Here is a 133,314-nt window from a genome sequence, read left to right on the forward strand (position 1 = left end):
TGAGCAGCTGGAGGGTTCCTGGGCTCCACTTGCCGAAGTGCTAGAGGGGGTGACCAGGGGCTGCAGCCAAAATTGAGCAGAAATGAAAAAAAGCAGAGATCACTGGGATGTTGAGGATGGAGGAAGAAACAGCTTTGGGCAACATCATGCACATAGCTGCCGTTAGTCCCACACTCAGGTTTACTAGCCCCAGTCTGCCCGGGAGTTGTCAAGACGCTTTGTCAGTAAGAGTATTTCCTTTTATTTGATAAAAGACAGACATATTTTTATGTTTAAGAATATATTCAGGGAAGTAAGTGGCTGAAACAGCTCCTTGTGAGCCAGGTCTTTGGTAAATACCTGACTGCACTGGAGTTTGAAAACAATTGTCCCTTCGCATTCAAATGGCTTCAACCCCAGGGACTTTGGAAGGGAGAGGTTGGAGGGATCCAGACAGATCTGGCTCCCCCCAGCAGATGTGGGGTTTTGACCAAAAGTTGTGATGCTCTGTCTTAAAATGGTTGCCATGGTGCTGGCAAATCTTGGGTACAGATACTGCAGGGGTCCTGAGCTCAAGGGTCCTGTTGGTGCTTGGAGATCTGAGAGCATCCCTCCGCAGGAATCTCCAGGGTGGCTATCGATCCCAGGGCAGCTGCCTTCTGCGCTACTTTAAAAATCAAAACCTAAATGTTTCAGCATCTTTTAAAGAAGGGAAGAGCTGAGGGGAAGTGAAAGACAAAATTCTGAGTAGTGGAAAAAGGTAAAACCCAACACAACCCAAATACAGAAAGTTTAAACCAGGAAAGTTTATATTTTTGGCAAGTAAAGCTTCCCAATGATTAGGAACTGCCTTTCCAAAATTCTTCTAAGAGGTTGCACTGAGCTTCTAGATTTTAGATTTATCCTGTTCCCAAAGTAATCCAATGCCCAAGCTGCCTTGGAAGCTGGGCTGAGTTGCTTTAGGAAAACAAATGCAGCCACGGTCTGTCCAAGCCTCCTCCGCCAGTTCCTTCCCCCGTGCCCCCTGGGCACCTGGCTGACCCCAGCCCCCCCGTACACCCAGCACCAGGCTCTGACAGACACTCCTAAGTAGTCTTGTCCGATATTTTCCACAGAGGAAACAGAACAAACAATATGGTTTTGGAGGAGGATTTCAGCTAAGTTTCCTGCAATCTATTGTAACCTCCAGCTGGTACTTACCGAACGGGGAAAGAATTGCTCACAGGTTTCACTTGACGGTTTTTGGACTCACAGATGATAAATCCAAAGAAGGCGGATTTGGAACAAGGGAAAACTTTAATGTTGCACAGGCTTCATTCTCGAGAAAACGTTAATGGAGTTAATTTTAAAAATAACTTGATTCTGGAGCCAATCAACTCCAAAGTGTACATTTCAAATGCTCGTCTCAGATGTGGTTTGGTAGCTGGAGGCTGTTAGAGCAGCTTGGGGTGCACGAGGGCTATTACGGGCGGCTCAGACAAAAACAGAAGATGATTTAAGTTTGTCTTAAGTTTAGTGCAAATTCAGGGTGAACTAACCCCCTTAGCTAGGCCACTTGCTGCTTCACAGTAATATTTAAACCTGGTCAGTTGGCTGTGTTCATTACAGAAATACTGATTTATATAAAAGATCTTTCTTCCCAGATTTTACTGTTTTCCAGCCTGCAGCTGTGGCTCCTGTTCCAGCTGTCCTGACATCCACAAAACTGAACTTCCAAAGGGCTTTGCCTGGTTTTCTTCAGAACCAATTGTAAATATAAAACCTCCCTGAAATATTTTTAGTTTCCCCATAGGCTTTCAGTTTGTCCTTTTATTTAAACATTTGATCTTGCTACAGGTCAGCCAGGTAACCCATTGACATCAAGGCACCATTGAGGTTGGCTGTGCTCAGCACTGGGGAGGCACCAGAGTCCCCAGTTCTTCTCCCACCTCCATCCAGCATCTTTTTAACAACCTTTTCTCACCCTCATCCTTACTAGAGGTAGGAGTAAATTGGCCATCTCCACACCATGTCCAATGGGGGAGCCCGGTCCAGCCCAGTTTCTGGAGACAGATGGCAGGTGTTATTTAAAAAAAAAGATTTGTAAGATGTGAAAGCTGCTTTTTAGTGGGCAGTAAACAACATGGGCAAGAACTGGGTTAGAATCCAGTGGGAAATTGGTGAAGAAGGCTTGTGACTTTAAAAGGAGACTGAAGTCAGTGTTGTTAAACCCCACACAGGCTGGGGAAGAGGAATGGAAGGTGGTCAGACCAAGCCCCCTGCCCTGCAGAGCTGCACAGTTGCATCATTACTTACCCCAAGAGTGTTTTTGGCTGCCTGAGCAAGAATTGTCCCCAGGTGGTGACGGTGGGACAGGAGAGATTGGGAAGGGGAAGAGCCATACAGAACTATTAGATATAACTAAAATAATGAGGCCTTCTAAAAAAAGCTGAGCCCAAGGTCTTGTCCATCAGCACAGCTTAGTCAAAGGAAGCAGCTTGCAGAAGTTCATCAGTGCAAACTTATACTGAGCTCAGCCAGCTTTGCTGGGGAGGCTTCCCCAAGCAAGGAGAGACTTGGAAAACCAACGGAGATGTGAACCTGCTGAACCTGGGGTAAGGAAGCCTGGTGGCTTCAGCGTGAGCAGCAGGGAGAGGCCACGGGGGTACGGCAGGCGTTCAGCATCGCCGGTGATGGGCAGGGGTGTTGGGTGCTCCCCAGCCCCGCAGTCACTGCTGGGCTGCGATTGCCCAGGGACTGGGCAGGGCTGTCCTGCAGGGTTTCTTTTTCCAGGGGAAAGAAAGGAATGGGAGTATTTTAAACAGTCACCTCGGCTGGTTGATGGGGAGATGCGTGACCAGGAGATGGGGGACCAGCAGCAGCATCCCAGCAATCAGCAGCAGGGTGGTGCTTGCAAACACTTTGAGGCTCCTCCTGATTGCAGCATCGCAGAACCTACATGAAGAAGACATTAGGGCAGTAAGCTGTAGCTCGTGTTTTGCTGTTGCATCTATTTATTCATCAGGATCTCCTAAAAGCCTCTCTGAGAGGAGCCAGAGGCTTTTGGCCTCATGTTAGAAATCAGACCTCGTGCCTCCCTTGGTCACCTCCAGACATTTCCAAAGAGCTGGAGACAGGAAGGAACTGAGAGCTCATTAATTGGGAAGCAGCAGGCATTTTATGGAGGAGGTTGTTTATGTCTCTTATTAACAATAACACTTAAAACCCTTCCGCATCTCAAGAAGCAGCTGAGTCACCCTCTCAGAGCACCTGTGTTTTGCAGGCTCTTAAATCTTACCCAGGTGCTTCTGTCCACACCAGGTGATCTCATCTGGAGCATTTTAATCCTCAAAAAGCCAAAGACGTCATCAGTCCTTCATCAGCTGCAACAACTGGTTGGACTTGATGATCTTAAGGGTCTTTTTCAACCTAAACAATTCTACAGTTCTGTGATTCTATGACCAGTGATGGATGCGGTCCCACCTGAGCATGCAAGGAGACAACAAAGTCCACAAGACCCAGGAATAGCTCACAACATCCATCCATGCCTCTTCAGCTAAGAATGAGATGTTTTTATTTTCTCTTATTCTTAAAACCCTTGTACTACACAGAAAGGTTTCACAAGCATGGCCTTGAGGGTCAGAAAAGCAGAGGCCAGACAGCAAGAAAAGGATTTGAAGAATTTAGCTGTTTTATCTTTTTTTTGGCTTTTGTATGACGGCTGATTGCAGTCAGCTGCTCTGGGTGGGGGGCTCAGGCAGGGGAACAGCCATCACCCAACTGCTTTGGGGTGCTGAGCCCCAGCAGTGCTCCAGCAGGTCACAGCCACCCCGGGGCTGCCATTGCAGGCAGCAGGGCTGTACAAATGGGTCATGGGGTTTGTTTGCAAAAACTTTACATGGGGGTGTATTAGTCACTACAGATGGTAAAGGAGCAGTTGCATATAGAGATCGAGCTACTTTTAGCATATAGGTATTTCTAAATATTTACATCCAGTGATGCTGAGCTCTCCTTGAAGCACAAATGCAAGTCAGCAACTGAGGGTCCCAAGGAGGTAAGCAAACGGTCCCTTTACCTCACAGTTTACACCTCGCTTGCAAGGACTTGCAGCCTGGTGATCTGGGATTGGAAATGTGATTTCAAATCTGTTATGTCCTCCCTGGAAAAACAGAAGCTGCTACAAATGCCTTTGCATGCCGTGGGAGCCCAGCAAAGGGGCAAGAGGACAATGCTGGCTCCTTCAGGAGGAACTGGAGGTGGGGAAGGGCTTGCCTCCATGCTTACGCTGTGGTTTGAGGCTGTGCTGGGCAAGGCAGAGCCGTGGGGCAGGAGCTGACCCTGGGCTCGGGAAACTTCCCTCCTGCCAGGCGGGCGATCTGGGATGAAAGTGCCACACTAGCACCCGCCCTGGCTGGGGTGCCCATGCTGCACACGTGGTGGCAGGGGCTGCTGTGCTGTCTTCTGCTTCCTTTCACATCCCTGCAGATACTCCCTGGATTCCTCCGAGCCTCTGGCAGAGGTGTAACCCCCGGTGCCCGCAGTCCTGCCGTGAAAGGTGCCTCCTCTGCCATGGGCAGGAGCAGAGTGCCAAAACCCTGCAGAAGCCACCGCAGCTCACATCAGACTGCCAGCATTAGCTCCTCCACTTCCCAGTTTATCCGCAGCTTCTCCAGCAAACACCTGGACTGCCCTCCAACCACATGAGATGCTAGCCTGGTGCCAGATAGCTGCCGAGAAGCGGGGCAGCCCAGCTGGGATACTGGGAGAGCATGCCGACTGAGACGGGCAGCAGGAGCCCAGGGCAGGGATGCTCCTCACCCAGCAGACAGAAATGACTGGTTGTAGCATCACTCTGTGGCTTGTTGGTGCCCTCTGCAGTCGGTTCTCCTTATTGAAAATGCAAAATATTAATAATAACAGGAAGGGACAATTTTACTACTTGCTGATAGTGAGGACAGTTGACACGTGCCTGTCTTCCCGAGTTTCAAGAAACAGCCTATGTTCCTCAGGCACCTAAGATCCTGCCCAATATGACCCTCCTTGACCTGTTCCACCAGTCCATGACCTGCTCACTGCCCGTTGCTCTGCTGCCACGCAGTGTGGCTTTGCCACCCCGGTGACCTCAAAACCCTGCGGCTGCGGTGGGAGCGCAGCATCTGCCCACCCTGGTCTGCAGGGCAGCAGCGACAGGGAGAGACAAAGCTCCTAACCCCACTTTACATGGAAATGCTGAAAAGTGTGCTGGCTCTGAAGGTACCCTCTGAGCTGACAGAGCCCAGCCCTGGGGAGCCACCTCCCAGTCCCCATCCCCGGAGGAACTGGCAATATTCCTGGTTTCAGAGACCTGCTTTAGAGATCAGATCCATTTTTCCTGAATTGCCACTCTGAAGAAAAACATTAGCCTCCATGCTCCAGCACAAAGCCATCAGTGCTAATGATCCCAGAATCAAGGAAGCGGAAACTGCAGGACCAAGGAAAGCCCTCTTACAGCCAGCACAGACTGGTCGGGGCTGGAAGGGGCCTCTGGAGATCGTCCAGTCCAGCCCCTGCTACAGCAGGTTCTCCCACAGCAGGCTGCACAGAGTCACATCCAGGTGGGTTTTGGATGTCTCCAGGGAAGGAGACTCCACAGCCCCTCTGGGCAGCCTGTCCCAGTGCTCAGTCACCCTCAAAGTAAAGAAGTTTTTCCTTTATCAGCGCCCTGTTCCCTGTGCAAAGCTTTAGTCTGAGACAGGAACACCATTTCAGCGGCGCAGCCTGAGGCTGCACACAGGCACCAGGCACTCAGCAAACTACCAGGCAACTTAGCCAAGAAGAGGAGCTGCGTATCTCGTGGCTGCAGTACTTCACAAAACCATATTGCTCACAGCAGGTATCTTCATTCTGAAAAGAAAGTATCAACCCTCTCGCTGGACAGCAGAAAAAACCCACCAAGTTCCAGGAAAACAGCTGGCAGATAATGCCAGTTCACGTTCACAGGTTCATTTAACACGTCCCTGTAGGGCATTTATCTTCCTATAGTAACCTCTTCAAGGTAGCGAGGCTGTAATGCGGGACGCGCTCCGGCTGCGCTGCGCAGTGATGCACTCTTGTTCCTTCCCCCAGGTTTCAGAAAGTCAAACTGCCTGGGCAGTAAAATACATTCTGTGCAGGGATGCTTCGTTCTCCTGGAAGAGACAGAAGCGGAAGGAGGTGCCTTAAATCTGGTTCAAAGTTAAAAAAAAAACAAATTTGCTTTTCCCGAATTGATTTTTTTCCAAGCCAGGGCTGAGGTTCTTTATTGATAAAAGTCCTTCCCTGGCACTTCCCCAGATCTGTTAGGCACAGGGGCATCCCTGCCTGCATCCTCTCCAGTCCTCTCTAGATGGGGTTTTCTTACTTTTTGGTCTACTGCAAATTCATTACTTAAGCAAATGTTTCCTAAGACCTTGGTTAGAATAACTCACTGCTTCCCAGGAGGTCTTCCTCACGTACCTCGCTTAAGACAGCCCGTCCCTGGTACCTCCAGGCAGCTGCCTGATGCACGCGTACGTTCAGTAACACAAATCTGTGCTGGCGGGTGCTGAAACCCTGCGGGCACACAGCAGAAAGCTGTTACCAAAAATGACATTATATCTTGGAAATTATGTTTTACCACAGCTACATTTGCTGGCCTGGTTAGACCTCAGCTATACAGTATTTCTAGAAAATAGCATCTTTTGATCATCTGTCGAGCAAAACATCATCTGCAAAAATCCGTTTTAGTGGGTTTAGTAGTTTGAAATAGACCTGCGCTACTCAGGAAGCTAAACAAGCTGCAGATGTCCCACTTGTCACTTTATCTCAGTGTCACTGACACCAAGAAAATCCCTTGTGTAAAGCTTCCAGAACAACTGGCTCTTCAGAGCTGAAGACCTTCTCCGGGCAGGAGTTTTGTCCTCCAACAAAAGTAAAGTTTTTAAAAACCCAGGTCACAAGCTCCGTCTATCACTGTGACTAAGCAGGAGTTAGCAATTGCAACTGAAACACAAGATGGTTCCCGGTTTCATGCAAAAGTCTTGGAAACCAAATCCATCTCTCAGGGAAGCTGCAAGGCTTTGCTGGACTCGTCCGGACGCAAATAGCCTGCGGGGTGGGCAGCTCTGAGGGTGTCTGAAGCAGCGGAAGCCGGCATTGCTGCAGGAGAAATAACACTCTGAAGTTCCATATTGGCATTTAGAAATATTTTAGCCATCTCTGGCCCGATACCATCAGCAGCATGGAGACTGGGGCTACAGACGGCTTCCAAGTGCTCATGTGCAGCGAGATGCTGAACAGCACTCACCTGCTGTCCTCAGCCCTTTATGTGCAAATCTCACACTCACTTATCACATTACAATCCAGAAGCTGTTTATTTAAATTAAAGGTTATTTGAAACAGGTTGAGACTCTGAAAGGATGACTTGGAGCATTTTTGTGTTGGATCAGGGAATGGAATAAGATAACCCCCTTGGGATTAAATTTCTAGAGAAATAAAGCAAATCATTGCAGTTTCCCTCCCCCAGAAAAGCCTCTTCCTTTTCCCAAGGTATTTTTCATGGTGTTTAAGGATATACTTACATGTAAGTTGGAACAGTTAGTGTAATTTGAGCACAAATTACCCTCCCAAAGCCTGCTGAATTTTGCGGGAGGCTTTGCTCGTGGTCAATAGGCTTTAAGCACACAACGGGCACCAGTAATTCTGCAATGCAAACCGCATGGGTACGGGCAGAGCCCTCCCTCCTGCTCACAGACTTTCATCCCTTGAAAACTATTTAGCAGAAGCTTCCTCTGGGACATATGATTCAAATGAAAACGGATCCATCAAACAGCTGTCTCTGGACTGTGGCAAAATCCAAGTAGGGAATAGAAAAAGCAGCTGCACCTGCGGGTACATGGGGTGATGCAGAAGCAGGTACCACAGGACTGAGCACAGGTGGGGAAATCCAAAACCTCTCTGCATCCTCCCCTCTGTGTAAAACCATTACTTTAAGAGATATCTCCCTCCTGTAACTATTTTTGACGGGCAATGCCAGATGCATTGCAATTAAAGCTTTGTGTTCATTTCAGTGTAAAGCTGAAACTGTTGCCCGTTTCCTTCCTTTGATGAATGCTGACAAGCAGGGTCTCTGCTTACATAGCAACGGCATGAAGATGTGCTTGTCTGGCGCAAGGCACGTTTAATCAAAACAAGATTTTCTTATTTTTCTCTTGCTGCTTTCTATGTGGGAGTTGATCCATCAGTAAGAAGCTTCAACAGCTCATGGAAATGTCATCAAAATGGTGTATTGTGCTACAAAAATACTAAATTTCTTGCTTTTAAAAAAAAGAATTGTTATCAAGTGGGAAAGAAAATCCATTCAGTTTATAGGCCTACTAGAGCAGGACGTTATTTGATCATTCAGTCAATGGCATCCTGGTACGATGCTTAAAGAAGTATTTTCATTAAAATCCACCCAGGACAAGAAATATTCTCATGTAATAAATACCAACCAAAGCAAACAGTTATGTTTACATTTCTTGTCGTTATAACATTTTAAAGTAATGCTTAAAAATATCAGAATGATTAAAAATGGCTTGGGTAGAAATAACTAATAAACTTTTGTCTTGTCAATCACCAGCACTCGATGCAAGTAGCTTTGCCACAGAGATTTCATCAAACCCACCCAAAGAGCAGTGGCAGAAGGAGCATCCAAACAACTGCCAACGTCAAAGGCATTTCACTTTTATACTTAAAATGCACTTCTGGAGCACAATTTACACCTGCAGCATGCTGAACGACAGACAGAACCACTCTAAAATTTAAGTGATACAAATCCAGATCTCTCTTTAATGCAGTATTCTTGAACACATCTCTTACTACAAACACGTAAGAGCGTTTAGGGGTTTTCTTCATTGCTTGAGTCTCACACTTGAAAACGGACCTCTCCCATCTAGTTCCTGGAATCTCGGCATGAAAGATCAAACCTGTGAGTTCTGGTGTAGCAGGAGACAAGGAGGAAAAAAAGGCATGTAATTGCTATTTTGAGATGTCTGGTGGTAACAAGTTTTCTCAAGGGATGAAAATTTTCTGGGAAAGTTTCTGCTTGAAGGCAAAAAATGTAAATTGTAGAACTGGAAGATAAAGAGACAGCTCTGAGGGAGAACTCCCCAGTCTCTAATGGCAGCTTTAAACCAGAGTAAACTGGAACTCCGATAAAGCAAATTATCTTTGCCCCCATATATTTACATCTTGGACCATTATTAAGTAGCCTACTAAAAGCAAAGACAAAGAGCAAACAGTAACAGCCTTGGAGCTGTGGTTACCCTCACCCTTGCCAGGAGCCTTGTGTGTTCTCAGCCATCCCCTGCGCCGGCAGCAGCCCAGGACCCGGGATACAGAAACCAGGCAGCTGGTGGGTGTGCTAGGCTTCCCTTCGAGGCAAAAGGACATGATCTTAAAGAATGAAAAAAGGAAAACAAAAGAAGGAGGAAGGGAAGGCACAGGTTTTTTGAAAGCTCCTGAACACAAGAGAGCAAGTCCAGAGGAGGGCCATGAAGATGATCCAGTGGCTGGAACACCTCTCCTACGGAAAGTCTGGAAGAGTTGGGGTTGTTCAGCCTGGAGAAGAAAAGGCTCTGGAGAGACTGTACAGCACTTAAAGGGGGCTTATAAGAAAGCTGGAGATATATTTTTTTACCAGGGCCTGAAATGCTAGGACCAGGGATTACAGTTTTAAACAAAAAGAGGGTAGATTTTTATTAGATAGAAGGAAGAAATTCTTCCCTGTGAGGGTGGTGAGGCTGGCGAGGCTGGCACAGGCTGCCCAGAGATGCTGTGGGTGCCCCATCCCTGGACAGGGCTTTGAACAATCTAATCCAGTGGAAGTTGCCCCTGGCAGGGGGCTGGATCTTTAAAGGTCCAATCTTCCAACCCAAACTGTTCTGTGATGGCGTGCTCTTTCCTCAACACTCCCCCTCATGGGGAAGCACTTCCAAAACATTTCTAGCTTTGCTCATTTCCTTCTCTCCAGAAATCATAGTTAAAAAATCCTTTGCTTTTGTTTCTCCCCTTTCAAAAAGGAGGGGGGAAAATGACATATTGCTTCTACTTAATAGAAACAAAGTCAGTTTACATTTATTTTTAAAATGGAAATCGAGACTCTTCTGTATGGAGTATTACACTCTTTTACACTGACTTTGTGCAGAATTTCAAACATTGCCTTAAAGCCATTTTGGATGCGATGCAGGACAGCAAGTCTTATGGAGCAATGAACAAAAACAGAAGTTTCAAGGAACAGTACAAGCGTCATAGTACATCATGGTTTAGCAATTCAAAAACTTTTGGAAGAAGAGCTGTATTAGAAGTACTGGGCTGATGATGACAAGTAACTACAAAGAATAAATCCTTTATATTGAACTGAACTGCAAAATGTATTTACTTAAACTACAATTTGCAATGGCTATCATCTAACTAGTTTATTAAAGAGCAAACAGTGGGGAAGAAAAACATTGCTCTTGTTCTATACTTCTGTTTTAATGGCATGGCACAGCAAAGCATCTCTACCTGTTTTCCATAGAAAACAAATTGGTTTATGTAAGTAGTGACCATTTAATGAGTCTTCCCAGCTGAAAAAACAACCCAAACAAAAACAAAAAAAAAAACCAACCAAGGAAACAAAAAAAAAACCCCAACAGAAAACTTTGCAAAATGTGTCTTCTAGGATACTTCATGATAGACCATTCCAGCAGGAGTCTAAATACACAGATTTTAAGTTTTGCCCAAAGTAGGATTTGAAAAAAAATATTGGTCCATGGGTTTTTTATTTATTTTGGAAAAAGTACCAAGTTTTTAATTTCCCATGCAATCAAGTAGCTAATTCCCTTCATATTCTGCTGAATACCTGAGGTAGTAGGCAGAGCAGTGTCCCACACAATTAAGCTTACATCTAATTACACTTCACAGAAGCATCCACAGAAGGTGCTGCTTAACAACATACACCTCTCAAGCTAAATTCAAAATGAGCAATGAGGGCACAAAGGCTTTTGAAATTTACGTAAAATTTAACTGAAGCCAAGTAAGTGAAGTTAAGAAAAGTAATTTTCCACACACATGCCAGAACTGACAGCTCTGCAGATGTGCAGTAACCTATGGAAAACGGGGACTGTTCTCTCCCCCACCTTCCCCCCACCTCTTTGTTTTTTTGGGGTTGTTTTGTTTCGTTTTGTTTGTTTGTTTGTTTTTAAGATAACTTTGGCACTGAAAGCAGGGAGATTACAAGCTTTTGTTGGCACAGCTGTGACATGTGTCGGGATACTCATTTACAACGGGAAAAATTTCTCCCACTGATTATAACGCGTAGCCTAGCTGGAGTCCATTCAATCATTCCATGCCTTCAGGAAAGCTTTATGTGGCTTATTATTAAAATGGTTACAAATCCCTGAAATCTCAACAGATGTTTGCACTGAACTCCCAAGGATTTCTCACCGTTTAACCAAACACAAGCTCCCTAGAGTAATCACTGTTTCACGGAGGAACAGCTCCCTAAATCTCTCATGAACCACTGCAGGGGATAACTACTAGACACTGGCCAGATAACACACCCCTGGGATACCCAAATAGTTTGTCAGTGCCATGGGGCAAGAGATGGATGGCAGCAGCCTCTCCCCCTACACACACACATTTACCACTGCGGCCCTCCTGTGGCTGTACAGCAGATGCTGAGCATCACTTCCACTGGGAGAGAAACAGCTGGGAGAAATATCTGCTTAATTCTTCCAGGAAAGGTAAATTCATGGTCAAATCTACAGCTGCAATGGAAACTAATCCAAGAGAACTTCTCCAGGGAGAAAACATGACAGCTGGCAACATTACGGATACCCCAGATAAGACTTGTGAGGGAGCAGCAAAAAGAAACAGGACAGTGGGAACCAAAGGAATGAATGAAGGGCTGTGGGGTTCTCTCACCTTCCACACTGCAGGTAAGTCGTAAGAAAAGCAGCATCAAACTGGCAATACCTTGTCCATAGGAAAACTTCACCCTCAGGATAATTATAAAGCAAAGCCTCCAGAATCAGAAACATGTACTAAACAGGGGAAAAAAAGCACAAATATTTAGCAGGAATAGCATCCCCGTAAAAATCTACCTTGTTCTAGCCCAGTCCCTTTGTTCCAAATTCTTTCTCTGAATTCATCTCAGCTTTAACGTGTTTATCAACAAAGAACTTCAATTAAATTGTTTCCTTCTCCAACCATCTAAACCTAAGCTTAAAGAAAAAAAAAGACAATTTCTGAACTCAGAAAGCAGCATTTCAGTACAAGAATCTGGTTTATTTTTACAGTGCAGTGATTGAAACAATGTAGAAATTTAACTTGCAAAATGGAATTTATATCACAATGTCTGTCAGAAGGCAATACGTATGTGTTGTTTTGCTTTAATCATAAAATATTTCTCTGGACACCAGAAATTACAAATGCTTAACACTATACACTCCACTTTATTTTTAGAGACTAATTTATCATAATTTAAATCTATCTTATAAACAATTTCTTTTAAAAAACATGTGGAAGATAGAAAGAACTCAAGTATTAAACTCAAGGCCTTGATTATTATTATTTTCTTTTTTTTTTTTTTTAAACAAAGGTATTTTAAGAAATGTATCAAAATGATTAACTCTGTATTATAGCTACTAGTCAGGCTCCGTAACACACTGCTCCACAATTTCACGCAAGTTTGGATTCTCCATCGCAGCTGCTACTCTCTCTTTGTCATTGATTTGCTTGTTGACTGCAAGACATCACATAAAAAGCAAAGTCAGAAGTAGTTTTCAGTGGTACTTTACACATACTGCATCAGTAAGGTGACAAATACAAGATAACATAGTCCAGTGAAGGTTTTCCAAACCTAGTAAACACCCAGCTCAAAGACTGAGAAAACCTATAGTAACAGTACAGTGTGTCCACTTTCTTTTCAATTTTCTCTTTAGGTGGAAGATATTATTTGCATAATAGCCAAAACTGACATTTGTACAACAGCTTATAAAGCACTGTACAGGCAGGCATTTAAGTGGCATGGCCTAAAATAAGAAGGTTGTGCCAGACACAATAGAAGGATGACAAGGCAAGAAGAATATGTGCGTGCTCAAGAGACAGTAGTCAAAGGACAGAGGATTAGCAGGAAACTGGGAAGAAAGCAAATGAAAGCTCAGTCACAAAAAACCCATCAGAAACTGAACATTTTTGTTACTTCTCTAGTTTAGGAAAAGAATGCAAGATGCTTTTACGATACGTCTTAAAATCAAGTATGAAACTCATGACAAATTAGTAGTCCAGGTTCTCCAGGTTCAATTTCTAATCATTTAATCAAAAGAACCAATTTTCAACACACAAAGATATCTAATCCTTAAGAACAAAAAAGCCTGGGACATTGCCTGGGCAAAGGCTTTAACAGCTGCTTAAGAGAGTGATCAGCTATAGCTTCGAAAGAATGTCTATGTCCTGTAAGTTTTATTTTAAACATTGACTGAGAAACATATTTTTGTTATGTTAAGACAGGGAGACCACTCAAGTCAGGAAGCTTTTCATGTTAATTATTTTGCAACACAGTAGCAACTTCTTTTGTTATAAACACAACTTAACACCTGCAAGAACTGGGGGGGGGGGTTTGTTTGTTTTAAAAACTAAAACCACCAACAAGCATCTGTTCACAGTACCAAAACAGCTTTTGAAACAGCCTCAACTACATGTTTCATTTTAAAGCTTTAACAGCTTATTCATTTCTGAAAAGAACAGTAAGGTAGAGGAAGAAAAAGATTTCTTCAAAGAACACAAACGCACAATCTGCAACAGCAGTCATTCATAAGCTCTACTTACTGTCTTCTTCAGTGGAATGTGTACCTTCAGATATGTAGATTTCCAGCTAAAGGAGAGATCATTAATGTTAGATGCATACATCAACAGTTGAATATATTCATTACTGGAAGAAAAAAATAATCATACAGTACAGATACATGTAATTCATACTTCCTGAAAATGTTCACAGAACAAAAGGGGATCAATGTTAAGAGCTGATCTTCGGCTTCACTGCAACCCAGTCACAAGACAATCTCCTCCCCCATTTCAGAGAGGCCCCAACAATCTTTCTTCAAAATTGTGGAGCCATTCATTCCTCACTAATATCAACTGCTCTTGTGAAAAAGTACCTGCAGTTAGGCTACTGCAAACAGGGCAGAGAACTGGTACGACCTTCTCAGCAAGCTCTCTGCAGGCCACAACTCAGGAACAATTTATTTAAAAGCCACCAGAATTGCAAGTGTCACTTTCACAAGCTAAGCAGTCTTGAAAAGACATCCTTAGGAAGAGATTCCTAATAAAATGTTCCTAGTAAGTTTTGCTCAATGATGAGAATCACAGATACTCTCTTTGAAAATAGCAGTGTGATGCAGTCTCTATTTCTTGCATGGGAACAGACTGCAAGACTAGAATCGAAACAGACGTAAATCACCTTCATGCATTTACCAGGCCTGGAAAAAACAACAAAACCCCCTCACACACAGTAAGCTGCAAGGAGATCTCGAAAATTGATGTACCAAAAGAAAACCTAGTAAATAATTCCTATGCCTTTTACCTTATCTCGCTGAAGCTAAACCTATTTGTTACCATGTGTCCAGCAAAACAAATCATTGTCTGCCTATTTTTTTAGAAATGCAAGTCTCACTTCGCACTGTTTAGCTAGAAAGATGAAGCTAGCAACTATAAAAACAAAACAACAAAAAGATCAACACCAGAAATCCTCAGCTAATTAATTTATATTTGGAATTCTTTGGGGCAAGTTTCTACAGCTCTATTTAAAAGACTATGTTTGTCATAAAAGGTCCACTCTTGGCTCCTGCTAAGGCCCAAATAGCTTTCTTTAAGGATATATTAACCCCTTGTTACCTATATAGTCTCTTACTCTCCAACAGCACAGTGAGGGCTGGCCTCCGTTAGGGACAGCATACTAACCTAGGTCAGGCCATTATGCAATTTATACAACAGTTCCCAAGACACAGGTCATATATTCCTTCGATGAAGTTCCAGTTTTGAATTCTGCAGCTCCTCTAAACTCTAATGAAACCGTTCTGAAGTTTTTACTTCCTAGACGATGCCCACACAGAGCAGTGGAACTCCGCTTAATGGGTTTCCAACGGGCAACAGAGCAGTTCTCTGGCTTTCAGGGCTGCTCGCTCAGCGGGTTGATCCGCTGGAGACAACTCTCAGATACTCCAAACAGTACAGCAGAGTCAGTAACTTAATTTTATATTTATGGTGCTTAGATAGATTGAAATATTGCGGAAGGCCAAATTAATTTTCCCCAAGGCAAAAGAATGATTCCAACACTTTGTAACGTGGGGTTTGAAAACACCCTCTTTTCCACCAAGCAAGAACCCGAATGACAGCTGGTGAGGAAATCCCTCGAAACACAGTGCACTTCAGAAGTGCAGCAATAAATGGTCTTTTGTAAAGGAAAGGAATAACCGCAGTTACTCGCAGATCCCTTTGGGTGCTACGCTGTACCACAACATTCACTCCCACCATAGGTAAATGACAAGCTTTAAGAAGACCCTATCCTTAATCACATCTTGCAAGTTACTTGATCCTTGCAGCATACACACTCTTAAAGAGCACTTGGCATATACTCATGTAGTTTAAAGCACGCTCCAGAACAGATACTTTACCTTATGTCTAAAAGGCAAACATCTCTGCAGTTTTATTCTTAAACAAAGGCCTGTTTAAACAAAACAGATCAGAGATTTTCTTGTAAAATTCAAGGTTTGAGGTGCATTTTCAGAGAAGACACATTTAACAATCACAAATCACCAGTAAAATTGACAACCTTCTCCTTTTGTATTCTGAGCAGCACAAGCCACAGAGGAGGCCAAATAATGTGCAGTTTGACCCTTCGGCTGTAGCTTCTCAGTTAAGCTCCTTCCTGCTGTACAAGCTTATGAGGTCTCTAGTCTCTAAACATCTATGCTTCACTACCTATACTTTGCTTTTTAGGCAAAGCTGCAAGGGTTTGTTTGGGCATAAATACACGTACTTCTTCATTAAAGACTTACTTTCCCTTAAATCCTCAAAACAGACTGAGAAATCTTAGTGTGGATCTAAAATGGTAAAAGTTGCTAACCTTGGTACATTTAAACAAATCATTTCAGAGATCTCAAATGTGATTTTTCAGATGCAATTTCACCACAAATAAAAAGGGGGAATAAAAGAAAGCAAAACAAGCTAGTGTAGAGTCTCATACAACTTAACTGCTTTCAAACCCCTAACAGCTTAGAACTTTTTGGTATTCTGGGATTGCCTGTGGGGTTTTTTGTCCATGTGTGGGAAAAAAGAACAGCCCATAAAGTATGGGAAAGATAAGGGAGGCAATCATAAAGTTTAAACATTTTTTTAAATTTAAGAGCTAAATTTTCAATTTAACATTATTAAAATAATGGGGAGAATATAAAGAAGGAATTCTGTACCACTTCCCAGCTGATTTTTGAGAGCTTCTCTTTGAAGAGTTTCCCTAACTTGATAAAAATAGATGGATGTCCCCACATTTCTTCTAGTTTTTTTGTTTGTTTGCATTTGGTAGCAGGGTTCTCTGGTCAAACTGCTGGCAAAGCAATACTGAAATTTAACTAAAACTGATGTTATTAGACAACCTAAAATTAACTTTATGCTCATTGTTACAGATTTAATGAAAGAGAAATCTTACCAATGAGAGTAGCCAAAGAGCAATGAGGTACTGTTGGTGTAAACCTGATGATGACCAGATATTCGTCTTCACCTATCTCTTGCACTTCAACACAGCTTTCCGTTACCACTTCCAGTTCTTCTAAAGTATTAGGTTTCTCCGGGTCCCGGATAGTACGGATTATATCTAAAGCAGAAGACAAGTGACCAACAATTAAGTAGCTTTCTTGAATTTAATAAAAGGTACTTTTATTAGAAACCATCTTCCCAGCATTGTTCATTTTGCTCCTGTTCAGAAAAGACAGAGCTATAAATATCAGTGCTACATCATCTCATGAGTTGCTTCAGAACTGGGCAAATTGAGGCATTTGCTGTTCACTATGCACTAACTTTCCACATTCCAGTTCTAAACTTGCTATTATTTTTACAATTCCATTATAATGAAGAGAAATCAAAACATGCCTATTAAAAGATATGTATTACCTTTGGAACTACATGTCATGTAATACTAGCCCATCCAAAAGATATACATAGATGTAATATTTCAGATAGGTTTTCTTGCCTTTCAGGTTTTTCAAAATCTAACCGATTAACAAGACAAGCCAGATTTCCTTCTATTCTTCTCTCTGCTTCCTAGCCTGGGCCTCCCAGATAAGATTCTGAAGCCATCTTAAGGAAAGCCAATATAAAAAAAATATACTAATCCATATTTATCTGTATCCACGGTCACTTCCTTAGCTTCTAAAACATGGGGATCAACTAGGTTTAATATACCTGTATAGAAAATGATAAGCAGTGTTGCCTTCTATAGAAGCAATGTGTTCTGGATTAGCTTAAGGAGACTTCATTACACAATGAAACAGAACTACATTTATTGTTGCTTTTCCATAGAGCAAAAGGTTTTAAAGTAATATTCAAAAGCTACAATATTTGATTATAGGACACTGAAAAATTACGCACAAGAGAATATATTAATTCAGTACACTTCCTAAGAGCCTGAAAAAAATAAGTCTCTGCATTTCAATGTGTTTGCTGAGTAACGGAACACAGAAGGCAAGGCAATGAGATCTCTAGCCTGTTCACATCTGTGCCATGTACACAGCGTAACTTGAAGAAACACTAATTCTGACAGTGAAGACCAAACCTAGGAAGTTCCCAGCTGTCACCTCTCCCTCACTTCTGCCTTGTGTGCAGTTGTTTGCCCCTTAGTAATGCAAGTACGAGCATTTCTGGTATAAACAAGGTAACTAAAGGGATACAGGTTAAGATCAGTTTAAAAAAACCTAAACGTGTTAAAAAAAAAAGAATGGGTAGGTATTTTTAGCTAGCTATAGTGATTTTATGTTTAGTGTAGCCCTACCAATAGCTTTACTACAATAGCCGACTGCATTGCCAAAGCAAATGTGACAGCTGCCTTCACTACAGCAAATTACTTGAGTCTATCTTCAGGTACAGATTCACGCAGCTCTTGAGAGCTGCAAAGCTGCTTTCAGCACATTCCTGCCGTTAAGCTGCCAGGCCCAGCCTCTCCACAAGGATCCCAGGCATAGTACAACTTGGAACTAATACTGCCATACTACAGGCAGGAAGGAAGCAGGCAGCCAGTGGGCAGGAACAGTAGTTCATGTCTGTCTGGAATCCATCCGTCTGAGAAGGGTATGCCTGAAATCACAGATACAGCCTAAAGTCTCTGACTGGTGAGCAAGGAAGTTTGTACAGTTGTATAAGCTTTTACTCCTGGTACTCACCTCACCCTTCTCAGAACCTCTCACCCTCCTGCAAGGGCTACTCAGATTGCTCTCAAGACCTAGGTAATGCTTTCAGCAGGGCTGGGAAATGCTTTCCAAAGTTGTCATCGCTCCTACCATAAAAGAAAACTTGGGACGAATGAGAGAACTGAGTCCCATTCCCTGACTTCCACGGAAGCAGACAATCGCTTGAATCATTCTGCAGCTGCAGCCCCCAGCCTCTGTTTCTCTGTCTACATCATAAGGGTGTGATGCTGCTGAATTACAAACCTAGAAGACACAACAGAAGTCACAAGGCTATTTGTTCTGTGTTCCTGAAGAACTGATAATTGTCCCCTCAATTACATTAAGGATCGTGATGGTAACAAGCAAGCTGTCTAGCTTTATTAGAATATTTACCAGCAAACAGACTAATAGTCTCATTTGTCAGACCAATAACAAGTATTTTCACCTTTTTTCCATTGTTCTGGCTCTAGTATCACTTTTTGCTTAAAGTCTTAGCCAACTACTGAAGTCTAACCAAACAAGAAAATACTTCACATATACATGCAACACAGGTATCTTCACAGACACATTTCCTTGTAATTTCTGTTAAATTTCTTTCTCTATTTTTATATGTTATCCTCTTTCTGTGTGAAAAGGCCCAAGAGAAATTAATTCCTTTACCAAGCAGTGACAGGAACACTGTCACTGATTTAGCTCCGCAGTACTTCATGGATGCCTTTGGTCTTTGAAAGCTAGATTTTACACAGACAGGTGCTTTAGTTCTGCAAAGATCATGCACATGTATAACCCTCCGGATGAACTGAAATCAGCAGGACTACTCACATGCCTAATGTTCATAAGTTATTACTTAGAACCACCGATGTTTCAAAGTACCTATATTTAACCATCACTCAAGTTTTAACATCGAGTTTGCTTGACATTGTTTCCTCTTTTGTTCTTTTTAGATAAAAGTGCATACAGTGCTGCATAAAATCCTCACACTACTCCTAACTGCCGACAAAATCCCTGTGCCGGAAAGCTTGACAATGTTTTTGGATTCCTGCAAGGTCCCATGTGTAGCATTTCCAGAGGTGAGATCTCTCCAGGTTCTACCAAAAACTCAGTCATTCAAGGAACAGAAATCTCCATTTTGCTGGACTAGCTGGCTGACCTTTCTGGAATGACTTGCCTGTCCAGGTGTGTCCAGCTCCTCTTCTGTGTAAGGTGATGAAACACAAAGGGTGACCCCCCACCCCTGCAGCCCAGCCCCTTTCCCACCTGCTGGGGAGCTGGGAAGCAGCAGCAGCAGCACCCACCAGCCAAGCGGGGCAGGTTCCCTCAGCGCTCTCCTTGCTCAGGACCCCCACAGTGACCACGGCACCCCCCCATGCCAAGGTCACAGCATCCGCCAATCTCCAGACGCAGCCCGGGGCTGGGCAGAGCCAGCCGGCCCCCAAACCAGGCCCCCGCCCTTCCCTGAATATTCCCGGGCCCCCCAACACCCCAGGGGCAACCCCTCCTCGCTCCACGCCCCTGGCAGCGATCCCTGTCCTCGCACAAGCCACATACACTTGGTTCCTGCCCCGCAGGAGCAGCCACCCGCGCTCCAGCCCCTCGGGACCGCCCCCCCCCCCCCCGGGCTGCTCCCCCCCCCCCCAGCACACAGCTGGGCAGGGCCTGGCCTCCCCCACCTCACAGCCCAAGGGCACAGCAGCACCGGCCCCCAGGGCCTCTCACACACCCCTCAGCCCCTCCGCCGCCCCGAGGGGCGACCCTTGGACCCCCAACAGCCCCACGACAGTCACCGTAAACCTCGAGCGCCTTGTCCTGCTCCATGGCCTGGTTCCGGGGGGCATGGCAGCCCCTACGCAACCCGGAGTACCAGAGCACCCTGCTCAGCGTGTGCGACAGCAGCCCCAGCACCAGCGACATCCTCCCGCTCCGCCATGGGAGAGCGCGGACCGGACCCTCGCGGCCACCGTCCGCCGCCGCCAGCGGGAAGCGCCGGGCGGGGCGGGACCAGGTCACCGTTGCCGAGGCCCTGCCCGGGGCGGGGCCAGCCAGTGGCTGCTCCGCCCAGGGGCGGGGCTAAGCCGTTCCTTCAGGATTGGCGGGATTTCGGTACTGCGTGGGGTTCTTAGTGGGCTGCCTGCCTCTCTAAGCGGGCTCCTGAGGGGGTTCAGCGGCTCCGGGCAGGGCTCCCGACGGTGTCTGGGCTCTGCGGAGCTGCCGCGGCGCCGGTAGGCCCGTCCGTACGGGCACAAATACCTTCGGCATGCCGCGCTTTGCCCCGGGAAACCCCACAATTCCCAAATAACGGTGGTAACTAAGCGTCTGAGGGCCAGTGTGGGAGGGAGCCGCCATGATGTCCTTTCCAAGCTGGAGCTGCGAGATGCGGCAGGAAGAGGCGCGGGTTGGGTAGTGGGAATGAGGGGTAGGTTTGCTGTAGGTTTGGAGCTTCTTCAGACGGCTCAAGGTTAATGGTTTATTACAAGGAAGGCTGAATGTAAAGGCCCCCAGAGGCAGCCGCCTACCTCGGCCACTCTGAGCGAGAGTGGTGGCAGGCCAATCTCTGCCCGCCGGCCCTCACGGAGACTACAGTTCCCAGCGTGCATTGCGCTGGGCGCGCTGCCTGCTGGGGGTTATAGTCGCGCCACGGCACTGGTCAGCGCTGTCAGCTGACCGGAAGGAAGAGCTGCCCCATCCAAGATGGCGGCGGGAGGGGGAGTGGAAGGCAGCTAGGCCAGGGTGGCGGCCCTCCCTGAGGAGGATGGAAGGGGCGAAGCAGGAGCTGCGTGTGCTGCTGGCGCCCCTCTTGGGGGAGGCGCAGTGCTGCCTGCGGGACGCAGCCCGGGTCCGGCTGAGCAGGGGTCAGGACGCTCTGGGGAGCCTCCTGGTCCCTGGTGGGATCTACCTGGAGTCTCTGGTGCCGGGCGGAGGCGGCCGGGCCCGGGGCAGCGTCCTCCCGGGAGCCTGGGCTGAGTAAGTGGCAGGGGGCGAGCAGGGGAAGGGAGGCCGGGAGGGGCTCCCCGGCGTTGCTCTGCTTTGGTGAGAGACGCCGGGAGGACCCCAGGGGCTGAGGGCGCCGCTCGGAAGGGAGCAGCCCTGCACTGGCGAGGGCAGGCTTGAAAGCTACAGGAGGCTGAGGGGAACTTCAAATCCTGCTTTGAATGGGATGCTCTCCCCTTAAAATCCCATTGCTGAAGGGGACGTTGATTTACACCCAATTATTTGTTTACTTGTGGGTGTATTCATTATAGATGACAAAAACAGACAAGTTTTCTTCTTTTTTTGAAGTTGCTGGCTTGAGATTCTGTAGCGCCCTGACTGCTTGACTGCTTTGTTGGTCAGGGGCCAGCTGTTGTGTGTGACATTCAACAATCACAGGATGTTTTTAATTTGCTTTAGTAGCTTTTTAATGCTGAGTCAAAACCACAGTCACATTGCAGTTGCAGACATCTGCAGTATCACATGATGCCAACACTGTTACAGTGCTCTAGTCTCTTGTTTCATTCCACACCATCCTATGTGGTCTTGTAGCTGTTTCCTCTCTGCCTGCTCCCCTCCCCATACAAGGGTGGGTGTGAAGACACACGCCTGAAATGTTTCTCAACCCAAGCGAAGGGGAGGCAAAGCGTATGGAAATGGGCAATATGCTCTGCTTCTCTTGCTGACAGTACTGGTGTTCCTTCTAGAAGTCCTGAAGCAGAGTATCACTCGCATAGCATGTGTCATGGATGACTGAAGGAAAGAAACATACAAGGATAGAAACCCCCCGTATTCCTGAGATGAAGAGATGTAGGGATTCGTAAAGCACTGTCTTGCATTGCAGTCTTTGCTATGGCTGAAATGTGTTATAGTATTGGGGAGGGACGGGGTGGTGGCAGAATATTTGCTGCAAAAGATTAAAATGATACTGTCCATCATGAGTACAGTTCCAGAAACGTTCAGTATGATACGTGGAAAGAAAATAAGGTCAATAAACAAAATGTTGTATCTTCAGCTTCATGTGGGAGAATACAGAAGATCTGCAAGCAGACAAGACAAAAATACTGGCTCTTGGTAAAAGTAATGAACTGTTTGTCTATGAATTTACTAGAGAAGATGGAAAATACAACCCAGTTTCCCTGCACAGTTGTAAGGAAGATACACTTAAAAAGCACCTTGAAGTTAAAAACATTAGTGAGTAAATTTCAATGTGTATTCCATATTTGAAATTATTATAGGTCTAATTCTGCTTCACCTGGTGAAACAAACCAAGGCAATAGGATTGAACACTAGGGAAGTGTCAAATACTTTCACACTGATTTAAAGTTAGCAGCAGCAGTGTTAACGAACTTGAAAAATAATAGTGACATTTCGGCATTCAAAGATGGCTTTGTTAGAGGGAATCAAACTGTTGTAGGGTAAGGTGTTTGGATGATACAGAGTTAAAAACAAACTAATAAAACATACTTATGCAACCCTGCTGTGTCAAACTTCCCCTTTAATATTGGAACTGATGGGAAGAAAACAGACATAGGACAGCTCCTCACTAATCCTGCAAAGGCTAATTATGTGTTTAACCTTATGTTCTGTAACTAGCAAATGTAGTCTACAATTAGAATGCACGGTCTTTGCAGGACCTAGACCTTTGGTGTTCTACATGTTCTTAAACAGTTTCCCTTGCTAAAAGTATTTTTATTTCCAAGGATTGTAGCTTTTATTGTCAGTGCTGACAGAAGTAATGTTTTGTGGTGATTTTTTGTGTTTCTCATAGTATTGTCCACTTAAAAAGCCTACACTGTTTTAGGAAACTGTTCTAAAATTAGGGCTGCTGACAGGAAGTGAGTTTTAAAACAAAACAAGCCCTACCCCTCCACCCCCACCCCCGCAATCCCAACTTCTGTTAAGAGGGTAGCAGAGGATAAATTTGAGCTGTAATTTTACTGATATATCTTCACAAATCAAAAGTACCAGATCACTATAATCCTAAAATATCTTTAACTTTACAGGTCTGTCTTCAATTTTCTCCTTGAGGATACTGTCTTTTAAAAACAACAAATGCATACTTCTGCTCAATAAGTTTATTGTTGTGCATCTTACTTTTCCTGGAGAAGACTCACCCCTAGAAAAATGTGACTGCTTTACCCTTGATTTGCCTCCACAAGTTCTAGAAAGAGTAACAGATACATACTTCTGCAGGGGGATCCTGTTTCTATTAGACAGTTCTGGCTGGATTTGTATCCTTCATAACAGAGATGAGCTCTCAGTGTGAATGATCTGGAAGAACAAAGTAATTTTTATTTTCTGTCAGGGTTAAGTAGCAATTTCTTGGAAGACTTTCAGGTGTTGGTTTTGAAGATGCTTTCAATAAAGGGGTTGTGTGGCAAAGTGCTAGTTATTGTAGTAAAAAATGCCTTAGTTGTGTATCAAATGTGGATTCTCAATGTGCCACTGGAAATCTGTTTCACACTGGAGTAATGGTTTTCAGCATTTTTGATATGTGGATCTGCATATAACAGGCTTACATCTACTATCAGTAGCCTTCCTTAATTAGATCCTTTAGAAATTATTGACAAATGTGCAGGGAATAACAGCCTGGAAAACAGCTGTCTTCTATTCTAATGAATAGGAGCTCAAACCTGGCATACTGTTTCATGAGACACTCAACTTTAACCTATCCTTTATAACTTTTTTCTGACATGTATGCAAAAAAATGCAATAAAGTCACGTTACTTTTTCCTATTAATTATGTAACTGCCGATACATATTTGTCCCAGTTCACTTCTAAGTAAAAAACAAGTCTTTTGAGGTGACACAACTTTGTGTGTATGGCACCTAGCACAGTTCACTTCAGATTCTACCTAGGTGAGCTTGGAATGCTCTTGTAAAACAAACAGTTCTAAATGTTTTGTTGTGTAGCGATTGGCTTGGACCACAAAGTTAATAGAGATTCACTGTCTTCCCCTTCTATGTAATTTCTTGTTTGTGGCACAGTCTGAGGCCTGGTGTTTTCTTTGACGCTATTTAAAGATGTATTTGACTCTCTTGATGGTGTAAATCTAGGAAATATTAATGTAGCACTCTGCCAGGGAGACGTGCAGGGTGAGGACGGGAGTCCAGCCATCACATCACCACTCACTGCAGTGAAAGTGGCACACGATCTCAGTGTTGCTGTGATCATCAGTTCGGCCAACTATGCCATTTCGGTGGATCTAAACATGTACTTCAGGTGCGTTTGCAGCAGAATTCCTAAATGAAAGTTTTGAGTATGACTAACATTAAAAAGTGACTGATCTTGGTCATGTAATAGTTGAGATGCTGTCAGCTTTTTATTTTGAGTTCTGGTAGAGTGGAAATTTCACGTGTTTATAAAGTTTGCCCTTTATTATTTGCTCTGATTTATGCTCTGTCACTTTAACAAATAGGAGAACTTGGTATTGGACTTAATATTTTTTCTAGGAAGATTAGGATATGTACTGTCAGTTAGCACCTTTTAGAAATACCTTTTAGAGTATGTGATTGTAAAACTATTATGACACAGCTATACTGATATTGCTTGACAGATTAGGACTAGGTTGTAATTTCGAGGTGGTGTCCACCTCAAAGGAAATAGTATTGGTTTTTGATGGCTTACCTGGATACGTTTTTGTGAATGCTGTTACTCTGAGGGAAAACTGCTTTGCTGCAGCTCCTGGAGGAGTTAAACATGAAAGAAAAAAGTATCTGAAATCATCTGAGGAAGGTGAAATCTGATATTTATTTATTTACAGACAGTTCCCTGGGCATTTGCTCTGTAAGAGAGATTGTGAAAATTTTCCGGTGAAGCCTCCTGAAGGACTTGACGAGGATGACCTCGCTAGTTCTGACTATAGCATGGAGCTTTTGTCATCGCCTTTCCGAACAGACAGGTACATAATGAAAAAACTTTCTAAAACAGGATGTGTGTTGCCTCCTTTAGATCACTGATTACTAAACTGCTGATTTTTTTCATTTATTTTGTAGCTGTGGCAAGTGAAATCAGTTCGCTCTGCTTTTAAGCTTTTGAATGTTAGGGTGATGTTAGGAAATGGTCCAAGACAACTTGGCATATGTCATTGAACAGCTTCCAAATAGTAATTACTGTTTAAGGTGTTCCCTTTAGTTCTGAACCAGTATTGACAGATTTTTGTATTCTAAGTATTCACAGCTTGCTGCGTGTTTAGCACAGATGAGTGCATTCAGACTTCAAAATATTTTGTATTCATTTAAAATATTTTAGCCATGTTGTGACCCTTAATATTAGACATATTAATACTAAATTATAATTATAATTTGATGTAAATGTAATAAATACTCAATTCTGGAATTGATTTCATTCTACTTTTTTTTTAATTGATGGGGTGTTTTCTGCAAGGAAAAGAAAATTTTCTACTAAGAATGCACAGCTTCACGGACATTGTCAGCTAGTGCAGCTGTGATCAATCAACTTGGCTGCAAACTAAATAAAAATAAACAGAACATGTTAAGGTTAAAATGCAATATACTGGATGGAATCTATAAGCTTAAAATGCACACTGTTTAACTGAGAAAACTTTAAAAAGGTATTTATCTGCATTGTTCTTGGAGTAATGCCTGATATTACAGGTAACTTCTTTCTTCACCCCAGGTCCTGGAAGGCACACTTGTCCTCACTACGTGATACAGTAAGGAGAAGACAACCAGGTTCTTCAGATTTGGTGAATGACTTGAATTTACCTTGGTATCAGTTTTTTACTCATCTTGACGATCATGATCCTGAAATCTATGAAAATTCTGAGAAGATGGTGGCTTTTGTTCCACGGGCTGTTACATGGGCTCCTTCGAAACCATTGCAAAGCGATGGTGCAAACCTCAGCAACACAGGACAGCAATGGAAACAAATCCCCATGGAAGCCATACAAGAAGTGGTAAAACTGGAGTGTAAATTGGTAACTGGAGTTAAAGCCATTTTTGGAGTATTAACAAACAACAACGGATTGACTCTTGCTCTCTGGGACTTTGAGTCACAAGATGTGACGTACTACCGCTTCGGCAAAAACAGTGTTTATGTGGATTGCAGTGAAGAGGTGCCATTGTGTCTGCTTCTGACAGGTGAGGGTTTTCTTTACGTAATTGTTCTGATGTAGCCTTCTGACAAAAGTTCAGGGTTTTTTTTTATTTGTAGTGCTGCGCTTTCCTGTCTGCCTGACCGCTGTTGGCTAATTTCTGACGTATCCCTGCTGAGGAGAAATCCTAACGGAGCCAGCTGTGGCTTTGCATCGTTGAGAGGCCATAGATAGAAATGTTGCTGTGTAGCAACTTGATAATGTATTTTTAATTATGATTTGATTCTTTTATTTAGAGCGTGGTCTCTCCTTAGTTCTGTTTGGTTTAACTCAAGAAGAGTTTTTGAATAGATTGATGATCTATGGCAGTGCTGGAGTCGTAGATTCTGTTTGTCATCTCAATGGATGGGAACGATGTTCAATTCCGATACATGCACTAGAGGTAAAGAAATCTGTTTCATGTCTTACAGGTAACAAAAATACTTCTTTAAAGTGATGAATGCAGTTTAGCAATGTTAATGATGGTTTTAGATGCAATTAGAAGTATGCCCCTCAGTAACTTAGGGGCAAAAAGTAGTAGTTTAGTCATTATATAATAACAAACCCAAGTAACCCAGATGAGTAACCCAAAAGAAATACAGCAAAAAAGTTAATGTGCATTAGAAAATTTTTTTTTTAAATTAAGCAGTGCACAAAAATACTTTTTTAACTGGACCCAAAAGCATTTTTACCAATTTCTGCAGCAGTTTTTGTTCTCTTGCAAACTGTCAAATATTAAAATAAATCCTTGGAACTAAATTTTTGTTTTTATTGTACCACTCTTGTGAAGTCAAGAGCAGAACTTAAAGCTATCAAATGATGCTTGGTATCCCTTAATAATAGGTTATAAATATCTGTAATGTACCAGACCACAAAAAAAATCTCCTTGTGTCTCTACAGTTTTCCAGTGCTCTAGTTCTACCTCTAGATGACAGAGATCCTTGTTTTAAAAAAAATATTTTTTCCAGAAGTCTGGGACTCTGTAACAGTCTGTCTACACCATCACTCGGTACACTGCCAGTGTGTGTTTTCAGCTGCGTTTGGAGGAAGGGACCTTACACGAAGACAATTTGTAGGATTCTTTTGGGTTTATTTGAAGGGTGTGATGGAAAGTGAATTGATGGGAAGGAGGGTCACAGTGATTTTCAGCTGCTGTAAGCTTATTCAGAGTCCTGATTCACACTGTATTTATTTTATATCCAAAATCAAACTCTATAATAAATTGCTGAATTAATATTTTGTCTCTGAAGTTAAGGGGTGGAGTTTCTGTAAAGCCTATTAAAGGAGCATGGTTGGTCCTGAACAGGTCACCTTGTTATTTCATGCTGCGGGTGTTGCACACAGTTTAAATTTCTTCTGTATTTTTAGCATGTAGACATTGTCACAGAGCATGAAATAAAAATACTAGCAGTAAGCGTGCAATGCATATTTTCAGAATACATGCCTAATTGTTCTACCGCATGTTTGTCTAGGCAGGTTTGGAAAATCTTCAACTAGACACAGTAGACTTATTTTTAAAAAGCAAAGAAAGTCTTCTCAATCTGTCTGCACTGTGCTCTGGGCCTGAACAGTCTACTGATAGTGCATCCCAGTCTTACCTAAAAAGTAAGTAAAATACTTCCAGGTACACAGAGGTTTAAATGTAATTGCCTTTCTATTTATGGCTATGTGTTTGTAAACATTTGTGATTAGCCTGTGCTCTTGTATGTTTGAATGATGCTCTATTGCAACTTCTCTACTGCTGGAAAATATGAGAGAAATGATGCATAATGTGTGTGGGGTTTCATTGTGTTCTGATATTGGCATACGTATTATAAGCATTTTGATGTGAAGGCAAAGCATGTTACAGGTATAGATTGCCACGTTTTAGAAGATTTTTGTAGCATACCTTTATGACTTAAATGTATGTTATCGGTCATACGGTAGAATGCAGATGTTTCAACTTTTTGTGTAAATATTGCAGATTTGGAAGAGCTGAGGCCAGCTTTAAACTTGCTTTGCTCAGCGATCAAAGAAAATGATATGGAGCCTCACAGTAAACACTTTTCTGAGCAGCTGCTAAACCTCACATTGAATTTCCTTACCAAGCAACTTGAAGAAATTTTTGTGCACACAGAGGGTAAGATTACTCGTTTTGAATCATACATAGTAATATAATGTGTCATTGTTTAGGTAAGTAAGATCAACTGATTTTTTTAATTAAAAGCTTAAATTTGCCAAGCATTAAAGTGAGTGAAAGATGTTATTTAAGAGGAAACATGAGAAATTAATCTGAATACAGTGTCTGTGTTAGCCCAAACAACGATGATCAGGCTCTCAGATCAGAAAGGTTACTGTCAACAGGATCATTTTGGGATGCATAAGAATGGCAGAACGGGACTTCAAGGCTATTGCTGGATACTTGATGGTAGTGCAGTTAAATGGCTTGAGTGTAGCCCTCAGCTGTTCGTGCTTTTCTCAGTGCCTCCACTTAAAATATTCTGGCATAAATATTTATGTGGCTGTGGAATGGAATAGACTAGTTTAAGAAACTGATACAGCTGGAAAAATAGCCTACCAGGTTATTTTTTATCTGGAGCGCTCCCCAGTTCGATTTACTATGTAGCAACACCGTCACACATCCGAGGGGTGGCACAGAAGCAAACAGCAGTGTGTGATGGGGCTGCAGCCTGGGTGTGGGAGTGCGTGACTGCTTACCTTGGCACAGTTGCTGAAATGTTGCTCTTTGAACTACAGCCTAAAAGGTACAGGAATGGAGTAACAGCTGGTATACTAGTGAAGTATTAAAATGACAGAATTCCAGAATTTTGTTTTGCTAGAGAAAGCTATGGAAAGTGGGAGGACATGTCCCAACACAAGTGTGCTGTCCTGCTGCTTGGGTCCGAATTGTGCTCTCAGTGATGCTTTTCAGTATGTGGACCAACAGGCTGTGCATGTTAAAGCAGAACTGAATTCTGCTGATAATAGAAGACTATTAGCTGTTATTCTTAATATTTTTTTTCTACATGATTTTTGGTAATCTTTCTTTCTTACTACATGAATGTTATGTTTAAAAGTCCCTGCATTTTAAATGGGACTTACCTGACTAGTAATTAGTAGGATTAATAATGTGGTTCTCATTTCATAGAATCACAAAATCACAGAATGGTTTGGGTTGGAAAGGAACTTAAAGATCATCTCGTTCCACCCCACCACCACGGGCAGGGACACCCCCCACCAGCCCAGGCTGCCCCCAGCCCCGTCCAGCCTGGCCTTGGGCACTGCCAGGGATGGGGCAGCCACAGCTGCTCTGGGCAGCCTGTGCCAGCGCCTCGCCGCCTTCACAGGGAAGAATTTCTTTCTAATAGCTGATCTAAATCTACCCTCTTTCAATTCAAAGCCATGCCCCCTTGTCCTATCACTAGATGCCTTGTAAAAAGTCCCTCCCCAGCTTTCTTGTTGGCCCTGTTAGGTACCGGGAGGTGCTATAAGGTCTCCCGGAGCCTTCTCTTCTCCACGCTGGACAACCTCAACTCTCTCAGGCTTCATTAGGAGAATGTCTTCATTAGGAGAAGGAGGAAAACACACCCCTGAAGGGAAGAATGTCAGTGAGGATAGGGGGACCTCTCTGGAGCACTGGTAGGACTGTGACTATCCTGACAGTATGCTGATAGTGGTGGACAGTATCAGTACCTGTACGGGTCAAATTGCGATAGAGAGCTGATGTGCTTTTTCCTCTGAGGTGTGTTCTGTTTGTTAGTCAGGGGAATGCATACAACATGGCTAAGCATTAAAAATACTGTATTGTTCATTTCTGTTTAACTGATATCTTGGATGCTCTTGACAGAACCTGATGAATTCCTGCAGAAGGGTGCAGATATTTTAACTGATTACATTATTAAACTTAGAAAATTTATGAGAAGATATCCTCAACCACAAATACCTGCAGTACACATGGAAAATGATCTTGATGAAGACCTACCTGTATTAGAAGAAAGCCACGTGTGGGAAAAACTGACACCAGAGGTAAAAATGAGTAATCCATTTTTTACTGTTCTTATTAAATATATTTAAGGAAATTATTAATATGGAAATATCTTTAAACTATTGGGGGGGAAATCAGTGTAGGAATGACAAAGATACTGACACTGAAGATTAATGAGATCTGTTTGTTCCATTTTTTTTTTCCTTTTTTAGGAAGTCATTGCTGAAGCCATCTTAAGCAACAAAATGCCAGAGGCCCAGGCCTTCTTCCAGATGCATCACCATCCTGCTCACAGTCTTCAGGCATTTATTCAGACAGGTTTGAATCTGGTCTATGATCGTCTTCTGAAGAACAATACCAGAGAGGCCGCAGAACTTTTGAGAAATATGGTGAGAGGTGTTCAGTAAGCATGCTGATGGTTCTTAACACTTCTTTATAACTAATGAAATAAATGAATGCTAAGAGTTTGGGCAGCCTTTAGGTGTCTTAGGGATGTATTGATTCTACCACATACATATATTATAGTGAAAATTAACTTGTTTTAAATAACTGCTTTGATCACTAATGCCTTCAGAATGCTGAGGGAGCCTGTTTATAAATGTGTATTGACTGATGTCATGGTCAGTAAAGCGCAAAGGTGATTATGGCAAGTCAGGTATTAACAAATACATGTTTTATATCCAGACATGCTGGAGGCATCCTGCAGGTGTTATGACATCTTTAGTAACTGGTGAAGCGAATAGCACAAGCATGCTTGTGAAAGTTTGTGTGCTTTAGAAGGAAAGCAGATGCCTTTATCCTAATGCACAGCTGCATTTGTACAGTTTGCATACAATGAGTATCTTCTTTTTTGTTAGGGCTTTGATGTGAAGGAGGAATTGCGTAAGATATGTTTCTACACAGTTGATAAACATGTCCGAGATTTGTTGGTAAGTGCAGAAAAGCCTTTTTTTGTCTATCTGGTGTTCTTAGGTCTGAAGTCTGTTGTATATTTACGCTGAGAGAAAGCACTGTATTGGACACACTTTCAGAATGGGAACAAGCAGGTTTTGTCCCCACATCCTTGCCATGTAGTTACTGAAACATGTCATTGCCATGCCTATGTTCTTTTGTATTTGCAGTTAAAGTAAAAATTGGTTAAAATGTCATTTCTTTGTTCTGGCTCTGGTCTAGTTCTTATCTGCTTGCACACAGCATGAAGTCCTGGCTCTCTTGGGATTTAAGTGTAGTGGCCTCAGTGCTTCCAGTATATTTTCCTACAGCTAGTTAACTGTTTACACTTGCAGGATCACTTACAACTTTATTGTAATTAGATAAAAATTGTAATTGGAGGTAATACTCTAATTTGAATTAAAGGTGAAAGTTTTACGAGAAGAAAATTATTTTTCTGAAAAAGAGAAGAAAATGATAGACTTTGTGCATCAAGTTGAAAGCTTTTACTCGGAATCCTTCCAAGAAAATAAAGAGATTCAATCTCTTTCCAGGTAATGTGGGTTATCAGTTTTAACTATTAAATAATAACTTTAATAGGATTTAAATGCTGGCTTCTACATTCCATATGATTTACTGCACTAACAGATAGTCGTCTGTAATTTCATTAATTTCACACTGGTCTTCACTTGTGGAAATAAGGGTCAGTGTGGGAACTGATTACTTTTCTCATTAATGTAACAATTGCTGTCGTGTTCTTTCCAGACTAAGTCATGACATACTGTCATCAGTGTAACAGAGGTCTTCTGTTCATGTCATCATAACCATAAATGAAGTATTTTTAATAACAAATGATATTATTAGAATTCTTGATCAAATGAAGCATGTTCAAATGGCTCTATTTTTGATATATGATATCCATAATATAGCAAACTAAAGTAACCTAGAAAAATAATTTTACAGTTAAATAATAGCAAAAATGTTACGATACTTAGCATTTGCTATGTCAGTTTTGGAAAAATGAGGTAATTCTTTACTCATTGCTTTCATATGAATTCTCAAACTTTTAGCTGAAGTAAGTCCCTCTACCACTTCTAGAACTCTCTTCAGAATGGACTAGCAAAATTTGTTGATCCTTTAATCATCTTGTATTTGTTAGATTGTGGACTGTTTTTGAAAAGAGTACTAGAAAACATCCTAACGCAATATTTCATTGCAGTTTCAAGAACTGGAGAAAAGAACAAGACTTTTCCAGACATACAGCTGTTTTAGACTCACTGTTGAGTTATGATAGACATCGGGTTCACAATAGGAGAGTCAGAGTGATGTTTAACTGGGCGCAGTGGTGGGATGAGCTTATTCAGGAGATGATTCTTCTCCCCAGAAAACCACGCCAAGGCAAGTATTCTGGTACTAAGAACTTAAATTGTGAATTAAAAATCTGTCTTTGACATAGTCTATTGCAGTTGTGTAGGAGTGATGTTGATATAACTAAAGTTGTGTGCTACCACAGTAAGGCACTTATTTTTTGCCAGTGAAAATGGGTAAATAATGTGTTTTCATCCTGTTGTGTTCTGGAGGGTTCTGTGTTTTTCCTGGAGAGAAAAATTTGGAACTAGCCAAAAGGGACTTGTCTAGTGCATGGCCACTCATTGTAAATGTCTGCCTGCTACATTCTGTAAAGCTTATCACATTATGCTATTACATTTAGCTTTTCCAACATAAAGCTCTAACAAGCTGTACCAGTATAGTTAATCTCAGCATCGTATTTGCAACCATTCATTACAAATATGTACATGTATAAAGAAATGTCAATATTTCTCTAAGTAGTGTTTGCTTGTGCTGGTTTCATCAGTTTATCTTTCTGAAACACAGAACTCAAGACATGTAATCCTGAAGTTCTTTGGATGCACTTGACAGCCCAGCATGATTGGCTTAATATTTGTTCATGGATTGAAGAATCTGAGCCCAACCAGACTTTGTGTGGACAAGCTAACTGGCCCCCTCTTACTCCAGACATTATTGACCGGAATATGTTATGTAGTAGCTATATGAGAAATGATATATTAAACAAGCTGGCTAGGTATGTGCCCTTAATGCATTATACTAACTTTCTATCTTATGTGAAGCCAAAATCAGATAGTTATGGAAGTACCTGTTAATAACACCTTTGACACATATTAATTTTTAGATTGCATTTAGGGCCGTTTTTTGAAACAGCACAAACCATTAATAAATTTAATTTTAGTCTTGTACTTGCACTTCCCATTATCTGAAAACAGTAAGAAACATGAGAGCAACAGAAATGCTCTGTCACCTCTTTGGTCTTGCACAGTGATTATATTCGTTTCAATGCATGGGAGACAATGCTAAACACATGGCATTTCACTCCTCACACCTTGCTCTCTGCAGTGAACTGTAGTAACTACAATATTGTTTTACCACTGTCAAATGTATTTTGACATGTTGTGTTAGCCTCAGTAGTGAAGTGCTCCCTTAGAAGGAAAGGTCTGCTTTATAATTTTGAACTGAAAACACCCTTCAGAACTTGTTAAAGAGATTATCTGTCTAATCAGTGCACATGCTTTTTCTCTTTACTGATAGAAATGGAATTTTTGTCTGCTCTGAGTTAGAAGATTTTGAACTTCTGCTCCAAAGACTGTCTTACCTTGGGGGAGTACTGCAAAATCCTCACCCTGTTCCAAAACACAGCACTGCAAATGGTTTGGACTTCCATGCTCGTTTTGTCCTTCACTGCTTAGAACATAATTTACAGTATCTGTTATACACTTACTTAGACTATTACAGGTATGAATGCTTTTCATCCCCCAAATCTCATGCAGATTAAATAATGAAATACAGTTTCAATAGTTGAGAGTAAGAGTTTTCCTCAACCCTTCCTGTTTGGCAAGTAAGACTACTCAGGTCACATCACTGTCATTTATGAAAAACTGTGAGGCAGCATGTTAGGTTTTGTACTGTATTTTGAAGCTTTATTCAGGTTGTCTGGTCGATATTAATTTATGTGTCAGTCATAAAAGGAAACAATTAGAGTTGTAATTAGTGTAATGTTATAAACAATACAATCTTAAATGAGCCAAGACTACTCGTTCTTCAGAAACTCCCTCGCTTGAGCACAAGTATGAGTTCATTCTTGATATATTCACAAATAAATTGCTGGTTTCCATCTAAATTAGGATTACTTGCGATTTGAAAGAGAAAGCAATATTGGGTATCGGAACTATATGAATACTTTCTAATTAAAATTTCTTGGCTGTAACTCCGGTCTAACAGTGCAACTACTAAGACGACAAAAGTGGGCTAGAAAAAAGCCAACAAATCTTTTTTTGTTTGTATAGTCAATTTTAGTTTGCATAAAATGACTATGCCGAGTGGTATTTGTGAATCAAGTCCTTTTGGAAAGTGTTTGGGGTTGTCAGGTCTGGAAGTTAGTACTTTGATTTATGGAAGCAAGCAAGCACAGAAGCATTATGTTAAAGAAGGGAACTGTCAGAGGCACCATATCAGCTAAAGCTGTGCGTCTTGTAGAGAATGGTGATGTGATTTGGCTCCTTCTTAGGAACAGATGAAATAAGCCACTGTAACACCAAGTTGGATGCTCTTAATTTTAATACAGTGTTAAATTGGGGCAGAGGATGGTTACAAAAACTGTATTTTCACTGTGCTGCTACTCATCTTATTTCCAGTTTAACTCCTTCAAATTGCTCTATTCTGGATAACACGGAATTGCATGAAGCACATCCCTGGTTTGAATTCCTTGTGCAGTGTCGAGGGGTTGCCAGTAATCCACGAGGTAGGAGTCTGGCCTGTCTCAAGGGGTGGTCCGATGTTTTTGCTGCTAGCTCAGTATTTGGCACAGCTATGAGTTTAATTCCCTGCTCAGCTGCAAACTTTTTTTTGACCATGAAAAATCATTTACATCTGCATCAGTTCCTCATCTCTAAAATGTGGGTTGTAATTCCTACTTAAACTGTACATAAAGATTTGGAGGCTGAAGATACGTGAGGATTATTTTGTGTATGATAATCATTACCTCCAATTTGATTATATTCCTAGCAGGTTGAACACAAAGAGAATTCATAAGAAAATGCATATACTGTTAAAATTAAAGCTTCCTCTGGTTCTTGTGGTGTATGTTGGCTTTTCTGCCCCTTCAATTATGTGTTTGCCTTATTTTTTTATTATTGCCATTGAAAATCAGTAGAATTTGTGCCCTTAACTCGTTTCACTTTTTTTGAAACATTTCATCTTTTGTAGAGTTGCACGTTAACAAATGATAAAAATATGCCCAAGTTGAAGCTTTTTCAGAAAGTGTAATCAGTGTAGGATAAAGAATTGAACCAATACAATGCTGAACTGTGAGACTCAATCCAAATTGATCTGTGTAGGTAAAACTATGGTTTAAAATTGGGGAAAGCTCGGTAACATTTAGAACAGTTTATCTGTATTTATAAGTAGATTGAGAAAAATCACTACTAGCAACAAAAATAGAAATCTCAGTATTTTTCATAGTTGTAGAACAGCTGTATTGCATAATTTAATGATTTCCTGTTGGTTTTGCATGAACTTAAATCTCACTTTTTTCTTTTAAGATCCAAAGATGATTTTTCAGGCTAGTCTAGCAAATGCTCAGATCTTGATTCCTAGTAATCAAGCCAGTGTGAGTAGCATGCTCCTGGAAGGACGTACACTATTAGCACTTGCTACTACAATGTATGCGCCTGGAGGTATTGATCAGGTACTGTGTGCAACAAATTATTGATAAGCTTTTGGAGAAGTTCTCACATGGTGTTGAAAACTCAAAGGAATATGTTAATAAAAACAAATATACTAACGCCAACATATAATTTCCCCTCATATAAAAATTTTGTTTTCAGTGTTAGTTGACCAAATGAAGTGAGTAGAGCGGTTCAAGGTTACGAGATTTAGAAAGGCACAGTGGCCATGAGTTGGAGTGTTTAACTTCTTCGTAACAGTTACAGCTGAGAGTGTTTATAGGCACCTGTATTCCTCAAATAGTTTTAGTTTGGAATAATATTTTCAATAAACTTTTTAAATGGTGTGCCTGTATTTGTTAGACAACTATCCCCTTTTGTAGTCATTTGTAGTTTTTGAGTAAATGAAGCAATGGGTAACTGGATTGCTCTTCTGCTTTGATCGGTACAGGTGTTACTCAGCTTCCATATTTTTGTTTTTAAAGGCTAAAAATCTGGGCATGTATTAAAAAACCTCAGCTTACTGGTTACATTGAGTTAACCAGTTGCATTGTGCTGTAGAGATCAAAAAGCACATTATAAACTATTACACTTTTAATAGAAAAGTTCTTGGTGAATGCTGAACCGCATGTTGGAACAGAATTTTTTAATACAGATAGCTTTTGATACATAGCACAGTATCCTAAAATGTCAGGTACTGTTGAGGATGTGTCTGATATAACTTAAAAGGATTTTAGAGGAAAAAAATGATACTTTCTGTATTGTCACTGTATGGCAAGTACCCGTGAGGTAGTTTGTTTGGCACATTCAAAGATTGTTTTGTTATTATCTTAATGCAAGTTTCTTCTTCCTAATGAAATACTTTTGCTTCCTTGCAATATAGGTTCTTCAGAATGAAGATACGGAAAAACCTCTAAAGAAAGTTGATCCACAGCTCTTAAAAATGGCATTGACTCCTTACCCCAAACTCAAAGCTGCTCTTTTCCCCCCGTGTACCTCTCATGGAATTTTGCCACCTGACATCTCTCTGTACCATCTTGTTCAGGTACACAAAATACTTCTCGGTAGTGCTTTTTGGCAGAACAAAAGTAAACTAAGAGGAGCTGGTTTTCAGCTAAAGGCTGGAGGGTGGGGACCATATGTCGTTTCCTTGGAATCCTTAATTTGGAGCTAAGGTTTATGGCTTCATTCTGAATAATTTTTTAAAATGGTATCTACTGTGAGTCTGGCTTCCCCCTGCTCCCCCAGACACGTAAAGGCGTCTGCAGTGTTTAACTTCAGCAGCTCTGGAATGTCAGAGAAGTGATACTCTTTCAGTGTTCAGTGGGCAGGTTGTTTAGTTTTACAAAAGTTAAAATGTTTTTACTTGTCTAAGGGAAATTGAAATTTAGAATTAAAGGATAGTGTCTCATGGAATGTCATCACACATTTCTGGGCAAATGCCTTTTACTTCAGAAATGTGGTATAAGGTAAAGTGAAAGTGGGAAGAAATGCTACAAATTATTCATTATTAGGAAGTGTTAACCTTGCTAGGATCACAGTTCAGCAAAAGACATAAGCATGTTCTTTCCCTATTTCGTTAGACCAAAGTCTAAGCCATTCCTTGCATTTGTTTGTATTCTGATCCTACGGAGTAGATAAATACAAGAGAGAACTGCACAAGATACATCACTGCTTGGTATCAGCACAGGCTGTTCCTGATTGCCTGCTACCATAGCTTCCTAAAATAGTCTAAAGTCTGGTCTGACGTGAAAAGCTTAAGCTGTCTCAACATATTTTGTTTCTAATCTTTTCAGTCATTAGTGCCCTTTGATCCCACAAAATTATTTGGCTGGCAGTCAACAAATACTCTTGCTGTATCAGGTATGTTACTTTTCAAGTTTTATGTGCTTGTCTAGTCTGAGCACCTAGGATAAAGTACCTCCCAGTGGAATCATTTGGCAGATAAACCTATTCAAAAGGCCATTTCCTTTACCAAAAAAAAAATAGTGCAATTTACTAAAATTTTGTTTTGAAATTAAATTCTAGATAGGTTACCTTTTTCCATTAAGCTCTTTACAGAAGATTTTTTTTCAAAATGTCTGATGAGATAGAAAAGCAATATTTTCCTTTAAAAGCAAGTTGAGCACCTAAGAAGTGATCCAGATTTCTGATTTTACAACGAGAATTGGAATTTCAGTGGGGTTTGGGTATGCTGGGATTTGAATTGGAACAAGAAGCGAGGTATTGGATTGTCATCTCATGTTCTGTAGCTGAAAGCCATTTTCTGTGTTTAATTCAACTGTTTATCAGCTCCTAATAATAATATTCTTTCTAGATGCATCAAGTGACTTTCCTCATTTTTCATCACCTGAACTGGTGAACAAATATGCTGTCATGGAACGACTGGATTTTTTGTACTATTTGCACCATGGACGTCCATCGTTTGCTTTTGGTACATTTTTGGTCCAGCAGTTAGTAAAGAGCAAATCCCCCAAACAGTTGTAAGTCTTCTCAAACATGACAGTCAGATGGTTCTTTTGAAGTTATCATCTAGCACATAGAATAACATTCATCCTCCCCAACAGCAAACAAGTGGTGTGCATTGTGTCACTAAAAATTGTAGGTGTCCTAGGAGTCTATTCAGTCTAGCATCAAGTAGGATAGTAATCAAATATCACCTAAAAGAAGGTGAGCTTTATTTTGAATTGCCTCAAAATCTGCGCAATGAAAGCAAGGAATGAAAAATGTTCCAGTCATATCAAACACAGGGACCTGAGCCTCTAGATCACTTTGTAGAAAAATGATGCCCCATTCCTCTGACATTTCCTGAGGATGATACTTACTTGGTTAAATGAGTAAGCCAAATAATGTATTGGTGATTGAAGGAATTAAATTTTCTGGCTGAAGTTTCAAAGTCGTGTTCAAAAGCATATGGTCAAATTACACATCTTGTTTGAATATATTAAATTTACTAGCAAGTATATTCAAAATTAATAGGAGTTACATCAGAACAAATCACTTTGTTTCTAGAATGTCTTGTTTATGTATGAGTCACTATTTGCTTTTCATTGTTTCTATGCAAATCAGTTTCTCTTGTGTAAGCAGCTAAGATTTGGGCAAAAAGGAAAACAGGTTAACGTAGACTGAAGTACTTAACAGTTTAAAAGACAGTCAAGGATGCATGATTTTTTCAATTACTACTCTGGAAAAATCTCAGATAACCAATGAACCAGGCACTGCAGAACCCTTTAGGGTATCTTTTTTGCTTAGCGCAATGTGCAAATCAGTTTTGGGTTTTTGATGCTGCAGTGCCTGGGTTGTAAGCTCTGCAATGGGACTTCTTGCACTAAAATTGCTAACAGATGGTTTTTATCAATTAGAATATCAAATGTATTTGCTTTAGTTTTTGTTACAATTGCAAACTCTTGCTTATCACATCTGAGGCTTTATTCTCATACCTGTATTTTTTTATAAATGTGAAACTTCTGGTTTGTTAATGGCTTTCAGGCTAATAAAGCCTGTGAGTTTAGTAAACCTTGTGGGTACTTGCTTGCATGGGGAATATTTGTGTTTGAAAATTGGTTAAAAATCATATGTGTTAACTGGTGTTGTTTTTGTTTCAGGATTCAGCAAGCAGGAAATGAAGCCTACATTTTAGCTCTTTCTTTCTTCAGTGTACCTTCAGTAGGAGCAGCCTGTGTGTGTTTTCTAGAATTGCTCGGTCTCGACAGCCTCAAACTCAGGGTTGATCTTAAAGTTGCAAACATAATTTTCAGTTACAGAACTAGAAATGAAGAATCTCAGCACAATCAAATAAGAGAATCTTTGGGTAAGGGTGTCTTTTGTTTGTTTTAAAATAGGGTACTGTGTATTTATTGGGAAGAGAATCAGAGATGGATTGAAAGATGGTGCCTAGCTTCTGAGGAATGCAGTGAAAACATCCTGTCCTTTGAAGAGCTAAGAATTTTGCTCTTTTTTTTTATTCCTGCTTCTTACTAATTTTGAAGGTGTGTTTTGAACCTGGCGTGCCAAATAAGGCAGGAAGACTGCGATATGACATGCAGCCAGAATTGCAGGAATATCTAATAGACACTGCCGAACAGCTGCCTAAGGCTCTGTGTAATATTTAGTAAGGTTCAGCCTAATGTTGTAGTAATATGACTGGAGGATTAAACAAAGGAACATCACCAAATCTCTTTTCTCTTTCATAATTGATTTTCAATCAACTACTGCCTTACAGCTGTAGTGAATCAGATGTTCAAAGCTGTAAGAATATTAATTTTATTCTAGGAATAACTTTAGAAAGTCAAATATCTAACTTCAGGTCCGCAGGTGTCTTTTTGTCTCGACAAGGAAACTACTGGTACTTTTGAAAATATTACCCTTACTCTAATCCCCAATAGCATCTCAGAAATAGTAATATGTTCTTTTAAACAGTTGACAAGCTAACAAAATTGGCTGATGGTGAAAAAGCAGCAGCAGCAGCAGTTCTTTTGTCCTTAGAAGAAGCCTTTTGGGATGCAGTTGAGCAGCAAGGAATGAAGAAGTGAGTAAAACCTGATATAAAGGATTATGCTGGCACATTGAGATTGAAGGCTGAGTTTTAGCGTTTGTGTATTCATATATATGTATAATATATATCTCTGTGTGTATATATATGTATCTCTGTAGAAATACCAGTTTATTACAGCTGAAGCTCTTTAAATTCCATGCAGGACGTCTAGCGACTCTAGAAGGCAGTGGTCTTTGGTAATGCAGTTCTGTAAACTCCATAATATTGCCCTGAGTACATCTTACCTAAAGGAATGTGCCAAATCCAACGACTGGCTGCAGTTCATCATCCAAACCCAGCTGTACAGCTACCAGCCAGATCAGGTAAATTGTCTGTGTATGGTTTGAAGTGAAGATAGAGTTTATCAAGAATGTTCTTTGTGATGTTCAAAAAGAAAAAAGTAAAGGGAGGAAAAAACACAGTTTTTTTACAAGACTCCACATTGTGGAGACAACATAAAATGGAAGCCTCATCAGTTTCCATGGAGTTAGAAATTGTCTCAGGATGCTTGATATGCTCTGAATACAATAGCCCTTCTCTTACAGCTGGATTTCCCAACTTTTCTTCTTAGCTTTTCACATACCAAGAGAGAGCAAACGCAAGACAAAGGAAATTGACTGCAGAGGGACTTGGCTGTTCAGCAGATATAATAATATGCTTCTAAGAGCGTGAGAGCTAACTATTAAAGCAGAAGATGAGGGGGAGAGAAATCCCATTTGGAAAAATCATATGTGATGTTATAAATCAGTAGTGGAGAAAACAATTCGCAGAGAGGAGTGATTTGAGTGTTTCTTTGAAGTGAATTGGAGACAAAAGTATTTGCCAAAAAGGGACTTAATTTTCATTGTAAATTTAGTTAAAATTATGGCATACTCATACTGTTTTTAAGTTTAATTTAAAATAAATTAGCCGTTGGGTTTTTTTTATTGGAGAGTTACCATATGTTCAATGTAAGTTTTAGTAAAGTCACTCATCTTTCCTTTCAAAACTTACACCTATTTCTGTGTAAAAGATACTTAGGCTTTTGAGAATCCAAATCTTTCATTTTTTGTTTTGAACATAATTTAAAAGTGAATGAATATTTTACCAATATGTAAAAATTAAAAGCAATTTGGGAGAAGTAATGTGAGGAAGCTAACTGTAAAATTCCGGGTAAGATGATACTTAGCAGGCCTAGGATTTTAACTTGCATCTCTTCATTGTTGTCTTGAAAAATGCATAATTATACAACAGCAACTAACTAGACAGTTTTCATGTTATGTTCTTAGGAGTACAAGAGAGATGAAAAAAATGAGTGTCTCTAGGAGGCCTTTTAGCTTCACGTAAAAGGAAGAGCTTCAATATTTTATTAGAATAATTCACAGCTACAGAACACTTTTTCCTCTCTAGGTGTCCAGAATTAATCTGAAAAATCAAATTTGAAGTATGTTTTATTTCTTTTCTGTGTATTTAATGCTTCAGTCCTTCCCCCCTGTTCTCTTTGGATCTCTCTCTGTAGAGATGCTTTTGGTTCTGTTTTCCTAGGTCATTTCTATCCTTCAAGATTTCACTCCCAACTTACAAGATCACTTGATGCTGGCGTTGGAGAAGTTATCATTTTTGTGTCCTGATACAGGGAGTCCTGAAAACAGTGCTGCCAGTGTGTTCAAGAGCAAATATGCAGATAGTCTCTTTCAAATCCTTTTTCAATGTCAGGGGAACTCAAACCCTTCATGTTACCTTTTGACTGAAGGACTGAGAAAGCACGCTCCCATTCTGAGTGTTTTAGCAGCATGTTTCCCAGTGAGTATTGATGAAATTATTTATTTATTTATCTTTTAGAGGAATAAGTAATAAAAAAGCGATGGTTATGCGTAATTGTGTTAAATGGTAGGTAGGTTGCATTCATTGATTATTTTTTTCCTTGGTTTTTGTAGTAATTGTGAATGGTGTGGCTCGTTTCACGAAGTGATATATAATGAGGTGATGTTTGTCTCTGGCTATTATAAAATCATCATTTGTGTCATTTGACAGGATGCAAACATTATTCATTGTCTCTGTGTTTGGATAATTACTACTGTGGATGATACTACCAGAGCTGAAGCAACAAATCATATTCAAAACTCAGCAGAAAATCACAAATGGGATCTTCATGACCTATCAGTTATCTGGAAAGTCTTTTTAAGAAAGCAAAAGAGTAAAACGCTTTTAAATGGCTTCCAGCTCTTTTTAAAGGTAAGGTGATGTCTTTTTAGTGGTATACTTGAATGTATCCCACATCCCCTTGGAGAGGAGATGGTCTGTAGATTCCCCCTCTGTCTTGCTGTTTGTGGCCTAGATAACCTGGGTGTAATCTACTGAAAATCCTAGTCAAGTAAGAAAATCTTTGAATGGAAGTTCTTCCAATTATTACAAATTTGCAGATCAAATATCAATCTTGCATGCAATTTTAATAAATTAGAACTTTATTGTTCTAGTACTGAGGAAGACACATTCTACGTTTATTTAGGTATTTTTAGGAAAGAATTATAACCTATTTTTGTGTCTTAAAGGATTCCCCTTTACTGTTCATACTGGAGATGTATGAACTATGTATGAACTGTAAAAAATACAATGAAGCTAAAAGCAAATTGGACAAGTTTCAGGAAAGTCTCACAAAGGTAAGCAAATCCATTTTCTCTGAATGCCATTGCCTAGGTCTTCCCTTACCAGAATGTGATAGTACTGAAAAAAGGTATGCTTGGAATGATCTAGGAGCCGATTTGTGAAGTAGTGGGTCTCGACACATTCTTTTTATTGCTGGCAGTTGATGGAAAAATGTTTTTGATAATTTAAAATGCACAGTGCATTTTTCTAAATCATTTTGCTTTAAGTTGGTATGGTCAGACTGAAATACAGGTCATCCTCCTTGTGCGAGCAGTTTCCTGTTTGAAGGTTGGCATTGAGTCAGGTAGGACCACTGTTGATAAATTGAATTATTTGTGGTAAGTGTGGAATATTCTTTATTCTATATTGATCAGAGCAAGTCAATACTGAGCTGATAAACTAGTGACTTTTACAAGGAATATCTATTTAAGTCAGACAACTTTGAGAATGTTTCAAAGTTTCTGAAAAAGTCTGTGGTACTGCTTTAGTTTTGGTAGTTGCCTAGGCTTTCTTTGAAAATGACCCAGTGAACTGAATACTGAAGTGGAACACCCTTCAATCAAAACACTGATTTAGTGGTTGATTTTAAAAGGACCAAAATGTGCTCACAGTGTTCCTTGTTTGTCTCATGCAGATGTGTTCAGACATTATTTCAGTTCTTTCTTTTCCATCACAGTTTTCTAGTTCCCTGAATATCTTGGCAACTAACATTCCATGTCATTAGTGATTTTCCTTCCTGCAATTCAAGCTAAGGCTACATTAGTTTCTTTTCCCTATGCACCGCTCACATAGTGGATATGCTTATAACATATACAGCAGTGCGACAGGGGCTATTAATCTAGCAATTTATTTTATCTGACCGTTTCTGATCCTTCTTGCATCATTTATCTCTTCCATGATTATCAGGAATAATTGGTGGTCACCCGGCCATAGAATTTACTACTTTCAGGTCAAAGTCAAACATACATCAGTAGTGGCTCAGTGCCCCCTTGGGAATGGCAGTTCATTGTTTCTTAAAGGAGGTAGATCTGGTACACCTTCCATTTCCAGTGCAATTCCCACCAAAATGCAGAATGTATCTGCAAAAAGAGCCCTAACACCTAAAAATCTTTATCTACACAGCTTAAAACTGAAGATGAAGCAGCAGCCTCAGAATTACCTGTGCAATGGTTGGAATCGCAAGCATTGTTTCTTCTTGAATTGATGATGCAGCAATGTAGAACAGAATATGAATTAGGAAAACTCTTACAGCTGTTTGCTGCAGCAGATAATCTTCTACTCAATGGTAAGTCCAGCTTGCTGTTAGATGGTATTACTCCTTTAATCTAAAGACTACATACAATGTCTTTTCAGTGACTGAAAATGTTTAAGTGTATTCATTCTGATTTATTTTTGTATAAAAATTTATATCACCAGACTTGGTCCTTACAGTGAATTGCAGTGGTGAAAATGTAACTGTGTGTAAGTCTGTCTCAGAGAATGATTATGTGCAGATGTTGATAAGGAGGGCACAGATTATGCGCAGAAGTATTTTAGTTATGGATTTAGAGCTTATTTTCAGTCCCATGGAGTCTTTGGAGTGCAAATCTGTGCTCCTCTGGCAGGGCTGCATGCTGAAATAAGTAGCAGAATTTCCTCAGGTTTAAAACCCAGCTGCCTTTAGTTGTTCTTACTCTTTTGAAACAGGCCCTTACGTGAAGAAACTCTGTGCACTCAGTGAGACCCTGAAGGATTCCTCCATATCAATTAATCACGCCATCCTAACCAGTTTCAATATGGAGACATTTCAGAGTGAGTGCAGATCAATTCTGGAGCAGCTACAAGAGAAAGGAATGTTCTCCCTGGCTCGGGAGGTAGCAGCACTCGCTGAATTGCCTGTGGACAACGTAGTTATGCAAGAGGTACAGTATAGTTAAGTAATGGTGTTCACCTCTTAATACTCCTATTACTGGCAGTATTGAGAATGTTAACCTCTCAGCCTTCCCGAAACACAAAATTTTCTTCAAATCACTTTTTATTTTCAGTGCAAGTACACAAAACAAGTTGACTGTAAAGTGCTGAGCTGAAAAGGACAGTATAAATTCCCTTATTCTCTTACTGGTTTTGCTTGCTATGCAGTCAGTTTTATGGGGTGAGAAAAATAGATGAATTTGTTGCATATTAAGACATTTAATCGAAATTCAGTTTTTCAGTATGCTGGCCATCTAGTGTGATTTTTCCTTTTTGGAAAAATCGTTGTTTAAAACCTCTGTGAATTTTGCAGGGTCTAAGAGATCTACATCGTTTAAGGGACATTGGACAGTGGCATCAAAACCAGACAAGAATTGAATTCTGGAAAAAATGTAATGACAACTTCATGAAAAATTCCATCTCCAGCGAAGCTGCATCTTGTTTTTTTATTGATCAGGCAAACACGGTATTTGAACCTTCAGCTCATGAGAAGATAAACAGCATTATGGAGAGGCGTCTGTTGCTTACCCTAGCTGGCCATTGGCTAGCCAAGAATGACTCGGTGTCACTGCACAGATTAGAAGAAATAGAGAAGCAGATCTGGGTTTGTCGCATCGCACAACAAACGTTATCTGCAGATGAGGGGTCGGCCAAGTCGAGATTTTCCTCCCCTGTTGTAGCAAACGGGGATCTTACCTTTGATAACTTGGCTAAGGAGTTTTCTTTTTCAAAGCTTCCTGCTCTGAACACACCAAAGTACTTAAAACTAGAGGGCCTTGCATTCAGAGAGTCTCAACAGACCTTGACTAGTGATGAGGAGGAGTCACTCAAATTTCTGATTGGATGCCTCCTTGACGAAGGAAGTGTGCACGAAGCCAGCCGTGTTTGTCAGTATTTCCATTTCTACAGCAGAGATGTTGCACTGGTATTACATTGCAGAGCTCTCGCCGCAGGGGAGACTGATCTAGACAAATTACACACAGATATTCAGACTCTCCTTGCAGCAAGAGAGGAGAGATCTGAAAGCAGCGCATCTCAGCCCAGCAGAGTCCCAAGCAGTAAGTAAACTAACCAATTCAGCCACTTGACAGGTAATACCATTGTTGGCGTCCCACTGGATTCTTCCTCTTTTGTTAGTGTTAACTGCCCCCAACATTTCTGCAGGAAATAAGGTCTTCACAACAGTGGGTTATCTTCTTGGTTCTTAAATCCTCTAGTGAAAGGAATTTTAAGCCTTGTAATACACGTTGCTCGTAGGTGCTTGAGGCAGGGTGTTTCTGTATACAGTTTCTGTAGTCTCTTAACTGTTCATTCTTTATAGTTCCCAATTCTGTTCCAGTAAAGTAGCACTGAACTTAATCTATGTTCTTGCTTTTGGAATACACACTCTAGTAAATCTTGAGTGTGTTTCTGGAGCTGAAACAAGGAAATGCATTAATTAATGTATTTCTCTGAATTATTTGTACCTTATAAAGAACTTAGCGTGTCTTATTAATAGCAAGGCCAAGCCTGATAATGTTTATCTATGAAGTACTCTGTGCATATTTATGAAGTCGGAATGAGAAAGCTCTCAGCTGGAACATTGCTTTCTAATACTAATGTGTATAGAGCTTAATAGAAATAGAAATAGAAGAGAATAAATGAAGCCTAAGCCATCAGAAAGACTGCTGAACCCTTGTGCTCTCACACTGAGGAATTTTACATCTGAGATACCATTGTGGATATTTTGGCTTATTTGTGTTCTGTCATATTGTTTGTACTCTAAAACTTGAAAAGAATTTTAAAAAATCGCAAGTATCAAGTTCAGTTTTCAAAGACTGAGCAAGTTTTATGTATTTGCTGCAGATTTCCAGAGTCTTGCTCCAAGTTTAAGGCTTGTTGGTGTTACCTGTCTTTATGAGAAAGGAATTTATAGTGGGTTTTTTTCCAGCATCAAGCTTAGAAGACTGGACACACATCATGTCTCCGTCTCTAGATGATCAAGTCATTACCAGTCTGAAGGCTCTCACAGATGAATGTGTCCACGGGAGAAACTACTGCAGACAGGTTCTCTGTTTGTACGAACTTTCTAAGGTATGTGTCTAGTAGCGTTATTGAAGAAACAAGTGGTTTGTGTCAAGCTGTACTGTGGAAGTTTGTGGAGGAAAGGAAAAAGAGGGGTGAAAGTACTCATCAGGTGCCTGAAACAAGCTCCAGAGGGTGAAATTACCAAGTCTTGTGTGTGGAAAAATGGCCAGATGCTTCCTAGGCATGAAGTGTTGAAATGAACTCAACTCTCAGACTCCCCAGACCCCTACCCCTGACTCCACTAGGCCAGATTTCAGCCTGCGTCTCTTTGATGTGCTTTTTTTATACTCTTTCAAGCATATGTTGTTCATCTAGCACTTTCCTTTAGGCCTTTGTTGTGGGATGCCTTCATAATCAACACCAACCCAGAAGCAGACGGAGATAGCAGCTGCCTTAGAAGTTTTAGCAGAGAAGTGCTCTGCAGGCTCCACGCAGTGGCAGCTCTTTACCCAGAGGCTGCTCAGAGGAGTGGCTAATAAGTTCCAAGTGGTTTGACCCAGACAGTGATAGAAGTAGCAGATTGTTGTTTACTGCCTCTCTGCTCCTTGACCTTCGTGCTTGCTGGCAGCCCACCTCTGCTTCTTCTCCAGAGGGTGCTGCTGAACACTTTTTTAGGGTACAGAACCCCTTTCCATGGTACTTGGTCTGTATGTTTGGAACGTTAATTAGTTTTTTTCTGCATAAACACAGCAGTGTGTGTGCTGAAAATATTAGTGTCATCCTTATCACAGAGGTTCTTAGATTTTCCTACAGAATTTTTCATGGTTTGAATATGCAGAGTGAGTGCTTTAGGTCTGAGCTACTAAGAAGCAGTCGTAGGATTGGCTTGTTTCCTTTTATACCGTCTGTATACTTCTTGCCTGAAGCTGGATGTCCATACTTTTGAATTAAGAGTTGATCATTGTGGTTATGAGGTACATTTTTTGATTAATTTGTAAAGCTGTAATATGTTACAGCAGAGCCTTTACAGAGCCTCACCAACTCTTCTTCCAAATGTAAAAACTACTGTATCTGTTTCACTGAGAGTTTGTGATATGGAAGAGAAAAGAAGGAGGAGAAAAGAAGAGGGAAAGGAACCTCATAAGTAAGACTTATGCAGTAAAACACAATGAAGTGTTTGGGAGGAAATATTCCTGTTTTGCTTGTAGGTATTTTAAGTGTTAAGGTTTATATTTGGTTTGGGAAAGCATCTCTGTCCATGGCAACAGCTCTGTGTGTATTTAACTTCAAATACAAAGTACTCACATGCCATCCTGATTTGGAGAACATTAATACCAAAGATATAAAGATGAAGGCACTGTTAACTGATACAAGTACAGACTATGTTTGTGGTTTTTGTCTGCTTCTCCAGCACTCCCCTCTTGCATCAGCTCATCATTAAGAAGAGGTACTGCAGGTCAGTGTATGTTCTGGACTGGAATTTTTGCTGTGTAGAATCTTCTGACTGTATGTGTGTTTCTTAGGAATTGAACTGCTCCTACAGTGAAATCTCAGCCCACGACCCTGAAAAAGTGCTTCGAGCAATTCTGTCATCCCATCAGCCGGACAGGTGCAGGAAAGCCCAGGCATTCATGACCACACAGGGTCTCCAGCCTGAAACTGTGGCAGAGCTAGTGGCTGAAGAAATCATGCAGGAATTATTGGCATCTTCAGAAGGGAAAGGTAGTAGAGAGGTTTGATCTTATATTTTAGTGGTTTTGGTTTCTAAGTGTAGTATTTGTGTGTCTGAAAAACAGTCTTTGCTCTCGAGATACTTGAGTACCAGTTATAGTCAGTAATGTTTGGGCAGCTGTTGTACAAAGTTGTAAACCTAGTACACCTTATGTAAGGTTTTGTACAAATGTTTATTTTTAGTTATTTTTGTGTCCAGTGTGGTGTTGCAGTAGTTAAGGTTTTATTTTTTATGGATGTAGATCTAATGTTTTGGGTTTTTTTAAAAACGGGGTGATTTGGGTTTGTTTAATCATGATCTTTGCAGCCCCATGTCATCTGACTTGGAAAGACTCATGTTCATTCATTTGTGTAAAGCATGGCCAGAAGATCATCTTCCCTTTTGTTTTTTTCCTTTGTGAAATGAGGGATGTTTCTCAAAACAGCAGGAGTTTATCTGGGGGACTTCTCTCTTTGAGTAACTTCTACTTTGCCACAACATCAACCACGAAGTTTCAGGAGAAACAAAGAGCCATCAGGTGGAGATTCCTGAGCCCAGGTCTGCTCTCCTCTGCTCCAACTGCCTTCCACTGTGCTGTCCCTCACTTTTGCCGCTACCCTTGTGCCGGTTTACTTGGTTAGCTCAGACTATTTGGTGTGCCTCCTTCAGAAGGGTCAGCTTACTACGCAGCAGAAAACAGATCCAGAATAGAAGAGTTTTCTGTTGAGTTTGTGAGTGGAACTGGTTCCTGGAGGAGTATGAATCGGAGCCACTTCAAGGGATGGGTTAGAATTGTGTTCTGTAAGGAAGAGAAAAATGTTCTTTTTTCAACAGCAGTAGCCTACTGCATTTGTGAAATTGTAGGTGTAATTACAGTAGCAATACGGTTGTTCAGTAGAATTTCATTGGATTGAACTGGCGAAGTAGTAGTACCTGATTCTTAAATTTAAGCAGTAAAATGACAAGTGTTTTTAGAATTGTAGTCCCAAGCCCTGGGTCAGTCTGAATGAAGTTAAATTGGTTGGTTTGGGCTTTTTTCTGTTAACATAGCTGATCTCTCCTGAACAATTAGCACTTGTGACATAACTCTCTCTGTGGACGCAGGACAGAAGCAGGTTTTGAACCCTGCAGCTGAGAGTCAGGCGTTCCTACAGCTTGCTAAGCTGTGCCAGGATCATACGTTGGTTGGCATGAAGTTGCTGGATAAAATTTCCTCTGTACCACGTGGGGAACTGTCATGCAGTAAGTAAATAGTGTGTTACTAAACATGGCATTACTTGGTTTCAAGTCACATCACAAAGAATAAAAGCAATGCTGATGGAAGCATCTATTACTGATCTCAAATTTGATATTAAATTAATAGTACATGCACAGTATTGTTAGGTTTGGATTTGGGTAGAGGTATAATTTAGATTAAGCATATTCCTTAAGTGTTGCATTGGTTTACTTACCAAACAAACCACATTTTTTTGTGCCAACAGCTGAAAAATGCAGTCAGTGAGTTACCTGACCTTTTGTGGTTAGATGTTATAGAAGGAGGGTGTTGTGACTTTCTTCATATTAATCACAATTAGAAATTGCTTTCTTTATCCATTTATTAAACTGACTTTCTAGATGTTTTGTCACTGAAGACCATTTTACACTTCGTAGCTTTATATACTATGGAGATGTTGCCAATGAGTTTATAAAACATAACCAAGGTACTTGGGTAGCGTTTTGCCACTAACTACCAGTGGCAAACTGCTAGTTTAAACTGTTTTTAAAGAGGATTCATTATGGGCAGCTCATCTCTGAGGAAAATGAACGAGGGGCAGATTTTGGTGCGAGTTCTCTCGTGAGTATTAATGTGGGCAGAACTTGCAATGCTATTTTGGTCAGAGTGGTGAGGAAAGAGCATCTTCTAGAACACATTCTGGGGAAGCAAAGGTGTGGCTGAAGTTAATGTTGAAAGTGTTCCATTAGAATCCAGCTATAATACTGGAAATGTGGAAAACCTTTGTGAGAAAAGTAATTAAAAAGAGCATGTTCCGTGTAATCGTTAAGTCCCTAACACATTTGTCCTGTTGTGAGATCTTAACTCAGCCCTTACTTTGTCTGGTTAAGTAATATAAGGGTGAATATTAGTATTTTCCTCTGTGACTGACTAAAGCAAGGAAGAGACTGTGAGGAAACAGTGTTAGGAATTACCAAATTGTGCTTGAGGACCCTCCCTCTCTTGGAATGGGCTCTCTGCTGGAGTACCTTTTTACAGGTAGAGGTACAACTGGTTTGTTTCAAAATGTTGTAAAGGTTTATGCCATTAGCAGCGTTCTTTTAAAAATTGCATTTTTGAATACATTGTGTACCAGCTCAAGTAATACTACTGCTGCTTTTCTGAAGTGAATTGCGTGGTGCTGAGAGTGAGGTCTGGGACTCCACTGTGTCCCAGTTGCTTTACAGTGTTAGATTAGGCCTTCCATGGAAAAAGGATTGTGTGATGTGCTGGTTTAACTCATTTATTTAGTGTATGGAATTTATGAATGAATTTTCAAACCCAGATGCAAAACCTGTGGCTTCCTTTTTCAGATGCAAAGCTGACTGGTAGTACTGGAGTGCTGATGTATTATTAGCCATTTGTCAATCAGCTTTTGGTGGAGGAGGTTGGAAGTTTTGTGTGTGGAATAAAATAATGTTTCAGAAGATGATCCAAAAAATCCCAGACTTTTCCACAGATGAGAAGCCAGACTGAATGCATACTGTTACAGAAACTGTTACTTCTTAAAATTGCATAGGACAGAACCGTAATAGCTCAATTTTCTAATCCAGTTCTGCTCTTTGTAACTGGAGAGGTTGCGTGTTCTCTGCAGAGGTGGCATCACTTCTGGAGAGGGGCATCATAATAACTTCCTCGGCTTATTAACTGAAATACCTGACTTCTTCTGTTCTTCAGTTACAGAATTGCTCATTTTGGCCCATAATTGCTTTAGCTTGACTTGCCACATGGAAGGAATCACTAGAGTTCTCCAAGCAGCGCGGCTTCTCACAGATGAACATTTGGCACCTAATGAGGAGTACGGACTCGTGGTATGTGTCTGGGATGCCGTGCGTGTTTATTGAGACGCTGTACGAAGGGTTCCGTGTACCCGTTAGCAAGTAACTGTCCCTGGGAGTTGAAAGTGGGTGTTTGGTATGGCATGCACAGGAGATGATCCTGACATCACAAGAAGCTCTTAAGAGGACTTCTCTGGAGAAAGAGAGGTGGAGATAGTGGAATGGTGAGGCAGCAACAGCCTTGTAAATCAGAATGGGAATGACAAACTAATTCAGCTACTGGTGAAATGTGATTTGTCTTGCCAGGCTGTCATGCTTCTTTAAGTCCTGCCTTGGAAGGACTCCTGAAGTCTGAGACATGCCCACTGTAATGGTGTCATTGCTAAAAGGTTCACTCCATATTCGTACTTGGTAAAACTATGTCCTTTCACCTCACAGTAAAGAAGATGAGGTAGGTTGGTTTAAAAACAAAACCTCCGTGGCTTTAAGGGAACATTGTAGCTGTATCAGTGAGGATGGAGCTCTGGCCTCACGCGTCCTTCTCCCTGGCAGAGCACTGACTGCTTTGAGAGGATTTTTCTGCTTGCTTTGAGCTTCATACTTACACTGTTATTTCCACAGGTTCGTCTTCTCACTGGAATTGGCCGATACAATGAAATGACCTATATATTTGAGCTGCTGCATGAGAAACACTATTTTGAAGTGCTCATGAGAAAGAAATTAGACCCAGTAAGTGGAGGGGTGTAAAAGGGAGAAACTTTCAGAGAACTGTGTGGCTACATCAGAAATGGATATTTACACAAGGTGGAATTACCTGGGGATTTTAATTACTGGGGTGTAGGAAGTGTTAGTCAAGTTTCATGGTAATAAATTAATTCTGGGTTTTATTCTGGTTTTAGTTTAACCAGTTTTTTCTAGTTAGTTCAGTGCTACAACAAGAGCAACGTTGAAGCTTCAAGCTTGAGAAAGTTACTTAAGAGCTTTCATGTCCTGCTTTGGTTTGACATCCAGTTAAGGTTTCATGGGTTTTTTAAAATCATATTTATAGCTTTATTGTAACATAAATGAAGTTGTAAACAAACGTCAGTTTTGACATTTGTATGTAAATAAATAAATGCACAGGTGTTAGTTTTTCTTACCTGACACAATGTAGTTAAGCCCAAGTATGATACTGCCATTGTTTTAAACCAGTATGGAGAAACCTCAGAGTGTAACAATCACTTTTTGTAAAATTGTACGAGAAGAGATTTGCTTGTGGGTACCAAAATGTGAATTAGGAAAAAACCTCTTCAAATCTTAATCTGATACTCCTTCATCTGACCAGAGCGGGACGCTGAAGACAGCTCTGCTGGATTACATCAAACGTTGTCGCCCAGGGGACAGTGAAAAGCACAACATGATAGCCCTTTGCTTCAGTATGTGCCGAGAAATTGGAGAGAATCATGAGGCTGCTGCTTGCATACAGCTTAAACTCATTGAATCTCAGCCATGGGGTGAGTAGAAGCTGCAAAACTGAGAAATACAAGCAAGTTTCTTTAAGAAGGGAGACACGATGGGTAAATGTAGTTTTGATTGCCTGTGTTGTCCTGGTAAAATCCATTAAACTTTTGCTGGCTGCAAGGAGGGTCCTGTTTGCCAGGCTTGGGGCATTCTTCTACTTAACAGTTTATCCGGCTGCTCTGGTATTTTTCAAAGAGGTGAGATTTTTGGCTCTTACCATACTGTAGTGTTCCTGTGGTACTGTGCATGGGAGGAGGTAAAGACACACGCATGTTTTCCTCACTTTCACAGCATGTGACACAGTGGGGTTTTATAGAGGGTGTGTATATAAAGTGTTGGGGGTTTTACGTTTGTGCAAGATAACTTGCGAACATCTAAACTTAGTTCTGTACAGCTGGGAGAATGGTGGGGAGAGTTAGCCAGTACTGTAACGGCAACTAAACCAGAAGCTATGCCAAATGATTTTCTGAATTTATCTGGTAGTAGTCTGTGCTTGTATCTACCACAAATGTATGATTTGGATTTCTTTTCCGTTCTTCTATCACTTGACCAAGTTCCAGCAATAGCTCTGGTCCATTAACTGAACAGGCATTGCCATTTCTTTGCACTTTTTTAATATGAGGGTTTTTTCCTGAGTCTTTTGTTGTTTTCTGAAGCAACACGAGCAACAGACTTGGTACCAGGAGGTATTTTTGTAACTAACTTTGTCACCTTTATAAATAATTGGTTATCAAATTTTTTCCCCATTTCAGAGGAGTCTCTTCAGGACATTCCAAATTTAAAGAAACTGCTGATGAAAGCCCTGACTCTGTTTATTGATGCAGCAGAAAGTTATTCTAAGGTAAAATGAGCTGGAATTGTATGACTTTGGTACAGCATTGGCAGCACATTAGGGAGGGGGTGCAGAATCCTGTCCCAGCAGAAAAGGAGCAAGGGAATCATCCTGCTGCGTCAGCTCCGCCGTATCACAGCAACACTCTTGTATCCTGTTCCCTGTTCTGGCTTTAACATCTAGGGTTACGGTTACGTTCTGCGGTTTTAGAGGAGTGACCATGAGCTTAACTGGCACGAATAGAACGATATTATAAAGAATGTTTAAAAACTGGTGTGATTATGATGAAAGCATTTGTGGTGAGCAAAGCTTCATTTAAAACTAACGAAATATGGTTTAATGATAGAACTGCAGTGATCTAAAAGATGAAATACTAGACAAGTCTGGACTCAATGTTGCTTTCAGGAATGTTTACTGCTTTCTGCTAGAAACATGCTTCAGAAGCTTGTGTTTGTCTTTGATTTATTGAGTAGGACTCCTGTGTTCGCCAGTCCCTGCGCTGCAGTCGGCTAACCAAGCTGATAACGCTCCAGCTGCACTTCCTCAACACTGGTCAGAGCACTATGCTGATCAACCTGAGCAGACAGAGCCTGATGGACTCCATCATGTCCTTGCCTAGATTCTATCAGGTAGGCTCGGCTTCCTCAGCTGTTGCTTTTTCTGAAAATGCTTGTTTTAAACAGCAGGTACCTAAGCACTCTGCTCCTGCAAGCGTAATGCTCCGCTCTCCCACGTAGCCACCAAGTGCTGTAATTTACCCCACGGTGCTGCTGCAGATGGGATGCAAGCACAGTCCTGGTGCGGGCTGATGTTTGTAGCAGTCCTTGCTGGCTTGCATCGCGCAGCCGGGACCTTCACCATCCAGTGGTTCTCGTGCCGCTGTGAATCTACACAGGGCCCCTGATATCTAGTCTAAATTGGCATCCATCATTTGGTACATTTGGAAATGAGAAAGAAAAGGGCTTTTAAAAAAAACACACCCACCCTGACGCCTTGTTCCCTTGTATTTCTCTGTAATACAGCAGCTCTCAAGAACAGCATCAAGAGATGGGCCAAGCAGACACAGAGTATTTTAAGTATTCTAAGTCTAGGAATGCTTCTGCGCAAGAATAACCTCTTTCCTGCTCAGTAACTCCAGCATCTGTTCCCCCTGCAGGCAGCTATTGTGGCTGAGGCTTACGACTTTGTTCCAGACTGGGCTGAAGTTCTGTATCAACAAGTGATCACCAAGGGAGACTTCACTTACTTAGAAGAATTTAAACAACAAAGACCACTGAAGCCCAGCATATTTGAGGAGATTGCCAAGAAGTAAGTAATTCTGTGGTCAAATCAGAACTTTCTTTTCCCCAGGCTACTTTAGAGGAGCAACTGCATGTTTAATGGCAGTCTTAGTGCTGTTACAAGCTTGCATGTGATGAAGGAGTATATAGGAACTTGAGATCTAGGTTTAGTTTCTTTCTCAAGCCTATTGTAGATGTAGCACTGCATCTACTGTATTTATGGAGCCAGATAATTAGGGTCCCTTGGGGCTGGTCCGATCGTATCTTTTTTTTTAAATTAATCAATCAGAGCAAACTACTAAAAGAATAAAATGTTTAAGTTGAGCACAACCTCTTTTTAAGAAATTCTTGCAGGTTCTGTAGTTTTTACGGGCCTTGTGAAGCCTTTCTATTTCAATTATACATACAATTCTTTTCAGAGTTAAACAACACCCACCTACTGATGGGGCTTTGAAAAATCTGAAGAAATTGCTCACGTACTGTGAGGATATCTACACGTACTACAGGTTGGCTTATGATAACAAGTTCTATGATGTGGTCAATACGCTTCTGAAGGACGCGCAGACTGGCTGTTGCCTCAATGATATGTTAGCGAACTAGACTCCAGCCTCCCTGGAGCAGAGGCCGCCTCTGACAAGCGCCACAGCTTCTTGCATGGTTAGTGCCGATTCTTTACAGATATTTTTATCAGCTACCTGCTCACACTGACATGCTGCTATATGAAATTTACTCCAGAAAACTGGTGGTGGTTGTAAATATTTAAAATCCCCAAGACTGTGTTAACCTAAAATTGTGTTTTGTATAATAAAACTTACTGTTTCCAAAACACTTGACTGGCACAGCTGATGATGAACCGCAGAGGTCCAGCGGTCCTTTAAATGAGGAGTGCGGAGGATGGATCACCATAGGAATGGGATCTAAACCACCAAAAGGCTGAAATAGGATGTGTGGAATATCCAATACCTTGACGATGAAACACGCAGGAGAATTAGTGCACTCCTTTGAAAGTTTCAGATACGTGCTAGGCTGAGATGTTCTCCCATTCCAGTCTGATTAGACTGGGCTTTCTAGCTCAGTGATAAAGTCTCGTACAACTCTGAACAGCATATACGTAATTTACTACTGTCTTGGAGTAAAAGAAGTGATCAAGTACATACGTATGCTAACAGTTATTAAATTCCAGCTCCTTTCCAGGCTTAGACAGCCCTACTGGGCAGACAGGTGGTAGCGACAGCCTGTCGGGAGTTAGCGCCCAGAGCGTTCTGCCGCAGAGATGTTTTGGCAAGCTGACAAAACACCATTTAACTGGGGAGGGGGGTAAGACTTGGACACTGCTTCAGGCAGAAACCCAGTTTCAGCTTGGACTCTGTACGCTCCCCAAAATAAACGCAGCCTGCGGAGCTGCCAACTCGCCCAAAGACACTGCCTCCTCTCCAAGAAGGGGGGTGAGGAAGGCTGACAGCCGACTACAGCATACAGACAGCTTTTAAGTAAAATGAAGCAATGATATCGTATGATCTGTATAAACATTATCCTAGCAAAAATACAATTGCCATAGCAACCCAGTTAATTAGCGAAGAGATGCTAAGTTGGATTTATAGCTTACAGTCTCCTTTTGGCTGCTGAAGTTTTCACGCTAGCAACTGCTGCACATTACAAATATTTACTTGCACAGTATTCACCTCAAATCTGCAGCACTACAAGTTAGACATACACAGGTATACATAGTACAAGTCACAGCTCCACTGATAAATAAATAAAACATTTTACGAAGGGAGGATTATGCCCGAGAAGGACACTGTTTAAAATCCCAGTTCTAGTCAGTCTCAGAAGACCAAATTAGACCACGCTGGCTTTGATCAGTCTAAGTTAAATAATGGCTAGCAAGCTTTTAGCTTGAACTTTGGAAGTTCCTGGCATCTGAGAATTCTCATCCCTGATCCTTTAAAAATCCAGGATCACTAACAAGGGGAAGGATCTGGAAGAAAGCCTGCCTTGCAGAAGCACACGCACATCCCACCCGTGTTGGGAACAAACACTTGAGTAAACTACAAGGTGTAAATGTAGGACTGCTTGTGGTAATGCCAGCTGGACTAAAATAACGGCTTGCACTGATGAGGGCTGCCCCAAGATATTCTTAAGGGAAGTACAAGCCACTGAACTCAGCAGTTCCAGCCACAGAAAAGATTACGTTTGTCACAGAAATGTTTGGATTCTGGGAGTTCTGGAAGTATTTTGTTTACCACCTGTAAGAGCCTTATCATAAGAAACAGCCATTTTCCAAGAGTGAAATCTTGCCCCGCTACCACCAGTTAAGCTGGAAGTCAGACACCAGACCCAGTGACACACGCGCAGCTCGTCTCAGTTTTGCAACTTACCACTTCAAGATACTAGAAGAACTGGTCCAAAGACAGCTGTAGTGAAGTCCTCAATAGTGATTTTTATTAAATTAGTTGCTTTATAAAACATTGCAGATGTCATAATTGTTAACATAACAATTTGCCCAACTGTAGTAACTGTTGCAGTTTGCTAAGCAAGTTGTTTTTGTTTTTTTTCAAATGAAAGAAAATAGCTGAGTTGTGAAAGATCTACCACAACCCATGAGAGACCAAAAGGAAGTCCTGGGTTTTGGGGGTTTTCTGGTGGTTTTTTTTTTTTTTCTTTTTTCGTTTAACACTTAAACCAGGCAATTAACTGTTAAAGAATACCCAACCCATACAGCTGCATTAGTAGAAATTTAGATGAATGGAAACTAAACTTCACACTCAAGACACAAGTCTTTCCCCACCCCCCCCCCCCCAAGCAACGCTTTCCTTGTTCTCACCCACCAAGTGTTCCATTTAGATGTTGAGCTTTGAAGTGGCGGGTATCTCCAGTGATGCGTTTCCAGGTGCAGTATCCTCACTCTGAAGTTAGCAGTTCCCCTTCACAATATACTGAAAAACTCAAGCTCTAACTTAAGACAAAGCAATTGTAATACTAAGTGCACACCATGCCCTTGCTGCAAACTGCTTCTGTTCATCAAACAACTCATTCAAGGAGGTACAGTTAAGGCCATGTCACTGAACTGTGCTGGTAAGAATACTTTGCCTCGGAATTCCTTACCAATTTAGTGGCTGTTACTATAAGATCAAATAGCAACAGTTAGCATCAGGATTTTGGGGTTTTTAACTGCAATTTACATAGCTTTTAAATGTCTTCATTCCAACCCCTGACCACAGAACAGGAGGCCCGGTGCTGTGGCACAGACCTGTCAAGAGTTAAAACCACCAGCACAGAGATACTGCAATTTTGATTGTAGCATTTGGCAGAATTTAAAGGAAGAAAAGTTGTGCTACATGTTTAAGGGATTATGGGCAACAGAAAGACAACAGAAGGGGAGATAAATGTCACATGAAGTCTTCAAAGTCTTGTACGTATTCTCCATCGTATCCTCCATAATCGGCCAGGTCATCTTTCATAGTAGCCTTTAAACCACCTCCAGGCACCACACCTTTTTTCTTCTTTTTGGCTTTATTCTGCTTAAATAGGAAGAGCATGTTTACTTTAAAATCCATAGTGATTTGCTATAACTCTAATTAAGAGTAAATGCCACGTCTCTGGGTATGAGCATTCACACCCCCCCATGGTGAGCACACCGCTGACGATTTCTACCCCTGCATTTCATCCACAGTGCGATCTCTTCATGGAAAAGCTATGACGTTCCCAGTGTCCCCACAGCTCCCTCTGTCACAGACTTGGCCATGTTTCCTTTCACTCTATCTTACCTAGACTCTAAACAAGAGGACTAACTACATAAATGCATAGTCTAGTAGTTTTTATGAAGTTACCTACTTAATTAAGGAATGTAATGTGGCTTTTATTACCATAATGGCTGAATATCTTCTGGGGGTGGGGGGTGGGGTGGAAAAGTCCTAAACAAACTTCACAGAACATTTCACAGTGAAGCTCTTCCTTACTGGATCAGTGTAGTTGTAGCTTTCAGCAGCTGGCCGAACTGATTTACATGAAAAGCCAGGAGAGAAGAGTATAAAAATATCAAGTATACATACTTTTAAAACTTTTTTGGTTCAGTAAGTCGCAGGCTGCTCTCCGAAGTGCGGTTCATATTAAAGAAATTGTTTATCACATTTGCCAGACTCCATGTGTTAACACTGTACCTAAGGTCTGGTGTGCATTAAGGTACTTCACTCACACCTGGGGATTTGGAACCGGCGTGACAGAACCGGCCACAGGAACAGTTTGTGTCCAAGAGGTTTCTCATTTTAGATGTACAAGTTACTCCTCACATGGACAACACTCCCATTTGTTTCCTAACAATCCTCCAATATGTTTTAAAATATACCAAGAGTTGCACTACCAGTCATTATCTTCTGCTTGATTTTGTTGCTATCTAATGCTTTGATTAATCAGTGAACTCCAGCCCACCATGAGTTTTAACATAGATGTATGCCATAAAACACATTTTGAATCAGTTAAGCTATTAAATCACCTTTTAAAACTTAGCCTCTTCCTTGCCTATCCAGTTACTGCTCCTTCAGTTTGCATGACAGTGTAAAAGTCCCAGTTATCTGCTATTCAAAATCCCAAACTTTGGCAAAGTTTTAAGTTACCGGCAGACTGGTATTACATTGACACTGAACTCTGAATGGGGATGGCTGCTGTCTTCAGAATATCCACGTCAGCCACTTGAGCTCCAAGACAGCAGCAAATGGAACAAGGTTAGCACACAGGTAACATTTATGTAAGTTAATCAAGCTTTTGCCTGTGATCTCCAGATTCAATCAACTCCTGATGACCTCACACAGTGAAGAAGATTTAAAGCTAAACCAGTATGCGAGGTTAGAATTTAATCCCCTGCTACTGCCTGTAAGAAAATCAGCAGTTCAAGTCAGGGTTAAACCTGTTGCTGTTTCCAGATTAGCCCCTTCAGCGGGTACTGTTACTGCTGCAGAAACACAGAGGTCTTACCTTTTCTTGTTTTTGTTTTTCACTGCATAGTACTGTCAAGGTATTTGTGATCTTTTTCAAATCATCGATTTCCACTACGTCACGGGGTGAGGGTTGGGGGAAGAAAAAGAAAAGGTTGCTCATCAATATTGTTCTTAGAAGGCAGTTACATAATCTAACATCACCATTCTCAAAAAACCAGAAATAAGCATTAGTAGTAAAGTACAGGCAATTACTTGATTTAAATCAGCAAAATACAGACAGGGTAATTCTGGTCCTTACAGTCACAATTATGATTTCAGATGGTCCCCAGTAAGCAGCTTGAATGTGTAGAAGGTAGAACTTGGAAACTGGAAGTCAGTGAACACAGAAGTCTTAATGAGGTGGCATTTGAACAGTAAAATACGGATACAGTAAAAATACTGTAAAATGTATCAAAAGGAGCAGTGGATTATCAATAAATTATTAACAATAAATGCTCCAAGAGGTTGCAAGTCCTTTGCTTTAGGAGATCTGCAGCTGGTTTGAAATGTAAGTTACCAGGTGCCGTCAGCCAGCCCGGCTGTATTTATACAGCACTGAATCGTATCAAGTTACCGCCTCACTGAGCCACAGCGAGTGCAGTGCAGGGGAAGATCTCAAGCAATGAGTTCACCAGAGCAGTGGAAAAAAAATGAGCCCAACTAAGTTAGTTTTATCTCTGTATAGTTACATTTTGAATCCAGAATGATTTATTTTGCAGTCGCAGAATTACATGAACTCAATTGCCAGCCAAGCTGCTCAAGTTACCTGGCTCAGAGAACAGGAGAACTGAATTTTATTATTATTTTAGAAATGGCTTCAAGAAAAACACGCAAGTTTTAGATCAACATAAAAATTCACACTTTTTAAAATGTGTCTTTAACTGATATGCAGAAACATTCTTGTACAGGGAGACAAGCCTTAACATCTGTGGGAATGGAATTGGATACTACTCAGATTTGTTTAGTACAAACTACACAGATCGATCTTGATTGTAATGTTTACTGTAACGGCATGTTTTTAGCCTCGATTCCATCGTAATTTTGGTAGCAGTATATTCTAGGATGTCTTTCACTTAACTTACATGAAATACATACGTCTCGAACTAATGCTTCCAAAAAACTGGCGTAATGTAACGATTTTTCATACTGTGTAATTTTCTCTTTTAGTAGTTTGCCAAATTCCGTAAAGTCATCTTTTGAAGAGGGATTCATGGCATCTATTCCACAAGTGTTATTTACACCTGCACAGAAAGACAGAGAGGTATTACAGAAAACATTAGCTGTGATCCCTAAAAGATGACAACAAAGGAAACAAGTCACATTGTTGACATTCAGTTCCTCACCTCCGCTGAGACTTGGCAAAGCCAAAGCTGAGGTTTGCTCACCCACTTCCCACCGGCTTCTGCCACACAGGAGCTAACAGCCTGAGTCACTAGCCTATACAGAGGAGTATTTTGCTGCAAAACTTAGCAATGTGAACCAGCTATTCCTGTTCTCTGGAGCAATGTGCACCCCCTTCCTCTTAAGGAATTCCTGTCATGATTGCTCCTAAGTGCAAAATTGAGTTGGTTCTTTGCACCTGTATTCAATGCACACCCCCCCAAGGGGCTGTACTCTTTCAGAAGACTCACAGTGCAGAATCTTCACTGAGTAATAAGCTGTATAATTCACTATAGTCAAGGAAACACGCTTTCATGTTTGAAGAATGCTGCTATGAATCAGTATCTTTGCTACCTCTGTCAAAGCACAAAACCAGAAGGATCTGCTTTAAGGCTGCTTCATCTCTGCCAGGAAATGAGCTCGCTCCACGAACTGAGCTGGCTTTCCCAACACCCAGCGCATCGCGTGGATTGCCTGAAGTAAAGCATGCGTGAGTTATGCTGTGCCACACTTGTCCAAAGCCTCATTAAAGCCATGTTGTAAACCACCTCCAAACATTAAGAGACAGGGTTTGGTTTTGGTTTTGGTTTTTTTTTAAAACATACTCATCTTTTTACCACAAGCACCAGTATGCTGGAAAATTTAGTCCACCATCTTCTTCCTGTAACCTCCTACCGTCACACAATTAAGCAAAAGCACCTTCTCTACTCTGAAGATGCTTCTGTGGTTCTTGCACATCAGCCCTTAGCACCAGGACGTGCCTCCGGTGGTCTGAATTTCAACCCCTCTTTATTCTCAGTAACACAACCTGCAGGTGCCCCCGCTGCCAAATCCTGCTCCGTTCTTCGTGCAAGGTATCCCCCCCTCACACAGTTTTATTCAGAGAACACAGCGCTTTTGTGCCGCTGTGGTTACATCGACTAGCTTGACTCGGCCGCACACTTACCAAATGTTTCTTTTGCTAACTCAAGGTCTGACTCCTCTTGTAACTTCTTTAGTCGTAGTTTGTCTGCTAACTGTTCTTCTGGTGTAAGTTCTTTATGTTCCTCTGGTGCCTCTAACTGAATTAGAAAATGCATATAGGGAGAAGGTTGTATGTGTTAGCCTTGAGCAGGGGTAGTATGAGAAACCGTGGTTCTCCCAGCGCCACCTGAACAGCTTGCTTCTGCCTGAAGTCAGTACACCTCAAGCATGTACAAACCTGAAAACCATCCCAATGAAGTATAACAATGCTACATTGTTTAATAAATTGTTCATTTTACTAGAAGTGGGAAGAAACACCTTAGTTCTATGTTTCACAACTGCATGTTTTATCATCCGGTGCATACAAAAAGAGATTTCAAGAACTGGTTAAATTACAGAGAAATTAAAGCTAACATCTCCCAGATGTTATTCACTACAAAACTTGAGTTTGTTTTATCAGACTAGTCAAGATCTTTACAAGTCTTGCTCAACCTCAAAATAATAAAAAAAAAAATATCAAACCTGCCCTCTAAATATTAGGAGACCCAGAAGAAATAAGGAATTACCCTTTTTTTAAGCTCCTCTTGCTTTTTCTTCTGTAGCTTTTCTTTTTCTTTTATTTTTTCTGCTATTTTCTTTTTTTCTGAAACTTTTGGTTCTGTAAAACATTGAACAATACAGCTCTCAAGAGGTCTACTGATTTTTTTTTTTTCCCCCAGCAACTACAGAAACACTAATCAAAGAAAAAGCCACAGCGCTGGGTTACTGGGAGCCGAACACCGAGTTAACAGACATGCTTGTCAAAAGCAAACCCAACCCTATTACATGGGTTTGATTCTTAGATACACTCACGGCAAAACCAGCCTGTTCCGATGCTGCGTACAGAGCCACGTATTACTTCTAAGTTTTACCTTGCTTTATCTCTGTCTCCTTTACTTCCTCCTCTTCCTCCTCATCATCCCAGTTATCCTACAAAATAAGTTTTAATTAAGATTCTGTTACAGATACTTTCCTACTTCTTTAGGTAACAAAGAACAGCAGCTTTCATAGAACCTCTTTAAACGCTCACATAGCCATTAATCTTTCGTCTGGGAGCGAGGGAGTGGGGGGAAGCCGTGAGAGCCGAACGAGGGCACGGCTTCTGGGGGATGACCAAGATGTTCCAGGATCAGTTCTTACCACGAAAAAGGCCGCTTTTATTCAGTCAGGAAGCTCACGTCAATGTAGTTACAAAAGCAAGGTCAGGAACAGCCAGATCACACCCACAGTAAAACCCGAGTTTATTATCATTTCTTGTATTACACATTACAAGATACTGGAATGTCATCGGACACATGCATGTAGTGCAGCCACTGCTGGAAACCGACAGTGCAGCGGAACCATTTTAAACCCCAACACGCTGTCACCCCCCCAAAAGACCCCATTCCATCCCAGATACCGCTCCCTGTGGCCCAGCCCTCTCCCTTGTGCTGGGAAAACCATCCCTGCGGCTGCACGTGGAGCTGTGGCGCACAGGAGAACACTCACCCGGATCTGCTGCCAACGCAGTGTGCAGCCAGATAAGGCCGCGCTGTGGGAGCAGGGAAAGCAGCAGCAAGCAGAGGAGGATGCAGGGAGCCCAGCTTTAGGCAGGAATACCAACTTCAACAGCCACAAGGCCACGTTTCTGAGCAGTTTTTGACCAGTGACTACTGCCTTTTTATAAGTATAGAAGCTATCGAAAGACTTCTCACAAACAAATCACCTAAATGTTCTCCAACAGCCACCACGTTCTCAAGTGTGTTTTCAAGCAGTCTCAGCTGCGGTGCTCGCAGTAACTCTGCCTCCAGTTTTCCCCTTCAGCGTGTTCAAGATCTGTGGTGGTCCCCAGCTACTGCACTGCGCACCTCACCATCAGCCATCGCTCACTGCCCTCCTTCCTTTCAAAGCCACGTCTCCCACTGTCCTGTACCCAAGTGGATGATCTGTGGTTCAAAATACTGTATCTCATTCAAAGAAATACGAGGAAGCACCATTTTCTTCAGAACTGACCTGCTGATGTCATCTGCAGACTTTGCCAGCAGCAACTCTGCAGTTTCGACAGTTTTCGGGGTAAGGGTTATGGGAATACATATTCTTGTCCTAATGGCACTGCAAATTCAAGCAGATGGCCTCCGCATGGAAATCAACACTCTAAAATTGATCTGAAGTTACGTGCAGAGTACCACACGACATACACACCACAAGTTAAAGTCAAGAAACCTCACAGGGTTCTAATTTCTGTTACCTGTTTCAACTCAGCTTGCAAGCTTAAGAGATTACATTTGACAAGACCTAGTTTACACAAAAATCACATGTACGGTCAGCATCTCATTAAAGGTAAGCTTAAAAACCGTAAATCCTGAATTTTGTGATTTTCATCCCACAACAGCAACGCAAGCAGTCATGCAAGCTATTTATTAATTTCTAAGGGTTGCTATGGGCGTGGCAAAATAAAAGACACTGGTGGAAGAACTCAGTATTTCCCTGATCCAAGCAAGGAAGACACCTGAGTTCATCCACCAGCTCACTCGAGTTAATTGGCACTTGTAAGGGATTCAGCTTCCCATCCACATTCCAAGAAGCTGACGTGAATTTGGAGCAGCATTATTTTAGCTCATACCTAATTAAGTTTGTTACACCCACTTATTAAATAGCACTTTTAACTGCTGTATATAGCTCGCTGCCTTATCCCTTGCCCTGTCCTTCACAGACAGATTTTAAGTATTTTACGGTGCCAAACCCCAGAGGAAGGGCACCCCATCCGTGATGTAAAGGTACTCGTGGGACTGAAGGAAACTGCTGCACGTTGTTAGTACATTCGGGAGACTTAACAGAGGGCACATGGGCAAGGACTTCCACGTGATGACAGAGGCACTCCTTCCCTGCAGCAGACCACGTCCCTGCTAGCTGTGCCTGCGTGGGGACAGCACACAGTGGCAGTTTCGGCTTGCGAAGCTGAGATGATGAAGCAGCGTAGGAACAGCAGACCCTCTGGAGGGCAGCGCGAGGGCCTGCCACCTGGCCCAACCTGCCCCAAGCTGTCAGGTGGGATTTAGGATCTCGACTTTTAACAGAAGGGATTGACGACTGCCGGGAGCCTACCCATGGAGACCACCGCCGCTGGAACCGGGGACAGACAGCCGCAAGCTCAGCGCCATCGGAGAAACGCTCCTGGCAGGACAACCTGCGAGACATCGCCATCTGAGGGTTCACTCTTCAACTTGGCGTGCTAAGATACGCAGGTCTCCCAGCTACACTGAATACTCTCTCCCTCTTCTCCAACATTATTTTTTTTAAAACAGCAATAGAACATGATTTATATATTGGGCAGGCTTTTTTTTTTTTACTGGGGGCAGGGTGAAGCATCCAAACATACACCTATTTCTGTGGTTTACAAATTCCAGTGAACTCTCTTCGAGGAAAAGAAAATTGCTTCAGTGCTGTATCTTTGCACTGATACTAAGTAATCGAAAGAGGACATCTTTACTTCAAAGTATTTCAGCGCTACTTAATTATGCATAGACTCATGGAATTGTTTGGGTTGGAAGAGACCTTTAAGACCATCAAGTCCAACCATACACTGTGAACAACTAAAATAATGCTATTAAAAACACCTTCCATTTCACGTAAATAATCCCTTGATGAGAGCAGGTCTCTTACAATTTCATATGCTCCATCACATGTACCTTAAAAAGTATGATAATGCAAATTATTTCCCCCCAAAAACCCAGAAGACATGATTGGGAAGTGACAGGTACTCCAGCATCTGAGATTCCCAGCTAAACCTGAATGCTCTCCTTCAAAGAGAAATGCCTGCACCATGGGAAAGGCTGTTGCCTGGATGATAACAAGCACATCTCCCAGCTTTGGCTTTGCTAAGCACAGAATTGCCCAAGAGTAAATAGATGAAAATTCCTTGGCAGGAGGCCCGTCTTCTGGGAAACTGGTGTTCTGGGTAACACTGGAGAGGAGTTTTGTTACTGATGAAGATGCTAATTTTAAACCTGAGAAAGTGGAAGTTTCCTAACTTACCAGTTACTTTAAGTTCCTCACTAAAAAAATCTTCCAAAATAAACTACAGAATCTGAATACACAGAACACATTCCAGCCTTAAGACAAGCTCGTGGTCAGAAAACACTTTGTGCTTCTCTTTTAGACCACGTAATTTTCCTTATGCGGGTACTTCCCCAAGGCAGACCCTTGCAAACAAGGAATCTAGAGCCTGAGCACCCACCTCCCAGGCTCAGTGCTGTGATTCTTGGTGTTTCTACAGGAAAAGCAGATGGAAGTAAAAACAGCTTTCTTTGCTGGACCTGTCCTTCCCTCTAGGTGCAGCTCCAGTGCTAAAACCCATAAGCTCGCGGAAAGAGTTAGGTAGTTGCATTCTTATTACATGTGGGAAAGCTCTGTTCCTTTACTAAAACGGCCACAGAAAGCGCAGGTGCCTTCAAGAGAGTAACACTTCAGAGTCCGGCTCTTGGACACACTCTACCACATCAGAGAAGTTTCTCACTTTCAAAGGAAGGAGGAAAAGCAAGCCTCACAGAACCAATGAGTCCAAGATACCCGTGTATATATACACTTCTGTAAGTTACATATATGCATATAGTTACATGCCAACCACACTCTTTACAAACGACCGTACCTACTGTATACAGAGATACCTTTACTTATTTTGCCTGCTGTAACGCGACACCTATGGTAACTATAAGGTGTGGGTGTTATTAAATTTAAGAAGGAAAACGGACAGCCTGTAACTCACAAAAATTTGTTACCTTTTTTTTAAAGAGAAGATGAACTACTTTTTTCATACTATTTATAAAAAGAAAACCACCCTAAGCTCCAAGAAGTGTTGGTGTTTTTGAGATTCTGAGACACGGCCAGCAGCCTAAATAACAAACGCAGCCAGTCGTCACCCAGTAAGCAGCAATACTTGATTCCAGAAAGCTTCAGACTTGTGACCATACTAGAATGACCAAGTCACCTCCGGAGATTGCCTATCACGGTATCTCAGCAGCTTGATTTGAAACAAAACGGTCTTTCTCAGCTGACCTATTTCTGTTCCTTACATTCATCAAGCACGTTCCTTCTGTGTTCCCTGGCATCATTTTGCTTACTGTCCATACAAATGCGAAGCAAACTGAGGATTCTGGGGCATTCGCCACTCAGTCTCCCAGCTTGCTATGGGACAGCTGGAACTAGGTAGGAGAAAACAAGCTTTTAAGGAAAGTCTGCTTTCACAAACATCAGAAATGAACATCCGCATGTTTTAATCCTGATTCAACACAGACGTCACTCCGAAATACAGTGAAAATTTGTCTCAAATAGTGCCTTAAGTAAATGCATTTTAAGTGATAGGGGCACTACCAAATCTGAAACCACAAAGTAAGACTACTGTACTTTCCAGCTGTGGCGGCGGGGGGGGGGGGGGGTGTGTAGGGGTGGGGGGGGGTGTGTGAAGGAGGAGGAAAAAGGGGTGGAAGAGCCATGCTGCTAGAACACAGTAGTTTCTGGTCAACAGCAGAAGCACGAACACAGCACTGCTTTCTTTAAAGCCAGTTCTAACGTCTCAGTGCACCATACCCACAGCTCCGAATCTGAAAGGCTACAGGGGGAAACCAGCCGGCCCCAGACAAGCACTCAGAAGCCTGGCAAGCAGCTGGGGAGCAGCAGGTGGATCCCCCGAAGAGGAGATGCCTCTTCAGGCCTGGAAAGCGCCCGCCTGCCCCCCGGGGGGCCGCGGGCAAGCAGCGGGGGGGGGGGGCGCAGGGCAGAGGAGCGCTCGGGCTCTGCTCCGCGTTCTGGCGTTGCCGTCTGAGGCCGCCCGGTGCCCTCCCGGGGCACCGAGACACCGAGGGCCGCTCCGGCACAGGCCGGGCCGCCCCGCAGGGTCCCCCCCGCCCGCCGTGGGCCCGGCCGCGGCCCCGCGCGTCGCCGCCGGAGGGACGAGCCCGGCCCGTGAGTTCCCCTCACCCGCCGGCCCTGCCCCGGGCCCGGCCCCACACACGCGGCACCATATGGCAGCGGCCCGGCCCGCGCCCCGCCGCCCCCGCCAGCCCGGGGGCCGCCACGCCGCCCCCGCCACACCGCAGGGCCCGGCCCGCGCCCGCCCGGCCGCACCTTCACGTCGTCCTCCTCATCCTCGCCGGCCCAGCGGTCCCCGGCCACTCCCGGCACCAGCCGCTTCGCCACCGGCTCCACCACCTCGAAGCTGTCGGCGTCTGTGGGGGAGAGGAGAGCGGGTGAGCGCGGGCGGGCGGGCGCGGGCGGGCGCGGGGGGGGCCGCCGGCCGCCACCTACCCCACGAATCCGCCGCCTCCGCCGCCATCTTCCCCGCCGCGCCGCGGCCGCCGGCGCTCGCAGCAGGAACGGTGAGGCGGCCGCGCCAGAGCGGCCCCAGCCAGCGCCGCGCGCGGGGCACGCCGGGACGGCGGCGGACTCAGCGGGGCGCGCGCTCCCCGCCCCCTCCCCCAGCTCCGCCCGGCGCGGGGCGGGACGGGGCGGCCGGGCGCCATGGCGGCGCGCTGGGCCTCAGGGGCGGCCCGAGGCGGGGCGGGGGGCTCCCCTCAGCCCCCCGGGCCCCGTAGGTGCGGCGCCCTGCCCCGAGGGAAGGCCCCCTCGGCGTATCGCGGAGCGGCAGCCGCGGTGTGCGGGGAGCCGCCCCTGGCGGGCCCGAGGCCCAGCGCTGCCGCCCCGGGCAGGGCCCTCAGTCCCCGGCCGCGGTTTCTTTCCCGCGGTTGAACGTGCCCGCACAGGGGGACTAAAGCAGCGCTGTGCCCGCAGCCGGCGTTAGGGAGCCTGGTACTTCCCTCTGAAGCAGAGGGCGTGAGCCGTGTGGCGGTTAAGGGTCTCTGCGACAAGGATCTCTCCCGTGCCGGGACCGCGCACACGCTGCTACACCTCGCGGGTGCGGTTCAAGCAGCGTCACTGCTCCGGGCGAGGAGGCCGGCAGCCTCCGAACACTCCGCACGCTGCTGTACCGAGAGCCCGCGGGGGCGGCCCCCAAGCTGCAAACCGCTTCCCCCGGAAAGGCGAAGCTTGGGGCGCTCCGGGCTGATTCCTCACACCCTCTGCAGACGGCAGGGCTTTAACATAAATAGACCATCGTCACAAAAAATAGCAGCAGCTTTGGGAGACTAGCCTCAGACGGAGTGAACTTTGCCAGCTGACGCTTCAGCCACTGTCCCCTGTTCTCCTGGTCCTGTTTGCTTAGGCCTCGTCCTCCGATGCTGCAGACAGGCCGGTCTACAGTGGTAAGACACTAAGTCTCATTCGGAAGCTCGGTTTCTAGGTATCAATTCTAGAAAATATGCAATAAACAGACACAAAAATGGAATATAAAGGCATAGAAAAAAGGAGGAAATAGTTCAAGACTTTTCTTAAAAAAAGTGGAACATCCTATTAAAGTATGTATCAGGGAATTCATCTAGGAGTTAACCTGCATACCTGGTCTGAATTTATTCCCTTAACTTTGCTGCCGTGTCTCCTTTTTTCCTTACAGAAGAAAAAGCAAGAAGCAACTTTTTTGAAGATTCCTTTACCCATTAAAAATACTAATGCATGATTCAAACAGAGCAAAAGGAAAAGGCTAGGAAAACACCCCAGCTGTCGACCGCTAAATTTCCTTAGCTGACTTCCCTTCAGCTGACTTGGATTCTTTTCCTTTCTTAAAATGCTGGCAGTACTGGAGTTAAATGTTGCTTTTCGGTCAGTCCAGAACTGCTTGATTCTATGCACATGGCTATTTTAAAGTATTCTGGGATCTGTGTTACTTAATATTTAGCAGCAGCAGCACCACGAAGGTTAGTATCATCCCATTGACATACCTCAACAGCATCCCTCTCAGTCCCTTGCAGAGGGACTCACATGTGCTACCTCAGGAGCACCATTGTGCCATCTTGGATGTAGTTTTCCCAGGAGCATCGTTACTTCTGTCACAATGTAGAAATAACTTTTAATTGATAGAGACACTGGAGACCGAACAAGAAGCAAGAGCCACAAACCCAGAAGTTCCACCTAGCAAGGCCCCTGCCCACCTGAACACTGCTCTGCCTTCAGCTGTTTTCACTTCAGAGGTCAGAGTCCCAGGTGCGGACCATGCTGCCGTGGCCGCTGGCTGCAGTAACCCACCCGGCAGCGTGGCAGAGGCTTTCAGGCCGGCTGCATTCGGTTGCCTCTTACGGTCCTGCTGGGAATGTGTCATGCATGAAATGTAATGGAATGATCCTGTGGCTGGGAGGGAGAGAGAAAAAAAGAGAAAAAAATAGGTGAAGCCTGATGTTGCATTAGTCTCCTAATTCTCTAAGTAATAGGATAGACGTGTAGTAAAGGTAGTTGATGACTTAGTAATTTCCTAGCTTTCAGGTTCATGATCATCCAGAAGAAACATGGGTGAAGGGCTGCAGCAGAGCTACTAGCGACAGTCTAGCAGCCAGAATGCACTTCTACAATTTATCCACATGATGCTGCTTAGGGTGTGGTTTTTCAGGTCAGATCCCTGAGGGATTGTGGCCCTGTGGCCACCAGAGAAGTGTAGGTGAGTCCTTCACTAAAAACTTCAAAGGCAGTGTCTGACCTTAAGCAAATGGGGCGCAAGTGTAAAGACCACCTACAGGAATTAAGTGCCCAAAAATACAAAACTCGGTTCTCAGACCAAAGGCAGGCTCGAGGGATGGACGGGCAGTAGCCCCTGGACACAAACCCAGCTGCAAGTCACCACTCTTCTCCAACCTCCCCCCCACCAAGCCCAAGGAACTTTTTATTTTGAAATTCTCGGGCCGGTCTTGTTCCTTCAGACAGCTCGGCCCACAAAACCAAGGGAGAGAGACCTCGGTGCCCCCAGGCGCTGGTTCAGGCAGAGGCAAGCAGACCTCTGTCACAGACCCCATGACGACTGATGCTCCGCATTGTTTGGACATCGCTGATGGGGCAGGTTAGAAGTGGGGGACACCTTTATCTCGGGATTAAACAAAGCCATGATGTGCCTGGGGGCTACAGACCAGGCCCCCCTGAGCCTCCTCCAGACAAGCTTTTTGGTGGCGTTTCCTTCTACCTTGTCAAATAACTTCAAATATGTAAACACTGGAAACAGTAACTTCTTCCAGTTTACTCACTGCCACCTCCCAACTCTGATTTCTGTGACAATCTGAGCGATTAAGTGGAAAAGGAGGATATATCTAGTCTGAAGATATTTCAAACACCTGTCTTTCATGTAAGAGGAATGACCTATGATACTATGATGTTAGCTAAAAGAAAAATATGTCTTCCAAATTTATCATCCTTTTTTTGTTGTTACCCATTTACCAGGCAATATAAATAACAACAGAGATGTAACTATGGATCAAATAATGTCATAAGTTACGTCCTCACAAGTCTACATAGAGTTTCATAAGCTCGGTATGCTATGAGGATAATTATGAAACTGGCAAGAACTGTGCAGTGATTTGGAACATGTTAATTATGAAAATACTATGTATTTACACAGCACATTTAAAGTAATTTAAACAGGTGGATTAAAACAGTTAAGTATTACTCCCATTGTATAGATGAGGAAACTAAGGCACAAAGAAAATTTTTTTTCCGATTTTTTGGTGCTCAGTGCAGCTCTGAGTCAGAGAAACTACTGCCTTCCAGGAAAGCAAACAGTTCTCATTTTGAAGAAGTCCAAAGGTTTCTGCTTAGAAGGAAAAACTAATAAAAATGAGACAGATTGGGTCTTGTGGTCATTTTACAAAAGATATCCAGTGGAACGTGTATCACATATTAAAAATCAGCCTCAAAGCAAGACCATCTTAAATGAATCTGCTGTAACAATCGCAGTACTTAAACCACGTCTATTTTTTTCCTTATTTGGTCTCCAGTATCCTTAGCTTTTAAAATACATACACTTCTCCTTCCATTTTAAAGGCTGAAAACTGACATGAGAAATGTCTTGCTTTACAGAAAACACAGTCTTCAATGAAGGTTATCAGCTAAAAATCATAAAAACAGTAGCCAGAGCATAAATATTTAATATAAATCTTTATGATTCTATGTACTAGAAATGACTGCAGAAGAAACACAAATCTGTAGAACATGAGTTCTCTTCCAATTGTATTTTACAAGACTCAGCCTATCGGTACAGTGACATTTTTGCAAGTATCAAAAAAATAAAGCAAAACGGTATTACATTACACAATCAAGCCAACCAAAATAGCGATGTGCTTCACAAAATCTATACGAGTTAATCATTAGCAGACCATCCTTGCTTGCTTCCAAACAAAAACACTTGCTGCCAATGTTTTAGGGTTTTTTTTTATTATTTCTTTTTTACAAAATTATGACTGCTAGCTAAGAAAATGATGCTCCTATGCTACTTCTCATCAGCCATTTATCAACTTGTTCAGGATTCGATTTAAGTATCAAGAACCTAAGATGCAAATCTGAAATCACGTGGGTTTGGTGTGATCTAATCTTTGAGAGCAGTCCTTTAGCATCCTCAAGACACACCACGACACTGTTCTCCAGCTGAGTGAGTTTAATGCAACAATCATTTCCCAGAAAAACTGTCTTCTCGTGAACCTTCCCTCAGCTTCCATTCCACAGCAGCTTTAACTGATCTAAGCCGTGGAGCCCTCATTGCTGCAATCTCACTTTTGCCTCTTTTATTCTCCCATGGTTAGTTTTCAGGCGGATCAGCTCCCAGCACAGGCTTACCACGTGGCTGCGCGAGAACCAGCGCGGGCACAAGGAAGCAGGTAAAATGTGACCCAGGGAGGGATGGAAAAGCAGGAGAGAAAGCCTCCCGGGCTTTCTTGGCAGTCATCACATTCCAACTTCACCCTCTTTGCAGAATGGATTTTGAAGTCCCTTTTCACTCAAATCCTCAAAGCAATCTTCTTGCCTGAAGATGCTGACGAAACGTGATGGATTACCGCTCCCAGGAAGAGGCATTTGTCGCAAGAAAACGAAGACGTTTACCTCATTCTCGGGAGGCGAGGGCCCCAGCTAGCTGTGCGCTGCCGTCTGCTGCTTGCTGCACTGCCTGTGTGACAGCGGCTGCTTTATATCTTCTTGTATCCATCCTTAACAATGAGGTTAAAGAAGTTTAATGGCCTGAAACATGGAAATGGCATGACTGCAGATCAAAGGTACCGTCTGTCCTCTTTGCCACGTAGATCCATAGAAGTCCTTTCACCAGAAAAATACTGCCTGTGTAACTTAATGCTCTACTTGGAGTGGAAGACGTTATTTTAATGGGGTAATTTGTTTCTCTTGGCACCTGCTTGAAGAAACTTGTCCAGCTGAACTGATATCATACCAGTAGGTATTGTCCATTTTTTAAACTGACAATTTTTAAAACTGACAATGGGTGGTGAAGGTTTGCTTTTTGGCCTTGTCTTCTTGAATTCTATTAAAGTTCTAATTTAGCTCTCCGATCTGTGCAAGCATTAATTTCACGTTGAGATTTTAGCTTTGCCAAGGTGTGCGCTCCAAGTCCTTACAGTGGAACATACCAGGAGCCCCGCAGCAAGGGGACGGAGGAAGGCACGGTTCGCTTTTCTAATTCCCCACGCTTGGGCGTACTTGGTGCTAACGCAGTCCTCGCTCAGAAGTGAGAGGAATGACAGCAAGGCTCACACGACTGGTTCAGCAGCCACAACTCCCTGCAACGCAGGCATCTTATCACAGGCAGAGGCTTGCCTTAGTTTCCGTATATATGGTGAAGTTATGAGTCTCATCATCTACTTTAATATACTAACGATACATGGTTGATACAAGTTGGTTTAGACAAAGAAGAATAAAAGATACCATTTGCAATGCAATGCTATAAGGAAGCCAGAACCAGGAGGAATTATAAAGGAGCATGGGTATTTACTCAGTAGAGTCACAGTATCTTTGTGTTACTGGGCAGCCTGCCTTACGGAGCGAGCAGGCTGCACTGCTAAAGGCTGTTTCGGGCTGCGGGCCCACATCACTATTCTGCCGGCGGCAGACGTGCTATGAGATTTGCACCCACTCCATCTCCTCATCTGCTCCTTCCCGGTCCCTTTCCCCACTGGGGCTCGATGCTCTTCCAGCTGCGCCAGTCCAACCACCAGTACGATTGCCCTTGAACTCGGACGCTGGGAAGAGCTGCGCTGGGGGAGGGGAGACGATGTGCCACGAAAATGACGCTTGCTTCTCACAGCAAGCGAGAGCAACTGCCCCGCCAGCTCTGCTGCCAGCGGCAGACTGACCCGGCAGCGCTCCTGCCGGCGCTGCGTCCTGCTCTCCTTCAGCACAGCGCTCGCACACCTGATTATCTTTGATAACGCATTTCAGTGCTTTGTTTAAAGAAGATAAGTCTCCTTAGCATGCCTTTGGTTGATACCACTCTTGGGAGATTCTTTCATCATGTCTTGAAACATTCAGGCTTTCTGATATATCTCAAAAATAATGAAAAAATGTTTTCCTACACAGATGGAAGGTGAAATGAATCAAAGGTGGAAAGGAAGTCAGTAATACCAAGGTGAATGCTATTCCAGCTGTATAGCAACTTAAGGAAAACAACCAAACAAAAAAGATTGAACATGTATTGCCAAAATAAGTATGAAAGACGTTATTTTGCTGTCAGAACCAAGAATGCTTAAACCTAGAACAGAATACATATGGACATGTAAAATTAACACATGAATACCACGATCAAGCGAAAGACCATAATGAAATCATTAAGAACTTTGGAAATAGGATGTTGCGTTTTCTAAAAATACATAAAATTGGAATAAATGATACAGCTACAAGATTAACTGCTTAATTCTACATTCAAGACTCGAGTAATGCACATAGTTGAGACCCCCCCAGTTATCACCGTCAGTTTTGGTGTGCACAACTTGATCCAGACTCACATCTGAGGAACAGTTAAGTCTCACCCTCGAGAGTAATGAGACGAAAATAAAACCTGGTGGATTATAACTTTGCTTCATGCAAAGATCGTTTGTGTCAGAAGTGATTGACATTTTTAGGAACTTGCATTTTCAAGAAGGTAGACTCATTCTGCAAAGAAAGTTCAGAATGATAAATACCAGACTTGCAGCACATTAAAATATTAGTATTTAATATGTTTACTAAGCAGTCTCCGTTATTTTTGTTGTGCATCTATGTAGAACTAAATCCCTCAATTTACATTTTGATTTCCCTCACTGATCTGATCATCACAACACAGATACAGCTGTAAAGTGCAATGTATGCTTTGGTCTCCTTAACTAAAGAAAGCACTTTTAGAACGGTTTTAGCCAAAGATAGGACCCACGTGTTTAAGGACATTCTTTGAACAGATGATCATCTCTTTTTACAGTCAGAGAAAAGCTATGAACTACTTAACAAAACTCGTTTCATTCTGGTAGACTACTGAATTTTAAAGCAGTTCTATTATGTCAGTGACTTGGAGAAATTTGGAAGAATCCCACATTAAGCAAGGATTCACTGTTAAACTAATCAAAAATCTCAGATTTAGGGTTACAGTTTAACGAACAACTGAAAAATAGTTGGCAAACCATGTAGCAATTGAAATACAAGCTGACCATTTTCAAAATCTATAAATATTTCCAGAACCATCTTATCGACATAAAACCAGGAAGGAACGGGGGATGGTTACAGGGTTCACACGTCTGCGCAAAAGCATATATAAAGTTAATGTTATGTACATTTTATTTCAATAAAGACATAAGACAAACAGCGTAAAGATGCCCAGATGCCCTAAAGATAAATACATTTAAAAGATTCTCATTAAAATGAATCTGTAGTATTTCTTTCCTGCAAGCAAAATACCTTTCTTTAAATACAAAAAAAATCAGTATTCTGAATTGCAAATGTTTTCACTTTTTTTGCAGAAAATCTGCCATGATGATTTTCTTTTTTAATGAATAAGGATTTTCCACAAAACAGGCTTGCTCTACATGCTAAGTTTTTTAAACAGTTCAGTGACACAATGTGCTAGCTACATACACAACAGATAATATAGTAAGAAAACACTCAACCTGATGAAAAGTTAAAATCTTCATTAATACACTGGAAAAAGTTGACATAACTCATGCCTTTTAAAATCAAAAAATACAAAAATTAAATGTTTTCCTAAAAAGATTTTCCTTATTTTAAGGACTCATTTGAAAATGAAGCTGCATGTAATTTGTACAATAAAATTGTACAAGTAAACAGGTAATATACATAAAAAATTAATTGACATACTTCTCAATTATCAGTTGTCCACCTTTAATTTCCAATACTGTACTTTCTTAACAAGCATACAAAATATCAAACTTCTCTTTAGAAAAAGTGCCGTTCTGTGACATCTTTTACACAAAAACAGTCTGAGCCTATGGCGTGTTAATGCAGTCGAGAGGCAAAGCATCCTAACTTTTACAAATTATACCTTCCATAAAAAGCCTCCTGAAAAGGAGATTACACACCATTATAAAAATATCCACCTCTTGTGGTAGCTGCATTAGAGAACCAAGGCTGAAAGACTATTTCCATATAGCATAGCAAACCACTAGGATAGCAGACTGCCTGCCTCGGTGGCGTGGGAGTGTACTGTACCACAGGATTGTGCATAGTTACTGCCAGGTACCTTCGCTGTCACACAGAGCTTAAAACTGATTGTAACGACGAGTGTCACAGGGGTACCATCAGCCCATGCAAAACATCTCACAATACTGAGCCACTGTGCAGAATACTTCAATCTTGGAGGAAACAGAAGGCAGCAGTAATTGAATTGCATCAAACCTAAGAGGTGACCAAACTAGTTCTCCTTTCAAGATCTGCACGCACAGCATAGTCTGAGGTATTCCTTGTCCATCAGTTGTTTGTGCCACTGCAAGATATTGTCTGTCCAGAGTACATGCCATCACAATGGTTTAAAATATTCTGAATATTAGTAATTCTTATATTCTTCTTATCTAGCCAGTCTCTTGATTTTTGAAAAGATTTCAACTACAGTAGAATATTACAGAAAGAAAATATAAATGCAGGGGTTTTCTTTCTAAATGAAACTTACATGGGCTAAAACTAGAGAATATTTTTAAACAAATATACAGTATGCAGGCAGACAAAGCAGGAAAACGGCCATCCAACTGTTTAATAAAAAACTAAGAAAATTTGGCTATTTCCAGAAAAACTATGAAGCGCCTCAACTAAAAGGAATGCATAATGAAATTCTAATCTAATACAGGTCAAAAATGTAAAAAGGTTATAAACCTTAACAGGAAAAATAAAACAACTTTTACTGGCCATTCCTGTTGAAATGAGAATCTTAAAAGTAACAGAAAAGTGGCTACAAACCCACTTAGAGCACCGAACAGAGAGAAAATAAGAGTCCATTTTCAATCTCTGTTATATCATAAAATCCTGTGTTTCTACAGGTCAAACTGCTGGTGGCAGAAACAGAATTCTTTATAAACTGCAGATGTCCTGTACATAAAAAAATTTCATTGGAGTTGCACTAGTTCTAAAGACTTTTCTGTTCTAGCCTACCTACTGTGTTGTACTGTATTGTACTGAATGTATTCAATCTCAGATATATAAAGTCTCTTTCCGTAACCCTTGATTATTGTTGGGCACCAAAGATAAGAAAAGCAAGACGGGGTACAAAAATGCAAAATTTCAACAGTAATGGCAATGTTTTGTTTTAGTCCAAAAGGGTCCTGCATTTTCTCCCCCTTCAGTAATTAGACAAAAGGCTTTAATCTGGGGGTAGCAAGTCATGCAAGCGAAATCTGTCTCTGATGTGAGGTCGGACATCTTCGTTCTGTAGGGGGGAAAAGAAAAAACACAAAGGCGCAGGTTTTAGGAGAATGAACACATCTGTAAGTCAGATTTTAACAGGGTCAATTTTCTAACACCGGTATTTTAACATAACAAAATACAAGGCGTGAATATATGTAAACACAAGAGACTTACAGAAATAACTACCTAACATCCACAACAATTTATTTGCCTTTTAAAAATAAAGACACACATCACAGCCAACGGACGTTACCATTCCACAGTCCCCGATTAAAAGCACAGTTAGAAATAACGGCAGCCCGTCTCTGGCTATGTCAGTCAGACTGGTGCATACTCGGAAACACTGCCCAGAGCCCCCTTTTCAAAGGGAGCCATACGTGACTTTTAGCAGTCTACATCTCAGCGACTCAAAAAAAAAATAAATCTTTAAATACGTGACAGTACCTGAAAGAGCTACGTAAAGTTTTTGGGTGGCAGGTAAGGAAGAGCCACATCAAGGAAGCACTTACCAGCTCTACAAGTTTCTCCAGAAACGGAATCAATTTTAGAAGTTCGTTGTCATTTTTATCCATGAACCAGCTTTCTATAGGAATTCCATTTGAAAGCTGAAGTAAGAAAAAAAAAAAAAAATCAATGAAAACCAATGAATGATTTATACTTAAGTTATCTAAAAATACTGTGAAATAGCATTTGGGGGAAAAATCTTTCCAAGCTAGAGTTTATTAATATGTATTTTTCCTCTAAAGTCTATATTACAATTCACTTCCAAAATATCTCCTTCCTTTGCATACATTGCTACAAAAATTTCCACATCAAAGCTGAAACAGAACTAGCTCTAGAAGTTCTGCTGAACTGAAAAGCGCTGGTATGTTCAGAAAATTTTTTGTTAAAACACCCATGGATCCTAACTGTGTACTGACTTCAGGCAGTTTGTGCAAATGAGCCTAAGTCAAACAGCTTTTTGGGTTTTTGCTTCTTTAATGTCGGTAAGACGCGAGAGACCACATTCTGCACTTTGTCTGTGTAACAGACTAACTGGACTAGTCATGTACCACACTTCTGGGAAAATCTAAATCACAGGGTAGAACTTTATAACATTTACGCATAAGCAATTTTCCCAGCTGTGTGTCACTTCAACCAGCAGTTTGTTCTTGAATCATTTCACTAGCATTAAAAACCTAAATCCACAACGGAGCCCAAGCGACAGACTTAGCAGACTGGTGGTTTCTTTAGAAAAGCTGAATAAGAAACACAACTGCCTGGCGATACAGTCTGTTCGTGTAAGAAATCACTTAGTGTGCGCTTATCAGCTCTTCGCGAAAACAAAAGAAAAGCAAGCAAACCTTAGTGATGTGTTACAGTTTGGTTTGTAGACTTAAATACAAACTTATGCACAAAGCTTAAAGAAGAAGTTAAATCAAAATGTAGCATTCCTCTGTCTTCCTTCAGAAAGTTTTTCACCACACCTGAAAAGTTTGCTGACAGCAGCATCCTTACCTGATAAGCAAAGGCTTGTGGTGAATTGTCAATGATGATCGTTTTTGAAAGATCTCTACCAAGAATGTTTAAATCCTTTATGTAATTTCCTTGTACGCAAACACAATGCTCACGGAAAAGTCGATGCCTGTGAATAAAGTAAAATACTAATCAATGAGACAAATTACACCACATACATTGCGAAGGGGAAAAGTTAACTTTGCCAAATGTTACTCAGTATTTTTCTCTTCCGATCTACTAGCTCCTTTTAACGAGTTGTTCCCTTTTTTCCTTTCTCTTTTGAGCTTTTTACCGGTGAAATTACTAGTTAAGGTAATTTTGTATTAACCTAGTTCTGCAGGTGATTGATTGTATGTAAACAGAAAAGCTCAACTCAGATGTAACAGATATTTGCAAACGGGGTCTTGCTTTCTAACCATTTTTGCAGACAGATTAACAAAGGGATCCAAAATACTCAACAGATTTTGTAAGGCCCCAAGATCTGAGATTAGTTCTGCACAGGAGCCAGTTTATTGGGATTTATTATCCCTTTCTGTTGCTCCAGCTGTTGCAGTACATGGCATTCCCACGCCACTGCATGCTAGAACACAAAGTACCAGAAGAAATGTTTTCTATGTTACCTCTGTTCACAATTAACCTATTTCAGTTATTAGAGCTTGAAAAAAGCCTCGAGGCCTAAACATTCCATCAACTTCTCCCTTTCCAATTAGACTACTCCCCTTTAATTTATTACAGAAGAAACGTACAGCTAGACTAAACCGACTCTGATTAAAAATAACACCAGGAATAAAGCTCACGTTTCACGGAATATCAACATAATTACAATTTTTAAAATAAATTGTAAACTAGACAGATTTAGAGTTTTACACAGTCATATTAAGAGTGCAGTTTCTTTAAGGCTGCTTATATTTTTAAATGAAGTTTTTAGAAGCTGTACATAGTGTGCTTAATTTCATAAAGGGGTTGAGTTCCTAACGTTGCTATGGAGGAAAATAAGCTGATGCCTCGGCAGCAAATGAATTTATATATAGATTCTGAGTCACACGTGTGGAGTGCCTGACAAGTCTACCTTTAGGCTAATGTCAAAACTAATCATGCCTTGATGTCAGCTTTTCAGTAGCACATGAATCACAACTAAATTCATGCATCACATGAACCTTTCTGCAAATTCTTAGAATATTGTTTGGCTGTATACTTTGTTATCTCTTTCCTGTTCTCTTTTAACGCAGTTAAAATTGCAGTCCTGAATCATACCTATTAGGTTCTTGGAGAAAGATTTTTAAAGCTATGAATGCACACTTAAGACTAATTTTCTTCAAGTGCCAATATCTTACTCGTTCACGCATTTCAATGATTGGAAGTACCCGAAAGTCTCGTTTTGTTTGCCAATTCAAAACGCAGTGGCAAGCAAGTTTAGCAAAACCAAACCAGGATCCTGCTGTGCATGCCACACAAAAACAAGCAGTGAGATGACCGTTCCTGGATGAAAACTATTGAACAGTTTTATCCTTACGCTTTTAAGGAAAATGAGTTACTGTGTGCCTGAACTGCCAAGTGGAAACAGTGGATGCAACCACTGTCTCAGTCCAAATGGCAAGTTTGTTATGCGTGTAAAGAAAATCAAGTTTTCAGCTGAAGAACAGGACAATAAGAAGATGCAGAGAAGTGCTTTGCCAGTGTGTCCCAGGCACAGAATTTAAACAGTTCTGACTATCATCAGGCACAGTAGTTTACTTTCCTTATTTGGGACACCCTGTGTAGGGTGAATCCCTGAGAAGGCTCCTCTTCGGTTTCAACTTTCCCACCTAACAGCCCACCTTCCAGATGAGAATAACAGAAAGAATCTCATCTGGTGGAATTTCTTTATGCCTTAAGGAACCGTTCTTGAGAGATGCCAATCCCTTCCAAACCAAGCTCAGTATTAAGAAGTGAAAAACCAAAACAACTCTAATACAAATCCCACACAAAAATTACTTTGTGATTGAGTAAGAAAAAAAAATATGCTGATTGTAAAGGTAACTATACAATTATTTATAAATAATAAATCGATTTTGAACAGTTCAAAAGTAACACTCAGTTCATTTTCTTTAGTAGTAATGTGTATTCCAAAGCAGCTCAAACACATTTTTGATACCCAAGACGTCATTTTCTTCAGCAAGCCTAACACAGCAGAGCACGAATGGGTTTGGGTTTTGGCCACAGAGGGCAACGTAAACCACCTGGGTTTAGCTTATCACCAAGACAATAATTCAATCGCTTCATTGGATTTTTCTCTCACTTTCAGACTAGAGTCTGAAACACAAAGAATCAGTTTAGTGAGACACACTGCAATAATGAATGTCAGCATCACTTTCTTCACGACATTTGTTAGGAAACAGTACGTAGTTTGCTTACAACAGGTACATTCACGATTTTCTATCTTTACCTGACCAGCTGCTTTTTAGGGTCTAGTATGTTCAATAACTTGTCTGCATATACCTTCTTAGAAGCAGTAAAAAGAATGATCTACGGAAAAAAGAAGAAAAAGTAATTATTTTAGATATAAGTATGTGAATACAATTTAAAAACTAAATTCAAACGTAGTGTCTAATTGTTTTTACCTCATAAATCTGAGACATACGTTCCAGGAATTCTCGGAAGAATGGCCTTAACCGGACATAAACCTGAAGCAGAGATGGACTTTATTAAAGATTCAAGATACTTTAATCACCCGCACCACTAAGTATCACTTTGTAAAGATGAGGTTGAAAGGAGCATTATGAATAAAGTAAACAGCAAATATTAGCTTCCTACAGAATAATAATGCAATTAAAACAATGTTAAATTAGCTTGCAGCCTAAGCAGCTGTAAGTGAAAGCATAAGATGATAAAATTAGGCTTAACAAATTTACTGGAAAATTTGATGGAATTAGAAATAATTCCAATTAAAATATAAAAGGTGGACAATCTCTAAAGAAAAATGAAACTTGTTGCTTTGGCTAAACATTTTGAATTAGCTTTCACCAGCTGGGCGGCATCAGTTCAATTACTAGATAATGTGTGCCAGCACATAAACCGAATAATCTTCTTAATAACCTTCTTCCACTAGGAATTACACATTGAATACGGGAGTGTCAGAAGTGATTAAAAAAAAAAAAAAAAAAGAAAAAGAAAAAAGGTTTCAGCTGTTTCCAAATTTTCATAAATTCAGATATCACCAGCACAAAACTGCACACATACACGAATTATTCCCTGTAAAAAATTGTAGGCTTATGAGAACAGATACCAAGTTAGGAGACTTCTGCATATCTCTCTCTGAATTAACTCAAAATACAAGACTTGGACTCACACGCAGGCATCTATATAAATCTGTAGCTTCAGGGCAATGGCCCAACACGCCAGCAGATGTGAGGGCACAGATCAAGCACCATCCTGTTCCTGTGGTATTACATTCAAATTTATATTTGAACGATGGCCTGGCGTGGTGTTTGGCACTGATCTGGACCATCAGGGATTACATACACTGAGGAGTAAAAATGACAGCTGTACACTCTGCTTACCTTTCTTTTTGGTTCAGAGGTTACCCACATACAGAATTACAGTTCTGACAAAAGAGTTAGTAAAATAGCCAAAAAGAGAAGGGAGCACACAGAGCTTCTTTTAATTGAAACCGAGGTAATTTCAGCTTTTATCTTTTTTTAACATTCCAGTTAGGAATAGGCTTACATTTACCTTCAAATCACAGGAAAACTCCACAAAGGATTTGTACTACTTGAACTGAATTTTATCAAATTTACATGTGGACACAACCAAGTGACCACAGGAGAACAAAAGGGGAATAACTTTAAGTGAATACAAAATTTCATATTGTTAGCACATACTGCAACACACTGTAGTCCTTTAAAGGAAGCACGTATTTCTAAACCCATGTGAATTTCATTATGTAGCTTAAAATTTGGTAGGGCTTTTATTCATTTCTTTCTTAAAGTTCTGACTTAAATTTGCAGAGCAACCAGTTATTACAGTAACATGTTTTGTCCCCCCTCCCCCAGAAGCAATCATCAAAATCAGACAGTCTTATCATGTCTGGCAATAGGATGTCTACTGGCATGTGAAGATACATTTGTTGACTAGGCAGACAATGTCTACTTCCCTGCTCATTCTGGCAAACCCACATTTTCAGGCAGTAAAAAACTACCCGTCAAATCGGCTACCCGGAACAGTTTGGAGAGACTGCAGCCTGTGCTTGACAGGTTTCTGGGCTGCATTTAGCTAAGGTAACTACTGAAAAGCCAACTTTCTAAATACAGAGTTGACAAGTGTGTCTTCACACCACATCTCCTGTCAGCACTAAAATCTTTGTGAAAATGATGCCTCATCTTGCCATACTAAGGTAGTGATGTTTTGCTCAAGACTAGATGATGCGTTTACCTTAACACAAGAACGCAAGTAATGAATTAACACATAGTCGCCAGGTTGCTAAATAACATTTGACTTGTCTGCGATTGTAAATTCAGGGCAAATTGTTCAGGCTGTACCTAGCAAGCATATACAGCAGCCAGCAAACTCCCTAGCTGTAACCCAGAGCTTAAGGGAAGCTGAATTCTCTTTGCAAGTGCCAAAAGGATTACTCTGTTCATGTAATTTTTCCCGAGTAAATATTTATTTACTGCAACCTGAATCTGTCTCTTCAAAACTAAAAAGTAAGTCACAGAAAAGATACTAATGTTTCCACTGCACATGAGGTAACAGTTGCAAATAATGGTAGATAAAGAGGGTGATGTTCGATTCTAAGTTTTTTTCAGGAGCTTGATTTCAAATTAACAAGCCTACTCTCTGTTCTGAGAAGTTTAGAAACAGCCTCTTCAACAACTCTTCTACAAACTCTCCCAGAAACCAAAGCAGTAAGGCAAAGTATCTGCCGATATTTCAACTGCCACTAATATAAATAAAACCATTTTCCATATGATGCATATTTCCCTTTAAATCTGGATTGAGTAATACTGGTCACAATGGCCAGATTAAAGAATTTTAAAAATCATTCCAATAGATCAGAGAACAGTTATGGCTGCTTGGTTTCCTCATGCGTGCACACTCTTTCTGGTTTATTTTTTGATTTTTTAATATTTTTTTTAGTCTGTGGATAATCACAGCATCTTTGTAATGTGTTCTGTTTTAGATTCCTGCCACACAGTTGTAAGTGTGTAGCTATCTTAATATCAATGTTTCTCTAACAAGTTTGAATGCAAACAAGAAATCCAGGAAAAAATACTTCTTTTTAGAACATGTATTTCTAATTACAGCTTATACACACACCTATATAATTTAACAATGAGATCAATGGCAGATGCACTGGTCTGTTTTTACTGGTTTGTGACACACTGGCACAACCTAAGGCACCCACGTCATTACACCCAGCTACGATGAGCTGACACAGAACTCCAGGTAACCAAAGTAGAAGAATTAAGTAACGGAAGTAGAACAAACCGCAGCCATCACTCTGATAAGTAGATCTAATATGAAAAGTAATTTTTAAAAACATAGATAGAAGTCTAATAATAATTGCCTCTACTTTTAATGACTGGAAGTTTGCCAACAGAGATACATGTCATCATCTGCTTCAAGGTGACTTATAAATGCATAACATATATGAAAAGCCCCTCAAAGTTTTTTTATGTTTTTGTTTGTTGTTCCCCTCCACCCCCAAATGATCATCACATCCTATTACCTCAATGGCAACAAAATCTAAATGTGCAAAATCAAAACTGTCATTCCATGTCTTCCTTGTTCAAAATACACCGGATTTAACTTCTTTGAAGGTGGAATCAGAAGGAAACATTATTCCTTTCATGCATTAAAAAAGCCCAACAAAAGACACGTTCCACTTGGTGTCAAAGTCTCTGTAATTACAATAATGAGTTTCAATATACCCGTAACATCTCTCTATACCTGATGATTTTACCATCATTTTACAAGGTGAGAACCAGAGAGAGGTTAGTTAACTTGCCCATGTGAAGCTCACTTACCCACTGCACATGCAAGATGAGCATTCTCCAGCACGGCAAGACCTCCTGCCCGGCCCAGCTGCATCCAGGTTCCCCACCTGGCCTTGGGGCATGCCAGACAACAATACCAGGCCAACCCACCTGCCCTGCTCTTGCCTCAAACAGCCCTGAGCCAGCCTGCTGCAAGGACAGGTGGCACGTGCAGCCAGCCTTAGTTCAGCTGCATGACACACACACGATGCACTGAGCTGGGTCTTGCTCCAGGCCTGGCAGCAGGACGGACTTGCCAGGCAAACAAGCCGGACTCATTTCTGACTGGACTGTGTCTTAAGTGACTCAAGACGAAGACCACCTCATTACCAGGCAGAACTGCCTGAAGTGTAGCCAGCCATGGCTCTTCAAGGGGCAGAAGTGCAATTCTAGAGGTTCTACTGAACTAAAATAAAGTCACAGAATCACAGACTCATAGAATCATTGAGGTTGGAAAAGCTTTAAGACCATTGAGTCCAACCATTAGCCCAGCACTGCCAATTCCACCGCTAAACCACATCCCTAAGTGCCACATCTACACGTCTGTTAAATGCCCCCAGGGATGGTGACTCCACCCCTTCCCTGGGCAGCCTGGTCCAGGGCTTGACAACCCTTTTGGTGAAGAAATTTTTCCTAATTTCCTGAACCTCCCCTGGCACAACTTGAGGCCATTTCCTCTTGTCCTATCGCTTATTACCTGGGAGAAGAGTCCCACACCTACCTCGCTACAGTCTCAGGTAGTTGTGGAGAACATCTTCCCAACCTAAGTAAGACCAGATTTCTTTGTGGATGCTGCCCAGGATACACTAAAGCTTCCTGGTTTTCAGATCCAAAGCTTGATGGCTCTTCTGTTATTTCCGAGAAACAGACCGAGTGGAGTTCATTAGAAGGGAGAGCCAGAATTCACAGGCATTGTTTGCCTCATTCCACTGCAGTAACAAAGTAAAGCAGCTAAGTCGGCACTGGCAACAGTAAGATGGGATACACGTAACACTGTATTCAGTAACCTACAACTGACCTATGGAGTTCCAGAACATCTTTCGAGGATCACAAAGATTGAAGGGAATTGTTCTGTGACAGATCAATAAAGATGCATTTCAACTGAAGAACGGAGTGAAAACATCTGCCTTTTGAGGAAGGTAGCCTTGGAGTGGTACAGAGTGAGATGATCTTATATCTGGGACTTGAAGCCAGCAACAGAAATAAAACCTCTTTACCAAGAAAAAAAAAAGATAAATTTCTTTGCAAGATAAGCTGCTTATCTTATTGTGTGAAGTAACAGAAAGCATACAAAGTCTAAAGTCCACAGTTGAAGAGCTGAACATTTATTTTTGTTTTCCAGTGAGATGTAAGACAGCACTTAACAGATATGGTACTTAATTTCAGCTTTGCGAAGACTGTATTTTTACTAAGTCCCAAACTTAAAACACTGGCATAATTTAGAGATGTTTTTTCAGCCAAGAAAACACAAACAAATTCATTGTCTCCAAAGCCTGAAGTAAGCAACCTCAACTGTACCCATTTCACAAATATGTTTTCTTTCTTTTTTTTCTTTTGAAACAGAAATCAGTGAGTGTACATGACTAATCCAAAGGTTTCAAAAAAGCTGTATATCAGTGCAGAATCACATGGTAATTTTTAAGTTTGCAGAACACTGCTCTATGCTCAGACATTAAATAGTCCTTCCGCATAGCTCTGGGTAAGTTGTGAGAAATAACTTAAGAGCAAACAAGCCCATATTTTTAGAAACCTTTCTTTAAAAACAGACCATCACTTACAATCGCTGAAACAAGCAATAACAGAGCCGAGTTCATGTGCGTGAAACTTGTGCCTGACTCACAGCCAACTGAGTTTCGCTGTTATTTTATAACAGACCTCCTAGAACCCAAGTCAGTCTGATTCTTAGTGTTGTATCCTACGATGGCCAGTTCTGGAGCATCTTTTTGAGAAAGTGCCTGGTTTCTCATCACAATATTACTGCAAAAGCACTGGCTTGATGCCTTCAGATGGGTAAGAAAACTGAAATGCTCTGAACCCAGGCTCACATCTGTATTAATGTTAGTCAGACTTAATGGGAGAAGGCAAAGACATTCCGTAGGAAAAGGAGCACTGAACTAGGTTCTACTCCTTCTTGAAAAATAATTAATGTCTAATATTTCTGGAAAACCTACATTAAAGTAGTACCTATTTTTATAACAATGAAAAACATCTTCAGAAACATTTCTTCCACATCAAGCATTGTTTTCGGTGGCTTATATTATGCAATACCTTATAGATAGTAACTTGCTGACTTCTACTTTGCTCAGTCAGCTTAGTATCTGCTTCTCTGTTGCCAGCTGAAATTGCTTTCAAAATGAAATATGAAGACATGAAATTAACAGGACTATACCAGAGGTGATGGTCAACTTGGTAAGTAAAACAAATTTTAAAAGCTGATAAATAGCTAATCACTGACAAAACCGCTAAGGGTATGAAATACCAACAAACAACTTTTCAACTTTTATCACAGGAGATGATTATTTGTCTTTTTGCTTATTGTACCTTAGTCAAAGATGAACTTAAAATGTTTGACTTGCTTGTTACTGTTATCTAGGAAGAAGTACATGTTTTGTCAGTGTCTAGTGTGATGTAAACCCAGGAAAACAGAATACAGCCATCAGAAGAGTGTGCTCAAAGACAGTGGCCAACTTTCTCAAGCCTGCAAGAAGCTATTGTTCTTCAGCAAACCCAGGCTAGTCTCCAGAGCCAAGAGAAAACTTATCCAGGACTCACGCATACTGATACTGTACTGTATCAAGGGCTATACACGCTTGTGTACAGTGCTGTTAAATAAAGCATTAGAAATATTTTAAGTCATACTCTACACTGACTTCCATTTCCTAAAGGCAAAATCCAAGTTAGATCTCAGCATAAACAATCAGTCACTAAAAGGACCACAGTTATAGACAGAAAATACTCAAATCATACTGAGATCTTGTAAGAGAAGGATAGAAAAAAAATGAAGCTTTAGTCTTCCTGATTCTGTTAGCAGTGTCAAGAACCACCAAAGAACTAATTCTAAGGCTCCTTCCAAGTTCAACCTGGAGAAAACTGTGCGTGACCATCACCAAATAAGAGAGAAGATAAACTCACGTTTAAGAATTATTTCAGCTTTTCAGATTCCAAGGGGTTTTATATGCAACAATAAAGAGAAACATTTTTAAAATCATGAAAAATACCTGGACAAGTGTCTTTTTAAGGTGTCTGATGACTGGCTCATTCTCCAAAGATACTACAGTGGGGTCCAATATCGTGCGAACTACATGGTGGGGAAGCTGTTGCTACTCCCAGGTACATCACACAAAAGGACCTGAGAACAACAGCCTGGGTCAGAGCAGCATCTTTGGTAGTTGCTGGAAGAGAGTTCCTCCTTCCCATGCTTGTTCCTCTGTGGTACGTCAATGTAAACACACACAACTGACAACACCTCCTAAAGCAGAACGAAAACCTATATCTAGCAGTCTCTGCAAGGCAACCAAAAAAATCACTCTAAGTGCCCAGCAGACTCTCTAGGAGTAAAGAGGTAGAACTGGCACTGGCAAAGCGTACAGCAAGACTTAACGACCAAGACAGATCCTAGTTCATGTCAGTCCTCTGAAGATGTCTTCTATGTAGAAAGAAACGATCAAGGGAAGAAAATTAACAGTCCATGAGAAGCTGCACCTGGGAAATGATCCTGGCCAAACTGTCAGTGTTCCTGCCTCCACCTGCTGGCAAGGAGAAACGGTGCTGCTGCAGATCGCAGCTACACAGACCATTCACACGCTCTCAGCAATGAGTGTGCACAACTGGAACCAGTGACCCATGTCACCACGTTTTGGTGGCAAAAACCAGCGCTCCACCGGGTTTCTAATACAGGGTAACCCGCCTCACAAAACTGGACAGCTGCAGTTTATAACCCAGACAGTTGTTAAAAGCCAGACAGTTACTGATCTCTCGTAAAACAAGGTAACAAAATGCACACAGCAAGAATTCGTATCTTAAACAAAATTAAAAGGTATATACTTTTCTATGCGCACTAATTACCTGGTAAATGACATCTTGAAAAAGAACTGGAAAAGTGAGTGCAGCATCTTCTAATTCATTTAGACTACAGTGCACTAATGTTTCATCCTATTAAAAAAAAAAAAAGACTGTATAAAAGAAAGAAAAGATTGTGAAAAGAATACTGAAAACAGAAGTAATTTTCTGGACTTCTATGCTCATTTTAAGGTAGGTTTATTTAGTCTGGAAAACCTATTTTGTGCAAGTGCTGTCAAGACTGAAGAAAAATTCCTAGAATGAATTATACATTTCATTATTCTTACAGTTTTTGAAAAATTTCACTTAGAATTGTGTGCTAGGGGCATAATTATAAGAAGATATTTTAATTTTGTAGGCTATCCTGTCATTCAGTTCCAACCTGCATCTGTCAGTTTGAATAATCTATCCATTCATATGACCACTAGAGGACATGCCAGCTGAAACTCTTAATGGTAAAATAATGTTCCTGCTGTCATTAACAGGGTCTGAAACAGCTTTCAAAACAGAGATATTAGAAGAAATTATTTTAACAATAAATATATTTTCTGTGAATATTTTAAAAAGTGGATTTGTGCCCTCTAAGAAACGAATGTTTTAGGAATTAAAAGATACGCTCTTGAGCAATCTTGATGCAAGACATATGAAGCTGAATTTTCCTATTTATTACATCTCATTCAAATTTTCCTATTTATTACATTTCTTTTTTCTTCCAAATTGGATTTAGGAAAACTTTTTGGGGACAGATAACTCTTTTATTTGAGATGATGAAAATTGCAATGCCTTTTTTTTTTCTCATCAGGATATTAAGTATTCAACAAATACAGCAAGCATTCTATTCTTGCCACTATTAATGTGTTAGTTTTTTTTAATGCAGACTGTATTAAACTAAAAATACTAAAAATTGCATAACATTCAACAAGGCCTTTTTGTTGAAAGGAAACAGTGTTAATTTCAGCAACAAACAAGATGAATGAAACGCTACCTACCCCCTGCCTTTGGTATGTGTTTATAAAGGTATTTACCAAGTCTAGAACTAATGAGAATTCTGGTGTGCTTCTTGTTTTCAGTGGAAGAGCTGGCTTCCTGTTAAGTTGTTCTTCTGTTAGTGGTGGAACATGTTTGATGAAATAATATCTGAAAAGAACACAGATTTTGCTGTAGAAATGTATACAAATTATTTAACTGGTAATGTTGTAGCCCAGCTTATTATTTCAAATATTTAATGCTGCACAAGAAATAAGTATTTTACATTGAAAAAAACCCCACACCAATATACACTTACTTTTTTTAAGTTAAGAGCTTTTGGAATTCATTACCACAACATAAAAATGTTCCAACTTAAATAAAAAGGCCTTAATCCAATACCCAAAATGATCACTTTAATATTTTCAGTACAAACATCAGCACTTACGGATCAAAGACTTCCCAGTCTTCTTCATAGGTGGCTTCTGCATGAGCTGATGAGTAGCCACTGTCTGGAGATACTGGTGCTAAAATTCAATGAAAATGACCAAAACAAAAAAATAAAACAAAAAAACCACAAGAGCTAGTCTTATTAGTGCAGTTTTTAAAAGTGAAAATTTGCACTTGATACACGAATGCTTCAACAGTGAAAAAACCTCTCCCTGCAGCCCCCGCCTCCTGTAGCCCCGTTTCCCCTGAAATAGCCTGCACAGCCCCTCAGGGAGCTACCCCAGAGCTGGATGTCACATCGTGCCACAGAACTTTGTGACCGCAAGACACAGCAAGGCACCCATGCAGCCTGTGACGAGGTGAGCTGCCGGGGTGCACGCCGCAGCCTAAGCAGCTAGCCCAACTCTTCCAGCCCGCAGCCCACTCTCACCTCGTGCCTGAGGGCCCTTTTGAAACAAGGCAGCAGAGCCCCTCGGAAGGGCTGCACGGGACCCCCGGCTCACACCTCAGCCCCGCTACTTAGAGGCTCAGTTTACTTCTGTGAAAGTAGTCCTCAAAATCCTCCACACTACTTAACTACCAATGTTTTCAGAGTCTAGGGAGGATTAGGTAAGAATTTGATGCTGGCCATGCACAAAGAGGAGAAGGTGAGTTTAAGGGATACAATTTTTGTCAAAAAAAGACATATGATAGTCTTTTGAAGAAAACGTGGAAATTTAATGTAGGATCTCTATGTTTCTCATTCACCTCACCATGTTGTTCTAATAAAAGATATCAAAATGTTGCCAATTTCTCTTTCACTATCAGCAAGTCCAGGGTGTGCGTTTTTAATGGAGGTGGTGGGGAGGTTCAGTATTAATAAAAATGCCGTTCTTCTGGAATCTTTGTTTTCATTTGAAGAAATGCTGTGAGGTCAACTGAGCTATACTGGGAACAGGTAAGACTTGCCAAAACTGTGTCTTTGGTACATAAACCAGATTTGTCTATTACACATAAAAATCAATATTAATACTGTTTGCATGCCCTAAGCAAATGGGAAATGTTAATTTATACAAAATGCTAGGATTTCCCTAAGAGTACAAATTACAGCTCCAATACTTGAGTCCAAGGCAAACACACATTTCTTACCTGTAAGTGGTGGCAAGTCACGGTCATTTGTTTCCTCCACTTCTTCTAAACCATTGTTGACAGTAGATCTGACCTGCACTGCTTGGCTAGTATAAGCTGCTCCATTGGTTGATGTTGCAGTACTTGTAGTAATCTCATCTACTTGTTCCATATCAAGCTGTTTGACTATTTCTTCAGCTTCAACAGCTTGTCCGGGAGAATCTGATCCTGATGTTCCTGTATTAAGATTTTGGCACACTCACAGTCATTATCTTTAAGCTGACTTACCCATTAGAATACTGGTAATCATTATTAATCACACCAAAAAACTTCCAGAAGATAGCTGCATTTGATTCACATTACAAAAGTAAGAATCAAATTGAAGATCACGACAAATGCCTTTCATGTTTGGAGCAAGAAACTTAATACCAATTGTTTTTTTCTTCTTTTTCTTTCTTTTTTCTATTTTAATAAAAGGTACACCACTAGATACTTACAGCTATGAAAGAAATGTTCTAATGCATATAAATGTATTGATTCTTTTATTAATGATCAACCCTTTTAAGAATTAAGGAGCCCTTTATCTAGCAGCAGTAACTCTTGGTCTGTAAATCAGAATGAAAAGTGTACTGCCACTCAAACCAGCTTTTTCTTTTAAAAAAAAATAATTTATCATTCTTAGCTTTAACATTATTGCTTTTTTAAATGATACCTACCATTTTTATTTGCTGGTGAAAAAAAATTGAAAACAGGAGAAAATATGGTTCCCAGTAATGTAGTTCGTGGGGGACTGCCAGTGGTAGGGTTATCTTCTAATTTTCCATTTTGCTTTACGTGTTGGTTTGTCATTTCGTAACTTCCAGCTTCTGTAAAGGAAGAAGAGTTATGAAGTGTAATACTATGCTTCTGCTTTTCACAGTTACATCCTCTCTTTCCTTGTTATTATTTTCACTATGGGAAAGATCCCTCTTGCTCATGGTTCAACTTGGTCAACAAAAAATTAGCCTAAGTAAATAATAATTTTAAAAAGCTAGCAATTTATTATCAACATTAAAAAAAAATGCCAATTTTCAACACCATCTTAAGTTTAACACTACAAATCAGGAAGCTCTCAATATTTATATGAAGTACGCTACAGATTAACAAATAAATAAATTTAAATCCTTTAAATGGGCTTGACGATGGAAGACAGACTAAGATGCTGTGCACCTTTCTCCACAAATAATATCAGTAGCAGTGGGACTCCACTAGACAGAAACAAGTGTCAGTGGAACTCCAGTGGCTGAGCCTCCAGACTTCACAAGATCAAGCCCGTAATTTATTATTCTCCACTTGTATACACATACACATGCACGCATAAATACAAATTAAATAATTTTTAGTTGTAATGACAGGTAACAAAGGACATAGTTAAATAAATTTTCATATTACAAAACATAACACATAACAAGGAAGGTTTTCTATAAATGTGCATGTACAGTATAGTACATCCTAGAACTAAAAATTTCCATCTCATGGCTGAGATCCAAGACACAGTTCTGAGACTGAGATGAAAGAGAAGTTATTTACTTCACAGTAACAAGGCTTTGAGACGTCTGTCCATATGGAAGTAAGCACATGTATTCTGTGCACATGAGCTGAGAACCTTTTTGTCAGCTGAGCCTGATGGAGCTGCACAAGGACTTCACACTTCCTATCGTTTCTATATAAAATGTAGTGTGTGCCAGCTGCAACTCAGCGCCTTCACTAATATGCAATATTTTTACTAAGAACTCCGTATCGCTGGAACAGTAACGTGGGCTCAGTGTGCTCTACGCGGAGACCTCAGAACAGACTTGATTTAAGTCAATAGCTTTTCTTCCGTCTTTAAGCACTGCCTGCATGCATCACACTGTGAGCGGGTGCATATCCATTCTCTCTCCAGGAGGCAAAAAACCTGAATTAACAGTAGCCAACACTGGAAAAAGGGTTTTTTCCTCAAGCCATGTTACACAGACATCTGACAACCACCAAATAGGAAATTCTCTCACATGGTAACCTTTCCATCACTGAAATGACTTATTTGGAGCTCTATCCTTTACTCAGCTACCGATTTTGCAAACCTTGTTGGATCACAAAATCTTTGAGACCTCTGCCTTGCCGTCAAACTTGGCAGAAACCCAAAGTGGATTCCCACATTACTGGGGGAATGAAGAATGAAGGAACACTGACAGGCAGCACAATCACAGAGTCTCCTTAGAAAAGAAGTCAGCTCTTTTTTAAAGTCAGATTTGGAACCACAGCTGATACTTTAAATGTCACTGACCATTTGATCATGTCATTATTAGAGACATTAAAAAAGAAACAATTTTCATGGGGAACAGGGTTGTGTAATCTCCATCCTTAGAGACACGCAAAACTTGACTGGATAAGGCTCTGAGCAGCACAACTTAACTCCAAAGTCAGATCTCACTTCAAGCTGGATGAACATTGCTGCGAGGGGAGTGGGGGACTGGCCCGGATGACCTTTAGAGGGCCCTTCTGATCTACATTTTCCATGATTCTAGGACAGAAACCCATCTACATGTTTGACAAGTGCTTTCAGTATCTAAGGACACCTGGTTACTTACACAACGCTCATGAGCTGGGAAGTTGTATTTCACTTTTTTTTTGTGAGAAAATGGGAGAAGAGCTGAATCAAACAATTATCATTGGTTTATTAGAACAGTAATTTTTAAAAGTTAATTTAGTTCCTGTTTTGAAACCAATGGCTGGTCATGATCATGTATCCAAATTGTTCTTACAAAAATACAATGGATGTGTCTGAGAAGTAATTTAACTGTTGCTTAGAGAAATCTTACTTCGCTACTATCAGCTCAGCCTTGCTGTCACTGAAGTCAATCATATAACCCTTAAGAACCTCCACCACTGAAGAAATGGCCTGTATTAGTTAAGAGCTGTAAGACTACTGAATCACCATTCGACTGCAACATATGATTAGGAGTATTTACAAACCTCCATTCATTTGACTTTTCCGTCGTACTCGAGAGATCTGTTTATTAGGCTTTTCTCCTGTTTGAGGTGTGGATGTAATCAAGTTGTTATCTATATCCCGTTCAATTCTACTTCTTTTTGCAGGATTTTCTCTTTCTTCCTTAAAATAGAAAAGGGGGAAAAAAGAAACATACTGAATAGTGCCTCTTTTCTCCACTGAATACCACCAGAAGATGTTAACTGTTAGAGAGTTTTGCAAAAGATCTATTTATTGTTCCACTTCCAGATGCAGGGTATGCAACATGTTATCTGGCCAGCTGGAATTTTAAATTCATTTGAACTGACACAACTCAAAGTAAAGAGCAAAGTACCAGGAAAGAAAACTGTACTTGGAACTTCTGTAGTAGAAATACTGTCTAAGTACTATTTCACTGAACAGCCAATTTATAAATATTGAAGCGCTATAAAGTTTGGGAAATGTAGAGACAAGGCAACTAAAATTACCTGAAACTTGACTTGTCTGCATGTTAAATATATAGGAAATAAACTGCATGACAATATTCAATGTGAAATTCCACCATGCTCCCTACATGAAGTGCCTTGCTAAACTGTACACAAGGATATAACGTGCTGCTATTCAACGCGTATCAGATAGTACATGGCAAAACGTAGCTGTTAGAAGTGGTGTAAGCAAGGGTTATGACCCAATGACTCTCCTTTAAGTAAATGACTGATCTTCCCTGTGACACTTACATGAATGATGTAGAACCAAACAGTTTCTCATTTTTTCTGTGCATGAGTGTATGTGTAGGCACACATGTTTAAGACAGGTTTCTTCCCCTTTTTCCCCAAAGTACCTACTACAACTCAATGGCAATCTGAAATCTAAAGCATGACCGTACAGAGTACACTGAAATGTGAGGTATGAGACAAGGCAAAATAAATTGAATTAAATATAAAAAAAAAGCCATAGAACACATAAAAGTTAATTAAAATTTCTATTTTAGAACTACAATATTACCTTTCTAGAGCAGCAGTTTTACATCTTTAAAAAGAAAAAAACTGTTCACGTACTCCAAAAAAAATAGATCTTTTAGAAAAATTAATCTAAAGCCCATGCAAACACTGCAGTAGCTAAAAGAAATACTAACAAATGTGGAAAAGTATTGACATTCGTATCAGAAGACAAGTGAACACCACTGATCCCAAAAGCTTCCTACTGGCAATATCCTTGAGCAACAACCTTGGTGAGAACAATGTAATTACTACCACTTAGAATTAATATCGTATACAACATAAATCCATATAATGAGAGAAAACGGATGGCTCACTGAACTGATAGAAGAACAGTAAAGCATCTTATCTTCTAGGTCATTTGTTCAAATGTTCAACACCGGGGGGGGAAAAATGAGAGAAATTAATTAACTTCTAAAGCTATCCATTGGCCTTCATAAAATGAGTTGTGTTCTCATTCTGCTTTACAGAAAACAAGTGTAGAAGCGTTACAGAAATTACAATGGAAACAGGAAATCTGGCTGATGGCAGAGGCACAAAGAATTCACTAAATCTGGACTCCTTTCATCCTTCACGATGTGGTGGGAAAGCTCACACCTGCTGTGCCCTTGCTGTACTAGTTATATAGAATTCAAAGGTGAAATATGATACAATGGTATTGTGCTACTTGCTTTAATCACTCAACATTTTATTGCATACATATAGAATTAAATATGCCTATTCCATGTGTTTATGTAACAATCTTTTCGAATTATATGATCTATTCAATTCATTATAACCTATTATTACTCATAATTGCGCCATAAGGAACAGGGCAATGTCACACAGACATAAACATTTTGTTTGCTTTTAGGTTGTTTTCAGAAACCATGTATTTATCAAGGAATGGCCTAAAGTTAAACTAGAAATGATGACAACACATTCAAAGTCAAAAGTAGTTTCTGACAGTGCTAGAAACCCCCAAATTTAAGAAGTTTAAAGGAACTTGCAACAGCAAGTTCTACAATATTTCCACCATTAACATTTAAAAATTTTAATAGTACTTCCTGTGTGCATATGTGTGTCAGGTTTTCTGGTATATCAGATTTATCATTTTGTAAATGACCACGACTACTGCCAACTTGCACGGGGACCGCGAGTCAGCAAAAGACCTCAAGATCAGACCCATCACCATCCACATTCGAAGAGCCACACTTTAGTCTCTGGTTTATCTAAATAGCTATAAGGTTTTTTCACGTTTTGTTTGTTTATGAAGTATTTCCAATATGACATCTTTACAATACCAGATAAACAACCTTATGACGATGATCAAAATTCTCAAAATATACTTCTTAGGAAGACGTTTATTGCTGTAAATCCATATAACCTCAGTGGTGATTTAGATTTTGGCTTTCCCATAAACAAACTACTATGCAAGTTGTGCACATACACTATCTCAAAGAGTTATAACGTTTCCATGGCAGCCACAAGACTATTTTTTTAAGTCATTAACGCTTTGGAAGATAGCCCGGCAGTATCAATATCATGCCATGCTAATGCCACTGGAACCACTCCAAGTCCTGCTACAGGCACAGGAGAGGACATGAAAGGAAACAGGAGAAAAATGTGGACATTGTGTATTAAAAAATGTGTCAAGAAAAAAAAAAAAAAGAATGAAATGTAATCCAAAGATTTGGGGGAGGAAGGGAAGACGAGGAGAGAGAAAGTTAACAAAACCTTGAAGAGACAAAGGAAAGGAAAACCAGACATATTTCCCTTATCTTAAAATTCCAATGTAAAGTGTTTTGCTTAGATTTTAGCATTTTGTTGCAGTGGTTTTGCAGCCAAAATGTTGCACTACTGAGCTACAATATAGATGTTGAATGCAAAATAGATTAATTGTCCTGGTTTAACAGAACACAAAATGTAAGTGGATTTAACCATTCATTTTTACAGAAAGATTTCTTTGTCCGTACCTCAATGTTTCTATGATAGGTAATTAACACATGCCATGAAATATTACAATTCATCATATTCTTGACAATTTAAGAATACAGTGCTACTTTAATTAAAATTATTTCAACTTCAGCCTGTTACAAAGTTATCATTTCAACAGTTCAAAACCCAGAAAATACTTCTGAATTTGTGTATTTTTATTTCTCGTATAGTTAATCTGGGATACATTTAATTTACTAATGACTTCTTGGCTACTCTTCTTTAAAATTTACAGCTACATAATGTCAGTATCTGGCCTGCTGGGACTGAATTAATTTTGTTTTTTTTTAACTGGTCTCCCTTTACAGAAAAAAGCCATAGTTTTTTGAAGCAATTGCAAGGTTATATTCAGCCTATCAAAGTTACACACATGCACACATGTGTGAAAAATTCACCCTCAAAATGTACATGCAACAGGTTTTAACGTGAAGATTAGTAAAGTTCAGATTTCTGTCTAAATCAAGACAGGCGAGATTATAGTGGTTTAGCCCTGACAATGTTTGAATTTGATCCACAAAGTGGGGGCAGTGTTCACTGCAATAATACACTGAGTAGTTGTAGCAATTTCACGATAGTTGAATTTGTGAGGTTTGACCTTTATTGATTGATGGACTCCTAAACAATTTTGAATAAAAACGCTAAAAATATTCAGCAAATTTATGTTTACAAACTTGCTTTTCTTAGTTGCTAGTCCTGGTAATCCTCACATTCAAGGAATCCTTAAAACAGAAGTTAAAATCCTACTGAATTTATTACCCAATATTTTCACAAAGAACTACCTAGGTAATAAACCCCATGATTTACTGGATTGTCTTAAATATGCCTACAATTGACTCCTGTAGCGTTTGAAAATCTGCTTTATAAAAAAAAATAAAATACAAAAAACCCATTAGCTGTTACCTGACAACTACGACAGGTACTTCTTGCCTTCCAATTCTTTACAAAAATGTTTTGCTCCCACCACATTACATGTTTGTTTATACTTAATAGAAGAAAAGGTTTTAAATCAAATTTAACTGAATACGACTCAATTAAAAAATAAAAGAACCCACTGATGGTGTACCTTGGGTGTGCTTCCTTTAATAAACTTTTTGATTGAAGACAACAAGCCAGTTTCATTTTTCTGTGGTTTTCCTCCGCCAACAGGTAAGCTCTCTTCTACCTCCGAATGTTTCCTCTTTGCCCTCGGAGCACGTTGTGTGTGAATTTGATTCGATTGCTGAGAAGCTTTCCGCGTTCTCAGCCTCATTTTCATGTGTACCACATGTAAAGCTATAAAAGGAAAAAAACAAGAATAGTTAGTCATTGAAGAAATGTATTAAGCTTCAGATCATGAATTCAAAAAATTATATAACACTGACAGCGTTCTGATGCACCGACCTTTTACATCCATATATATGGCTTAATTTAAATCAAAGAGAAGAGCTATTTAAGTTAAGGCGTAACACTGGCAGAAGAACAAATTAATATCATCTGGCCGTGGCTACATCTAACCATTAGATCAATGAGGTTTTTGCAAAACCCTCCAATCTGAGTAGCAGGAACAAAAAAAAATCTACCTGCTTTTAAGATGAAAAGGATTGTATGGTGCCTGGTGTCTTCAGCATCAGATGACTAGACTCAATGACCTACGCAGTCCTTTCCAGCTCTGTGTTCCTCACAATACTTCATTTTAAGTCTCTACATTAAATCTGAGATGAGGCATAAATCTAAATTCGTGTCAAGTGTTCACAGAAGAAGAAATCATAAGTGAGACTATGCATTCAATATAGGTGAGGATATAGCAGCTCAACATAGGAACTTAAGATTGATCTTCAATACAACTGTATTTGGGAATAAGATTAGGCCACAGAAGGACTCATGCAAGGGCAGTATTTATTAAAGCAGAGTAAAAGGCCATTCCAGGGAATGTGTCCCATTCATCTCCAACCTTCAATTGGACTGCTGGTATAGTCAAACTTGTGCATAAATATAACTGCTTCTCTGGACTGAGAGATATGCCTTCTTCAGCTGACGGAAGCTCATACTCTGGTTAATTTGTATGGGACTACTCATGTGCTTAAAATTATACGTATACTGGATCAGGAGCAAAAAAAGAAGTACTAACAAATCCGTCTGAATAGTAACGCTCAGAAATACCGGTAAGAAAGTAATACACATTTCCTAGCTGAAGTCGTGACAAAAAGCTTTTATTTTTTTCAAAAGAAAAGCATATGCTTATCACAATAGGAATCAGAATCTGCTTTTCTGAAGTTCATTTAGCATGTATCGTATTGCCTCACAGACAGAATAAATAATCTACAACACTTAAAATATAAGCAATGTCACAATAGCTATCTTGTTTAGGAAAAGGCAACGGTGGCACTGGTATGATTCACAGGCATGGAAATACTGTGGTAACATTTTTTCAAAAACAGTCCAAAAACTGTACACAATTGCATTTGTTCACAGTTGGATAAATCTCAATCTCAAACGAAAGGTGTTCCAGCTAGTGAAGAATAACACAACTACTGATGCTACTGTTAGAAGACTCAACCAAAAAAGTACTCAATTAGTATTGTCAAGAATGAAATAGTTTGTTACATATAGTATTTGTTTTAACTGCCAGCAAACATCAGATTTCATTTTTTGTACTTACATATCCAGCATTTTCCATCAGTAGTTTAAAGCAACAGCCATTTACAGAAGGGAGGAGGACAAATCAAGATTCTAAATGACTGAAGTAACTACAGCAAAAGCAGACTGATATTTGAGGTTTAAGGAAAGACCACAAAAACCATAGCCTAAATTTATAAAAAGTGATTCCTTATAATCTTGCGCCCTCTAGTAACAGAAGCATTAAAACTCCCGAGGCCATGAAGAGTATCCTTTCATTACTAATATTTGCAAAAAAATCTGCATTTCATTTAAAAGGATCTACTGTATGTAAAAAAAAAGTAATGCAGAGAAATAATGAAAAAAAATCCCCAGAGATTTTAATCCTATTTTCTGTTCTGACTCTTTACCACTAGAAAAATAAAAAAATTTAAAATAACTTTCTTATACAAAGATGTAAAATAAATATGCTTGTTATCAGGACTTGCATCTCTACTTTTCCTTCTTACAAACAGCTGCCAGATTAATTTTCTGGGCGTGATTTATAGTGGGAAGGATCTACAACACACATATGCTTCCATTGTATTTCTGTGCAAATCAGAGGACCTAATTATAGAACTGAAGAAATTATCAAACATCAATGGACAGGATGGTCCAAAGATACCTTAAAACATGTAGTTTCACTTCAGAAATATCGTGGAAAGCATTACTTTTTATCAACATTGTGTGCATTAAGTCATGTACTTTTAAGTTAGCATGACTTACCAAAATCGTATTATCCTAGACAGCTGAAAAAAGAACAATTACATTTAAGGTTTCTCTGTGTTCTTGTATGTGGGAGATGAACTAATTCCCAATCCTAGCAGGAAATACAGCCTGAGACAGAAAATGGCCATTAAAGTTTTAAACCAAGTAGTTTAAATATATCCACGTTTCAAGTTAAATACCAATTTGTTGGAAGGAAGTTTGATAAAAACAACACTGTTTTGACATGTTAAAAATATTCTTAAAACTCTCCAAGGAGCTCTAGTCCTTCCACAATTTGAAAAAGGGAATTTTATTATCAACCTGTTTAGGAATTAATTTGGCTGAATTGTAACTCTCTGAAATTCTACGAGATGTATATTACAGGGAGATCAGTGTTGGATCACAGACAGCAATCTCTTGGGCAGAGAAGTAAGCAGAGGAGTGCAGACAGCAGTCACGAACACTTCAACAATCCCAGCTTCAATTGGTTTCAAATGGGCATCCCCAGCCCAGCACAGTCGCCTCCTTCCCATCTCTGACTTGCCAGGCAGCCCTATGCCAGCCAGAACAACTAACCCTTCTCCTTTTGTATTGCACAGGTCGCATGGGTTGTTGTTTGCATTCCTTCCTGCCAGGAAGCAAGACAAGAGCAAGAGGCAGGCTATACTCATGAGGGCCCCTCGGGTATAGGAAACGTGGTTTTGCTGAGGAGTTGAGGAGAAGAATTTGCTATACTCCACGTTGCCTGATTTTCCTAGAACTGAAACAAGTATTAGGCAAAAGACGAACCAATGTAATGTTTGTCAACGGTGAGTATGTATTTATCCAGCAAGGAACCATTCAACTCATCTGTACACCACTGCCAGAGAGTTCTTTGGCTCATTTCACACCCTGGGTATCAAGCCTGGGGTTATAAGTATCTCTAATGGACTTAGCAACAGCTACCTGCAATCCTCTCAATGACAGGAGTTTGCTTTTCTAATGCTTGATACATTTGGCAGTGGCCAGTTTCTACTTGAATTATAGTCACGTTTCTTTTCTGCAACAAGCATAAACCAGACTACAATACTTAAAACACTCTCTCAGTCAAAATAATCAAGTCTAAACATGTACATGAATTTCCTTCCTCAAACACGTACAATTCGGATTTCACCACAGCATGCCACTCGGCAAAGAGCCTGACTAAACGCATGTGTAACCGAGTACCTCGTTCTGTCAAGGCTGACTTAGCTGCCACCTTGGTTGTGCCAGAAACACGTGCTAAGACCAGAGTCATGTGGGATTACACTAAACAATCCTAAGCAATTTTTGTACTTTAATTCTCTTTTCAGCAGATTCCTTCAGCAGCTTGCAGCTCAAAATCCCCTCTCTGTGCAGTAGTGTAATTCCTTCTCATCATGAAGAGTTGATACTGAATCATTACCGCAACATCATGAACGTGAAGTCAACTACATATATTAGCAGCAAATATACTGAATATTTAAAAACTCGAGCCATGTTTCTGCACTGTATACATGTCATAGGTTAAACTCTCAAAGCCTCAAATTCTTTCTACATTTACAATAAACCACGAATGGGGGGGTGGGGGGTGGGGGGAATGGGGGGGGGGGGGAAGGGAAAACCCTCATTCTTCGAAAGAGAAATACACAACAAAGAGGGTCTAAATGAATTTCTCATTAAACAACTTCTGAGACAGGAAAATAAGAAATGAAGGAGCTATTAAAAAGCAGCAGCTGAATGAGCTACAGCTGCAATAAATTCCCCATTTCCCTGAGTGCCCACACACTAAGTTGTCAGGCTCACTCCTCTGTAAATACTGTTGTTATTCCATGGCACAGGTACAGTGTACCTACAGGAAAGAAATTCCTGTGAACGACTCATATTTCTAAATAAGAGCATACATCCATGAAACTTTCAGTTAGGGATTATCTTCTTTTCCCACCACACATGGTACTACTATTTTACCTATTTCTCCCAAAACTATAGAAGAAAAATTAGGTGAGGCACATGTAATTACAGGGTTTAAGGCTTTTTGATGCAGGATGGTAAAAGAACAGTAGTGACAAACAATAGGAAGAGAGAACTGACAAGAAATTCTAAAATTATAGTGTTGAACAATTTATAAATTCAGTTTGGTGCTCAGTAATAACACTGAATGGCCACCACTGTAAACTGTATATGCCAAGCCTGAACACCAGAAAAGTTCTACAGGATTAAGACAACTGAACACGCTTCAGGAGTGTAACTTGGTGAGTGACAGGAACACACCAGATAAATAAATAAATAAATAGATCCCACCTATCTCATCAATTTCTCTAGCATTGAAATGTAATACCCAGGTCCTTCCCAGGCAGATCAGAGAGATGCTGCAAATCCTCACTGGATCACAAAGAGCATCACGCACTCCCTAACACCACAGAAGTGCAGATGTACAGAGCTAGAGGAAGCTTGTGAGCCTACCTCACCACCCTGCACGGCGTCAGGAGGCAGATTGACCTTCTCCTAGGAGGTGAGACAGTAAGAGAAGAGGGAATTATGAGGAACTTGCATCAGATATGTTGGGATTCTCAATGTTTTTGATACACAGAGCTTCTCTTCACCCATGTAACAAGCGATAGGATGAGAGGAAATAGCCTCAAGTCACGCCAGGTAAGATTTAGATCAGGTATTAGGAAAAATTTCTTCACCAAAAGGGTTGTCAAGCCCTGGACCAGGCTGCCCAGGGAAGGGATGGAGTCACCATCCCTGGGGGTATTTAACAGATGTGTAGACATGGCACTTAGGAATGTGGTTTAGTGGTGGAATTGGTAGTGCTAAGTTAATGGTTGCACTCAATGGTCTTAAAAGTCTTTTCCAACCTCAATGATTCTGTGATTCTGCTGCTATAGAGCATATTAACCTCCTAGTGTGGACACAGCCTATGTTGACAGAATATTTGTTTTCTGCTGCCACAGTACACCTCCCTTCCAAATGACAGAAGTAAGCCAAAAAACACTCCCTTTCCTCAGAGGAATTGTGCCCATACATCAATTTTTGCCATCATTTTGCCATGACCAATGAGTGTAAAAGATTCACACTGCAAAACAAAGCACACTGAAAAATTTTGTGAAATATATCCGATTTTAACAACCACAATATTCTTCCTGCATTACTTCCGCAGCATTTCTTGAAACATTTTTTACGCAAAGCCAAGAAAGAAGTAAAATATTTTTTTTAGATTTTGAGCAAGAATGTCAATGCATGCTGTCTATATTGTAGATACAGATATAGAGATGGATGCATGACCAACACACACAAAGCCGTGAACTGTCACCAAATTTAACAGCTGTGACAACTGATACCTGGGTTTCAATTTGTGAGCTACCAGTGGCAGGTTCAGTGGCTCACTATCAACCAGCTCGGATAGCGCAGACCTCGCTGCTGAGAAAATGTGTTCATTTCTTTCAAATATTTCTGGATATACAAGCTGGATCACAGTGGGCACATCCACAGAAAGAAAAACCAAGAACAAATATTTTCTTCAACTTCCTTTTAAACAAACAATACCAGTCATATTTCATCAGCACATTTCATTACTGTAATGTGACCCAGATTTCAAGTATGAAGAAACATCCCAATGAGAAGATGTGTTCATTGAGCTGGCTGAAGTCCATTCACATGGTACTAGTGATGCTTTCAAGAAACATAAGATCTTACGCTAGTGTACAAAGAAGCCTGAGTCACCATGGGAAATGGACAAAAAGTTGGTAAGCCTATGCCAGGTCAAGAGAGAGAAATATGGGACAAACGATAACCACAGTGTAATGATATACCTGTCTGGACTCACAACAAAGTCAAGGGAAATGACTTATAGACAATGTCTTTCATCCAGACAGGCCCCAAAGCCTTTACAAACTTCAAGTAAATGTTTTTTGTTAGTTCAAAGATGTTGAGACTTTTCCCCCTCAAAGACTTTTGGCCTTTCTTTAACCAACTTATTCTCCTTCCCTAGAAAATTACAGCAATTTCATGTTATTCCAGCTGATGTATTTCATATTTTGCAACATACACTATTACCTGTCACTCTCCTCAAATCTTTCAAGTGTGTTTTTCTGCAACTGCCTCCTAGAGAGACAACTATTAACTAGGAAACCGTGGTTCAAAGTCTGGAAGTAGTGCTAGTATAATGTACATAAAAACAAGATAAAAAGACAATGACTTATAAAACCAGCAAAACACACAATATGTACTATTCAAATGTTGGTGCTTGGCTATGAAATCTGGATAAATATATAAAGAAACCACAAGTTCCATCAAATAAATAGCTAGCAATTGTAACTATCAGAGATCAAATGCAAATGGCACCTTGTAAGAGTCGGGCCAAAGAGAACAATATTGTCTCAACATTGCCAACAGAGACCTGGAGATGGAATGTGGTCCTCATGGACACCCAGACACAAAGACCCTGGGAAGGAGAACTGCACAGTATGAGGAGTACTATGCCGCTCCCTGCTACCTGGGACTGGAAGGAACAACTACAATAAGGCCACATACCCGCTGTCCGGAAGATGGATCACAACCACTGCCATAGCAACGAACCAGAAAACTTGAACTTCAGGTGAACTTTTCTTCATTATAATACAAAAACACACCTTCTGGCCCGAAGCTACCCGCCTCTAAGGCAAACCACGCCTCGGGCACCCCTCTTTGGACATGCTGGTAACCGTGCTCAAGAAGGTGAGACTGGCAACAACCCATGGGCCAGAGGAGGAGCGAGGTGTGTTGCTTGGCAATAAAAGATGGTGCCTTAGCAACCGAACCTTGGAGATCTTTCCCACCAAGGATCACGAGGATCGGAAGGATGGGTGGGACGCTGCCTGGACCTGGGACCATAGGGACGCCTTGGACTCGTGGTGGTAGCTATAATCCTCTTTCCTTTCTTTTTACTTTACCTTTCCTTCCCTCCCTGCCACTCTATCACACGCCGCTTTACGGGCAAACAATAAAGTTGTGCTGTTTGATCAAAGCATAACCCCTTGGCATGGTCACCTTGATTTTTTGCACTTTGAGATCATAGTAAACGAACCATCACGAGTCCACTGTGTGGACGGTGACATAACTCTAATTTTATCTTGCTTCATTGAAAGCACCTTTTCTTCTCCCTCTCTTTCAGGTTACTAAGTCATTTCAACCTGAAATAAAATCATGCTTGGAAACCCTGGTCTTCAGTCCCCATGTTTTAACGATGATTCCTCAGTATGTCTGTCTCAGGCTCACATACATAGTTCTACTCTCCCAAAGATTAACCATCTCCCCTAAACAAAAGATTTTCATAGAAAGATTTTGCCAAAGAATGAAGGTGCCTTTTCACAACTGGCCTTAACAGATAATAGATTTTTTGTTACTTTATTTTTCTGCTCTAGCAATCATATTTCTAGGCACCTTTGTTTTGCCATTGCGTTGCTAGTGAGGCTTTGTTTTGATTACACTACATGCATTTGGAACTGAAAGTTTATTCCCTCCTGGCCAAGATATTTTTATCTCTGCGAATGTGGGTACATGCTTCTAATTAATTCAGTCTTTTCAGTTTGGGTCAGACTACTAACCAAGAAATAAAAATGGAGAGCTGGGTTAATTGTTGAAGAGAATCTCAGAACAGAACCCCAAAATCTACTGCCAAAGAAAGATACTATTTACAGTCTCTGATGTTGCCAAGACAAGCATTTTACATTAGTCATCTTCAGATATTGCGGAGCTCACCAATAGTGGAGATGTTTTGAAGTACAGATTTGCAGTGCCCAAGTTTTAGATGAGTGGATAACGAATTCCACTACAAACAGCACCGTTCCTGTTGAGATCCTGGAATGGACCAGCTGTCTTTAGACATATTAGGCTCTCTGGACATTTAATCCATGCTGCTAGGCACACAGGGAGCCTATTTTTGGAAGCCATCTCCCCCTTGTTACAACCCGTGGTATAGACAGGTTGCTAAACACTTCCTGAACAGACCTTCCAGGATGTTGGCTGACCACAAAAAAATCCTAATGAATTACTTTTTTTAATTGTTCATCTCATCCATATTAGTTATCTTTTTAATTAAAAACAAACAAAAAAAAGTTAAGAGTAATAAGCTCAAGTAAGTCTGTGTTGGATTACAGAAGCCATGGTGTAACTTTTGTGTTTGTTTTGAGAAACTAGTAATTTTTGCAAGGTCTACACAGACAAGAGAGCTGCCTTTTGCTTAACTTCACCAGAAAACCTAATCTTGCTCTACTTCACCTTAATCCTCCTGTGGTATCAGAACCACAATCACATATTCCACAGGACTTTGTCAGGTTGATCTCTTTTTAAAAGGCTAGATAAAGTTTTGGCTGCTCCTTTGGCCTTAAAACAGAAGATTATTTTTATTGTAGGATAAAAACTCTTTAAATGATAATATGATCCTTATTGTCCTGGAAAACATAAAGCTTCAAAACCTTTAAAAATAGTTCAAACTGTGCTCTCTACTTTATAAAGGGGTGCTATTATGGTTTTCTCGCACCTGGCCTTCCTGTTTTAAAATAAATAAACCAACCAACCCTGTTATTAAAAAGGGGGGAAATACCATCACAGTCAAGATTTTTATCAATTACTGTCCATAAAAATTTTAAACTAAATGTTTTCCACTACATATACATGCTGATTTAAACCTGACTTTCATATTCCATTCTGGCCTTTTTCTTGCATGGAAAAGATCATTCTTATAAATTGCAGTCTCTAAGATTAATTTGCTAATTTGTACATGTACCCAAGTTAAAAACTGATACGAAAAGTAGTGCTAAAGTTTTACCAGCTTTACTGATTTGTGAGTGATATGATGTTTTTACATATAACCACAATACTGAGACATTATCAACTCGTATCTCATTCAGTTTCAAAACCTTACCTGAAAGGAGTTTCAGGGACCTGTCTGATCCCATCACAATGAGGCTATTTTACACATTTTATTTTCTGTCATTAATATTTTTTTCTGTCTTATTTTGGGTCAGAAATCCCCAGGAAGAAACAAACCTCACAGTGGAAAGTTATAGAAAGTTTCTGGTCAATATTCCAATACAAAGTATAATAAGCACAAGTTACCAACAGCAACAAAAGTTTTGCAAGCCAAACCTATCTGCATATACGCTGTAATGTTTCCATTCTACTTCGATTCTACCTTGAATTTTGCTTATTTATTTCACAAACTAATTGCCTCCAGTTTGGTCTAACATATCTCTGCCACTTCAAAATGTGTAAGATGTAATGAAACAATAACTATGTGGCTGTAAAGTAGCAGATATGGCTCTTGCTTGGTAAACAAGCAGGGAATTGCTCTGTTGAGTGAGAAGATAAGTGTTTGCCTGGTGCCTTACTTTGGAAAGTTTATGTCTGAGAAAAAGGTAGAAGCTACAGCACTATTAATACTACCGTTACCGATGCCATATGGTACAGGTTTACATTCTTAAGAAAAAATGCAAAACCAGCTAGTATTTTAGTATGTCTGGCAACCTGAGAGCCTTTTGGAGTCAGAGCAAAGGAAGGCTGTGCATATGTATTATGGGGCATGGATTCATATGCTACACTAATAAATCTGAATGGAATAGAGGCAGCTAAAGTCCACTAATCTCCACACTCGATCCAGAAACCTGTATCTCTATGTTTTAAAACAGAGAAATCTGCAAGAACAAGAAGTGCTGTTGTCACCTATAAGCTTACACAGTTGTTAGATTTTTTTCCAATGATTCCTCAGTATCAAGCGTCAACCTAGCCTCTCCATCAGGAACTCCACTGGACAGGAAAGGCCTGTGCCATGTTCCAAAGCAAAGCAAGTTTTCTTGAGCGCGGTTAATTCATTAGATTATGAAGCAGTTACATTATAATTTGGGAGAATTTTCTAGATATTGAGGAGACCTAATTTAATTTAAATAACAAACCTAATGCAAGTTAACTTAAATACCAAATAAATACTTGGAAGAAAGTTAGTTGTCACCTTTGTGCCATATAGTACCTATGATAGAGCACACAATACTTTTCAGTAGAAATATTGAATAAATAATTTAGCAAAATCATGAAGCAATATTCTTGATATTTATAAACGTTTTAATGGAAATAGAAGGAATGCTTTCTAGTTTCCATACCTCCTTCCTTCACACCCCTTCCAGCTCCATAGGTACTTTTTCATTGTGCATTACGATCAAGGGGAAGTGGGTAGGGGGAGAGGGGAAGAAAAGGCAGCCTGTCTTTCAGCGATGCTTTTTCCGACAATAAAGTCAGTTTAAGGAGCTATTCATTCCTCTACTGACTTTGCTGCCTTTCAGCATGCAGTTGCAAGACACTAGTTTTTGCTGGGGATTTGGCACAGGGAGCTCCAGCCTCCCCTTCTCCAGCACAGCTCGCTCTCACCCGCATGACAGAGTTTGCTGCTCTGACAGGCTGTGGCTCCACGACAGCCTAAACCCATCTAACTGCCGTCATACTCCTGCACTCTCCCTGACACAGCTCTGGCGCTCAGCTAACCCTCCATTTAGCCATATTTTTAGGCCAGTTTAGTAAACAGAATCACAGAACAAGGGATGGAATGAAAACATACAACTCCTGGCAGGGGAAAGGACGGTTTCGAGTAGTAAGCCAGCAAGCCCAGGGCATGGCGTTAAAGCACTGTACCATGATCACCCATGTATAACCACATAACTTAACACAACTGCTCAGCTGTCAGCATGTTCTCTGGCACAGTCACATATGGCATCAATGGCACAGCATCCTCCTGGATGGTGCTCAGGAACACGTGGGAGAGGGCTGTTCCCTACAGGCAGGAGAGAGGAGGTCACCCTGTTTTGAAGGAAGAGCGCTTAGCTGGGAGGATACAACCTGTATCTCGCTGCTTGCTCTCAAGGCCAAGGAACACATCCTGCCCGGTTTCACTGCCTGGTCAGTGGCGGACTGCAGCAGCCAAGAGACTGTTCCAAGCTGCTTTGGAACCACAGCCTCATCTGCTCTATTATCAGCCGTGAGGCTGGTTTTTTTGTGTTGATGTGATCACTGAAACTATTCAGGTTTAAAATTTGCCTTTTCTGGCATGTTATTTTAACAAAGACCATCCGGTCACAAATTTTTTAAAGCAACAGTATTTTATGTCATGGGTTTCATTCGCTTACCATACTCTTTGATGGGCTGTATTCTTTAGCATAAATATTTACAAGCTTTTTCTATTACTGTTGATTTTTTTACAGCCTTGTTTCTACAGAAAATAAGGCTTAATACATTTGCACTGTCCATAACTGTCTGTGTGTCTGCCAGTCTTCCCCAGGTAAACGTGGAACTCAGTGACTACATCAACACTGTTTCACAGAGGGAGAGAAATATCAAATATGCCAAGTTCCCACAAGTTTTCTGAAAATGAAAAGCTATGTAGGCAAGACAGACCCTTTTAGCACCCCCAATAAGCAAAACAGCCACAGCCCAGTCCTTACCCCACATCCACTCTGGCTACACACAGACACACTCCACCTCATCTCCTTTCCTAGCCTACCTCTACAAAAAAAAAAGGTCAGCTCCTGTGCAGAGGCAGGGCAGTGAACGAACAGCTATGCGTTCTGCTCCAGCACAGCCAGCAAATCCAGCGCAGGCACCGCAAGCACCAGGAGGCAGAGCAAACAGGAGGTGCTCTGACTAGGGGTGGGGATACTTGAAATGCTGTCGCTAGAGAGGAGGGGGCTGGAAGGTAAAAGGAATACAAGTCCACAGGAAAACAGATCTTATCAATTCTGCTGTTCAAGAAACAACATATAACTAACTGGATTATTTCAGCTTGTGATTACCTTGTTCAGAAGAATCCTCGTTTATGACACAACATGACAATAAAGTAACTCAGAAATAGAGTTTGAAGAAAAATGCTGAGAACACCATTCATGTAAATGGTTGACACCTTTTGTCCCCAAGCACTACAGAGTAGTATTTAAAAACCTACATATTAAAGTGGGTGGGTGGAGGGGAAGTCATTCTCTCCTCATCCTTTCAGTATCATATACATTATAAAACAGAAATTATTTTTTTGAACTCTCTTTGAATACAGAGGGTAAACAAAGTCCACCCAGATTAGTTTAAACAACCATCTATTGCAAACAAAGTTAATTCAGCAGACTTTGTGCAAAAGCAAATGAGGAGTGTCCACCTAGCCACAGGCAAAAGAGCAGAGCTGAGCTATGGAACTCAAGTAACAGGTGAAAAAGCACCCATTCAGGTACTCAGAAAGCTCTGTACAGATTCTCTTCTGTACTTGCTTCTATTCTATGATGGCTGACTGAAGGCTTTTAACCCTCTGATACAGCCTTTTCACATCAGACTTGTCCCATTCTATCAACTGCCATGTGCAGATTCTCACTCCTTTCACAAGAAGCTTAACTTGAACAAAAAGTTTAAAAGTGGGTGGCATGGCACCTTTTGCCTTCTCGTAAGGCAAGATGCTGTTTAACATACATCTGCACCAGTTTTTTAGTTTGGATCTAGCCTGAGGTTTTGAAACAAATCTCATCATCCCCTCTACAGTGTTTCGGTTTGCATAACAAAGCGGCCTCAGAGCATACCAACTGGAGTCCTCTGCCTGAAACTGAACTGGAAGACACACTTCCATCACTACAGGTCACGGGACCAGACCAAGTTAAAACCTCCAGAAATGAAAACGACATGCACATCAAGTCCTCCACACCAACAGACTCAATCTACAGTTCTGTTCCTATTGCACCACACAATGTTCGACAGTACAGATGAAGAACTGACAACACTCTAAGTAAGTCGATGTAAAAGCACTGGGTTTATCAGCATTGTTACTTTAGTTGAAAAATAAAACTAAACCATCAAACAAACAAGAAAGCCCTATACCCCTTTACCCTAGTAATACTGACAAAATACCAGCTATCTAAATGCAGATACAGCCTTTCAAATTCCCAGCAAATGGCACATTAACAGCTAGCTACTCCTCCAACCTTGCAGTACCTAACTGAAAGGGAACAGAAAATACCTAAAGAAGAGAAAGAGCAATCTTACTGAAATCATGGACCACTGATGACAAATGTTTATTTTCTAATCTTATACTATTTTATGGTTTAGAACTCTATTATGTTAATTAACTCAGGACATTTTTATATTAACCATTAATCTTTGAGACTGAACATTATCAAACAGTTCCCAGGTATATAATAAACCAATCCACTATCAAAAAAGAATTATTTTCAAATAAGTCCAACAATGTAATTAAGCATGACACCTCTTCACCCAAAACTGTATCTATACAGCCCATTTTTCCAACTGAGCTCTCAAAGACTTCTCTCTTATGACAGCTAATAACCCTTCTAGTCCCTCAGCAACACAAGACTAAGGAACTATAAATCCAGTAATTACAGTTGTTTAAGAAGATCACTTCAGCTACACTGAAGTCTCCAAAAGTTTCTTCCAAATCTGTATTTTTAAGAACATAAATTAAAAATATCAAGATTCCACTAACATTCTTGGTTTCTTCTTTAATATTCATTGGTTCTGTCTTGATAAGCAAAATAAACAAGCTTTTCCAATATTCCAATATTTAAATCTATTTAATTACAACCGCTTGGTCTTGACAAGAGTCTAAGGTGTCAGATACATTGAGCTAGGTAATACAACCAAATAGACTATATTTAAATTTAGTACACACAAAGCCCATAAGTGCCTTTAATGTTCTCGTGTATATTTCTGCTATCTATAAGTTACCTTCCTCCCCTCCTCCACAAATAATAATAATAAAAAAAAAAAAACCAAAAACCACACCAAACCTTAAAACGTCTGTTCATACTGTGCTTTTCTTTGGCAAACATGGAAACATAACTGCTGCCCACGTAACTACTAATAACTAGCTTTCTCTTACTGTCTTTATTTACTTAACTTCTGACAGACGTTATTGTTCATTATTTCTCAGACATGCATGCAGATACAGACACAGGACTGCAGTACAAGCAGCATGTTGCAGTTGTCCACATTTTCAAACATAATTGAGCTCAGAGCCCTCACCTCTAGGATTTATCTCCCTCTCAGGTGATGGATTTGAATCAGGTGACCAGGCATCACAGGGCACCCCGAAGGCATTATTTCATATAAAAGGAAGTCTGCTGCACCTAAATGAGCTCCCCTAGGATAGTAAAATTAGAGAAATTCCTAGGAAGGGGAGAAAAGAGACAACTTAGGTTGTGTTATCTCATATGAAAAGGGTACTGGGAAATGAAGCAAGGACAAAGGAGACTACAGATCCTAGCTGTTACCTCAAGTTAGCCCACTCCTTCCTGAAATAGTGGATACTTCAAAAACACCAGATAGGAGATGCAAACTACAGAAGAGCGAGCCTAGAGGAAGCTATCAACAGATGAAGCAAAATCCCACCACAGGGGGTAAGAAACAAATATATCTGCATTAGACTCTTTGCTCCAGCACCTTCAGCCCCTGTACGTTAAGCAGAAGATGCTGAGTACCCTTGACATTCTACCTAGATTAAGGAAATCTATGTGTCTAAACCAGAAGTTTTACCTGTATACTACTACCTCTTAGAAATGTGAAAGGAAGGGGGAAACACTATTTTTCCCTAGTCAAATATAGCTAGGGTAACAAGTCTCCTAGTGAGTGCAAATGCAACTCGTGCTGGCAAAAGGAACCCCTTTGTGTAGGGGTTTTACCACTAACTAGGCTGATATTGCTGTGCCACTGAAGTCTTTGTGGTATAGTCTAATCCTTAGATTGAATTACCTACCTTCCTCTAATTAGCACCTCCTAAAATATAGGGTGAATCAAAGCAATCATGTTTTAGAATTGCCTAAAGTAAACGGAGTTATGATTTAGACTGAATCAGTGCAGCTAAATCACTTAGAACAACTGCTCTGATTTGATCCAAGTTCCTGTTAATTTATTAATTTAAATTAGCTATTCCTAAGCATAGCCTAAATAAGGACAGGTTCCTTTTCTTTCATATGAAGCTTCAAGGATGCTAACATGCCCTACAGTATCGCCTTCCTAGCCTTACTGTGCTGATGACACTCCTGCTGTGTTGCCACTGTGTGTGTTTATACATGTAAAATAATTTATTCATAAGTAAATTCTAATCCAAATTTTTTTCGAGTCTTTGATTTTTTTTTTCTCCTACTTGCACTTGGTATATTGGCAATGAATGGTAAGATATATTTTTTTAGCATTGTGCTACTTTAAGTAAGTATGCATAGCTTATTTTCCAGATGCTGTGGAGTTAACGGTTCCTTTTAGTTAAACTTATTTTCATAATGTTATACTAAAAGTTACACTACTACAATAAATATTATGAGTTCAAAACCAGAAGTGTTTTATGCCTTCTAACAAGATTCTGCACCCAAAAGAAAGAAATTCTGAATTCAGACAGGAGTGTTAGGGATAACTTCAATTTCCATCATCTCTTCTTCATGCAACTCTGATATCCGTGTCGTTGGTGGACAGAGGATCCTCATTAGATCTAATGCAACAGATAGGTAGCTTCTTAAATGTTGGCTTTAGGGTTATTTTTAGCTAGATGCATAGAAATCTGATTGATGGGGCTGGACTCTCATGAAATTTTCCCCATGGGGAGCTCTATTTTTTTATGTCAATACAGCAGAGATCAATGCAGCTGCCAAGTTAATGCTGTCCACCAGCAGCTGCACGTTTTCTTTCCCTTGGCTTGTCCACAGATCATGGTATTACCATAAATACCAACCCATGAGATAGGGAAACTGAGGCAACAAAGGACATCTGTGAGATCACACATCTGACAGTGCTGGCAAAGGTGAAAATACACTTCAGGCTTATACTCAACTCACTACTTTCTCATACCAGATCATCCTAACAAGTGTTTTCTTTGGATCACAAGGTACAATGAAAGAACTTATTTTCTGTAGTTAAGAGGACCTTAATTGAAGTAATTACTGAAACTGATCTGATTGGGAAGTAATCTATTTAGAAGCTAAGACTGCCAACTGGGATGCCACCATCCCACCTCTGAAACTGATGCCTTTACATGTTGATGATTGCACACTTAATTTTTCAAGTGCTATTGAAAAAGTCTTCATCTGTGAATGTAAAATATTTATTTTTCTAAAATACTAAACAATGGCCATCTAGGCAACTCAACATGTAAACAACATGTTATATTGGCTTTCAAGAATCTCTGTGTATGTGAGCTTCTCCAAGCAATCAGAAGAGACACACTGCACTGCAACTAACACTGCACTTCACCAAATTAACCTATGTTTAAAGTACTCTATCGGGCCTGACTGTCAAAATCTCTGCCTGAGACAGCTATTCTTTATAAACAAGCTTGTGAAGAGTTCACCATTCCCTTACAGGATGAGAGCAGCATGATTCAATTTAACTAGTAAAAATTGCAATCCATTATGAATTTGATTAATCAACTATGCACTTATACTGCATACTTGCATTTTCTGAAGACTTAACTGGGAAGTATAAACATCAAATGAACTTTTCATATACAACAGATGAAAAGCAATCTTCCATTTAAAATTTACAAGAGATTGGTGCCAACACTTCAGTGGTAAAGTAAACTGCCAGTAAATGAAAGAATTTCATTCACTTAGGCCTTTACTTTCTGGGTTAATAAGAGTAAGAACCATCATATCTGATCTGCTCACAGTAATGAATCAGAAAGGCACTTGTCAGAGAGGAAAGCTCCTGAGAAAGTATGGGATAAGGATGCAGTCACAAGGGGGAGTGTGTGTGTGTGGGGGGGCAGCCTTTAAATCAGGGATAATCTTAATAATCCTGCGCTGACATTATCAAAGTCCAAAAACTATCACAATAGGATCTGGCTCCCCTAGGGAGACCAGGCTGAAAACACATGGATGGGAAGAAACTTGTACGGGGTTTGAATCGGGAGAAGGTGCAAACCCACAAACTCCAAAAGGCATTTTTAGAGTTGTACGATTACCCTGGCCTCAGATGTGACCTTGAAATTATCATGACGATGTTCCGGAACTTCCAGTTATTCCTTCAAAAGGGCCAGAATTCTCAAGCTTCTGTCAGAGTGTACATATGTCTAGAAATGCACATTAATTTTAAATTTCTGCCAAATTCCAGTCCTGCTTGATATATCCTGCTTTTACAGACTCACAGAATGGTTGAGGTTGGAAGGGAACTCTGGAGTTCATCTTGTCCAACCCCCCTGCTCAAGCTTTTCTTGCAAGCTCTTGCCAAAATAGTTCAGCTTGACTTTCAGCATTGGTTCTCACAAAAATGTGCAAGTACTCCCAGTCATTACTCCACTTACACCTATGAAAAAGTTTCTTCCATGGGAACAAAATACTTGCGTAGAAAACTTTCAGAAGAGGAAAGGTGATTCTTAAAGTCTTCTGCAGACACTACTTTTGTTGGAGTAGTTGTCAACCTCAACAGCATTACAAGCGATCAAAGAAAATAAAAGCCAATACAGTATGGAAAAACTTTGTAAGATGAAGACTAAGTTTCCTTTTGAATTCAGTTGACTTTTTTTTTGTTTGTTTCTTCAACTGCTTAATGCTATTCAGCCTGCGACAGTGTCACATCAGCGTGCTGGGGAATCAACACAGTGGAAGGAAGTTAACACTTGCGGTGGAAATCTGAAGATGGAAAATTACCTTCAGATTATGAAAATACATGTACAGCTCCAGCATCTGTGGAATGTTTACAACTTTAGAAAAATGGTCTAACTGTACCATTAAATCTCTGGGACAGACTGACAAGAGAATATTTTCTTTAATGAAAGAACTTCCTCGCATGAAACAGGAATGTCAGCTTCAGTGCATTCTCCACTGACTGGAACAGGATCAAGTCTTAACTAAGTTCCACACAATGTTTTCAGGGGAAAAGTGGAGACTGTTTTATGGAATTTAAGTCGGGATTTGGCTTGCATCCTAGAACATATATCTTGGTATGAAAACTGCTGAAATATTTAAGTGGGCAAGCCACAAGTGTCCTTGGAGCTATCCAGTCACTGGAAGTCACACAGGCAAAGCCTCCTGAGGGAGAAAAGCTTGAAGTGGGAAGGGGGTGGGGGGTGAGGGAGGGGCAAATAATCTTTGAATCATATCTGTTATATAGAACTGTTCGCTTCTGCCTACAGCATGAAGTAGTTACAACTTGTTTTCTGCTACTGTCACAGATCCAATACGTTACTCTAGCTAAATCATAATCTCTTCCTGCCTCAGTTCATCCATGTGTAAACCTGGTTCTCTAACTCTTACCTTAATGTGTCATGGGGCTTAATTAATAACACTTAGGTCTTTTAAGCCCTCTACAAACATTAACTACTTCTTATAACAACTCTCCGAGGTATTATTATCCCCATTTTACTGATGGAGAAATGGCAACAAAGGTTGTGACTTGCCCAAGGCAACAGAGTAATAGGTATACTTAGAGATCCTCTTCGTGGACTACTGTATTGTAACAGTGGAAACTTATCAAGAAAGGCAAAGTCAATAACTGCAATCTCAAAATCGCTTTTTAAAGTGCACCATAAGCAACTGCAAGACTATGAAACCCCCTGACCAGCAACAATAGGCTTGGGCTCAGAACAAGTGCTGCAATCATCACCGCAGAGAAACGAGTACCCTAGGCAGACCTAGGCGAGAGCTCACCCAAACCGTCACAAAGAAATAGCAAGACCTGTCCACTCATGTGCTCCTAAGTACCGTAAAATTGAGCAACAGGCTTGTACAGTATTCTTCGGTAGCACAGAAGCCAGCAGATAATCAATGCGGTATGTGACACGCTAATACCTTCTGCTGCGTTCCCAGTATTGACAGGGGATGCCGGTAACGGGTTCAGAATGCGGTGGTCCCGCGCGCCAGTGGCCGGCACATCACGGCCGCTGTTCCCCCACCTCCTGCCCTCACAAGTGACAGCAAAGTTGGCGTTACTCCCCCTGCCCGGCCGCGCTGACAGCCTTCGCAGCAGCCTTCTGCCGCCCGGGATCTCTGCCCGGGCAGCCCGCGGCGTCGCGCCGGTGCCCGGCACCCGGCGGGGAGGCGGCGGGGCGGCACACACACACACACCCCGCCCCGTCCCGTGTGTGTGTCCCCGGAGCCGGTGACAGGCACGTCCAGCGCTGCCGCCCGGGTGGCGACAACAACAGCCAGCAACAGGCGCGTCCTGCGCGCTCGCTCCGCGGGAGCCAGCGGCGGACATGGCCCGCCCGTGCGCAGCAGGGGCTGGGATGCAGCCCGCGGAGCTACGCCCCCGAGCCGGCCCGGCCCGGGACGCGCCCCCGCCGCCCGCCGCCCCGCACGGCGCAGCCCCCGCGGCGCCCACCGCCGCCCGCGGAGCGGGACGGGACGGGGCGGGCGGGACGGAGGAGGCTCACCGCAGGCCTCGGCCTAGAGGGGCGGGCGGGGGGTGTCAGCGCGGGGGGTGACAGCCGCGCCGCCCGCTCCCCCGCGGGCAGGGGGCCGGCCCGGGCGGGCTGCGCTCCCGCTCCGGCGCGGCCGGGGCTGGCTGGCCTCCGCGGGCGGCGAGGGGAGGTGAGCGGGGAGGGACGGGCTGGCTCCGCACGCAGAGGGGCGCGCAGCCCGGCGGACGGGCGGGCGGACGGGGGCCCGCCGCGGGGCAGGCCCCGAGGGGAGGCTCCCGCCGGTCACTCCGGAGCGGCCACCCCTCGCCTTCCCCACCTGATCCCGGGCTGGGACTTCGCGCTGGCTGAGCCGCCGCGGCAGTTACCTGTGGGTGCGGGGTGCCGGGGAGGCGAGCCCCTGGTGTCCGGGTTCCCGGCGGCCGGGCCGGGCCGCGCCGGGCCGGGCGGGCGCCGCTGTGTTTACACCGCCGCCGGGGCTCCGCGCTCCGCAGCCGCTCAGCAGCCAGTCGCCATTTCCCGCCTACCGACCTGCTACACCGCACGGAGGGACCCGGATGGGGAGAGGGGCCGCCGCGCAGGCGCAGCCCGGCCGGGGGAGGGGGGCCTGGGGACGGCGGCGCCGGGGCAGGCCGGGAAGGAGGGAAGCCGGGGCCTGGCGCGGGGAGCGGCGCCCCGAGGCGGCGGGCCCGGCGGGCGGGCGGGCGGAGAGCGACGCGGGCCGCGGCGCAGCGGGGGTGCGGGAGAGGGCCCGGCCGCCTCCTTCCCCGCCGCCAAGGGCGGGAGGCTGCGCCTCGGGCGCCGGGGCCGAGCCCGCCTCACGGGGAGGAGGCAGCGGCCGCCCTCGCTCTCTTGGCGCCGCGCCGAGCCGAGCCGGCCGGCGGCCTGCCGCGCTCTGAGGTGAGGCGAGGGGCGAGCCCTGAGAGCGGCGGGGGGCGCGGGCGGGGCCCGGCGGCGGGAAGCTGTGAGGGGAGGCGGGAGGCGTGTGGCCGCCGCAGCGCTCGCTGCCGGGGCCCCGCCGGCCGGGGAGCTCCGCAGGGTCGGGGGTGAGCGGGGGCCCGGGCTGGCCCCCGGCCCGGTTCTCCTCTCAGCTGTCCCAGAGGAGGCGGGCGGCAAGGGAGCGCATCCCGGCGGAGCGGCGCGGCCGCGGGTGAGCGGTTCCCGGGGAGGGCTGGCCACGGCCGGCCGGCACCCAAACAACCGGGGTCCCCGGGCCCCGCCGCCCGCTCCGTTCCCTGCGCTGGTGGCCTTGCTGCCCCTCTGGCAGCCGTACGGCGTCCCCCGGCCGGCCAGGCGGGCCTTGCCTCGGAGGCTGCCGGCCGCCGGCCCGGGGGCACCGTGCACCCCAGCCGGCCGCTCCGCCTGCCCTGCCCTGCCTGGCGTTGCTCGGCTTAGGGAGCTTCGCCGCCTTCCAGAGCACAAGGCAGTGCGAGTTCTGTGGTTTCACTTGCAGTTTTAAGACGTCTGTGGAGTCTAGTGCGAAGTTTTATTTGCACTTTCTGGTTGTTGGGTTTTTTTTAGGCAGCCTCTTTCGGTGTGGAGTGTTGGGCATGCCTTGGTATTTGAGTGACTTAATGAAGCAGCTTGACCATCTCGTGCACTAAAGTGTAAGAGGATGTAGCAAGGTTAGATTTGTAATTTCAATCTTACTGAACTCTGTATCTCATTTCTCTTGTCGTTGGTGATCGCTCTTGTTCAAGTTTTTTAAACAGAAACATTCAGTTCTCAGGTTAACGTGTGTTCTGGTAGTAGGATAACTTCTTAAGGTATCACTCAAAAATGGAATGTTTTTACAAAAGGAGCTTGTATCCACATTTCTCTAATTCAGCAGTAGGCAGAAACCCACACAGGTGTTGCGTGGTTTTGTTTTCCTAGTACCTGTTGACTCCCTTCTTAGCTTTTAAACCTGGATCATATTATAAAAGTCCCAGCTCTCTAGTCACTTAAAACATTTATTAGCTTGTTAAACTGAGCCACATCTGCTGCTGTGAAACCAAGATTTGTTTTAGAGTTCTATCACAGGACTCTAGTATTCTTTAGCTAAAGACATTATGAAGTTAATTTTACCATAGTTTCTGAAGAAAAGAGGTGATAAAAAGGCAGTGGAAACAATGTAGTACGCATTGAGAAGAGGTAGCCTTATTCCTTTACAGCATTAAAGTATTTCTAAACAGGCTCATTAACCATAGCCCTTGAATATTTTTTTGTAATGATCAGCTGTGAAAAAGGTGAGCTTGGACATGTTAAAACTTAATTAAGATTGTTTGTCAGTCCATTAAGAGGAACTAGTATGGCAAGATAACTCTGTGATGTCTCACAGTACAAACCCAAAAGGACATTCACTGATACTTGGAAAGTGGGAGTTTTGAAAAATGGTAGGTGGAAATACTTCTTAAAACCATGTAATTAGATTGAAACTAGCTGCCAGAGGAAATCATTCAGCAAGATTCAAAGCAAGCAGATATTTGTATGAATACCAAAACAGCCTAATGCATTTATAACAAAAGCCCAAAAAACATTTAGAAGAGAGATGAAAGCATGTAACTCAGGGTTCAAACGAGATCTGTACTTTTCTGTGTTACAGAATGTTAAAGCGTGTCTCCCACAGTGGGTCTTCTGCTCTCCTCGAGTTACCTGGTTCTGAGCCGTGTCAGGGACAGGGCATTGGACCAGCAGGATTGTGAGCTTTGCCACATGTCAGGTGGGAATATATAAAATCACATTACGAATTGACGTGTCTGTGAAGGCAAAAGTTCAAAGGTCCACCTGCTGTAACCTGTTCCCCGCATTATAATGTATACCATGAAAAGAGCATTAGTTCTGCATGTGTGTAAAATGTAAAAACACTAAATAATGCTGTGTCTGACTGCATACGTGTGAAGTGTTAGAAGCTTTGAATGTGTATTTGGTTCAAAGAAAAGGCTGATGTATTGGCAGCAGCGTTTTTCTCCCAACAGTGGATTTCAGGCACTCTGTCAGACTGACTGAGATATTCTAGGTCCATGTTTTCTTCACTTTACAGAGAAACTGAAGGAAGAAGCCGTATAGCGGCCAACATGTTGCACATTGTTGAAGTGGTATACTCTGAATGTTCATTTGAAAGGCCATTCTTCATATTTTATGATTTCCTCTCAACTCTTGCCGTCCCACCCCCCAAGTCTTGCTGATCCATTTGCTTTGTGTTTATACATTCATTTAAAATGACATGCTTTAGAGCGACTTCCCTGTTTGTTGTGGAGATTAAGCACTGGTGAGTTCACCAGTTTCTCTTGGTAAGCTGTTTCAAATATCTGCAGTTGGGGGTTGTACTTTGTTTCAGGTTTAACTTCCAGCTGTGGCATCTAGTGCTTCTCAGCAAGATTCAAAAGTCATGCACTGTGGGAGTTCCTCTTCCATGTGTCAGGACCCACTTGTAGGCATCAGGTCATCCCTCAGAATTCTGTTTCGTAAGCTAAAGTCCAAAGCCTGCCTCATGGCCTTTGCTTTTTCAAGGGGAAAGGGTTTCATTCCCTGGATAATTTGGGGGGGGGGGGGATAATTTGGGGCAGAGATCTCGTTTATTTTTTTTCAAAGTGAAAACAACTGTGACATGACTGAGAGTTGTATAAACAAAACAATTCTTGTTTGGGTTTATATATTTAAAATTACCTATTTCTAGTATTTGTTGTTTCTTTTGCGTATCTGGAGGGAATAAATGTTGCTTAATAGGTAAACAGAACCATGCACTGCACTTAGATGAGAAGCAGCTACCAGGCTATGCTTGCTCCTTCATGCCTAGGCGTCTGTGAGCCAATCTGTCTGTCCAGGAACAGCAAACAGTCTTGCTGTTCTCGCTGCTGACACTTCAGCTGACAGGAATCAGAATTCATATGATACTGTGTCCCCCCACAGAAACAAATTTAAATGAACCTTTATGTGTTTGATCTAGCACAGTGCATCACTGAAAGTGTCATGAAACAGTCCTCTGGGGATAGAAATACATATCCACAAGTGGTCAAGTCCGGTTTTAGGACGTTAAACTGCAGAGTATCTGTACTAGCAATCTCACTGTGGCTGCGTGGGGAGAGTTTGATCCAGGTTGAGGAATTAAGAGTGATATTGTTTCTCTGTTGACATGAAGTTCTTGCATAAATACCTTTACTCTCCCTAGCTAGCTTGAATATTCCACTGTATCCTCATAAATAGGTATATATGCCCCCAGTTGTTTTTGTTCTGGTTGTTGGGGGCGGGAGGGGGTATGTTCTATTTTGTTTAAACCAGTGCTGTACTAGAGAAACACAGTCTTAGTTCTGGAGTCAGCTAGAAAGCTCTAGCTAGTGCAGAACACTGTGCTGTTTCTCCACAGTGATACAAAACATCCAATCTCATTTTCTAGTTTATTGCAGCAAGATTTTTGATCCTGTTAAATATTCTGGTCTTTCTCCTCGAAGAAGGATCCCAGGTTACCTAAAGTTTAACTTTAGGTAACTTGGAACCCAGTATGTAACTAAGTTCCCTGTATATCCTGGAATAAGAATTGCAGTTGACAGCTGGCTTTATGGCATGCTGAAATTCGCCATAATACCAGTAAAGTAGAAAGTTGTCAGATACAGACGTTCTTCAGAAGCTGGTGTTGAACAGTGGAATGTATGCTGCTAGGACCTTGGGACCTCAAAGACCTTGCTTCAAGTAAAATAGCATTTTTCAGTCCAGCTTTTCTCTAATATGCAAACAAAGTAGTGGTATTAAATACTTTTATATGGAAGAAAACCTTTTGTACACTCCATTACGTACATTTCTTTGTCATGGGAACATGTAAGAATGTTTTGACAGCTGTTGATCAGTTTTGTTGATACACTGTTTTGAGGCTGTGCAACCAGTGTGATAATGCACACCATGTTTGGAGCAAGCTTGATAATGGACTGCTTGTACCAACAGTTTTATTGTTGCTACCTGAAAAACACAGTTTAAGAGTAATAAAATGCCAGGAGTTCAAATAAAATTTGGGCTTTTCTTGTGGCATCTGGAAGTTGAAGAAATCCTGTAGTTGCTGTAAGATATTTGGGAAGGAGTGAACTTGTGGAGTGGAGGTGAGTTCTCCATGTACCACCAGTACACACCATACATGTATTTGTTCAGGCAAATCCACGAGAATTTGAAGTGAGCAGTAGATGGTTATGTGTGCAGTAAAGTGCCTAATTAGTGGATGTACTGTAAAGTGACAGATGAAAAAACCTGGCTCCTCTGCCTCTTTTAGTTTGGCCTCTGGCAGGTCACACAGTGAATTGGGGGAGGAGATTTTGTAGCATTTTACAACTGAGTTTTCAAAAATTGTTTATGCAGAGGGTCTACTGCATGTGCTAAGGTTAAACTGAAGCAGAAGTGCATGACGACACGTGTAAAGTCTAGTCAACATTCTGTATTTTCCAGGCAAATCATGCTGTGATTCACCAAAATCATTTAACGTTCCATTGCAAAATACTTGCTTACGAGAGATCTTTTGTTCTGCAGGCTTTGGATTTTTCATTGTTTATGCTTTTTTCTGTATGAAAATGTAAATGGTAACACTTAATAAAATACATACACCATTAGTTATCTAGTATGTGTTTTCATCTTGTCACTTTAGCCTTCAAAGTATTTTAAGCAGAATGCTCTCTGCAGCTATTAAAATCCTGAGAAACTTGGTTATTTTTGTTTCACATAGACCACTTTTTTACCTTTTGGTGAAATAACCATCAGTTTGTTTGGTTTTCCTAATGTTTAAACTAAAATAGGTTCATCAGTGAGTCTTGGCTTTTGTGGAATCCTTGTAACAGAGAAAACTGGCTTTGTTGAAGCTTGCTGAAAAACCTACAGAATCGGACAGTTGGGACTAACTAGAATAAATTGAGTTATTTCTTTGACTGTTCATAGTAGGTGCCTGCATTTCTCATACTTGTTGAAATCATCCTTCAGTCTTGGCAGGAAAGTTTTCAGCTTGCTGTTAATTGTTTTCCTTCTGCTCGTTACGGAAGTCCTTGGAATTTGTGCAGTCATGACTATGGTGAGGTTTTTCCCACTAAGCAGAATAAACACCCCTCTGATTTCACACTTACTACGTTTGAAGACTGAATTAAATCATCTTAGAGGAAAATGTAGCCTCCTTCTCCATCCTTTTTGGGCGAAGAGTGAGAGAAAGGAACACTGAAGCGAGGAGGAGGGAGGGAGGAAAATAACAGGGGCAGAGAGAGCATTAACTGAATTCTGGGTGGGTTTTTTTTTCCCCTTCTCAACAAGTGCTAGCTTCAAATTTCATGTATGTCTCTAAGGTATAAGGGAGTACTCATACTTTAAACTGAAACAAAGATTTATTCTCTGATTTTTAGCAACATAATTGATTTGAGCTGTCTGTAATGGAGTAACAGTTGCATAAGCTTTGAAAGTTCATATCCCATTTGTATGCTAATGTCTCTTAAAGTCAGATTTCTCTTCAGGGCTGGGCATAAAAACAAAGTACTGCAATCACTTGCTGATCAAAAATGACTTAGGAATATGTATTTTCTCAGTTTAACCTTGGGCAAAATATTTTTGGCATCACAGCATTCATTTACATGGGCTTGTGAATGCTTTTAAAGTATACCCTTTAATAATTGGGGGGTTTTGAGTTTGGTTATTTATGCAAAGTATATAGGTGTTTTGTTCCCTTGTAATTTTGCATTTGAAATCTTGAGGAAATGGGACAATTGCAAGAATTCTCTTGGTCTTTGATACAGTATCAGCTCTTGGTGTTTGAGGAATTCAGTATTTTCCTAAACCTCCTCACACGTTGTTATATGTTAATTACTTTATATCTGTACTGTGCTTTGAAGCTATAAATTGTTGTTATTCTTTAATTGAAAAGTTGGTAGAGATCACCGCGTTTAAACAGATGCAGATAATTCCAGTACATTCAAAGCAATTCATCAAATAAGCCTGCTGCCACAGTCGGTATTATATTTCTAATTACCCCATTATTCTACTGGATGCCCAAATCTGGGGTTTGCATTGTGTCCCTGAAGAAGATAGACATCCAAACATCTGTCCTTTGGCCAGCTGTCCCTATACCTTTACACCAGGTTCCGGGGGTAACAGTTGTTCACTGTGTTTAACTGACACAGCTTTTTCACAGCTTGAGTAGGTTTGGAGAGGGATAGCAGAGTTACTGCAGGTGTTTCTGAACACGAGTTTCAGCCACCCCAAAACCTTTTGGTTGACATCAGGCCGCATTCAGCCAGCACAGCAATGCAGCAGGCGCTTATGCTGCTGGCTGGGACCTGGCAGTCGCAGCGGTAGTTGCTACACTTGGGCTTTTGAAATGTCATGAGGAAAGTTGAAGAGGGTTGAAATACATGGAAAACTTCTAAATATGTGTACGTGTTCAGAACCTTAATACTTGCGCCTCTTTTTTTTGAAGGATGTATACATTTCTTCAATGGAAATTGGCTTGCTGGATGCCCTTACTAAGGATATCATAAACTGGGCCCAACAAAAGGATCTTACTAAAGCTAAGACCTAAGTGGGTTCCATCATTGACTTCAACAGACGCGTCCCTCCTCGCTTCAGGCACTTAGCCTAGATGTCAGAATTGGGAGCCCCTCGCTTGTGTATTCCGTGGAAAATGGGAGAGTTGAATCTCCATTTGGAGGAGCCTGTGCCTTCCCGTGAGTGAGAAACCCAGGACAGTTAGACACTTGACAAATTATCCTTGCTAAGTGCCTCAAGTTGTGTAGTATGAATCAAAGCCTTCGTACCAGAAATTAGCTTGGTGCTAACAGTTACTGCGTGTGTGTCTGTCTTCTGTTCTCCAAATAACTGCATTTCCCTGTTATTACAACTTCAATATGATTTTCATTAGTAGATTGAAAAATGAAGTGTAGGGAATGAAACAGAATAAAGTCTTTGGGTTACCTCTTAATAAGATTTTTGCAATATTAATCATGTATTGCAAAATGATTTGGATAATTCAAACTATGTGTGTAGTCACTGCTAGCTCTGACAATAATTCAGATGTCATTGCGGTTAATTCCAAAGTACAAATACAAAAGGAAAATTTATCATGTTAGGATGTGCCTTATGTTTTAAAAGTATTTTTTAAAAAATACTTAAAAAGTGAGTCTCTTGATGCAAGTGTCCTTCCTTTGTGCTTAATCACAGCTCTAAATGGGAGTATATTCAACATTAGAAAAAATGTCTGGAAGACACAGCCCAAGATAATTTGTTCTTTTGTCCAATTTCCTAAGTTTTCTGTGAAGATTATTAGCAAATGAAATTCTACATGCTCAGGAGTAATCCCTTTCTTATTCTTGCATACAGGGCTATGTATCTAGACAGCATGCAAGGAAGAGGTAAGAATGCCTAGCTCGCAAAGCAGGAAGTATATGACCTGTCACAATAATTAATGTCAACAATTGTGGGTCATAACACTTAAACTGTTGTATAATACGCTGTTTAATGATTTCATAAAACACCAGTTTCTGTACCTTTTGCCAGATAAGATTTCCAAGCTTTACTTTTTTAAAAGCTATTTTAATTTTTACCCCTGAGGTTTATAGCTTGTATTGGATGAGCACAACAGAGAGGGAGCAGTTAATTATGCTGCTAGGAATTGTGGCTTAGGTCAAGGCATGAGTCTGGTGTTCTTTAGCTGTGCTGTCCTCTAGCAGGGGAGAAGCTAATTTAGCTGGGGGGGGGGGGGGGGGGGGGGGTGATGAGGAATTGGAGGGAGAAATGAAGAATTGTTAGCAAAGGTCCTTTTTACTCCAAATGTAGTATTTTCTTCAACTGTGTAAAAATTAAATTTTTCAGTTTTCAAAATGTATGATGTGTCTCAGAAAGAGCAAAGCTGCTGGCCACCAGTGTCTCACAAGTTAGTACAGGTTGCTCAGACGTACATTGGGGAAAAACGTAAGAGAGGAAATAGATTTTTCATGTTGCTTTTGGAGAGTGCTTTTTGTTTTTCCCTTTAATGTCAAGTTGGTAGGAAGCCCGTATTCTGATAAATATATTTAACCCAGTTTGGTGTGTGTTTGCAGGGTTATGTGAGGGTGGAGCTGTTATTCTTCATTGACTTAATTCTTTTCCCGACACTTTTTAACTCAACAGAAATCATTCTAGAAAAAAATAACTGAAATAATTTTAGTTTTCTGGTACAGTCAAAGCGTGCTCTACTCCTTTTATCAGCTGATGCTTTTTTCCCCCCCTTCTTCCAATTTAAAGTGTTGTATTAAAATTCAGCTAACATGGCTTCTAGAAGGGTGACGTGCCTGGCTGGCTAAAGAGATTGCTGATAAGTAAATCTAGTCAGAATTCTGTTTGATATGCCAGCATGGCTGGAAGTCAGGCTTTGGTGAGAAGCAGCTGCTCATTGCGGTGGTGTGACCCTGGCTAGATGGCAGGTGCCCACCAAAACCACTTATCACTCCCCTCCTCAACTGGACAGGGAGAGAAATTATAATGAAAGGCTCGTGGGTCAAGATAAGGACAGGGGGAGATCACTCAGCAATTACTGTCACAGGCAAAATAGAGTTGACTTGGAGAAAATTAGATTTATTTATTATCATTCAAATCAGAAAAACACCGTCCCCCCATCCCTCCCTTCTTCCCAGGCTTAATTCCTGGTTTCTCTGTGTGTGTCCCCTGAGCGGTTCAGGAGAACGGGGAATGGGGCTGCAGTCAGTTCATCGCGTGTGGGCTCTGCCGCTCCTTCCTCCTCGCACTCTTTCCCCTGCTCCAGCGTGGGGTCCCTCCCACAGGCTGCAGTTCTTCACCCACAGCTCCAGCGTGGGGTCCCTCCCACGGGCTGCAGTTCTTCACCCACAGCTCCAGCGTGGGTCCCTCCCACGGGCTGCAGTTCTTCACCCACAGCTCCAGCGTGGGTCCCTCCCACGGGCTGCAGCCCATCAGGCTGGGCCTGGGGGGTCACAAGTCCTGCCAGCAATCCTGCTCCAGCACAGGCTTCCCACAGGTCACAGCATCCTTTGGGCATCCCTGGCTCCAGCGTGGGGTCCTCCCTGGGCTGCGCGTGGGGGTCTGCTCCCCCGGGGGTCCATGGGCTGGGGGCACAGCCTCCCTTCCCGGGGGCTTCCCACGGGCTGCCAGGGAACCTTCTGCTCCAGCACCTGGAGCCCCTCCGGTGCTGACCTGGGTGTTCATAGAGCTGTTGCTCTCACATAGTGTTGCTCCTCTCTCCCGCTGGTGCAGATTTTGTTGGTTTGGTTTGTTTTCCTTTCTTAATACGCTGCCACAGATCAGCTCAGCCTTGGCCAGCAGTGGGTCTGTCTCGGAGCTGGCTGGCATTGGCTCCATCGGACACGGGCGAAGCTTTTGGCAGCTCTTCACAAAAGCCACCCCTGTAGCCCCCCGCTACCAAAGCCGCGCCGTGCAAACCCAATACGCTCATCTTTACCACACTTGCCAGCGACAATGCTGAGCACTCAGCAATGCAGAATTGTAAGGTGGCATGAAGTGCTTCGAGGTATTATTTGAAAATTGAATGAAAAGATACGAAAAGGTTTGTTGGTCTATTTGCTGCTTTTTTTTTTTAGGAGACTACTCCTTGAATGCACTGCCGTGTAGATGAGTAGTTATTTGTAACATGAACCTGAAAACAAGAATTCAATGAGCTGAGTGCTGCTTTAGCAACCTGGTTATATTATTTAAAAAGATCTGGGCTGGACCAGTGTGATTTTTCTTGTAAACCAGTTCCACCAAACGTGAGCACCACTTTTGTTTTAAAGACTAGCTGGTGGTTTCAGGGAAGCAGATGTTTAAGTAGCTCGGTCTCTGAAATATGTCAACATTTTGTATGCTGCTATTTCCATGGAAACAGGTATTGGCTCAGCAGAATTGGCATAGGGATTTCAAAATTGCATTTAAAAAAACAAAGTCAAGACAGGTTAGTCATTTTTAGTCATAAACATCGATAGTGGTGCTGAACAGAACCTGTCTTTTGAATATATTAGGTTATAGTCATGCAAATTGGCAGATCGGTGATTAATATTTTAAATTAATGTTTTTAAAAAGTGAGCTAGTGTTTAGTAGACCTTTATTAGAAAAACATGCATTTATTGCATTTTGTTCAGCGCGTGATTTTTCGTGTACTTGAAGGCAATCACAGGTTCATCACTTCTTTAGGTCTCCACCTTCCTCAAAAGAGGTGAAAAACATATTGGATGAGAACTATAGATCTCAGCTAATTGGCAAACTACACTTTTCTCAAAAAATATAGTGGCTCATGAAACACAGAACTGATAATTTGTGAGTTTGTAACCTTTGGCAGCATTAAAATGAGGCAAGCCCCATTTTTGGGGCCTACTTCGGGGACATTTATCTTAGGAACAGCCCACTTACAGCTGAAGTAGTTACCCCAGGTCAGCATTGCAGCAGCATTAAAAGAGAGTTAAATGAGTGGGACTCGCTGCTTCCCAGGATACTGTACAAAGGATAAATCTCATGTGAAGTTGAGAACAAGGAGCTTTGGGAATTCCTGAAAAATGAAGATGCCTCTATTCGTCGTCTTGCATCTTCATCTTCATTATTCAGACGTTTATTTCCTAACCCGAGTCAGATCCCTTTCTTCGCTGTGAATCAAACACCCCGTCCTGTAGAGCAGCGGTTTGCAGCTGGCCAAGGGCTGCTGGCAGCCAGGCACAGCGGGAGAGGTGCCGCCGGGGAGGGCACCGCGGGGAGTGCGGTGCTTTGCCGCGAGGGAAGAACCTGGTGCCAACGCAGTCCAAGAGAGACTGCTGGCATCGTGTGAGGAGGAGGAGGAGGGCAGCGAGGAGAAATGGGAATGAGAAGGTGGCAAGGGACAGAGTGGTGGGGTGGAGGAGGCGGCAGGAGCCACATGTGAGAGCTGTAACAAAGCCACCTCCAAACAAAAGCAAGCAAGGAACATGGCTGTGAAGACACTGGCAGTTTCCCAAAACAACAGACGACTTTTTTTTTTTTTTTTTTTTTTTCTCCTTTTTTTAACTAAAGTGGAGCTTGTTTGACAGAACAATTCCCCTCAGAAATAAGATTCTTTAAATGTTGGATCACTAAATAATGAAGGGTAAAGTGCTTAGTGACCTAAATTGGATTCCTTAAAAGGATACCCACTAAGATCAAACTGTGTTTCTGTAAGGGCTATACTTCAGCCAGATATTTTCTTAAAATATAGAGGCGAAAGAAGCCTACAGCCCATGCATGCAGTTTGCCGAGTCTCCTAGAGCTTTTCAAGAGGGAATTGGTAGCATTTGCCTCCTGTCCAAACTTTGCTGGGCGCTGTGGGTACAGCAGCAGCAGTGTTGTTTGTGCTGCCAAGGAGGTGCCACCCAAACCAGAGCTGAAATTTTCCTCAGAGACTGACACTCGTGTCTCCTTTGTAACTTGGTATTTCCCCCTTCCTTGGCTGATCGTGAAATAAGCCATAAAACTGAGAGTAGCGAATTTTCAAGGAATACATAGAAAACCACCAGAAGTGTACTGGTTGAGACCAAATGTCCATCTGGGCTGGTATCTTTTCCATTTTACCATCTTCTTCCAATAGTATGAAAAATACTGTTTTTTCTTATCTTGTCTAACCAGTTTTAACCTGTAAGTAAGGTGGATGCGGCCGCAGGGATGTGTCCTGGGGAAGGGAGATGCAGAATGCTTTGTTACCTTTCAGTCACCGCAGTGGTCATGCCAAGTCCTTTGTTGCAGACGTACAGTTAGAACTAACTCATAAACTAATTAAGCCTTGCTCAAACCACGCACAGACAACAGCAAGGCGGGTGAGTGTCACGAGCTTCCTGGGGTCCCTTCCAGACTGATTCATGGCAGAAGTGAGGTAACCGATACAGCAATTAGAGGGTAACGCTTTAGCAAGGCATGGAAAGCTAGGATTAATGTTGTTTTAATTTTTACTATCATTAGGCCTAAAACTTAACATGGGACTCTTCAAAATATGAGACAGCCTGTGACATATAAGAACAAAAAAAGTTACACGTAATAGGTTGATTATTCGTGTAATAGTTGTAACAAGACTATAATGATAATACTAACCTCTTTCCCAACATCTGTTATCTAATGACTAGAAATGCCAGATAATATCATTCTGTATCATATACAGAAGTAACCAGGTTACAGGAAAAATCAGAATGAACAGAAACACATTAAGGAATCCTTCGTATCGTTTGCCATCTCACTCGAGATGGTAAACATGCTACAGTGGGCCCTGAGCACCAACGAAGCATTCTGCTTTTGATACAGACAGGCGTTTTTTTGGGTCTGTTGTTTCCAAAAGTACCAGGCTTGTACAGATGCAAAGAAATAACACAAATCACAAAGGGTCTGGGTTGGAAGGGACCTTAAAGCCCATCCAGTCCCACCCGTGCCATGGGCAGGGACACCTTCCACCAGCCCAGGCTGCTCCCAGCCCCGTCCAGCCTGGCCTTGGGCACTGCCAGGGATGGGGCACCCACAGCCTCTCCGGGCAGCCTGTGCCAGTGCCGTGCCACCCTCACGGGGACGAATTTCTTCCTTATATCTAATCTAAACCTACCCTCTTTAAGTTTAAATCCATTACCCTTCATCCTATCGCTATCCTATATATATATAAGATATATATATACAAGATATATATATATATACACTATCCAGGCCCTGCTAAAAAAGTCTGTCCCCCAACGGTTTAATATTCTAGAAGACAGGAAGCTAAAAAGACATTCGATTGCACCTCCCCCCATGGCATTACTGGGAAGGAACGGTAGCACCAGCCCAGCTCAGGGTGCAGTCACAAGATCCACTGAAAACCGATCTGGGGGTGAGCGTCAGCACTTGCCCCGCAGCACATGTTCCTCGCTGTAAACCAGGTTCAGTTCTTCCTTAGCAAGAGAAAGCTCCCGGGGGCACCTGTCGAAAGGCGGCTCATTTCTTGTAAAGGTCC

The 133,314-nt window shown here is 41.5% G+C and overlaps 4 protein-coding genes across 5 annotated transcripts; 1 reads left to right on the top strand and 3 right to left on the bottom strand.

Moving 5' to 3' along the window:
* Positions 1–12,243: 12,243 nt before the first annotated feature.
* Positions 12,244–20,426, bottom strand: CIAO2A (cytosolic iron-sulfur assembly component 2A). Its single transcript, XM_027789518.2, has 5 exons — positions 20,198–20,426; positions 16,682–16,846; positions 15,651–15,700; positions 13,807–13,852; positions 12,244–12,721 (listed from the first exon to the last, which is right to left on the bottom strand). Exons 1-5 carry the CDS (start codon positions 20,322–20,324, stop codon positions 12,624–12,626), a joined length of 486 nt encoding a protein of 161 aa, XP_027645319.1. The 5' UTR covers positions 20,325–20,426; the 3' UTR covers positions 12,244–12,623.
* A 651-nt stretch (positions 20,427–21,077) lies between these two features.
* SPG11 (SPG11 vesicle trafficking associated, spatacsin) lies at positions 21,078–56,406 on the top strand. The gene is made up of 40 exons (XM_013300802.3): positions 21,078–21,374; positions 22,396–22,574; positions 23,387–23,614; positions 24,408–24,606; positions 25,148–25,285; positions 26,023–26,486; positions 26,737–26,882; positions 27,952–28,084; positions 28,443–28,598; positions 30,306–30,484; positions 30,656–30,832; positions 31,301–31,372; positions 31,800–31,927; positions 32,593–32,771; positions 33,249–33,456; positions 33,978–34,181; positions 35,081–35,187; positions 35,987–36,132; positions 36,993–37,154; positions 37,906–37,972; positions 38,427–38,592; positions 39,715–39,920; positions 40,529–40,637; positions 40,807–40,966; positions 42,168–42,425; positions 42,657–42,857; positions 43,175–43,282; positions 44,391–44,553; positions 44,955–45,169; positions 45,532–46,276; positions 47,149–47,291; positions 48,749–48,947; positions 50,041–50,178; positions 51,866–51,999; positions 52,588–52,695; positions 53,291–53,459; positions 54,219–54,307; positions 54,772–54,927; positions 55,455–55,606; positions 55,998–56,406. Exons 1-40 carry the CDS (start codon positions 21,163–21,165, stop codon positions 56,176–56,178), a joined length of 7,284 nt encoding a protein of 2,427 aa, XP_013156256.2. The 5' UTR covers positions 21,078–21,162; the 3' UTR covers positions 56,179–56,406.
* A 1,592-nt stretch (positions 56,407–57,998) lies between these two features.
* Positions 57,999–69,375, bottom strand: EIF3J (eukaryotic translation initiation factor 3 subunit J). Of its 2 annotated transcripts, none has more exons than XM_055817243.1 (8): positions 69,216–69,375; positions 69,036–69,136; positions 63,806–63,863; positions 63,461–63,552; positions 62,878–62,992; positions 61,634–61,792; positions 60,550–60,623; positions 57,999–59,096 (listed from the first exon to the last, which is right to left on the bottom strand). In XM_055817243.1, exons 1-8 carry the CDS (start codon positions 69,241–69,243, stop codon positions 58,968–58,970), a joined length of 756 nt encoding a protein of 251 aa, XP_055673218.1. In that variant the 5' UTR covers positions 69,244–69,375; the 3' UTR covers positions 57,999–58,967. The 2 variants fall into 2 exon arrangements, with proteins under 2 accessions (XP_055673218.1, XP_055673213.1); XM_055817238.1 differs by having other exon boundaries at positions 57,999–59,099; positions 69,216–69,374.
* A 7,185-nt stretch (positions 69,376–76,560) lies between these two features.
* Positions 76,561–119,980, bottom strand: CTDSPL2 (CTD small phosphatase like 2). Its single transcript, XM_055817214.1, has 13 exons — positions 119,777–119,980; positions 99,774–99,982; positions 95,744–95,882; positions 93,466–93,615; positions 92,771–92,986; positions 91,641–91,719; positions 91,252–91,363; positions 90,233–90,319; positions 82,754–82,816; positions 82,579–82,658; positions 80,154–80,280; positions 79,166–79,261; positions 76,561–78,678 (listed from the first exon to the last, which is right to left on the bottom strand). Exons 2-13 carry the CDS (start codon positions 99,963–99,965, stop codon positions 78,613–78,615), a joined length of 1,407 nt encoding a protein of 468 aa, XP_055673189.1. The 5' UTR covers positions 99,966–99,982; positions 119,777–119,980; the 3' UTR covers positions 76,561–78,612.
* Between the last annotated feature and the right edge of the window lie 13,334 nt (positions 119,981–133,314).

This window comes from Falco peregrinus, chromosome 1 (assembly GCF_023634155.1).
Source record: "Falco peregrinus isolate bFalPer1 chromosome 1, bFalPer1.pri, whole genome shotgun sequence".
In the NCBI taxonomy this organism is placed as follows: Eukaryota; Metazoa; Chordata; class Aves; order Falconiformes; family Falconidae; genus Falco; species Falco peregrinus.

Bases quoted from the DNA above. Each gene is read 5' to 3' on its own strand.
- CIAO2A (XM_027789518.2), bottom strand. From the start codon at position 20,324: ATGTCGCTGGTGCTGGGGCTGCTGTCGCACACGCTGAGCAGGGTGCTC. The intron at 16,847-20,197 runs GTGACTGTCGTG...CTTCTGCTTTAG, and splicing joins CAAGGCGCTCGAGGTTTACG to ATATAATCCGTACTATCCGG. The intron at 13,853-15,650 runs GTAAAGTATCTG...TCTCTCCTTTAG, and splicing joins GTTTGCCTTTTAGACATAAG to CTGGAAATCTACATATCTGA.
- SPG11 (XM_013300802.3), top strand. From the start codon at position 21,163: ATGGAAGGGGCGAAGCAGGAGCTGCGTGTGCTGCTGGCGCCCCTCTTG. The intron at 31,373-31,799 runs GTAAGTGCAGAA...TTTGAATTAAAG, and splicing joins AACATGTCCGAGATTTGTTG to GTGAAAGTTTTACGAGAAGA. The intron at 42,426-42,656 runs GTGAGTATTGAT...GTCATTTGACAG, and splicing joins TTTTAGCAGCATGTTTCCCA to GATGCAAACATTATTCATTG.
- EIF3J (XM_055817238.1), bottom strand. From the start codon at position 69,243: ATGGCGGCGGAGGCGGCGGATTCGTGGG. The intron at 63,864-69,035 runs GTGCGGCCGGGC...CTTATTTTGTAG, and splicing joins ATGAGGAGGACGACGTGAAG to GATAACTGGGATGATGAGGA. The intron at 61,793-62,877 runs GTAAGTGTGCGG...CTTTCTGTGCAG, and splicing joins GTTAGCAAAAGAAACATTTG to GTGTAAATAACACTTGTGGA.
- CTDSPL2 (XM_055817214.1), bottom strand. From the start codon at position 99,965: ATGAAAATGAGGCTGAGAACGCGGAAAGCTTCTCAGCAATCGAATCAA. The intron at 93,616-95,743 runs GTTTGTAAATAC...CTTCCTTTACAG, and splicing joins GAAAAGTCAAATGAATGGAG to AAGCTGGAAGTTACGAAATG. The intron at 80,281-82,578 runs GTAAAGATAGAA...CTTTATTCACAG, and splicing joins CCTAAAAAGCAGCTGGTCAG to GCATCGACTTTTCCGTGAGC.